Genomic DNA, 144,179 nt, shown 5'->3' on the forward strand with positions numbered 1-144,179 from the left:
AGGGACACTCACGAAGCGTTCACTGTGGTTATCTCTGAGCAGGTCATAGGGTGAGTGTCCTCTGGAGCTAATGGAGGATTGTTCTCTCTCTCTTTCTCATTTGTTAATTTCTTAAAAAGTAAATTAAGATTATTTAAAAAATCAGACAGATAAACGTATTCAAAAGCACATAAAATATTATAAAATTCCCCATGCACTCAAAATGCATTACTCAAAAAACCTATGTATATGTTTATTGTGATCATGTTTTCATTTTCACTAAATTGTTCTGGGCCCCAGTTTACAATAAGCTAAACACTATTGATCCAATCACCTATGGGCACATTGAGATGAATTGGATAGGCTTCAGGGCTCAGTTAGGGAGAAAATAAGATTGATCAGTGATGTCATCAGTCTCTGCAGGAGGTGATGGTTAGAATATTCTATCAAGAGAGACAAAGGGGTCAATATGATCACTAGCTAGAAAATGAATAATAGTTCTACTAACAAAAAGAAAATATCCCAAGATCCTATCTTATCCTCTGCACTCCACAGTAAAAATCACAACGGGATCATGAAGAATCACTCTGACACTTTAGCATCCCATTTTGTGCCTGAGCTGATAGCAGGGCCACTTCCTCTAATGTCCTTCTGTGTTTTAGATGCTGCCTAGCCAGCGCTTAAGGGACCTGGTGATGTAGTGGTTGTGAGTTGGACTGCTCACTGTGTGGTCAGCAGTTCAAATCAGTCAACCGCTCCGTAGGAGAAAAACAGGGCTTTCCATTTCTGCCAAGGGCTACAGCCTCAAAAACTCACAGGCACGGTCTCAAGGAGTCCACATTGACTCAATGACAGTGACTTTGGTGAGTTTTGGCGGTTAGCATCTGGTTGATCACTAAAACTCATGATAAGGAATTTGAAGAATTCTACCAAATGTTCCAGTCTGAAAAATGTTTAAATATGTAATCAAGATGCATTGATAATTGCTAGTGATTGGAATGCAAAAGTTGGAAACAAAGAGAAAGGATCTATAGTTGAATAATATGGCCTCTCTGATTGAAATGAAGCTGGAGAACACGGGGAGACCAACTTTGTCATTAAAAATATATTTTGCCAACAACATAAAAGATGATTATACAGGTGGACTTCACTAGATTTGGAAACAAAAGAATCAAGTTGGTTATATCTGTGGTAAGAGCTGATGATGACAGAAGAAACCACTAATTGCTCAGGTGTAAATTAAGGACTTGGCATACTATGATTGAAACAAGTCCATGAAATTTTAAATACAACTGAAAATATTTCCCAGCTGAATTTAAAGATCCTCAGAACATATTTGACAGTTTGAACATTAATGATTGACAACCAGGTGAGTATAAGATGATATCCAAAATATCATACTCGAAGAAGCCAAATGGTCATAAAAAATAAAAATAGCAAAATGGATGTCAGAAGAGAGACTGAATCTAGCTTTCAGCATAGAGTAACTTAGTGCATGAAAGAACAGACGAAATAGAAGAGATGAACAGAAAATTGGAAAGGGCAGCTCAAGAAGACAAAGCCAGAGTGTGACCATGAAATGTACAAAGACCTAGATTGAGAAAACCAAGAGGGAAAGACACACTCAGCTTTTCTCAAGTGGAAAGAACCGAAGCAAAGAATTTTAGCCTTTACTTAATAATAGTAAAGTATTCTTTGGGGAAAATGTTGGACAATGCAGGGAATCTCAAAAGAAGACAGGAATACAGGGAATATTTGTACTCAAGAGGGAAACAAAGGAGTCTACATGTAACCATTTGAAGAGGCGGCACGTGATCATGAACTAATGGTATGGACTAGGAGAGGTTCAAGCTGCACTGACGGCTGTATGAAAAAGCAAGGCTCGAGGAATTGAAAGAATACCAATGGAAATGTTTCCACCGAGTGAGGCAATGCAGGAAGCACTCCCTAGCCTGTGACAAGAAAGCTGGAAGACAGCTAAGTGGCCAACTAACTGGAAGGCATCCGTGTCTTTGCCCAGTCCAGAGAGCCAACAATAGGAACTTTTCCAAAAATGTAATTAATGTCTCACACAAATAAAATTTCACTAAAGCTAAGTTAAAAATGGTTGCCACATGCATTGACAGAGAAATGCCAGAAATACAAGCCAGATTCAGAAGAAGACATGGAATGAAGGGTATCATTGCTGGTGTCAAATGAATCTTAGCTGACAGCAGAGAATACCAGAAAGACCAACTGTGTGGATCATGACAAACTACAGATAACGTTGAGAAGAACGAGACTTCTAGAACACGTACGTGCGCGCATGTGGAATAGGTACATACGCTAAGAGGCGGTCCATCAAACAAAATAGGGAGATAGTGACTGGCTTAGAACCAGGAAAGATGTGGATGGACATTGTATCCTTTCAGCAAACGTATTTCATATGCACATTGTTGTTCGGTGGTGCAGAGTCAGCTTCCACTCAGAGCGACCTTACGAACAACAGAAAGAGATACTGCCAATCCCTTTAACACCCTCACAGCTGTTGTTATGCTCGGCTCCATTGCTACAGGCCCTTGGTCAGTCGCGGTGTCTTCTTCCACAGCTGGCCTGCTGCTTTACCAAGCTTGAGGTCATTCTCCAGGGACGGGTCTGTCCTGGTGACTTGTCCGACTTCGGTGAGCCCAGGCTTGCCATCCTCACTTCTAAGGAGCATTCTGGCGGCTCTTCCTCCAAGACAGATTTTTTGTTTTGTTTTTCTGAGAGTCCAAAGGACTTTCCATGTGCTTCACTAAGAAATCAAGTCTCCTCCAGTCTTCCTTACTTATTGCATACTTGCACATTCAGAAGAGGCGATTGAAAATATAATTTCTTTCTTGAGTTGGGCTCCCCTCAGTCCTTGAAATGACATGCTTGCTCTTTGTATGTGAATTATTGAGTGAAAAATTGATCTGTCCCGTAATATGTTTGAATCTCAGCCAATAAGTTGAACTTAGATTTCTCTAGAAAAAGGATTCTTTCTTAAAATTATAAATGGGCATCAACCCAGAGTGTCCAAATCACTACCTGATCTACAAATTTTGGGTTTACCAGCCTTCTGTAATTCAATTTTTATCTCTCAGTTTATCTTCATATCCATGGAGAGTCCCTGGGTCCTACAAACACTGGAAGCTCTTGGACACGAGTTGAAAAGTTGGAGGTTTCAGTCTCCCCAGCGGTGCCTTGGAAGAAAGAAATGCCGCTCTACCTCCTAAAACTGAACCCTGTCAAACCTACGTAACACAGATCTAATCCGACACACAGGGAGCCATCCTGAGCAGGAGTCAACTCAATGACAAGGGGCGTGTTTTTATGTCCCACTGTCTCTGCTTCTCTGCAGGCCCCTGGTTAATATACTCTGCTATCAGCATCAGTCTAGAGGCAGAGTGGGATATGGTGACGCAGATGACTGCCATATCTGCCGTGGACACATAATTCAGCGAAATGTTCGTGAGCTTTCTCTAAGTCTCATAATAGCCCCCCAATAATCAGTTTTACAGACCAGGATACTGATGTCCAGCAAAGGTAAGAAACTTGCTCAAGATTTCACACTTAGATTGAACACAGCTGTAATTCAGGCCAGTTCTGTAGGTCTCTAGGCTTATGTTTCTTTCAGTATACGGCGCTCCTTTTCAGAGCAATGTGCTTGAACCCATAGCATACATAAAGGAAAGTTCTGTGAGAATTTAGAAAAAGGTTTAAGCCTTTGGAGAGCCTTGTACGGAAAGAAAATTCCTAGACAGACTTATTAGTACCTAGCTGTAATACAAGAAAAATGAAAATGGTTTCACATAAATTGATGTTTTACATGTCCATAATTGTTAATTTACAGTTTGTGTGCATGTGGGTGAAAATATACAAAAAGTTGCTTTAAAATAGTGTGATATAAATGATAACATGAACAATAAACTATGTACTGCTATTAACACATTATCTTGGTCTGCTGCATTAGTCAAAAAGTTACTAAAACTCTAAGATGAACATGTATAACACAATCATTAAAATAATATCCCTAGATATTAAAACATAATCATTAAAATTTTGACTATCTCTAAGTATATAATTAATACAATTTGCCATGAAGATGAGTCACTTTATGGCTAATAAAGTATGGCTAAGTCAGTTCAAACAAAAGTAAGTGAAATTCAATGAATGCCTCAAAGGCTCAGGGTCTATTAAACTTAATTCATTATTAAACACATATGCTAATTAGGAAGAAAAAGGAGTTGGATGCAGATGCTTTCTGTAAAATGAATTAAAGCTGTTTGATTTAGCAAACAATGTAAAAGGTGGTATTTCAGTTAGACTGGAATATAGCTCCAAGGATTTCAATAAGATCTACAAGTATTCAACTTAAAAATTTTATTTTGTTTCCATTTCAATGGGAAGAAAATGAGAGTCTCCAAAGCCCCCTATCGTTAAAACTACGCTGCTGACTGGCAATTAGGAGTGATGGTTGCCTAGCAGTCATTGTGAAAGAATGGGCCTACCATGGCATAATGACTTCCACTAATTTTTGAAAGCACCAAAAAGAATTTATCAAACAATTTCATAAAAAAACAACTCTCACTTATTGTTGCTTTTACCAAAAGTTTGGAAAAATGTAACCACTATTGCCCTTAGTAAAGGAAGCCATTGGGCCTTCGAGTTTTCATGCAAATCTGATAAAAGAAGTGAGCTGACACACAATGCTTTAAGAATCCAAATCCTACCCCTCACTTCAGAGAGATGCATTCTCTCTCTCTCTCTCCCTCCCTCCCTCCCTCCTTCTCTCATTTTCACTGCCCAGGAGCCAGCAGCAACTCAGAGGACAGAACTGCCCCCTGTGGAAAGCCCCATTTTTCTTCCAAGGAGCACCTGGTGGTTTCCAAGTGCTGACCTTGCAGTTAGCAGTCATTATGCCACCAGAATGGATTAGCTTAAATAATCATCCCACATCCTAGCAATCGATAGAAGAGGTGTCACATCTGTTTGTGTCCCCAATCTTAATCTGATCACTAGAATGTATGGCTTACAAATGATAGTTAGTTATGCATAAATTATGTAGGTTGAATGTTTCCACTGAACCTCCAGCACTTTCAGATTGTGCTTTAATTATTGTTATTATCAGTGATGCAAGGGATGGGCACTCTTGGCTTCAAAATCCTGGTGATACACTGCCAAAGAATCATAACGCTTGGAAATCCTACAATGCACACTTGTACAGGAACAATGGACTGATGGGTGAGCAGAATGGGCCTGAGGAATCCCTGACCTACCAGTGCTGCTGGAAGATGAGTGAAAAGCGGGCATCCAGGAACTAAGAGACCTGATCCTGGCGATGGAAAATGAGTATTAAATGGAGTATTCCGTTCGTAGACAGTGAGACCGAGATCTGAGGGTAAAGTTGTAGGACACAGAGTATAAATGTCATTAGCCTAAATCTATAGTTTCTTTTGCACAGTCAGAAAATTGCCTATAACCTTACAAAGGAAAAACATTCCTTTGGGTAGAATTTCCTTGATTCTTCTCCAATTTTGGTAACTCCATCGCTTATCTATAGACAATATTACCTGGTCTAATGCAAGGAGCCAGCTAAAGTTGTTTCTCTGGATTTCTAGTGGCCACATACCCTCCAACTTTCTCCAGTCTTCTCTATGCCTGTCTCTTTTCTATGCTTAGACCAATTTTGTTAGACAGGGTTCTCTAGAGAAACAAAACCAGGACACTTATGATTTAAGATAGACGATGATGATGATGATGATGACAGATAGATAGATAGAGCATGAAGAAATAAACAGCTAATTAGTCCACAGAGCATTATTGAGGGCTCAGTTCAACTCACTTCCATGAGAGAGTTAATATACTGCTGGGTGCAAGTCAGGAAAGTAGACAGCTGAGTCTTTTGTAGAGCAATACAGGCAGTCCAGCCACAGGCAGCAAACAGGAGGGCGGGTCACCGATATTCAGCCAGATGACAGGGTCTGACAGTCCCAGCTCAAATGATGTATACACCAGCATTATGATGAAGCAGGTCTTGAAGGAACCTCAAACTATAGTGACACAATCCATGCATTGGATGTCCCACAGCAGTGTAGCTCACAAGTTGCGGCAGAGAAGTAGCTAAGGCAGCTGCATACTGGCTCAGTCATCAGAGAGCAAGAGACAGAAAGGCAAGGCTCACAGAGCCATTTATCTCTTTACCCTTCAATTAAACGGTGACCTTATTAATCCCACATGTGTTTCTTGGCCGGGTTGGCACCATAAACCTAGCTTTCATAATCCACCCCTTGTCAATTTGGCACCTGTACACAATTCTTTAGCCATATATAATTTCCAGATATTAATGAAATCACAATTATACTTAACATCAAACATCTATCATACATATAAATGAAAACACTGATTCTAATTGTATCTGGTACATCCTACATTAACAAAGGAAAGATAATCAATACACACATATAAAGAAAATAACTTGGCAATCACAAATCTTGCTTTTGCAATTGATCATGTGGTCAAAACTGATAGGCAGAACTACTTTCTTCTACTACCCATTCTGTATTACCTATGCCTTCAGCCAGCACCTCAGCTGGCTGTGGTTCTTTGCCAGGTGTCCTGTCAGGATTAGGTTGCTTTAATGTATCATTTACTTCAATCACAGGGCACGGTAGTACTAAGAGATGGCCTACAGGATATCCTGGATCCTAGACATATTCTTCTTTACCTCCATTATGTAGCACCAGTCTAATTTCTCCTTGGTAATTAGGATCAGTCACACCACTCAGTACAGTGACACCATCCTGACCTGTTGATTCAAAGGCATGCGAAGCCCAAAGTGGCCAGGGGACATCCTCAGCTGCCAGGTCAGTGGAATAATGCTGTGCTTCAAGGTAGGAGAGTTCCTTTCTTTGGGACCAGCACCTCCAGGCTTGAAGCACATAGGGTTGCCGGGACAGGAAGCTAAACTGCTGCAAGTGGATCACTAGGATTAATAGTGAGTGGTGCCAATACACCTTCCACCCCTTGGTTACTGACTATCAGAGACACAGCATCATATATTAACCACTGGTTTAGAGCATTTACAGTCTCCTGGAGAATATTGCCCCAGCACCTCAAGTTGTTGCCACCAAGTTGGTGCTGTAATTGTGTCTTTAGGAGCCCATTCCATCGTTCTATCAAGCTGGCAGCTTCAGGATGATGAGGAACATGATATGACCAGTGGATTCTATGGGAATGGGCCCATTGCCGCACTGTATTTGCTGTAAAGTGAGTTCCTTGATCTGAAGCAATGCTATGTGCGATGCCATGCCAGCGAATGAGGCATTCTGTAAGTCCACGAATAGTAGTTTTGGCAGAAGCATCGCGTGCAGGGTAGGAAAATCCATATGCAGAGTAGGTGTCTATTCCAGTAAGAGCAAAAGGCTGCTCCCTCCATGATGGAAGTGGTCCTATGTAATCAACCTGCCACCATATTGCTGGTTGATCTCCCCAAGGAATGGTCCCATATCTTGGACTTAATGATGGTTGCTGGTGCTGGCAAATGGGGAACTCAGCAGTGGCAGTGCCAAGTCAGCCTTGGTGAGTGGAAGTCCATGTTGCTGTGCCCATGCATAACTTCCATCCCTGCCACCATGTCCACTTTGTTCATGTGCCCATTGGGCAATAACAGGAGAGGCAGAGGAAAGAGGAGGACCAGTCTCCACAGTGTGTGCCATCTGATCCACTTGATTGTTAAAGTCTTCTTCTTCAGAGGTAACCCTTTTTAACCCCCATACTTTAATTGTGGGCTTGTAAATCTTTTATCACAATCCATACATTCATCCAGTGTGTCAAGCACTTTTGCATACATGCCACCATCATCATCATTTTCAAAGCATTCTCTTCCCACTTGAGCCCGATATCAGCTCCCCATTTCTTCCCCCTTCCTCCCCCACCAGCCCTCCTTTACAAGCCCTTGATTAGACATAGATTATTATTTTCATATCTTACATCATCCTCCATAACCCCTCACCCACTTTTCTGTTATTTGTCCTCCTGGGAGGGGTTTCTAGTTTGATCCTTGTGATCAATTCCCCCTTGCTCCCCCCACCTCCCCCTAGTCCTCTTGGTATCTCCACTCTCTTTATTGGCCCTGAGGGGTTTATTTATCCTGAATTCCCTGTGTTGCAGGCCCTGTGTGCATGTTCTGGTCTAATCTGATTTGTAAGGTAGAATTGCAGTCATGAGATTTGGGAGAAAAACGCACCAAAGAATTAGAGGAAAGTTGTGTGTTTCATCTGTGCTATACTGCACCCTGTCTGGTTCATCTCTTCCCTGTGACTCCTCTGTGAGGGGATGTCCAATTGTCTATAGATAGGCACTGGGTCTCCACTCCATGCTCCCCCCTCCCCGCTTTCACATTAGGTATTATTTGGTCTGAGTCTTAGATGCCTGATACCTGATCCTATGGACACCTCATGATCACACAGGCTGGTGTGCTTCGTCCATGCAAGCTTCTGAGCTAGATGACCATTTGTTTATCTTCAAGCCTTTAAGACCCCAGATGCTATATCTTTGGATAGCTGGCCACCATCAGCTTTCTTCATCACATTTGCTTATGCACCCATTTTGTCTTCAGCAATCTTGTCGGGAAGGTGAGCATCACAAAATGTTGGATTGTTAGAACAAAGTGTTCTTGTGTTGGTTAACGTTCACATAAGACACCATTATCTTTACCTTCTTGGTCCATTCAGAGAGGTCTATCCACATACCTCTTCCCCACACCTCCTTGTCACCAATTTTCCAATCATGTTCCTTTGAATTCCCTGACCATCCAGCCAAGCCATTAGCCACAGCCCATGAATCAGTATACAATCTCACATCTGGCCATTTTTCCTTGCAGGAAAACGGAATGGCCAGGTGCACGGCTTAAAGTTCTGCCCATTGGGAGGATTTCCCTTCACCACTGTCCTTTAGGGAGACCCCAAAAAGGGGCTGCAGTGCTGCCGCTGTCCACTTATGAATGGCACCTGCATATCATGCAGAGCCATGAAACTCCCCAGGAAGCCATATCATGCAGAGCCATATTTCCCAGGATAGAGCTCTACATTCAGGTTCAATAGTAAGCTGCAAATAATGATGAAATTACATTAGATTCTGACCCCAAATTTCCTTTACTAGTCTATATAGCCTTAAAAAAATAACCAACTCATTGCTATTTAAGCAATTCTGACTCACAGCGACCCTATATGACAGGTTGGAATGGCCCCTGTGAGTTTCCAAGACTGGAAGTGTTTATGGGAGTAGGAAGCCTCATCTTTCTCCCAAAGAGCAGCTGGTGGTTTCAAACTGGTGGTTTCATATCCTAATCACTATGCTCCCAGTCCAAATAGGAGGAGGGAGAAAAGTAAACCAAGGAGCGAGGACACATTCCAGTTGTGTGTTGTGATGCAATGAGAGAGGCTTGACACTGACTACATGGGAAAGATAACTGTCCCTGTTTCCCGTGGCTGCCATCACAAAATACTACTGAGAAGGGTGGCTTGGAAGAACAGTTTATGTTCTCACAGTTTTGGGGAATAAAAATTCAAATCAGGTGATCAGCCATGTGGCTCTGGGGGAAGTTTTGTGAGAGGAACTCGTCCACACCTTCTCTCCTACCTGGTGGTCGCCGTTGATCCCGGGCGTTTCTCTACTGGTTGGTACAGGTTCAGATGGAGGCACTCACTCCTCCCTGCGTGACTCCTTGTCAGATGCTGCAGGGAGGGGACAAGGGTTAGAACGTACCCTATTTTGTTTGAAATCATTTGATTTAATTGATTACCAGTTCCCAAACCAAATAACACTCCCCCCGCCCCGCCACACACACACCTGCTTTTAAGCAAAGTCACATTAAAAGGTTCAGGGATCCTGAATTGAACACGTATTTTATTGAGGAAGGAGCATTTTCCAATCCAGAACAATGCCACTCAACACTTTAAAGTGAGAGACCTTGATGTTACCATCTTTATATCCGTTAGCTCAAAAAAAAAACAACCTGTATTTACCCCTACAATCCTAAATACAACTTGATGAACAGGTAAAGAAGCCCAGGAACTGATACAAAGGGTTAGCTTCCAGAGCAACCTGTGAAGTTTGACAGGGAGGCAAGAACAAGGGGCAGAAAATCCAAACCCAGGCATTTATGATGAGAGAACAAAAGAGTGAGAAATAGCATAAAGAGGTTCTGTTATTTCTGTTTCTCACTCTTGTATCCAATTACACACAGTTACTAGGCAAACACTTTAATTTCCACCACTATATTAGTATGTCCTAAAATGAGAAAAAAAAATTCCTCTTTTAAATGACTCATGGCTATGGTGGACAAAAATTATTAACAGTTCTCAGGATGAGGGTAAGTCTTGTATGGCAGAGTATATGGAAATGCATGAATTAAAATGGCATGTAGAACTGGAAGTTGCTTATTTCATTAGGATATGTTACTTCATATTTATGTCACTAGAAAGACTGAAATTATAATGAAGTGATGTGAGAAGAGTTTACATTTGGCAAGCATTTGACAGCTTTAAGCACCTCTGACACATTAATTTTAGATTTTGAATATGTTCCATAGGAACACATGATTAAGCATTTGACTGCCACTTGAAACATGTGAAGTGTGTATTCAGCAGCCAATCCAAACTATAAAAATGTGGAAGTCCGCGTCAATAAAGGTTACAACCTTGGGGACCTGTGAGGCATCCCTACCCTCTCCTTTAGGACCACTGTGTTTTGGAAACAATAGCAGCGGGTTTTCATTTTAGGATTTCATATGTTCAGTAAGGTATATATGACATTGAATGACTAAAGATCTATATCCTGGGCATTAGTGAGCTAATAATCTGATCTTAGCCATTCAGAATCAACCCAATGGTCTGCTCTTCCAGAGGAGTGTTTTCACCTTCAGCATCAAAAAGACAATCCAACACTTACCTTGTAGTCCAGTGCTATATGTCATAGAGAAATATCCATGTTCCAGTAAGGAAGTCCAGTTGACACCACTACTATTCACACTGACACACCAACCATTAAAACCAGTGATGAAGAAATGGCAGCATTCTACCAACTTTTTGTGTCTGAAACTATCAAAAATCCAGAGGTAGTGGTCATTTCAGGCAATGAGAACATAAAAGTTGGAATCAGAGGAGGGATTAGAAGTTGGAAAACAGAGTGAGAGAAACAAAGCTGAAGATGGCATGATAGAATTTTGCCAAACTAACGACTTCTTTCATAGCAAGTATTTGTTTGACAACATAAATGGAGCCGATATATGTGGACCTCACCAGGTGCAATACACATGAATTGAATTGGCCGCATGTGTGGGAAGAAATTATGATAAAAGCTTCATATCATCAGTGAAAACAAGGCCATTTCAAAAGGAAGTCGATGGTCAAGAACCAGTGGTGTTGATTGTTGAGGAAAACTGTTCCAGCTGCTCTGAAGGCAATACCGGAAAGCAAAGTTCTGGGAGCTGAGGGATTGCTAATCCACAAGTTACAACAACCGGAAGCAGTGATGGAAACACTTGCTAATTTATGTCAAGACATTGGGAAGGTAGCTACCTGGAAAACAGATGGGAGAAGATCTTTCTTTACGCCCATTCCAAAGAATGACGGCTCAGGAGGATGTGGAAATGAAAAGTTGTCAAGCATATCATATGCAGGTAAAATATTCCTGAGGATCATTCAAAAACAGTTACAGCAGCACATCCACAGGGAGCAGCCAGAAACTGGATTCCGAAGAGGATTCAGAACAAGGCCTATGATTGCTGACCTCAGATGAATCTTGCTTCAAAGTGGAGAATTCCAGAAAGATTCTGACTTGGGTTTTATTGACTATGCAAATGTATTCAACTCTATGGGTCATAATAAACTTTGGATAGCATTGCAAATAATGTGAATTGCTAAACAGTTCATTTTGTTTATATGGAACCTGTACATGAACCAAGATGTAGTCCTTCAAAGTACAGAAGAAGACTGCACACTTTGAAATCAGGAAAGGTGTGTTTTCGAGTTGTAACCTTTTACTAGAGTTATTCTATCGCTATGCTAAACAAGTACGCTGAGAAACTGGACGATAGGAACAAAACCATGACCCCAGGTTTGGAGGATGCTTTGGACAATTTTGTTAGGTGAAAACAGAAGCTGACTTGCTTAAAGCTAGAAGGACTTGATTGTTGATGAAGATCAAAGACTGCAGTCTGCAGTTTTGATTTCAACTCGTTGTAACGAAAACCAAAGTCTTCACAGCTAGACTAATAGACACCATGACAAATGGAGAAAAGACTGGGGTTGGTAAGGCATTCACTTGACTTTGATCCACAATCAATGAGTGCTTTGGATGCAGACAACAGTCAGGAAATCTAAAGACCTATTGCAATGAGCAACTGTGCTGAGAAAGGTCTCTTTATAAAGTTTTAAAGAACAAAGCTGTCATTTTGAGGACTAAGATGCACCTGGCCCAAGCCACAGTATTTTCAATCACCTTATATGCATGTGAAAACCAAACAACGAGTAAGAAAAACTGCAGAACGGTGCATGTATGTTACTATGTTGAAGATGAACGTTGGAATTACCATGGCCAGCCAGAACCAACAAATCCTCCGTAGAAGTGAGGAGGAAGAGATGAGATTTCATGTTCTGTACTTTCTACATGTTATCAAGAAAGACCGGTACCAGGAAAAGGACATCCTGCCTTGTAAACTAGTAGAAGACTAAAAAGAAGGCCTTCAACAAGATGATTGACACAGTGGCTGACACATATGGGCTCACACACAACAGCAATGTTAGGGACGGTGCAAAAGCGATGAATTTTCTTTGTTTGTGAGTATTGCATATATTTCCTTTGTTCTAGTATGTATTGGTAAAGAATTGTGTACAGGTGCCAGGCTGGCAAGGGTTGGATTGCTAGAGTTTATTGTGCCAGCCTGGCCGATAAACACAAGTAGGACTAACTGAAGGGCAGAGGGATAAATGGCTGGGTGAGCCTCACCTTGCTTGTTCTGTGCCTCAGTTTAAAGGGGTACACTACCTGTGGGATGCCTAGCCTGTGGACTGTGTCGCTGTAAGTTGAGGTCCCTTTAAGCCCATACGATTGGAATGTTCATCTCTGGAGCAGGGGACTGACAGTTGATGACAGTTGGGGACCTGCCTTGCTGTTTGCTGCCTGGGTATATATAGCCCAGCTCTCTCTACAGAAGGGGACTGGCAACTGGCAGCTCTCAAAACTTGAAGGACTGCTAGTGTCTCACTGCTTTATAATTTAACTATTAATTTCTTGTATTATCTATCTGTATATTATTTAATGGTTTATTTCTTGAATTATATATCTATCTTTATAAATATATTTATATATAATTACTAGCAATCTGGTTTGTCTCTCTAGAGAACCCTGTCCAATACAGATGGCATGAAGGACCAGGCAGCAGGTCAGACTGCCACTCTGAATGGGAACCGGCTGCCTGGCACTTACCAACAGCACAGCAATGTGGGGCACACAGAAGGGACTGTGGCCAGATTTAGAGAGAAGTAAGCTCAAGCTAAGCCTAAATAAAGGTCCCAAGGGCCCCTAGGAAAGCCCACACCACGGGCCTGGATCTTTTGGCAAGTCCAAGTCATTTATTTCCAGAGAGTATAATTTAGTCTGACTTCAACTACTAATTTTTTTTCTCCAAATGATCCTTGCTGTGTGTTGTTCTAAAAATGTAGGTGTGGTCTCAATTCAAAGTGGAATAATGGCAAGAGTTAAAATATCTACTGTGTAGGATCCATTGTGAAAAATGACAGCCCTCCACATATGAAAGAGTAGTGAGTGTTTTTTCAGCTGGGAAATCATAATTTTTTAAGGGTTTGGTTAGGTTTATTTTCTTCTTCTTTTTTTAGTCATTTTATTAGGGGCTCATACAACTCTTATCACAATCCATACATGCATCAATTGTGTAAAGCACATTTGTACATTCATTGCTTTCATCATTCTTAAAACATTTGCTTTTCACTTAAGCCCCTGGCATCAGCTCCTCATTTTTCCCCCTCTCTCATGAACCGTTGATAATTTATAAATTATTATTTTCTCATATCTTGCCCTTTCCGATGTCTCCCTTCACCCACTTTTCTGTTGTCTGTCCCACAAGGAGGAGGTCACATGTAAATCCTTGTAATCCGTTCCCCCTTTCCAACCCACCCTACCTCTATGCTCCCAGTATCGCCACTCACACCACTGGTCCTGAAGGGATCAAAAGGGATCATCCTTATGAGACATTGCATTCTTTTCCAAGAATTATCTACTTCTAGGATTATACATCTCGTGTGCTTTAATTCTGCAGCAAAGTGAGTGCCCAAGACATAATAAAAATTCGTTGCAGTTTGCAACCTTTTAAAAAATAATTTTATTGGGGGCTCTTACAGCTCCTATAACATTCCATATATAAAGTGCATCAAACACATATGTACACATGTTGCCATCATCATTTTCTAAACATATTTTTTCCTATTTGAGATCTTGGTATCAACTCCTCTTTTTTTCCCCTCCTTTCCCCGCCATCCCACCCTCGTGAACCCTTGATAAATTATAAATTGTCATTATTTTCATATCTTACATCGCACCCTGTCTCCCTTCACTCACCAGTCGGTTGTTCTTCACCTTCAGATGCAGGGGGTGAGGGTAGGGTGTGTGTGTGTGTCGAGGGGGGTGTGTAATATTGCCCATCACCACGATCGGCTCTGTCTTTTCTCTCCCTTCGCCACCCACCTTCCCCTGACCCTCTTGGCATCCCTACTCCCATTTCTGTTCCTGAGGGGCTTGTCTGTCCTGGATTCCATTTGCCAGGAGCTGTTGACTGTACCAGTCTACATACCCCAGTCAAGCTGCGTTTGTGAGGTAGAGCTGGGGGTTGACATTGGGATGGGGAAGCCTAAGGAACTAGAGGATTATTGTGTGTTTTCTGGGTTCTCTACTATGCCCTGGCTGTCCCTTCCTTGTGACCCTTCTGTGAGAGGATGAACAAGAAAACATTGTCGTTTGCATCCTCAAAACAACATTTTCAAACAAAATTACTTGAAATCCTCAATAATTTGCATAGTTTAGTTGTGTTCTTCTTCCCTGAATAAAATAAGTATCCTAGAAGACACAAGTGAAAAGTGGTGGCAATTTCACTAAATCATGTGATTTGTTTGACAATTCGGGTTTTTTGGGTAGTAAAGCCATCATATTGAGAGAATGCAATCATGTATAGCATAACAGGCAGATGAAGCTGTGTGCTCCCATCCAGGTTTGCTGCTTCAGGAGCTCAAAGGGGGCAGTTTGACGCTGTCCTCCAGGCTCTGCATCAGTCAGAATTGACTTGATGACAGGAAGAGTGTGCTCTCTACATACGTGTGTGCATGGATGTACAGTTTACTAGAATTACGATGAGGGTGGGAGGAAATATTTCCGTAGGGGGGAAATAGGGGAGTGTTTGTATTTATGCAGAGGAGCCAGACATAATGAAACATCCTGTGAAGTCTCAGGAGAGCAGTGTCAATGACAGTGCGATGAGATGGATGGGGGCGGGGAGGGGGAGAGTAAGGTTAAAAGCCAGTGAAATGTTAGTCATGTGACTACAGCCTGTTTGTGAGCATGACAGGGTGGTTTTTCCATGGCCCCAGGGAACCTTTCCAGCACACACTACTAACATGCTTAGGTAGGCTCGGTTTGAAGTGGAACTTAGTGAGATCACGTCTTAAGTGCAGCGTGCTGGGGAAGATGGGAAGAAAGTTGGCTGACAAGGGGGTATGAAGACAAAAGTACTTTAGATGATATCACACATGATGGCACATGTTTGCCTAGATTTCTGAAAAGAAGAGAGTCTCCAGATGGCATACAGATGGATGGATGAGTAGATGGACAAATGGATGGGTAAGATGCAGATAGCTAATTAGGCCAAAGGCTGTCCCTTCTGTAGGGTCGCTCAGAGACAGAATTGACTCGAGGGGAGTGAGTTTGAGTTGACTTCTCTGCCAGTTAACTGTACATTGGTGGCGATGCATGTTGCTATGATACCAGGAGTCACTGTCACCGGTTTTTCACATACAGGGTCATCCATGGAGGACAAGTGTTACTGGAACTTTCAGACCAAGACAGACTTCCACAGCCATGTGGAAGAGAGGGATCCTCCCTGAGTCTGTCTCAACATGAGATTTCGTACTTCATCCACAACCACGGCACATGGTGCGTCTCTGGGAGACGTTGTAACAAATCACAGGACGCTGGAACTTAAGGGGAGGAGTTGTGGCTATCTGGATAATAGAGTGGTGTGGCGTTTTGGAAAAGTTGGACATTTGAGACATCTGTGATATCTTTGAGACTAGTATTATTTTTTCTAAGAGAAATTATTTTCTAAGTTGGTCGCCACCAGAGATCCTAAGAAGTCGCTACGCGTTAGAATAGAGTGGACATTAATGGCTGTGGGGCAGCTTTGGACACTATCAATGAGTCCGAAGCCTGTAACTGGCTTAGTGAAATTGAACGAAAACATAAGCTTCTATTTAATTGGAAAAGTCTACACTCTGCTATCACAGACGTTCACAGGGAAAGGAAGATGGTTTGAGGAGACGCTAGAAGGGCCTGTGTGGTCGTTGAACATGTTTCTAGTTTGTGCTCGCATCGCCTTCGGCGGTCCAATTTCCTTGCATTTGAAAGTAACGGCAGGAACGTCACTTTAGTTGCTCTAGTGCTGCCCCCTAGTGGGTATACAGGTGCACAACAACTCGAGAAACGCTAAAGAAAACTGCTACATTGACCCTCCGTAAATGCCCTGTGTTGCCAAATTAATGTAGAACGCAAGTTTAAGTAGTTTCATGACTATTAAAAATAGTGGATTTTAAGCACACCTTTAAAGAATCAACCATTTGAGATAAATGAGGGCAGTCTTTACCCAAGGACAAAATTCAGAAGGGTTAGGAAAGAAAAGAATGGAATTGGGAAACACAGGGAGGAAGTGGAATCAATTATGTTTCGCTGTGGTGTTTGCCATCCGTGAAACAGAATGTGTATGAATTGTGGAACAGAAAACGCATACTCTCAATTCGCCATGATGAGTCAAACCTAATAGAGAAAGAAAAATGCTTTGTGAGGGAGTTGGCAAATACTGCTTCTCAGGTGAATCTGAAACTGAACAAACTCAAGAGAGCCCTCAAGCCTGGAATTGCAATCTTGAAAGATTCTATGGACCTAACATGGAATGATGCAGGAAGTATCAAAAGAAGATGGAACGAATACTCGGAGTCTGTGTACCACAAAGAATGAGTCGACATGGCACAGTTTCAGGAGGTAGCACATGGGCGAGAACCAGGGGTGCTGGAGGAGGAAGTTCCAACTGCACTGAATGCATAAGCCAAAAATAAGGCCCCAGGAATTGATGGAATACCACCGAAGTTTTCAGCAGGCTGACGAAGTGCTGGAGGCACTCACTTCTGTGTGTCAGGAAATTTGGGAGACAACTACTTGGCCAAGTGACTGGGAGAGATTCACATGTGTGCCCATTCCCAAGACAGATGACCCGACAGAATACTCAAATGATGCAATGGTATCATGGACATCACCTACAAGTAAATCTTTAGATCATCCAAGGTCAGTTGCAGCAACATATTGATAGGGAACTGCCAGAAGTTCAGGCCAAATTCAGAAGAGGACAAGGAACGATGGGTATCATTGCTGATGTCAAACGGATCTTGGCTCAGAGCAGAGACACCAGAGGGATGTTTGCTTGTGTTTCGGTGACTAATCAAAGGCATTCGACTGTGTGGACCAAAACACACCGTGGATGACCTTGAGAAGAATGGGAATTCCAGAACTCTTCATTGTGCCCATGAGCAACGTGGGCCCGCATCAAGAGGCACTTGTGTGAAGACAACGAAGGAAAGCTGCGTGGTTTAAAATCAGGAAAGTCTTCCGCAGGGTTGTGTCCTCTCACCACACTTGTTCTATTTCTGTGATGGAAAAAATCACCAGAGAAGCTGGATCCTAAGGAGAAGAATGTGGCATCAGCATTGGAGGAAGGCTTATTAGCAACCTGTGATAGGCAGATGCCACAGCCTTGTTTGCTGAAAATGAGGAGGACTTGAGTCACGTGCTGATGAAGTTCAAATATTGTAGTCCTCATTATGGATTACAACTCAATGTCAAGAAGACCAAAAATTTCCCAATAGGTAACATCATGCTAAATGGAGAACAGTTTGAAGTTGTCGAGGATTTTGTCTTGCTAGGATCCACAAACAATTCTCATGGAAGCAGCAGTCAAGAGATAAAAATATGTATTGCACTAGGTAAATCTGCTGCACAAGACCTTTTTAGAGTATTGAAGAGCAAGGATGTTACTCTGAGGACTAAAGTGAGGCTGACCTAAGCCATAGTATTCTCCATTGCCTCATCTGCATGTGAACTTGGTCACTGAATAAGAGAGAAAGGGGAGTTGGTGCATTTGAATTGTGGTGCCAGAAAAGAATATTGAAAATACCATGGACTGCTAAAAAGACAAGCCAGTCTGTGTTGGAAAAAGTAACACAAGAGTGCTCCTTGGCCCTGGGAGAGGGACGGCAGAGAAGGAGGGGAAGGGAGACTCCGGATAGGGAAAGATATGACAAAATAACAATGTATAAATTACCAAGGGCACATGAGGGAGGGGGGAGTGAGAAGGGAGGGGAAAAAAAGAGGACCTGATGCAAAGGGCTTAAGTGGAGAGCAAATGATTTGAGAATGATTGGGGCAGGGAATATATGGATGTGCTTTATACAATTGATGTATGTATATGTATGGATTGTGATAAGAGTTGTATGAGTCCCTAATAAAATGTAAAAAAAGAAAAGAGGAGAAAAAAAAGAAAACGATTAGGGCAAAGAATGTGCAGATGTGCTTTATACAATTGATGTATGTATATGTATGGACTGTGATAAGAGTTGTATGAGCTCCTAATAAAATGTTTAAAAACAAAAAAAGAATGACAGAGAAGAAAATCCAAAAAAAAGAGTGCTCCTTGGAGACAAAGATGGGAAGACTTCATCTGACATAGTTTGAATATCTTGTCCGGAGAGACCAGTCTCAGGAAAAGGCCTTTGTGTTTGGTAAAGCTAAAGGGCAACAAGAATAGCAGAAGACCCTCTCCAAGAGGAATTGGCATGTGGCTGCATTGAGGGGCTTAGGCATAGGACTAATTGTGCACCTGGCACAGGACCGTGCAGTGCTTAGATAGGGTCACTATTGGTCAGGCAGGGTGCCTCACCTTTATGGTGTTCTTCCTCCAAGTTCATAGCCTCAATCGAGCCAAACTGAAGCAAGGGAGAATTCTACACAGCATTTGGCCAGTACTCTTCATAGCGACCCAAACCATGACAAAGAAGGGCTGAGAAAGTGTCATAGATGAGGAGAGTTGACATCTAAAACAATGAGGTACCCTTCATGGCTTTTTGGAATGGATGAAAGACTTCTGCATCTAATAGCATCATAATATCGTGTGGCATGTATGTAATTCATTGTAGTACTTCTCCATCACTTTCTTAGCAGTGACAAATGTCTGGAGTAACGGAAGATGCCAACAATAGGAAAATTAACGAAAGGACACAGAGCATGCACACAATCTCTGTATCTTTTTTTGGTACATCTAAAATTAATTATGAAATAAAAATAAACATAGCAGCCAAAAAAACACCACCTAACTTACAGTAAAGCTGTTTCCATAGTTGAACCAAAAGATATTAAAAATCTCCTTTCCTTACCAAACCCCAAGGATGACATCCCTGCTTGGAGCCGCCAATACACAGAGAGGACCACAGGGCTGGCCCCACCAGACTGGAAATGCCCTCACTGACCCACAATGCTACAGGGGACAGCACTGGAAACAATGTGTGGAAAGTGTGCCTGGTCTGACCACACAGCGGGGTGAAACAGGAAGGGAGTGGAAAGGGAAGCAAGAGGAGAAAGGTAACGGAGTCCCGGTGAAATCCTGAAGATAGACTTCTGACCAGGGGCAGGACTTGACACCTCATCAGATCAGATGGGAAAACATTCAAGCAGACAGACTTAAACCTATTTATAGGCTTTTTGTTTTTGTTTTGTTTTGCTTTGATTCTTTCTTTCTTTTTTTCTTTCTTCCTTTCTTTTTCTTCCCCACGATTTATGTCTATCTTTATAAGATAGGCAGCATAAACAATCCTGAGGAGAAAATAATGGAACCTGTGGTTCCTGGGGAACATGGGAGAGAGGGGGCCAAGGAGAAGGAGCAGAGTCAACAAACCTAGGGACAAGGGAACAACAAGAGATCTAAAATTGATGGTGAAGAGGGCATAGAATGATAAAGTGCAATGTATCCAAGAGGAATTACTGAGAGCTGAGTGGAGGGTGAGCATGATAGTGGGACAGGGGGAAGGTGAAAGGAAATAGAGGAAATGATTAGGAGGCAAAATCTATTTATAGAGGAATAGGTATAGGCAAGCATATATGTAAACATATTAATTTATAATAATAGGGATATAGGTCAATATACATATATTTTTATGTTATTAAACATTAAGATAGAGGAGCTTTGGGCTTCTACTCAAGGCCTCCCTAAACGCAAGATTACTTTGTTCTAATAACCTGACACTCTGTGATACTCACCTTCCTGATATGCTCACTGAAGACATAAACAATGTCGTGAAGAAAGCTGATGGTGCCTGGTTATCAAAAGATAGAGTGTTTGGGTTCTTGAATGCTTGAAGTTAAACAAGCAGCCATCTAGCAGGGAAGCAACAAAGCCCACATGCAAGAAGCACACCAGCTTATGCAATCATGTGTTGTCAGGTTCAGGTATCCAGTTATCAAAAGATCCCAAATAAACAGTTATGTTGATGTGAATAAGGGGTGTTGGAGTGAAGACCCAAAGCCCATCTGTAGACAGCTGGACATCCCCTCACAGAAGGGTCACAAGGAAAGGACAATTCAGCCAGGGTGAAGTAAAGCATCATGAAAGACATAACGTTCCTCTAATTCCTGAATGCTTCCTCTCTCCTGCTACCATGACCCAGTTCTACCTTACAAATCTGGCTGGATCAGAGAAAGTACATTGGTACAGATCCCCTCAGGAACAATAGTGGAAGTAGCAATACCATCATGTAGAGGGAGGGCCTGGGGGGGAGGGGAACTGATCACAAGATTGGATATATAACACACAGACCCCTGAGGGAAAAAAAATTGGGGTGAAGGGACGCAATGGATGGTGTGAGATATGAAATAACAATAATAATATATATTTGTTCAAGGGTGGTTGGATGGGGGAGACAGGGGAAAAAAGAGGAGCTGATACCCAGGGCTTAAATAGAAAGAAAATGTTTTGGAAATAATCATGGCCACATATGTACAAGTGTGAATGATACAATTGAATTATGGATTGTTATAAGATCTGTAAGAGCCCCCCAATAAAATGATTACTTACCAAAAACCTCCTTTCAAATAAGTTTCACCTTTTCTTTCTATAAAAAAATCTATTTTTGCTTTATTGTTTTCTAAAATCTCCCTCTAAGTTCCATCCTTCTTGGGACTCTGTTTTAAATTTAAAATCAATTTAACTGTATAATTCCCAGCATAACTCTGAAAATATAATTTTAAAAATCACAGAGCAACAAATTCACAATGGAGGAATTCTATAGTCTGTGATTTGAGCTTAAACAGGGTTGTGAAAAAGAAAAAACAAAACTTCGTGTGCTCCATCCACTGATTCCAATTTTGCCTTCTATCCTATTATAGAACTTTAAGTAAAGAAAACATTCCTTCATCTTCCCTTCGCTCTCTTCTTATTTGCTATCCCTCTGTCTCTGCTTCCTTTTCTCTAGGGTTGTTTGTGTGTGTGTTTGTTTGTTTTGGTGGGCGGGGTGGTGTAGGGATGGGGTTGAGGCAGGAGGGGAAGTTTTCCTTTCTTTCCTTTGGTCTAGAAATTTCTAATTCCTTCACACTCCCTGATCAGAGTTTCGATACAATCACCATCAGGTCATTTTATCTCAGCTGCATCCAGTTTCTGAAACTCCGCCCTGGAACTACAATGAATGCAATCCATCAGTTGGTTCAAGTCCGATGAAATACCATTTTCTTCAAGTTCTCTAGCAGTTGGTTTGTAAGTAAGTATACAAGAGGGAAAAAATTCCTCCTGTTCTTTAATGCGCTAAAAATATTGCAGGAGAAATGTAATAGAGAAGGATGAAGCCTAACCTTTAGGCTGAAAAATCCTAGCATTTGTCAAATGTTTAGAATTTGGATCCAATTTGCAAATACTGACTGATAAAAATTTTTAGTACTGAGAATAGTGACATTAATATACAGTTTCCCTCCCCCATCTATCAACAATTTATCTATGTTAAATTACCTTAAAGGAGCCATGATGATATGGCAGTTACTCACTTGGCTACCATCTGAATGGTCAGCATTTCAAAACCACTGGCAGCTACATGAGAGATAGAACGGGCTTTCTACTCCCATAAATAGTTACAGTCCCGGAAACTCCAGAGGCTCGCTGTGAGTCAGCCTGGACTCGATGGAGCGAGAGAGCGAGTAGAGAGCCGTGTGTGTGAGCAGCTTTGGTGGTCAGGGGCTCATTGTTCAGAAACATATTGCCAGACCCATCTTCTGAGGAGTCTCTGGGTGGATTCGATCTTTTGGTCTCTCGATTAGCAGCCCACTACAGTCACCATTGGCTCCAACCTTAGCCTTTGTCTCTCTATACTCTTAATAAATATAAGAAGTCTCAAAAGTTTGTGGCAAAGATGGAATGAGACAATTATGGAATTTACCCACAAGCTTTTTGAAGCCTCTGTCTCTTGAAATGCTACCTATGTGAACTCTTCACATATACACACATATATAGGAACCTTGAGGCACTGCTGGAAGCATTTACTTGTCTCTGAGAAAAAAATTTTTTTGAAGACATATTTGTGACCATAAGATTTTGGAAGGGATTCTTATTTGTGCCATTCCAAGGAAAGGCCCAACCGAAAGCGGGAAATAGCAATGTGCTAAATATCAAATGCAAGAAAACTGTGCTGGAGAATATTCAAAACAGATCCCAGCATTACATCCACAGGGATCTGCCAGACATGTCAGCTAAATTTAGATGAAACAAAGGCTATCATTGCTGATGTTAGATGTATATTGGTTGAAAGTACAGAATCCCAGAAAGATGCTCACTGTGTTTTATTGACTAAATACAAAGAGTTAGATTGTGTGGTTCATAAGAAACTATGGGGTAACATTACAAAGAATGGGCCTGCTAGAACACATCATTGCGCTCATACAGAGACTGAACCACGTCCATTAGGCAGTTACTTGAACAGAGCAAGGGAATGCTGCTTTGATTAAAAATAAGAAAACCGTGTGTCGGCATTATATCCTTTGAGCAGAGTTACTTAATCTGTATGCTGAACATAAAATCCCAGGAGCTGGGCTGGATGAACTTGAAAGCAGCATTAGATTGGAAGAAGTTTCATTATCGATCTGCAATATGCAGATGATACAACCTGGCTTGCTGAAAATAAAGTGAAGGTATGGTCCTCACTGACGCCGTTCCATGGGGACAGCCTGTCCTACGGAGTACAACTCAATGAAAGAAAAGAACAACATTCTCCCACTTTGACCACCAGACAGCATCGTGATAAATGAAGAAAAGATCAAAGTCCTCAAGGATTTCCTTTGATTTTTGATCCAAAATCAATGCTTACGGAGGTAGTAAGTAGTCAATAAATCAAACAACGGATGCCCCTGGGCACATCTGCTGTACAAGATGTCTTTAAAATATGAAGGAGAAAAGAGGTTGCTTTGAGGACTAAGGTGTGCCTGACCCAAGCCGTGGGTATTTTCAAACACCTGAGGTGCATGTGAAAGTTAGACAATGAATCAGAAAGGACACCATGCTTGAAAGTAGAGCCTCACTTCAGAGGAAGACCTGCAAAGAGATGTGTTGATGCATTGGCTGCAACAATGGGCTCAAACACAACAAACATTGCCAGGATGGAGCTGACCAGGCAGCGTTGCCTTTCGCTTTGTGTGCTTTTTGTCCCCACTCTGAGTGGGGACACCTGACAACAATATTTACATGTGACAGCTAGGCCATAAATAAGGACAACTGGAGAAGATCATGCCTGCGCATTAGTGTTGACAAAAAGTGTTGAGTACCATGCACTTGCAGAAGAACAAGTCTGTCTCAGAGGAAGAACAGCCAGAATGTTCCTTAGGAGCAAGAATGGTGAGACCGAGTCTCACATACTGTAGACCTGCTACCAGGAAAGACCAAGCCCTACACAAGGACGGCATGCCGGTAAAGGATGGGGTCAGTCAACAAGAGGAAGGCTTTCAAGGAGATGGATTGATGCAGAGGCCGCAGCGAAGGGCTGAAACAGAACTAGAATTGTGAGCATGGTACAAGACTGGGCAGAGCAAGCGTTTGTTGTAATAGGTTCCCAATGAGTGGGAACCAACTCAATGCTACCAGACAACAGTAACAAGTGATGGATGCTTAGTGTCCACCATCTAGAACATACGACGTGAGAAATGATATAATATCATTGAACAGCAATCTTCTCTAACTGCAATTGGTCACACACCAAAATGTCATCATTTAAATAGAAACATCCACAGAGTTGCGATTAAAATGAGGACTGTGTCAATGTCACATTGATGCCAAGGGTGACTTGGGATAAAGATGAACTCAACGTGGCATGTGAGTACTAGAAATAATTTTGTATTTAAAAAAAGGAACTATATAATTCATACGTGCTCCTGTGTTACCACCTTCAGATGATGAAAACCAAAACACAAAAATCAAACCTACTGCCAATTCTGATTGATAGCAACTCCCAGGATTTCTGAAACTGTAAGACTTTATTTAAGCACAGCCTCATCTTCCTCCCAAAGGTTGTCTGGGGGGTTTTAGCCCCCCCAGGACCAAAACTGCAGTACCACTGAAGGACTTAAGTCGAGGTGGATGTGCAGGGTGTGACAAAGAGAAGGGGGGATTGTTTCTAAGACCTGGTCCAGACCTCCTAAATTTGGGGCATGGCCTTGCCTTGTCTTTGAAGTCAGGAACTTCCTAAAATAGCCCTTAATCTGTCAGGTTATCGGATTTCTTTGTCTTCTTTAAAATGTGTTTAGATATGTGTATGCCAATTTTGTTGCATCATACAAAAATGAAGAAATATTGACAATTTTCTGGGAATATTAAATAAAATTGTGTTTTGGCCAGGATGATTTTCTTTTCATTAGTGGATAATTTCATAATTTTTTTATTCTTCTGACCCTTAAAAATTATTTGTTGGCACACTACTATTACGTAACATGTACTGTTGACAAGCTACAATAATAATGATGATGCACACAGGGAAAAAGAAATAATATGTAATAAAAGCTTATATTTATTAATATGTATAAATATGCTTAACTATTATATGAAATAATTGATAATTGCAAAAATGAAGTCACATTTGTTTTTCTAAGTAGATATATAAAGGGAAATTAAATCAGTTTTAAATCATTATTAAATATATCTGGTACTATGTTTCTGAATGGATACTTTAGACCTAATCCAGCCCTTGATGACTCAGGGGTATGCTACAGAGTACTGGGCTTTTAGATTCTGCCCTTCAAAGTGCACAACATCCTTTACAAGCCATGCCAGAAGGAGTTGATGTGGAAACCCCACTAAATGAACTGGGCTTTATCTCAAACTCCCCTGAAGCAGATTTAAGGGACATACTCCCGCGGGCTTAAGGCTGAAGCTCTCTGATGTGAGAAGAAGCAGATGACTGCCATCCCAAGATTATGTGGTTGAAGGTTACTGGACTCTGGTCTGGATCTCTGAATTTGAGGTTGCCCCATGAAAGGTGGCCTGGAACTACCATATACTTACTGTTTGAATGCCCCAAATGCTTTCTAATGGCATGTATTAAACTGGTACGCGTGGTTCTGCCTTAGTGAATGAGTGTTACTCAAAGTTTTGCCCTACCCCATGTCATCACATAAACTTTCAATCTGCACAAGTCAACAATCTATGCACTGCTGTTTGATATAATTACCCTTTCTCAACAGGATTTTAAACTATATACCATTGACTAAAATTATGATGTCATCAATAGAACTAATTTATGCCCCAAGGGGATGATTTATAATCTGCTTTATCATAAAATGGTAATGATGTTTCTAAAGTGAGCCAGAGGCATCTATAAGCCATACATATATGAATGAACTTGGTACTCACACTGAATTCTAGCCCCAATCTAAGAACAATTAGGATTTATGACACGACTTTGCTGCAGGCTCGCCTTCATGAAGAGATCACAGAAGATAGGGGTAGTTTAGCAAAATGTGTTGAAGGAATTGGATGGTTTCTGACATCATAAAGAAAAGTCTTGGATCTTAAAGGCTTATCTTCAAATAAGCGCCCATCTAAGTGACCCATCAGTTAAGTCCAAGGAAGAAGCACACCAGTTGTGTGATCCAGAGATTGTAAATACTAAAATCTAAATTTGAAGGAAGGAATGGTATCAGAGCTTAAATTGTGAACATCTGGTTTGCAGAAGGCTGTGGAGGGCAGTGGAAGCCCCAAATCCATGGTAAGGGTCCTCACATGGCCTAAGGTACCAGTGACTCCTCTCTGAGCAGAGTCTAGGGATGTGAATGTCCTTTTTATCAGGCACAGAGCGTTGGCAAGTTGATTACAGCAAATGCCGTTAGGGTCCAATGTGGTACCTTAGCATTTGATCTCCCTTTTGTCCCATTTCAAAATTGTTTCAGTCTTTAATCTTTTCTATTTGCTTTTTGATTAAAGGGTTTTTAATGTTTTGTCTAGTCCCTGTTGTTTTGTTTTGATTAGTTTGCTCCCTGTCTGTGTTTTGTATGATATTCTGTACATGAAATCCAGAATAAGTTGATCTGAAGAGACAGTAATTGGATTGATAATTGACTGGTGACAAGACAGGAGAGGCTAGAACAATGGGATCTCACAGCAACGAGCATGAAAATAATATATTCTGAAATGTATTGTGGTTATCATAGCACAAATCTTAATATGATTGCGATTAAACTGTTTGATACATAAAGTATGTGCTAATAATTTTTAAAGATGAGAAAGAAGTTAGTACTCTTCTTGATCTCCCATACCCTCACATTTTTCCTATACTTTATGATGCAGAACTCAAAACCAGTGAATTAATCATCTAAACATGTTTGTGAAGCATATTTAAAATTTTTGAAGTCGTTTTCTGCATATAGATTTTAGTATATTTCAGATAAAATAATTGTTGCCACTGTTTTTGGGTGACTTTGAGTCATTTTTCACTCCTAAGGAGTCTATGTCCAGCAGACCCAACTGCTGTCAGGTCCTGCACCATCCTAACAACCAGTGTCATGTCTGAGCCCATTGTAGCAGCCACGTGCCCAACGTGTTCATTCAGCTCACTGACCTTGTGCCTAGGGATGCGTCCTTCCTCCTTTTAGGCATGTCCAAAGTGCAAGAAATCTTGCCATTCTTACTTCTAAGTATCATTCTTGCTGTACTTTGACTTTCATCACAGAGTTCTTCATTCTTCCGGCAGTTTGCATCAGCTCAATATGTTTCGCCAGTCCCACAATCCTAAGGCTTCAATTTTCAGGCTTCCTCTTGATCATCCACGTCGCAGGCATACGAGGGGTCGGAAATGCCATTCCTTGGGTCAGGGGCAACTTATGCCTCAAAGGGGCATCTGTGCTCTGACAATATTTTGCAGAAAATATTTCCAGTGTAATAGGTCATTAGTATCTTGACTGCTGCCTCTGTGGTGATGGGGTAGCCAAGGAAAAAGAAAACCTTGACAATTTCAATGGTTTTCTATCTATCATGATTGCTAAGGTTGACCGTGATGATTAATGAATGTGTGCGATGATGGTGGAGGGGCAAAATGGAATGGAAAGAAGAGTCAATGAATGAACTCTGTTATAAATGAATAAAATACTCAGGACTAAATAGAGATGAGAGTAGACACTTCTAGTCTATGCTGCAAGATAAAGGAAAAAGAATCGTCCATAAATACCATATTCAATGAATAGTGTTCTCATAACGAGGGGGCGACTTCACAGCTGTTCTGTGTATATCACTGTGGAAACAAGTGACAAAAAGATGAGACGCCAGAATGGAACCTCTGATATTGGATAACAAAAGTGAGGTATCAATATGAACCCACATTTTACGTACATACATATGCAGATAGATCTAGAAAAATATGTGTTATCTTCTCACATATTTAATGGTTGTATTTGCTGAGATTTTCTAGAAACGGTAATATCCCAGGTACAATGGGAATATCTAGCATGTAAACCTTGACGTTCATATCGATTATTCCTCAAAGGAGCCAGGGTTTTAGGTAATAATTGTCTTAACGACCTCGGTAAGAAAAGTACAATAGGGACCTAGAATATTGTGGGGTGCTATATTTAAGGAAGTACTCGGGGGGATGACATATCTCAAAAGGATACAGGAACCGAATTAGGAGGGATTCCAGATGATCTACTATGGAATCACTTTAACAACAAAGTAAATATTGAGTGTAGTTAAATATGGAGGACCTGAGTGTCACCGACAGTTATGTTTTTGACTACTCATCAAAAGGTTTGAGTTAAAATCCACTCAGAGATCCCTCAGAAGCTAGGTCTGCCAATCTGGTTCCAAAAGGTCACAGTTGAAACCCCTCTGTAGCAGTTCACCCTCACACATAAGGGGTTGGCATGATGCAAAATCAGCTCAAACTAACAACAATAGAATATAACCCAGATGATGAGCCAAGTATCTTGCGCTCAGACTAATATAAAGAAGGAAATCACAAGAAGGAGCAGAACAGACAGTTCCTCTTCATAGTAGAATGCCAACTATTAAATGTAGATGGAATCACGGAATCAGAAATCCATCTTATAGCAGACACCAAAGTAATGAAAATTGCAAGGAAGAATTCTTACCAGCTGTGAAAATTGGTGGGAAAAAACCTAATAAAAAATCAAGATATTTATATAGCCTCAAAGTACCTGCCCACGTGGGATTTATTAACTACAAAGAAACAATAATCATTTTACAGTGGACTAACTGAGCAGACACAACCTCAGCCAAGTAATCAAGTTAACAACACTGGTATTGAGCAGAAGAACAGTCACTTATCCCCCCTGATGGTGTGAACAGTTCACACTTGAGTGCTAAACTAAGTGTAGGTTGGCTGTGAGCCTCCCTGCAGCATTCCTGGACAAAGGCCTGGGGATGTGCTCCCAGAAGGAGGACAGCCAAGAGAGCCCTGTGGAAACAATCTAACCAGAGAACGAATTTAAAACACTGCTGAGAGATATAAGGAAGATTTACATAAATGGATAGATGTGGCATGTTCATCAACAAGGAGACTAAATATGGTGAAGAAGTCAACACTATGCAAGTGATCTATAGATTCAATGCAAGCCAATGAAAATCCCCATAGTATTTCTTACAGAAATGGGAAATACAATCCTCACTTAAGGCAAGAAGCCATAAATAGCTAAATCAGTGTTGAAATGGACACAGTAGGAAGACTGACACCTCTTGATTTTAAAAGATATAATAAAGTCACAGTAATCAAAACATCCTAGTACTGGAAACATAGACCAATGGAAAGAGTTGGGAGTCTAGAAATGAACCACTACACCTATGGTCAATTGACTTTTGATAAAAGAACTAAGTCCATTTGATAGGAAAAACAGAATATCTGTTTTTAAAAACTCTGTTTTTCAAAAACTAGGGTGAAAACTGGATTTCCGCATGCAGAAAAATGAAACTGGATACTGCCTCTTACCCTACACAAAGAATAATTTCAAAATAAACTAGAAATCTTAATGTGAAGAATAAAATTAAGAAATTTTTAGGAGAAAGTGCAGCGGTAACACTTAGGAAAAAGGCAAAAAAAATTAATAGGTCCTCACAAAAATTGTAAAAATGTTCATCAAATCTACCAAAATTGAAAATATAGGCTGGAGATGTTCAGAATATTTTATGCCTGATAAGAATGTATGTATAGTTTTATATATATATACCTATATATATCTATATATATATATAACTTCATCAGCTTAACAACAAAAAAGACATCCCAATTATAAATATGACAGAGGACTTCAATAGAGATTTTGACTAAAGGAGACATTTAAATGGCCCGAAACTCATGCTTGGCTCCATTAGCTATCAGACGTGCAAATCAAGACAACAATGAAATCCCATTTCACCCTCACCAGGATCGCTAAAACAAAAATTTTAAAAAGAAAATAACAAATATTTTAAAGATGAATTATATCATTACCCATTGCTGGTGGCCATGAAAAATGATACAGTCTTTGTGGGAAAGTGTTGCTGTCCTAACAAAAACTTAAGTTAGAACAATCCTATCACCCTGCCAGGGATAAACCTCAGACGCTCGACAGCTGAGATGCAAACACCAATGAACATTGCCACCCTATAAACCTATGGGTGAGTGCACAAGCACAACAATGTAATACTACTCAGCTAGTGAGACAGATGAAGTCTTGATACATGTTAGAATGTAGACCGGCCTGGAAGACATGATGTTGAGTTAAAAAATAATCCCAAAAGGATAGATATTTTATTACCTTACTTATGTAAAGAGATAAGAATAACCAAATGTATAGAGACAGAATTTCTTAGTGGTTTCCAGGAGTCGAGGCTGGGGAACAGATTCTTGCAGATGGAACGCTGAATTCCATTGTATGCTGGTTGTAAAAGTACATTGACTAAGGGGAGGCATCCCACAGTTGATTGCTGTAATTGCTTACATTAAATCCTACCCCTGAAAATAGCTATCTGGGCAAAAGTTGTGTGATAGATACATATAACAATGATACATTGTTATATGATACATTGTTATATGATACATTGTTATATGACATATTATTATATATGTATAACAATAGATACATATAACAATGAGCAAGGAAAAGGAATAGATGTGGAGGCTAATTGTGGACTACCTAACTCCTTTAGTTCCTTGGTTTGGAGGCTTATAATAATAGTTTCATGAAGCATAACATTTGGTCTAAACATGTCTTCAATGCTTCTGCTCTACCTCCCAATTCATTATGTAGTGCCTGAGGTCTTAAAAGCTTGCAAGCTCCCATCCAAGGTACAATAATTGATTTCTACTCTCCAGAGAATGAGAATCAGGAATAAATTCCCCCATGTGATGTCATCAAGTTGAGTCCCACTCAGAGGGGCCATATAAGACAGATGAGATTGATCTGCTCCACATAGATTCCAAGGCTGCAAATTATCATGGAAGCAGACAACACATCGTTTTTCCAATGGGGTGACTGGCAGATTTGAGTCACCAGCCATTTGTTAGCAGCCCAACACTTAACCCACTTGACCGTCAAGGCTCTTTGGAGTCTGGAACAGGATAAAATTGAATGTGTGGTATGGTACTTAGATAATCTGTTGTCAATTTGAGACTTAAGAGTGAAGGGGTAGAGTTTAGCATGTCAATCAGGTCACAGCTTGATAACCTCATTGAAAGGTGCTAAGGAGATAAATAGCTCTCTGAAAGCACCACAGATTCACTCCCTGGGAGACATGCTTGCTGACAAAATACATGAAGCTACACTAGATCCCTGAAGTTGAGTTGCCACGTGGAGACCCCTGCCAGCATTGAGATGCCTCTCCCATCACTGGATCCACAAGATTTTCCACCCACTGGCCTCTGATCTTCCTGATTTTGGCTCCATTGCTGCTGTTGTGTGAATCTGTGGAGGAAATTATGGACTAATATTGGACAGATGGACTAATATTGGACTTATGGACTTGATCTGGGCTGGGGTGGGATGTTGTCTCAATATTTAGTTGCTCTTATATATAAAAGGTATTTCGTATACACATATGTGTGTTTATTAATTTGTTTCTTTAGTCTACCTGGACTAACACATTATGGTACCTTGGGAGTTGGGTGCTAGAGAAACAAATCATAAAGATGGAGAGTAGATGTTTGTTTGATTGACTCCTGGTAGTATTTATTCTTTGGCTAGCCTGAGATCAGATATGCCCATGCAGTTTGCTGGGTTATTTTCTAGAAAGAATATGGGACGTTAAAGTTATGATTATTTTGTTTGGTTGTAGTCTTTGGTTATTCTTGTGTGAAATGGCAAAAATGGATATGATTAATGTATATTTTGGGCTCAAGGGACAAAATCACCCCTTGAATTTCTCAGAGTTGCTTAAGGAAAATAGCTGACAGAAGGTCAAGATGGCTGACAGAAAGCCTGACTCTGGCTTGATGCTATCAGAGGCCTAATCTCATATTTTGTATCAACAGAATAGTTTAGATAAGGATTAAGATAAGATCGATAAGAATTGAACTTGACTATTTTAAGAATTGAGATTAGTGTCTGATTCTACTTTGTTTATACTGATTTCTTCTGCTTATTGTTGCTGGTATAATGATTGATAAAAATGATTATGGGGAAGTATGAAAATAGAGTTTGTAAGCCTTGCCTTCAGCCATTAAAATTTGAGGTTTTAAATGGGTTTGGACATGCCTGCGAAGACTCTGAAATGATAAGCCCCACCCAGTGCTTTGAAGTACTCAGGACATTTGCATTCCAAGAGACTTGCCTACAGGGCTGTTGGCAGATTTTAAAATATTTTTTTAATGAAACTATTTGTATTTTTGAAGTATGAACTAGTGGTTTTTGTCAGAAGCTGGAAAAATTCTGGAACCATGAAGAAAATTCCTCTCTAGGACTGAACATTAAAAGAAGCCTGTGGACAAACTGAAATGTTTGCTAGGTAACCACCTGGATCCACTTCCTGGGTGAAAGTTGGAGAAAAGCAGCAATAGACAGGTCAAGTCTGGCCACTGACATCTGTGGACCTGGTTTACAAGGAACTAGAGAAGAAGATAAGAGTGCATTGACTGGTCTGTAGTTCATGACCTGGCGCAAGGTGTTTTGTTGAGAATTTATGATGGGGCCATGATCTAAAGGCCAGGCAGCCAAAAGGCACCCTAGAGAGACAAAGTGAGGCAGTCCACATTGAGTTGACCAGAGCCCGGCCAGGTGAAGAAAAGAATTTTAGAGCCTGTGAACTGGTGCATATTGCTGCTGACTTTATGGGCAACCTGTTCTACTTTGACTTTGCTTATGGATGCTGATTTCACAAGGTTCCAACTGTAATGATTTTCCATGTCTTCATGTCAAAGTATATAGTTGTCTCCTCAGAGAACTGGGTTGATGTAAGTGGGTAGAATAGAATTGGATACCCAAAATAGAGCAGATAAAGGTATGAAATGGTGGGCTTATAAACTTTCATAGATGGGGGAATATATTCATAGGATTATAGGATTAAGATGTAGGTGTTACTAACCTGGAATTGTTAGGCATAGGATATTTTTATTTTGTTCACTTATAGAAGGTTATGTTTAAATGAGGGTGGCACATATTGACCTATATGGATTTTAGATTTATCCTGTTAAGCACAGATATGATTTTACTATCGTTTAAAAACTACATATGGCTAAAGAGTTGTATGGAAGTGTCAAATTGACAAGGGGTGGTCTGTGATAAGGGTGACAAGGGGTGATAGATACATAATCTGTTGTCAATTGGGGACATGAGTGTTGGGGTGGAGTTTTGCCTGTCAATCATATCAGAGCTTGATGACTTCATTTGGAGGTGCTAAGGAGATAAATAGCTCACTGGAAGCAAGACAGCTTCACTCCCTCCATGATATGCTTGCTGACAAGAGATATGGAGCTACACTAGAGACCTGGAGCTGTAGGAGCCACGTGGAAACCCTGCCAGGGCTGAGATGTCTCTACCACCACTGGACCCACAAGACTTTCTACCAACTGGCCTGTCATCTTCCTGGATTCAGTCTCATAGTGACCCAATAGGACAGAGTGGCACAGCCACTTAGGGTTTCTGTGGCTGTAATTTCCAGGGCTGTAATTTCAAGTATTCTTGCCTGAAGCAGATTACCACCCCTTTTTCCAGAGCTGGAAGTGGATCCTTAATCATTACACCTCCAAGCTTCAGAAAAGGAATAATAAACTATTCAATATCATAGGAGATGGGTGACATTTGAACAGGGTGTATCAGTGTTAGTTCTCTGATTGGATGGGTGTACAGCCAGCTGTCTTCATTTAGGACATCTGAATGAAGATTGAAAGGACTTTCTTTGGACTGTTTTTTCCCCTCTATATGTTTATAAGCTTGCAACTATTTTGAAGTTAAAACTCAAAGAAATTGCCAAAAAGAAGTGCAAAGCTTGGTGAGGCCATTAGCACAATGATCAATAATTTCTTCCCTTTGCTCATATCAATAAACCCTTTTTATTTTGCTGTCTCACCACCATCAGAACGTCACAGACAAAATGGACAATGTGTACAAAAGAATATCACCGATATGATGCTTATATGTTAACATTTACACAAAGCTCAAAAAAAGGGAGAGTGGTTGCTTAATGATAGACACCAAATGGTGCGTTTTAGGGGAGACAGTGGGTTTAACATCGGGAGAAGAGTCACAGTCTGGCTCGATACAGTCAATGTTCTGTATGTGAATTTGTGTGGTAGTTGCATGGGTCTGTTCTCTTCGTAAAACTATTATTACATGTGTAGTACATATTTTCCTTCAATGTTTAAAATAAAATGTTTTTTAAAGAAGTTTAAAATACGTGACGAGGCCACACATTTTTATTAGAAATCAGTTTTAAAACTTTGAATGCAGCATATGATTGATACACACACATATTTACTGCCTGCATTGGTAACTTTTCATGTGTTTGTAACCTCTTGCTTAGAGACGAGAGGACTTTAGAGTAATATTTAATTTTTCATAATTCAGATTATAAAGGATACTAAATCCTTCTGACAAAATCATAGCTGCCTCCATTTCAGGTGACACTGAGGGACCTTCTCTTTTCATCCTGGCTTGAGAGTAGAGCTTATTTCTCCAGGAGCCAGCCAGGCCAGAGAATTAGTTCACTTTTGATGCTCTGCTAATTCATTTAGTTCCCCCGCAAGGGGATCACTTAATCAGAAAATGTAGTTCTCTGCCATCAGAGCTCCTGACCTGTGATGTAGGACCAATGATTATCTGAGCTGAGATCAGTCGCGTAAGCCTCAGAAAGTGCTCTATTGTAGGAAATCCCACTGCAGCAGGTTTTTGGGGTTTTTTTCCTAAACTAAGTTGGGTAAGGGAGAGGGGACTCTTACACTACTACTGCAGTGGAGTGTCTTCTGCTGGTCCACTGTACGGCCCTAATCTTCATTCTCTTTGTAAATATCTAACTGAACTTGTAGTTAATAAAAGACTAATTCTCCTCACAATTTCACATACAAAGGAAAATGGCGTGTGTGTTTCATATCTGGTTTAAACTGAAAGTAAATTAAGATTTTAAAACATTCTATGTGGCTGTAGCCTGAATCTCCTGACATGATATGGCAAATCACTCAAAGGGGTTATGATGCAGGTCATCGATCACAACAGCAAGAGCTTGATGTGCGGGTCTCTTAGAATCTAGTGGGTTTTTTCATCTTCTGTTCTAAGAAATCACATTTAATATACTTGGTAGCTATAGTGTTGAATTAAATAAATTTAGGCATAGAAGATATCCATGTTTTCAGATCATTTATTGTCATTGTCTAATACATATTATTTTATAACACTTTACAAATATACACCTAATTTTTCAAATGATAAGTAGGTACACATTAAAAAACTAGAAGGTAAATGGTGTTAGGCAAACTCACTCAGACAATGATGCAAAAGGATACAGTTCCTTTTACAGGGCTAGGAAATTAGGAAAATTACTGACCAAGCCTCCGAGGACCTAAGTTTCTACTCTAGACATATCACTTCTTTAAAATTTTCATTTTAGATATAAAATCTAAATCATTCTCTTTATTTTATAAAGAACATCTTTAAAATATTTTAATATATATTGGGAAACCATCTTTCCCTTATTATGTAAATTCAGAAAGATAATGAAAAGGATAATTAAAACTGGAGGAAACTAATATTTTAAAGGTAAGTATCACAGCATTCTAAAATATGACTCTATACAGACTGAAAATTCAGATGATGTATTCTGTAAACCCTATCGTTAGCATCAGCACATGGTGTAGATGTCAAGGTTTCAAGAAGGTTACATTTTCCCCTTCATTTTAAAGGAGGCCTATGTAAACTACAATAGTAGCGAGTCGTAACAAAATAATAAAACAGAAGGGGGAATAATATTACATTCTTATAAGTGTATCTCTTTAACTTCTATTGGCAATATTATATTTTGTACATGAAAAACTTCAGTTGCTTTTTCAATTACTGTGTCATATATGTACGAACAGACATTGCCCTACATTGAAAAGTTTCTGAAGCAATCGAAATGAACTATACAAATGCACATAATTGTGCACACACAGGAGGCAACTCTTTTCCTCCTGTGAAATGGATCTGGGAAAGTCCCAACAGGAATATAAAATATTAGGAATAAAAATTAAAATTATGAAGCACACCACAAAGATGTAAGTAGTATTGTGTGTAATTTTTTGCCTCAATTGCTTCAACATTTGAACTTTTCATTACTTCAGTGTCTAATGAGAGCTTCTAGATTTTTTTACAAATATGAAATGAGCTCCTTGTAGATTTTTACAAGTATCCAATAAACCAGAAAAGTTTAAGTCATACTTGTTTCTTATTTGTGCTTCAATTGTTTTAAATTTTAAACTTTTAGGTACTTCTATGTCTACTGAAAAATTCTAGATTTTTTAACTTTCCACAATATTAACTGAAAATAAGAGTTTACATAAAAATGGAAAAGAAGACTGAGATTTTTTTTTAATTCTTACTATCCTATAGACTAGTGAATTGTGGAATACTACTTTTGAAGAAATCATTATTGTCCCTTTCAACTGTGTGCTTCTTCCCAGACAAGAAGTTATGACTGAGTTGCTCAATATGTCATAATAGTGCAAAGTACTTCTATCTTTCCTTAAATGTCCACTATTTCTCATAATTCACATGACACTCTCTGGCTGTGGTTGTCTGTTAAATTTCCTGTTTTGGTCTCGTCTCAGCAAACCAAAATAAACAGCTTACAGAAAAAGCTATGGTGCTTGCTATTTTTCTTTTACTTTGGCATTTACAGTTAAGTATTTTCTCATTCGAAGTACAGAGAAAGTAAGGGAAATAGGCACAGACAATATAAGTAGGTCACAGCAGTTTCAATGCACCAAAAAATGTGCCATCTCCCTCCTGTGATATTTTAGCATTTTCTCGTGGAATGGCAAGTTGAAGTTCATCTCCTTCTTCCAGCTTTGCAATGCCTGCAAAAGAAGTATTCACCAGGACTGTAAGTGATTCCAAAATGGAAAAAGATCAAGCACAGACATCCCCACATCAGAGTGTACTGGTGAGTTTCTACACCAGTTACTGTTCTACTGGCCAAAAGAAATATCAAGAAATAAGCATAGTTGTAACATGTGAATGTAGGTATCATCTTTTTCTATAAATTGCGAATCTAGAAAGAACCTCAATGCTCAACTGGAAGAAAAAATAGTTACGTAAACCATGGCAGAGCTCACGATGCAATGCTGTATTGTTAAAGGCATTTCTCGCTTGATTTTATTAACAAGGAAAACGCTTAATAATAATGTTAAATTAAAATGCACACCTGTATACGTACTATTTTGTTCCAATTATAATTTTAAAGATCGTATACTTTAATATAAAGAATAGCAACCAAAAGTCTGTTTGTTAATATAGTACATTGTTAGCTACACTAGTAGTTATATATGTGTAGTTTTTATCTGGAGTCAGGATTAAAAATAGGGTTCAAGTGGATTTCTAATTTGTGCCTTCTATATTTATGTTTCCATAATCGAAAGTAAAAAGTAATCAAATTCTAAAAATTGACCAATAATTCTGCATGTGTCTGACTACATCTATGTAGTCAATGAGTCAGGAGTAGAGAATATAATTCAGGAACTATGCTCACCCAATTAGGTAATTTCTGACCTCATTTTAAAAAGAAAAATAGGCAATAAAAGGAAGGAAAGTGAAAGGGGAAGAAGAAATAGAGAAACAGAAAAGTATAAACTGGAAAAATAAGAATTATCAATATTTCTGACAAAAATTGAGAATGCCATTGCATTGTTTTCTTAAGAAACTGTGTAAATTTATTTACATGCATGCATACATCTATGTTAGCATTCTTCTATCATCAAAACCAAGAGATTTACTTGGTCTACAACCAGTCAGTGTTTAATTTCATACGCACTTACTCTGTGTCAAATACCATTCCAGACATCGACAGATCAGTGGTCAAGAATGACAAAAGTTTCTAGTTTCAAGGATCTGGCTTTACTTTTTAATGACTGACAGAAGACAACAAGTAAGTTAGGGAGCGGTAGGCATCGGAGAGTCTCCAGAAGACCCCTTACAAAGTAAGAGCTTGGTTTGGTGGAAGTAGTCGTTATCAGGATGACGTACACTGACAGTGAGTGTAGAGCACAGAGCCTTGGTTAATATTCACTCTCGTGAATTTGAAATATTCCAGACTCTGGCAGTCAGCTGTACCTCTACCAAAAAAATGTATTTAGTTTAGTAAGGATGCAATAAAAAAACAACTCTGCTTCGGTTCTTGGTACGACAGATATTAAAGTTCTCAAGAGAGTCATTGGGATTTTTTTTCAGGTTCACTGGGAAACATGGATTTCACTGATTCATTAATGTATACATTTAATAGTTTTATACCATTTCGCTCTAGAAAAAAATTAAAATCTAAAAGCAGAAACTTCCTATAGAATATATCTAATAAATAAAACTGTATTAGCATTCATAAATATATTTAAAGTCAAGTTAATGATTCACATATTGTGAGGCATCGAGGGGATCCAGCAAACAAGGGTAATAGGAAATAAATTTGTGAGAGAAGAAGATAGTGAGAAAAAAATTAAGGATTTTTTTTAAAGTTCTAAGTAGTAATTAATATAAACAAGTAAAATATCTGACTAGCCTCACTATTTATAAATACTATGAAGTGTCAAAATCAGTCACCACCAGATACAGGGAAACATTCTTTATGTAAATTAGGGAATTCCACTTTCATAAACTTCTCCATCCCCCACTCAAATCACTGTTTTGACTACAGGACCACAAATGACCTCATCTCAACTGGTCAGAATTATGCCTCCTGTCTAAGCAATTGGGTGTACATTTGACCCTAAAAACCTGTGAAGTGACAGCAAGTCTCCAGCCCAATTTGACTCTGCTATTCACAGTAGCTGTCTGGATCTGAAGGCATTCACCAGGATTCTGGGAAGTTTGGGTGAAAATCACAAAAAAATATGTATATTGTGTGTGAAGTTTTTGTTATTACCGTTTGCTCCCTAAATCCTGCCTCAATTGCACTCAAAATAAATAATCACTCAAAAATAAAATGAAGATGTAAAAGCTGACTGTCCTATGGCAACCCCATCGGTCTCAGAGTTTTCAATGCCTGGTTTGCCCAACAAAATTCCCAGGTCTTTCTCCTAAATCAACCCTCCAGACTCACTGATATCCAGTCGACAGTGACAAATAGCTCCCCCAAACTGCCCCCTGTGAGTTCCACAGACAGTGACACTTTACCGGAGTAGAAAGCCTCGCCTTTCTCGTGAGGAGCGGCTGGTGCATTCGAACTGCGGGCCTTGGGGTTATCAGACACATGCCGTAACCACTACACCAACAAAACTTCCCAAGGCAACTTTGGAGAACACAATTGTCAACATCTAATCACTTAATCACTTGGACCACACAGGGGCCATTTGTCTGCCATTACTAGAAGATTCCTAAAATGGACAGGCATTGTTCATTCCGTTTGTCTCTCCATTCCTTTACTGCTACTGAGTTCTAAGACAGGGTCGCTCCGACACTTTCAAAAACCAGGATTCATCCGCCTGGTGTCCACTGACACCAGATAACATCTGTATGAAAATATCATATGTGACTATTTGAGGAAGCAATTCTGCCACTGGTTCCGACCCTCAGAAACTCTAAGGAATTATGGGATGGGTACTGTGAAGCCAGGTTGGTCAGAGACACATTCTAACACTTAGTAGCTTTGTTTACCAGGTTAAGGTACATTACCTCTCTTGGCTTCACTCTACATCTTAAAGGAAAAGGTTTACGTAGATGAGAATATCTAAAAACATCTAAAATACCTAAAGAATATCGAGAGTATCTGAGGTAAATAAAATAGTGCCTGGCACCCTGTGAGTAAGTGACAAATAATTTTGTGGCTAATGTGGGTGGAGAAAAAAATACAAGTGGGATTTTCCTCACTGTTCAATGTTACAAAGTTGCTGTCTTTCCTAATTTACATAAAAGTAATAAGACCAGGAGTAATGGTTTTATCTATCTCAATGAAAAGGAGCTAGCTTTTACTCAAGATAAGGAGGAGTGCAGTGTGTCGAGGAACGCCTTTTTATCTCCTGGGGATCCAGTGCTCCATCCCTCCCACCCCACCTTTGTGTTGTGAAGCTCAGGTTATCAGCAAAGAATATCTTCATTTCACAATGAGCAAGACTGCGAAATAGGATTTACCAGCTGAGTAACAGGAATTATTGGGTAGTGTTTCAGGCATGTTTTGAATACATCGGAACAAAGTGACCAGACTCAATTCATCCCCAAACACATGAACTTTTTTCCTCTGTATTAAGTGTCCCATCGCAAAGGTATTATCCGTGTATAAAACCTGAAAAAAAAATCAAACAAAATACTTTACCAGAGTGAGGACAAAGTGGAAGACATTCTCTGGAGAAAGCAGAATTCGGGTTTGAACATACCTGACCGTAGATAAAGAAGTAGCCAGTTTCTTTGACCAGTATTTTGTTTTCTTTTTCTTCTAGGGCTCGTCCTCGTTTAAAGCTGAGAAGCCATGGAACAAATGTGAACGATCCTACAATTAAGAGAGCGGTTTATAAGAAGAGAAACCGAGACATTCAATTGCTAGCCACCATTTAGTGATGAAATTAAATCCGAAGGTTAGAAAATTCTATATTGACATGAAAATAGTGAAAGATCTTCAGGCAAGGTGGTAGGTTCACGCAGACACACTTCACAAGCTGTCTACAGCGAAGAGACTGGGAGTAGGGGGAAACACATGCAAATGATGAGCCTGGAACGCCGAGCTTCAGAGGAAAGGATTGAAAAGTGGGTTGACAACTGACATGGAGAAGAAGCTGAACAAAAGCTGCTGGAGAGGAGACAGACAGGTGATGTGGTATTGTCATAATCCACCCCTTGCTACAAACCCCGCCATCAGTCGCTGACAAGAAAAATATGAGGCCTTCCCTTGTCTCCCCACCCAACCCCCACTCAACCATTTGATGACCACAGGACTCAATCTCACCCATCTCAAGTAGTAGCCTGCATTTTTAAAGACCAAAATGGCAACATTTATCCAAGGAGAGAGTTAAGCAAGAAAGAAAAATGGAAACAGGAAACAGGAGGATGTGACTTAAGCCACAGTACCTTGGGGTAATAAAGGAGTTGACAGAAAATGTGCACACATTTTAAAATGTAGACCCTATGATCTGTTTTGTAAATCTTTGCCTGAGTTTTAAAGAAAGGTTAACTAAATAAATAAATATACTAATATCCACACCTCAACCCAGTATCTCAACAATCAAAAATGGAGCAGACAAATAAGCCTACAGTCACCAGAAGGAAAGAAACAGTAAAGCAGAAACAAATGGACATGAATCAGAGAAAAATAGAAAGATAAACAAGGCCAGAAGTTGATTTTTGAAAGGAGTAACAACATTGACAAACCACTGGCCAATCCAACAAGGGAAAAGAGGAAGAGGTTAATAATGTGACTCAAAGGAAGGGGATACCATCATGATAGCGCCAACAGAACGCTAGGGAGGATTCTGTCCTTCAGCAAGTGCGAAACGTTAGAAGACATGAACCTGCCTGCAAGCCGACTGCCGCCCCAACTCACGGGACCTGAAGGGGACCACCTGCACAGGCTCATGACAAAGAAGAACTGGATCAGGTCATTAAAAAAAAAAAAAAACTGGCTACAAAATAACTCTGTGCCTAGAGGGTCATACTGATAAAAACAAAACACTAAACCTCAGAAAAGAGCTGACAATGATTTTTTTCAAACCAATCTGGAATATACAAAGGCCTGGAAAACCCCAAACATCATTTTATAAAATGAGTTTCACCCTGATACCCAAACCAGAGTGATATCACCGAAACAGAAAATTATAGACAACTACCCTTCTTAGTTTGTCAGACTGCAGTGGCCTGTGTGCTGTTATGATTCTGGGAGCTACGTCCCTGGGATTTCAAATACCACCAGTGTCACCCACGGTGAACAGGTTGCAGTGGCGCTCCCACACTGAGAGCAGAATCCTAAGAAAGAACAGGCTGTCCACTCCAGATGAATCAGCTACTGAAAGCCACATGGATCTCAGTGAGCTATTGTCAGATACTGAATGCAGTAGATTATGGTCCACGATACTGCTAGAAGATGAGCCCTTCACATCTGAAGGCGCTTCAAATATGACTGAAGAAGAGCTGCCTTATCAGAGTAGAGTCATCTCTAAGGATGTGGATGGAGTCAAGCCTCCCGTAATAAGTCCTTTGTGATCTTCGTTTTCTGATGGGGCATAACTCAAAAGGATAAGAAAGAGTTGCAAACAAAATATGATGAGAATATTCCACAGGAGTGTCGAGAATATTTCAAGAATGGGGTTGACTCATTAAACTCTAATGACAAAAGATCGTATGAGCTCTGGGATGAAAATAAAAGCATCATACATGAAGAAAGCAAGAGGTCATCCAAAGACAAAAAAGAAAAGACCATATCAAAGCAGTTGTGAGGAGAGACTCTGAAACTTGTTTTTCATCAGAGAGCCACTAAGGTAAATAGGAGAAATGATGAAATCAAATTGCTGAACAGAAATTTTCAAAGGTCAGCTCAAGAAGAAAAAGGAAAATATTACAATGAAATGTACAAATCTTGAGTTAGAAACACGAAATGGAAAAACACACTCAGCATATCTTAAACTGAAGACACTAGAGGAAAATTCAAGCCTCAAATTGCGATATTGGCAGATTCCATGGGAAGAATGCTGAGTGATGCAGTAAGAATCAAAAACAGATAGAAAGACTACACAGTCATTTTACCAAAAAAGAACTAGTCAACGTGCCACCATTTCAAAAGGTAGCGTGTGAGCAAGAACCAATGGTGCCGAAGGAAGATGTCTAAGCTGCACTGAAGGCATTAGACACAAACAAGCCTCTAGGAAGTGGGGCACTACCCACTGAAACCCTTCAGCAAGCTGAGGATCTCTGGAGATGCCCTCTCTTCTTTGCCAAACGTTTGGAAGGTAGTAAGCTGGTCAACTGATTTGATTTATATTTGTACCAATTCCAAAGAAAGGTGATCCAACAGAATGCTCAAATTATGCAGTAATATCATTAACATCACAGTCAAGTAAACTATTTCCAGAGATGATCTAATTAAAATTACAGCAATAGATTGATAAGGAGCTGCCAGAAATTCAGGAGAGATTTAAAAGGTGGATTGGAACAAGGACTATCAATGACTATGTCAATCAGATTTGGCTGAAAGCAGAGAATAACAAAGATGTTTACCTATTTTATTGACTAGACCAAAGCATTCTACTGTGTGTCCTTTTAAAAAAACAAAATTATGGATAACCTTCAGAAAAAATGGGCATTCTAGAAACTTCTTTATGCTGATGTGGAACCTGTATTTGGACCAAGAGGTAGTTATGGAACAGAACAAAGGCCTACCTACTACGTGGTTTAAAATCAGGAAAGGAGTCATCAGGTTGCAACCTCTCACCATCCTTGTTCAAACTGCTTGTTGAGAAACTAATCAAAGAAGCTGGATTCTGTGAAAAGAATGTAGTGTCAGGATCAGAGGACAGCTTATTAACAAGTTAGATATGCAGATGATGCAACCTTGCTTGCTGAAATTGAGAAGAACTTGAAGCACTTAACGATGAAGATCAAGGATTGCATCTTTCAGTATGGATTACGACTGCAGAGAAAAAAAAATCTTCACAACTGGACCAGCAGGAAACATAATGAGAAACGAAGGAAAGACTGAAGCTGTCCATGGTTTTGTCTTCCTTGGATCCATAATCAAGGCTCATGGAAACAGCAGTCAAGAGATGAAGGAGCACATTGCTTAGGGTTAAGCTGCTGCACACGCACTCTCGGATGTTGGAAAGCAAGAATGTAACCCTGAGGACAAAAGTGTGCCCAGCCCAAGCCATCTCATGCCCGGTCGCCTCATAGGTATGTGAAAGGGGGATACTGCACTCTGTAAACGTGGTCTGTGAGATTCCAGTACAAGAGGTTTGCTCTTTGATATATGAATTCTCATCCATTATTTTTCCAACTACACATGGGAGTCACGGAAAGCTGCTGTGCTGAAGTACTGGGCAGCGTAAGGCCAAAGGAAGACAGTGACGGAGAGAAGGGACAATGCACAGAGGAAATAAATAACTGATGTAAATCCAGGCTTCTGTGCTTTGGGCAACCTTACCTATTAAACCACTTACTGTCCATTGACTCTGACTCGTCATGACCCCGTGTTGGGCAGGGCAGGACTGTGCACCAGAGAGTTTTCAATGGCTGATTTGGGGAGATAAAACAATAGTACCAGCCGTTTGGTTTGAATCACCTCGGGGTGGATTTGACTATCTAACTTTTGAGTTAACGGCCAAGTTCATTAACTGTTTGGACCACACACAGACTCCTCAATCCTCATTGTTGTCTTAGCTGCCGTCAAGTTGGCCGCCAACTAGAAGCAAGCCCGTGTGAGTGGGACAGCTCCTTAGAATTTTCTTGGCTGTAATGTTCAGGGCAGCATCTCTCCAGACTTGTTGCACAGTGCCATGGCACGGGTTCAAATTGTTAGTAGCGGATTGCTACACCAGCCAGGCTCCTCAATACCCATCAAGAGATGTCCTGAGTTCCCCCTTGTAAGCACATTGGATGCTCCCCAGTATGTTATGTAAATACTGAAGTTAAGAGCTAGAAGACTGGGCAATCTGAAGAGTGTAAATAAAGTAGTGTCAAAATAAATGAGTCACAGATAAGAAAAATGGTAATATAAGACTAGAATGGTGCAACAGAATGGTAGTGGTCTAAACCACGATTCAAAGAGTTATTCTATCATTGGAAAGAGTGGACCACATGTGTATCTAAATTTCACCTTGCTCAAAGCAAAAAGTGATTTACTTATAAACTTTACAGAGTCCACAAGAGTTAATATGCCAGTAGTTTAAGAGAAGAATGATCCAAAATTGAGGTTAGAAAAGAAAATTCTTTGGTGGATTTTCAGTCACATAGCAGGATGTACTAGAAGCCCGTGTACTACACACCCCATAAATATAAATAATTAGGTATGCCTAGTTCATCTGGTGCTCCCAAAGCAAACCAACCATGCTTTCCTTTTATTCCAAAATAGGATTTGAGAAACTATAAAACCAGAACCTCTTATTTCTGTACATTTCAAAGAAGTTTTAAAACATCATGGATGATAAGACAGATGAAATCACACTATGGATTCAGGTTGAAATGAGCAATTTCTTAAGACTGACCTTAAGATTTGTATTTTCATAAACAGAAGAAGGGGCAGTGTATAGTCGAGTAGAAAGAAATGAAGGCTTGATGCTGCAAACGAAAGAAAGGATAGATAGAGGGACATCCTAGATCTCATTTAGCACCTGCTTATGTCTGTTCTTAAATGTTCCTGGGAACTTCCTAAGTGATTCCCTTCATTGACTACAAAGATAAGGCAGACTGATCAACTTCACTATTTGTTCCAAAAGAAGAACACTGGGATAATTTTTCTTAAATAAAAAACCTTCAAGTGCCATACTGGCACAAAGGCAGAATTATTATCACCCTTTTATTATAGCATTTTAATTTTAATTCGTAACATGTTTGAGTTTTACTTAAACTAGGTCATGTGTACAGGATATACTTTGGCTCAAGAGTGTTGAAAATAAAAGGAAGGAGTTAATGATTGCCTATTTTGGCACAGAACCTTTCATTCTGTTGTGCACTGGGTCTGCTATGGGTCAGAACCGAGTCAAAGGCACCTCACCACAATGACCATATTTTTACATTACCGTGTAAAATACAGCACGACACCATTGAAGGCAATGGCTTTTATGGCACTAATGATTTTCACAGGGTGCTCCAATCAAAGTCTGGCTGAAATTTTCCTTTCTCCTTAAAAATATGTTTCCAGTCAGACAATCCATATCTTAGATTCTAACCCCTCTGAGAACAAGGATTGTCTACGTTTGGGTCACTACCTGTCACTATACGACTCTGAGGCAGAGCTAACATAGTCATGGAGCCACTGTAGATGTACAATGATTTCAGGTAGCTCCTCATTTATGATGTATTCGAGTTACAAGAACTGCACTGAAGAACTCTGTTCTTTGTGTTTGTGGTTTTTTTTTAATCTTGTCATTTATGTGTGCTACATAAATAGGGGGGGGGGTGGAATCCAAACCACTCTCATCAAGCCAATTCAGACTCAGAGTGCTTCCATATAGGACTTCTGAGACTCCTTCTAGAAAACAGCTTCATCTTTTGCCCTGAAAGTCTCTGCTGGTTCTGAGCTGTCCGTCGTCACTTATTAACCCAATGCTAATCAGACATACAATGTTAACAGATGGATGTGTGTTAATAGGTAATAATTCCAGCCACCAAAAGTAAATAAAGATAGAACTTATACAGATATGAATAAAAGACAATGACAATGAAAATTAATAATAATAAGGTATTCAGATTATGTCAACCCCAACTTTTATGGAGTTTTCAGAACAGAAATCTGCCATAAGTCAAGGACTACCAGCATATTTTTTTAAACAACTACTTCAACTCTGAATGAAGCCATATTATGACAATAAGTAAAAAATAGTCCTTGTTAATTTTTAAATATTTTATTGAGATATAATTAACATCATAGAGTTCAATAATTGAATCATATTAAGAAGGTTTGTGCATTTATTATCCACAAACAACTTTGGAAAATGTATTTCTTCTTGTACCCATTGATGTTGACTCCTTATTTCCCTCCACCCACTTCCCCTTCTGTACCACCAGGTAATTATTCATTTTGTGGCTGCCTTGGTAAATCCACCCATCCTGACTTCCCTATACAGAAAAATATACACAACAAAGACAGAAAATGAACCCAGCAACAATGACAAAATAAGACAGAGGGCTCAGAAGCAACAAGAAAGCCCACATGGAAGAAACACACAAGCCTGTGTGACCATGAGGTGCCGAAGGGATCAGTTATTAGGCATCAAAGAACAAAAAATCATATAATTGTGTGCTCACCTTCCTCATACGATCACTGAAGACAAATGGGTGCATAAGCAAATGTGGTGAAGAAAGTTGATGATGCAGAGCTATCAGAAGATATACTGGGGTCTTAAAGGATTGAAGTTAAAGTGGCCATCTAGCTCAGAAGCAACAAAGCCCACATGGAAGAAGCACACCAGCCTCTGTGATCAAGAGGTGTCGAAGGGATCAAGTAACAGGCATCAAAGAACAAAAAAATCAAATCATTGAAAATGAGGAGGAGTGCAGATTGGGGACCCAAGACCCATCTGTAGGCAACTGACATACCCTTACAGAAGGGTCTCAGGGAGGAGACAAACCAGTCAGAGTGCAGTGTAGCAACGATGAAACATTCAACTTTCCTCTATGCTTCCTAAATGCTTCCGCCCGCCCCCACTATCATGATTCCAATTCTACCTTACAAATCTAGCTAGTCCAGAAGATGAACACTGGTACAGATAGGAACTGGAAACACAGGGAATCCAGGATGGATGATCCCTTCAGGACCAGTGGTGAGAGTGGCGATACCAGGAGGGTAAAGGGAGGGTGGGGTGGAAAGGGGCAACCAACTACAAGGATCTAAATATAACCTCCTCCCTGGGGGATGGACAACAGAAAAGTGGGTGAAAGGAGACATCTGACAGTGTAAGGTATGACAAAATAATCCTAATTTATAAATTATCAAGGGTTCATGGAGTGGGGAGGGAAAACTCAGGAGCTGATACCAAGGGCTCAAGTACAAAGCAAATGTTTTGAGGAGGATGATGGCAAAAATGTACAAATGTGCTTGACACAATGGAGTATGTATGGATTGTGTAAGAGTTGTACAATCCCCTGGTAGAATGATTCCATTTAAAAGAAAAAAAAAGGAAAAACAAAAGAGCTGCAAGAGCCCCTAATAAAATGATTTTTTAAGCCAAACTGTAAAGCAGAAGGGAAAAAAAAAGATGACCACCTAGGAGACCTTATGGGGCCGTGTTTCCCTGCCCCATGAAGTCCTTGGGAGTTGAAGTCGACCACAAGCACCGTGACAGTAGCGAGCGTGGTAAAAAAGGCTGCCCACATTAGTAGCTGAACCAAAAATGCACCTGCCTGCCTCCAAAGCCCAAGCTGTGGAGAGGTGGGAAATTCCCATGCTCCCATTTGCTCAAGGGTCTACAATCTACAAGGATAAGGTAACATGGGGAGCAAAGACACCTACTATGAATATTTGCCTTGGTGGCTACAAAAAAAAGACAGAGGGAAGCAACAATTGAAAGAAAGCAGCTTATGACTATGTTTCTAACAGGATACTTTTTGACCTAGTTTCTATGTAGCCCTTGATGGCCCAGACTATGTGCTATGCACTACTGGGCCTTTAGACTCTGACCTTCCAAGACACACCACATCCTTCATAGGCCACACCAGACGGATTTGATGTGGAAAGCCCACTAGGTGAACTGGACTTTACCTTAGCTCACCTGTCACAGATTTAAGGAACAAACATACTCCCTTGTACTCAAGGCTGAAATACCCTAGCATGAGAAGCAGCTGATGACTGCTGTCCCGGCAGTGGGAGGTTGTTGGACTTTGGGGTGGACCTACCAAGTATGTACTATTTTAACCTCCCACCCTTGCTTTCTTATGACAGGTATTAATCTGGTAAACAGGGTTCTACCTTAGTGAGTGAGTTATTGAAAGTTTTGCCCTATGACCAACTCACAATATTTATGTAAAAAATGTATAGTCACTTAATAATTTAATCTATATAAGTCAGCAACGAATGTACTGTCTGGAACCAGCCTATGCTTGTGAAATTTTCTCAGCACTGTTTTATATTCTATATCACTGGATAAATTAATCACTATCAATGTAATTATTTTATGCCCCAAAGGTTGATTGATAATGTGCTCTACTATATAATGGCAAGATGTCTCTAAGATGAATCAGAAACATATATAATATTTGAATGGATTGGGAGCTCACTTAATTCTCACCCCAATTGAAGAACAATTGGTTCTTATGACATGGCCCTCAACCAGATTAGTCCTCATGCAGAGATAACTGAAAATATGGGTGCTATGTGGGAGAATCCCTGGTAGAATAGTAGGCTATGATCCACATGGTCCACAGTTCAAAACCAGCAACTCCTCAGGAGAGAAACTGGACTTTCTACTCCTGTGAACAGTTACAGCCTTGGAAACCCACAGGGGGATGCTATGAGTCAACAGTGACTCAACGATCGTGAGTTTGGGTTGCCCTGGTTATTAAAAAGTATGGCAAAGAAACCAGATGATGCCCAGCAAATAGAAAGAATAGCCTCTGTGGTCTTACCATCTTGCCTTAAAATGAGCTGTCAACTAAGGGAGGTATCAACTGGTTCATGGAAGAAGCACACCAGCCCGTGTGATCTAAGGATTATAAATGTTAAAATCAGAATGCAATGGAGGGAATGATACCATAGTTTAAACTGTGAACACTTGGTTGGTTGACATCTATGCATGACAAAAAGGAAGTCCAAAATATTTTTGCAGGGACCAAACCTGGGTTAAGCCTCTGGTGAAGTTCCTCTTACCATAGTGGAGGGATGTGAATAGTCTTGTTATCAGCCTAAAGCATTGTAAGGTTAATTGAGGCAGATGTAGTTAGGTTAAAATTTATACCTTATTATTTACTCTCTCTTTTAACCCATTTTAAAGCTGTTCCAATATTCAGTATTTTCTGCTTTCTTTTTCATTGAAGTTTTTCTGTGTTTTATCTAGTCATTGGTTTCAGTTTTGTTTGTTTGCTGTTTGTGTTATGTATGATTTTCTGCGCATGAAATCCAATTGCCTAGGGACGTGGGTAGGGAGTATTGGAAGAGGCAGGGAGTTAACAATCATGAGTAGGAGAAGAAAAGGTTCTGATATTGATCATGATAAAGATTGCAAAAAACTTCTTAAAGTGATTGAATGATTAAATCATATTATATGTGAATTATATAGCAATAAAACTATTTAAAGAAAGAAAAAGAAAGCAGAAAATATTTTAAAGCCAGAATAAATTCAAAACGGGTTAAAAAGTAGATCTAGTGACAAGGTGTTGCTTTCCATCCCAACTATATCTGTTAAGAGTCCTCTGTAAAATGTTCTTTGGAATTAAAGCTATTAAATGACTAGTCTATGGTTAGTGGGGATTCAGCAAAGACTCAGTCCACATAGGGACCTTGCAAACGGATGTTGGGCTTCCAATAGAAAGTATAACATCCTGAAAACTGGTTGCTTAGAATTTAGGCACTGGTACCATTCTCTTATTTGGATTTGGATTTTACTCTATAACCTCTGTATCACACAGGGTGGTGTTCTCCGTGGACTTAGCTGACTCCTCACTTAGATGGCTGCTTGTTTTGAACCAAGTCTCTAAGGCTCCAGATGCTATTTTTTTCCTAATAGTTTGGCACCTTCTGGTTTCTTCACCACCCTTTGTTATAGCACCCATATCATCAGTGTTCTCCTTTTGAGGGTGAGCACAGTACAGAGACAGAGCACATGTCACAAGAATTGATTGTTCTTATATTAGAGCTAGGATCAAGGGGGAACTCAAAATCCATTCACATGCGTGTGGCCTATGTACGTCGCTGGTTCACTTTAGAGACATCATAAATCATCCCTGTGGGATACTATTGACAGTATCATTATTTTCATCAATGGCATGGAATTTAAAATACTGTTGAGAAAAGGAACTTGTCCATGTGTAGGACATCTTTTGAGACTACTTGAACTGTTATCCTGTACAGCTTACAAAACTACATGAATTTCTGACTTGTACAGCTTCCAAATTTAGGTGACTAGACACAAGGTACACAACCCATGAGGGTGGGAGATATGGCAATAGGTCAGTAACACTCATTCACGGAGGCAGAATCATGCCTGGGAAGTTAACACATGTCCCAAAAAAGTAAAGAGAGTGTAGAAATAGCAAATCTATGTTGTTCCCAGGTTGCCATTCATTGAGCACCTCCTAAGCAATAGGTCCAAACCAAAGTCCAATGACCACCAAATCCCTAACCTTAGGGCAGTGACTCATCTGCTTCTCCCATTGAAGCCTTTCAGATTGGAGTTGAAGGAAGCAGTTCCATTCCAAAGATCTACCGCAAATGAGTTTGACGTTGAGTCTAGTTCACCTAGTGGGATTTTCTACTTGGATCTTTCTGCTGTGGTCTATGAAGCCTGTTATGCACATGAAATAGCGAACTCTAATGGCCCAGTTGTCTAGAGCACATTGCCTGGGTCACAAGCAGCTAAGCTACAGATACATGAGGTCAAAAGTACTCAGTTAGGAACAAAATATTGGGTGTATTATTTTCTCTGTGAGGTCTATAAGTAATGTTAAGCATTTTTCTCACTGGCTGGTTACCCCCAACCCACCAGTAACCCTCCCTGTTTTACCCACCATCAGAACTGAAATCACTTCCTCCAGTGTAGACATGTCACCCCACCCCCACCTCCATCCCTGCCACATGACCCAAGTTCCCAGTAAGGCTCAATAATTACGCTTGTAGGAATGTCTGTGGACTTGGGATCATCATAAAACATTGCTATCTGGCAGATATTGAGAGATCTTCTCCCTCTCCCCACAACGCAGCAGACTGGTCCCATCTGGAGTGAAGCCATTTCTCTTAAGGTGATTGTTAAGAAGTTCAAATGTGCGGATAATATATGGTCTGTAAGAACCAGGCAGGCACACGGCCTTGGTATTTGGGGGACATATTAGGGAGACTACATTAGCCTGCTGTTTTCCAAAAGCACTTTACTACCTAGTTACAGATATTTGGGGAACTGAAAAATCATTAATACTATATCTAGATCTGATTTTAATGGAAACATGTATTTATTAAAACTCATTGTTTATATTCTGTCTAGGGTTTCAGAGATATTTAGTTACCAATTTTTTTCAGTAACATACATTAATTTCATAGGTCTTTTCACTATGTTTACATTTTTAAAATTAGGGACTCATTTCTTAACAAATCCTGCTACTGACTATAAGGATAGAAAGAAAAACAAGTATTAATTAGGTCTGTGATTTTCTCTTGGCATTTTGTAATTTCTGTTCACAACATTCTTATTTAAAATACATAGTACAGTTTACCTGTTTTTATTTACTGTCTATATATCTTCTCCATACTATAACATACCACACACACACACAAAGCATACTCTATAAAAGCATTAAAGTTGTACAGTCATAATTGTATATCCAAGTGCCAATAATTGGACCTAGCACATTCAATAATTACAAGATTCTGAAGTAATAAATTTTAAATCATTTAAGAAAATTAAATAAAGGATAAATTAATTAACAACAGTTGTATAATAGAAGTATTTTCATTTCTAGGCCTTTAAACTCAATTATGGAATCACGTTTCTAAATCACAGCCAATAGGAGGTAGGGGTGACCTCCTGTGTGAATTTTCTGAGTCAACATATCCAACAAAAACAACAGACTCAATAGCAACTTCTCACAGTTACAGAATCTATCAATCAGAACCCACTAGCCTACATCCAATAGTTTCTACAGCAGTCTAACCACTTAAGAAATCACCATGGAGAAACTTAAATGACAGTCCAGCAAGGGACTGATGGTGCGGGTGTTTATGGCACAGATTGATCCCTGCTATCCACAATATCTAAAGGTAACTTTCCTCACAAACTGAAAGATCTGCTCTCCTACAGGCACACAGTTTGGGTATCTGATCTTGGAATGACATTTTTGTAAAGCTTTGATCTTGCTGAGAAATAGAAAGTCTCACCAATCCATCAACTTTGCTGTAGTTCTTCTGAACTTCCATGTCACAATGATAAGCTTTTGTAAAATATTTTATACGCTCATTTTGTGACTGTTACCAAGAACACAAATGCAAAACACTAGAACAATAAAGTGAATATAGTATTGCAAAATTCCATGCACACCACGCTAAGGGACAGCCACTTGGCTGCCAACAAGCTATCTTTGGATGTGGGCATTGACCTTTACAGAAAAAAATATCTGGAATAATGTCAAAAAATCTGGAATAGTGTCAAAATTGTCTAAGTTATCACAACTGCCTGTTTCTTTGAGGTCACCATGATAGTCGATGTAACTTTGGCATTGTTCCAAAGGAAAGATTAAGAAGGGAAACAAGAGAGTCATTCAGCATCCGAGGAGGAAAAGCCATTTGTGCAGTATGGCACAAGGAAGAAAGGTTCTAACCACACGGAATGAAAATGGCAAAGGTCAAGACACAGAAGAAGAAAAGAAATAGAAGTGCAGAACTTCTCAATCATTTCCTCATCCCCAATATTTTGCAGAAAAACTACTAAAACCACTAGAGGGCTCTAAGGAGAAATTTACTGTGAAGATGGAGCTCTTGATTGCTGTCTCCAGTTTGGTGGGCATTCTTGAGTCTCTCCTCTCTCATTTCTCTCCCTTTGTTCAAAGATTTCTGCACCCCCATCAAAGAGACCTAACTCTGTGTCCTCTGCATGAGTATCTCATCTCCTGGTAGACCCGAACATCATTCAATGATTGCTCATGACTGTGGCCAATAATCCTGTTACTGACAAGGACCCTGGTGGAGCTATGACGGTGGGAACCAGTGCTATCAGAGAGATGACATCGTGATGCCCTGCAGCCATGACTAAAGGACATCTTCAAGGGCTGCCCAGTGTCTGACACAGAGACAGAAATACCATGATGGCTGCAAGAACGCTGATTCAGCAATTCAGACCATCGCATCATCAAGACACTGAAGACAAATTCTGAGAAGCCTACACAGGCCTCAAACAACGTAAGAGCCCATGGATATAGAGTGTTTGATGCTAACAATTACTTTCCAGGGCAGAAGTCCTGTATATTGAGAGGACTACAGTGTAGAAGATTATGAAGATGGGTATGAAAGTGCCAGCCTCAATGAAGAGCAGGATGCAGATTGTGAATTGGTGACGTGCTGATGGGGCTGCTGATGTTCAGGGCACAGATTAATCTTCCAATGAAGAGCAAGAGGTTTCCAACCAGTGGAATGCCAGGCCCAGGGAAAACGGAAAGCCAAAGCTGCAGCCATCAGCAGTAATCGGGTTGAAATCAGGAAGACTCATAAACAATTTGCATGTTTCAACTGAGCAAAGTATTCCTTGCTGGTTCTGGGAAAGCAGAAAAGAGGAAGGAGATTTAAGTAGACAGTAAGGAGGAGGCAGTGGTGCGTTACTTTCACTTGGAGACATTGAACACTTTCTTTAAAAGCCAAAGTCTGACAAGGAGACCAGACAAGCAACTTCTGGGAAAACGGATCAAAAATAAAGTGTGGCAAAGAAAGCCAACATGAATTCATGTTTAACTTCCACAAATAAAGAAGAGAAAGTCGGAATAACTTTATGATGATGCAGTCCAGCCCGTCTGCCTTGTCAACAACATCCCCGGGCCCTGGGAGAAAAGCAGCTGTGCTTGGAAAAAGAAGAAGGACCTTCCCAGCAAGGTTTCCTCTTCCAGTAGAATAGCAAATAATCTGCCGTTACTCTACATTACTAGGCCAAGGAAGCTGGCTTCTCTTAAAAGTTCATATGCAATGCATTTTGACGATCACAGTAAAGTTGCTAACGACTTTTCTTTTGAAGCTCATTTGAAATGTAAGCAATCTGGTGAACTAAAATCATTTCAATTTAGCACTCAACCAAACACATGGAGCTCCTCCTGTGTCTTCAGTAGACACAAACGAATGAATCTAACTCCTTTAGTCACGGCCCTCCCAGCACCAGGGGAAAGCAGGTCTGTAAATAGATGCTTATGGAAGAGTGTAAACAGCTTCTAGTTGAACTAGGGACCTATGTCTATGGGCATCACAGAGATTACAGGGACTAATTCTATCAGATTACAGATGAGATCTGTAGAGGTGATAGTATATTCTTTTTTATACAAAAATAAACAATGTTGTCAGGAGTAAGCGATTCATCAAAATAGGCATACTTGCAAAAGGAGGTCCCTCCTATGCAGATTTTGGCTAGCCAGCCAAGCTCCTTCAGTCCATCTCGAAGATCGAACTATTTTCAATGCCATGTTGATAGCTTTTGGCTAACAGAAAACCCAAAACAGCCACTGGGGCAATTCTGACTCATCGCCACCCTTTATGACAGGGTAGAATGGGCTCTGGGGTTTTCAGAGCCTGTAACTCTTTACAGGAATAGAAAGTGTCCTCCTTTCTCCCGCGACATGGTGCGGCTGGTGACCTTGCAGTTCAGAGCCCAATGGTAATCATCGTGCTACCAGGTCTCGGGTTTTTTTGGTGAAAACTCTGCTTTTGAAATTGCTCAAACTATAATCATCCTGAAGTGGTTTTATTCATTTGAGTGGCTCGCTCTTCCAAACAGGAAAATAACAAACACAGACAAATTCCATTTCTACCTTCCTTTATTTTTACCTTATTTCAATAAAATTGTTTCTGATGTCACAAAAACAAACATACAAAATTAGGTTCCTAACATGCTAGTTTGATTATCAACCCAAACTCACTGCTATAAAGTAAATTCCAACTTATAGCAACCTGGAAGGACAGAATCGAACTATCTCTGGGGCTTTCTGAGGCTGTGGACCTCTATAGGAGCAGGAAGCCTCCTATTTCACCCACAGCACAGCTGGTAGGTTTGAACCACAAGCCGTAGATTAGCAGCCTAACTCTAGCCCACTATGTCCCTAGAGCTCCTTAGTTTGACTCTAAACAAATGACAGCCAAAAAATATGGTAAATGCCTCCAAATGATATGTGGTAAGCTTTTTCCAAACTTGCCTACATTACTTCTGATAGCGGACATTTAACATTTTAGAAGTAAACACTAAGGGTGTTAAAGCCTATTACTAGTGAACAGTAAAAATAAAGTCTTTTGCTATCTGCATATTGAGCTTTCCAGCTTCAGGTAGCTTCCAGTATTTGCTGCATATAATGTTTTAGCCATCAAGGAGTGAACTAGACACAGTGACCACAACAATGGGCCCAAACACTGCAACGACTCTAAGGACAGTCCAGAGCCAGACAATTATTAGTGGAAAGTTAATCAGCAACATTTAAACAAAAACTCAAAGCCCATCTGTAGGCAACTGGACACTCAATTGCAGAAGGGTCGCGGGGAAGAGATGAGCCAGTCAGGGTGCAGGGTAGCAATGATGAAACATACAACTTTCCTCTAGTTCCTAAATGCTCCTCCCTACTATCATGATCCCAATTCTACCTTACAAGTCTGGCTAGACCAGAGGATGTACACTGGTACAGATAGGAACTGGAAATGCAGGGAATCCAGGGCGGATGATCCCTTCAGGACTAGTGGGCAGAGTGGTGATACCTGGAGGGTGGGGGAAGGGAGTGGGGTGGGAAGGGGGAACTGATTACAGAGATCTACATATAACCTCCTCTCTGGGGGAAGGACAACAGAAAAGTGGGTGAAGGGAGACGTCGGACAGTGTAAGATATGACAAAATAATACTTTATAAATTATCAAGGGTTCATGAGGGAGAGGGTAGCAGGGAAGAAGGGGAAAAATGAGGCGCTGATGCCAGGGGCTTACATGGAGAGCACATATTTTGAGAATGATGAGGGCAACAAATGTACAAATGTGCTTGACACAATTGATGTGTGTATGGATTGTGATAAGAGTTGTATGAGCCCCCAATAAAATGATTTAAAATATATATGCATTTACAATTCATGTATAATCATAGCATTTATCTATCCTTATATACCCAGAGAGAAAAGGAGTGAGACAAATCAGATGTAACATATTAGTGTGGTTCTTCTTCATAGTGACCCCATGTACAAGAGAACAAAAGATTTCCCATCCCCACCATTGGTGCTGTTTGTGTGTACTGTCACCGCCGCTGCGCCAGCCCAGCACAGTGAAGGGCTGGCTTCCTCTGGTTCACAGCTTCAGTCATTTTTCCTTCTAGTCTCTGAATAGTATCCTTCCAAATCTCAGAATTGCTAGCATTGACTCTTTGAATGACCAAAAAGTATTGCAATAGAGAAAAGTTGCCTTTTCCTACATTAGACAGAATATTTAAAGCTTACTAAACATATTGAAAATACTTTTAAAAAGCAAGATTCTGACTATCAATTTAATGAGCAGTGCATACGTACATAAAACCAAGTTTGACATTGTGGGGCACAGTAATATACTTGGCTGTGTAGATGAAGTAAGGTGAAGGAAATCCATGGAATACAGAAGTCATATTCAAAGCCGCTGAGATTCCATGTTTTAAAGAGTAAGGAGAAGCGTCCATGTGGCTGTGACCATTGGGGAGAAGTGATCCTATGTGTATTTTAGAAATATCACTATTTGGTGTCTTATACTGAATAGGGCAAAAATGAGTCAATGTGCAAGCTGGCAGTTGCTTGTGTGAGGTAAATGATAAAGATATGAAGAAAAGTATATTAATTTTAAAATATATATCTCAGGAAATAAAGGATAGACTTTGAAGATGATTGTGTTGAACTAGAGGGATACTTGGGAATGACATACGCATGTTATTTGTTGAAGAAATGAGAAACAGTTTTATATTTCAGCCTGAGGTGCTACCGAGATTCTCGGGAGTAGAAAAACCACAGACAGAGGGCAGTACAGCTAAAACTTTGGGAAAGTAATCCATAAGCACTGAAGGTACACATGAACACCAAGAGCACTTAGAGAAAAAGCATATCATTGTAAATGTGTAAGTGCAGAGTGGAGACTCAAAGCCCATAGGCAGCCTACTGGACACCCCCTTACTGAAGGGTTGTGGGGAGGAGATGAGCCAGTCAGGGTGCAGGGTAGCAACAATGAAACATATAACTTTTCTCTAGTTCTTAAATACTTCCTCCCTCCCATTATCATGATTCCAACTCTACCTTAGAAATCTGGCTAGACCAGAGGATGTACATTGGTACAGATAGCAACTGGAAACAGCGAATCCAGGACAGATGACTCCTCTAGGACCAGTGGTGAGAGTGGCGATGCCTGGAGGGTGGAGGGAACATGGTATACACAGGGGGAACTGATTATAAGAATCTACGTATAGCCTCCCTGGGGGAGGGACAGCAGAGAAGAGGGCAGGGGGAGATGTCGGACAGTGTAACATATGACAAAACAATAACAATTTATGAATTATGAAGGGTTCATAAAGGAGGGGGGAGTGGGGAGGGAGGGGGGAAATGAGCACCTGATATTAAGGGCTCAAGTAGAAGGCAAATGTTTTGAGAATGATGATGGTAATAAATGTACATATGGACTTGACACATGGATATATGTATGGATAGTGATAAGAATTGTAGGAGCCCCCAATAAAATGATTTAAAAAAATTAAAATCGTGAGAAGAAAATGAGTCTATGTCAGAGTTCTGAAAAGCATCAATATTTTAAAACTATGCATAAAATAAATTTGAAAAGATGTCTAAAAAGGAGTAGCCAAAAAGTTGGGAAAGATAGAAGAGAAATAAATCCAGTGAAGGATGCATTTTTAATCTGTACCTTGATTAAGAGGCAATATTTTAAACAAAATAAGAGGATTCTTCATCGTTTAAAATAAGGAAAAGTGTTCATAATAGATCTTTTCTGTTTATCTTGATGTTGCCTATTCATCTAGTTGTGGGGATTTTGGTTTTCTTTACATAGAGTTTTAATCCAAACTGAAAGCTGCCGTCTTTGATCTTCATTGGCAAATGCCTCAAAATTTCTTTGTTTTGAACAAGCAGGCTGTGTTTTCTGCATATTGTGTTTGTTAATTAGCCTTTTTTTCAACCTTGATCCAGTATTTTCTTCATATACTACAAATTCTTTAAATATCTGCTCACCATACACTACACATACAAGTCTCAATGATTTTGCTTGTCTAGGGAGAGAATCCAGGCTGAGACAGTGTGTCTGAAATTTATATCATTTCATCACCCTTATTCATTCTGTATGCTGAGCAAATAATTCACAGCAGCAGAGGCAAGTTTATGAATAACCTGCTATATGAAGATAACACAAGTTTGCTTGCTGACCTTGGGGAGTACTTGAAACACTGTTGCAGATAAAGGACTACGATGTTTCACTGTGTCTTACACCTCAATGTAAGGAAAACAAAAATCCTCCAATTGAACCAATAAGCAACATCATGCTAAATGGGGTAGCACTGAGATTGTCAAGGATTACATTCTGCTTGTATCCACAGTCCACCATGCCCATGGAAGCGGCCATCAAGAAAACAAAGTAATGGCCCTTGCCATATCTGTGGCAAAAGACCACTTTAAGGTGATAAAGACCAATGCTGTCACTCTGAGGAGAGGACTAAGGTGAAAGACACTTGACAGACTGTTTTCTAGTGTCTCATGTGAAAGGTGGCCAATAAAATAGGAAGATCACAGAACTGCTGCTGTTGAGTTACCGATTTGGGGAGAACATTGTATATAGCACATCTGCCAGCGGAACCAACAAATCTGTTTGGGAACAAAGATAGCTGGAACATTCCTTAGAAAGAAGAACGTGTTCATTCTTCCGGTGGTCCACGGTACATTAAAAAATTTTCACCCAAAACCATTATTCAAGTGCTTGTATTCCTTTTTTATCTTCACTAATCACTATTTTCCATGGCCCAGTGGGTTGATCTTTGGGCTGTGAACCAAAAAGCCCATGGTTCAAATCCCCAGCTCCTCCAAGATAGTATGCTGGGCTGTCTGCTCCTGTAAAGATTTACAGTCACAGAAATCTGAAGGATCAGTTCTAGTCTGTTCAGTAGGGCCACCATGATTCACAATGTATTCAGTGTCAGTAGGTCTGGTTTTTGGTTTTTGATGTTCAGCTTTCCCATGCAGGAGGCAATTAAAAGAGCATGACTTGAGTAACTTGAGTATCAATCCTATAGGGACTTCTTTGGTTTTGATTTTTTAAAAACATCTTGTGTCAGATTAGCTCAATCCAATATGAAGGGTCTTCAAAAAGTTTGTGAAAAACTGGAATTAAAAGACAATGACATTTTTCCATGAATTTGTTGAAACCCCTCCATACATTGGTTTCCCTGCCGCTGTATATCTCAGGAGGATCTGGGGTAGGGGAGCGGAGCATGCTGGTGGGTAAAAATAAATGATAAATGGAAGAAAGGAGAAATAATAGCAAATGGTGCAAGAGTGAATAAATGAGTTATGCAGTGGGGGAAATCTAGCACTATTCTTATTCACTGTGAGAGTCCATCCAAACCAAACTTGCTGCCATTGAGTCAAGGTTGACTCACAGTGACCCCCTGTGGGTTTCTGAGACTATAACTGTTTACAGGAGTAGAAAGCCCAGCCTTTCTCCAGCAGAGCTGCTAGTGGTCTCAAACTACCGACCATGTGGATGGCAGCCCAACGTATAGTCATGACACCACCACAGCTCCTGATAGAGACAGAGCCAGGGAATCATCTTCTTTCAGTTCCAGGATAAATGGAAAAAAGAGCCAGGAGGTCACCTGAAATATAGTCAATTGCTTATTGCGGCCCTTCAAGACCCTTCTAGATTATGGCCTAATTTATCATAACCCGTTGTGATGTATTGCCGATTCTAGCCCCTGTGTGTGTGGTTAGGATCTCCTCTTGGAGGAGTTCTCTGTCATAGGATTAGAGGAGAATGCATCTTAGACCCTTCTTAATTGGAGAGTATGCTGCAAGTCACCATCCTTTGCTTTCCCTGGAGGAATGGTCAGCTAAAATATAAAAACCACATTTCCATCAAAGCCTGCCCTTTTGTGACTTGTTTCCTAACAGAGGTAGAAACAAGAAGACTGGACATTTTTGTCTTCTGACTCTGGAGCTTGCATTTGGCTTGCCTCTGCCTGAACTTTGGATTTGGGACATAGCAGTCCCCACAACCGCATGATATATTTTCTGAAAGTTGCGCGAGTTTCTGTGAGCTGTTGCAGTGAATCACAGACCCCGGGGATGTAAGGGAATGTACTCCAGGGAGGGAGGGCAAATGGGGTGGAATAACATCTTGAAAGAGTTGGACATTTGGAATATCCTTAATCTCTAATTCCTTGGAAATAGTCTGGTATTAATTGTTCTAAAAGGAAAGTTATTTCGAAAAGGTTTGCCATACACATTAGCCCACCCACCCACCCCTCCAAAAATGCTGTTAATTACACCAAAAGGTTGACCTGCCATTATCGTTAGCCATCCATGAAATTCAAATCAAAACAATGATGATATCATCCTACACCCACAAAGAAAGCCCAATTAAAAAAAAAACGAAGAACCACAAATTCTGGAGAAGGTGTAGAGGCCTGAACTCTTGTACACTGCTGGTGGACTTGTAAACATGTACACCCATTGTGGAAAGTGACATGGTGATGCCTAAAACAATTGGCTGTAGAAATGCCATATGTTCCAGCAATGCCTTTTCTGGGCAAAAACCCCAAAGAAATAGGAGGAGGAACATGAACAGAATTATGCTCACCCATGTTCATGGCAGCACAGTTCACAGTAGCAAGAAGCTAGAAACAGTCCAAATGCCCATCAGTAGAGGAATAAATAAAGACAACCTAGACCATGGACTCAGCGGAATACTATGCATTCCTAAAAGAATTGATGAAACCATGAAACACCTCTTGACATGGAGGGACCTGGAAACCATTATGCTGGGTGAAGTTAGTCAATCACAAAGGGACTCATATTGAAGGAGTCCATTACTACAAGAATAAATACCATGATGGAGGCAGGCTTCTTCTCCCAGGGTAGGTAATCTTTAATCCACTCTCCCAAGCAATGAGGTAGACAGCCTGCCTAGCATCCATGAGCCCTATAACACACCCTCTATATTTACATCTTAAAAACCATTGCAACAAAAGAGACCTCACCCCCGCTGTGATCAATAACTCAAGATGCAGGAAGAAGGAAGACCATACAGTTGCTGCTATACAAAATTGTGATAAGGTCACCCCAAATGAACTGATACCCTTAACAGAGTAATAAGCGAACCTTACTGCAAATTCAAGTTGAGACAGAAGTTGGGATCATGTATGTCTTGGAAAATGTGATTACATTTCTATTGTTAGGTAAACAGGGAGGAGCAACCTCCCATTGGGAAAAACGTAGAACAATACTTATACAGAACCCAAGGGGAGGCTATACCTGGTACTATGCTCCTAATTAGACAGTTTTGACCTAGTTTCTACCCAACCCTTGGTGACTCAGGTCATGTGCTATAGATGTCTGGGATGGCAGGTTCTGTTCTTTTGGGCCATACCAGAAGGGGTCAATGTAGAAGCCCCACTAAGTGAACTGGGCTTAGCCCTCAGACTTAAATCTGAAACTTCCTACTGTGAGAAGAAATAGATGACCATTATCTCAAGAGTAGAGAACTGGTGGTCATTGGACACTGGTTCAGTCTCCTGCCCTGAGGGTGCCCAATGAATGGGGCCAGGGACTATCATACACTTATTTTAAGGCCCTCCTTCCTTTATTATGACTTACTATTGTAATGCCCTCTTTACTTTATATATTGATCTGGTGGGCATGGTGCTGCCACTGTGAATGAATATTATTGAAAGTTTTGCCTTATCACCAACCCCATTGTTTTATGTAAATAGTGTCCAATCACTTAAGAATTTAATCTATATAAAGCAACAATTCTTGCATTGTGCCAGCCTTTGTTGGTAAGATTTCCATTCTCACATTATTGGTAAGATGCCAGCATATTAAATTATATACCATTAAATAATTACTAGTAAATAGTAGTAAATAATTACACTACCAATAGAATTATCTTATACTCCAGGGGATGATTGATAATGTTCTCTATCATAAAATGATAATGATGGCTATAAGGTGAACGAGAGACTATATACACTTTAGATATAGCAATGAGTTTGGGGCTCATATTTAATTCCAGCCACAATCTAAGACAACATGTTCTTAGGGCATGGCCCTGCTACAGGTTCACCCTCATGGGGAGACCACGGAAGATCTGACTCGTATAACAAAGTGTGGTGAAGAAACCATCTGATGCCTGGCTATCATAAAGATTGTGTCTGAAGTCATAAAAGCTTGCCTTCAAAAAAGCAGTCATTTAAGGGATGTATCTACTAAAACCACATGGAGGACGCACACCAGCCTATGTGATCTCATTATTATCAATACTAAAATCCAAATCCAAAGGAGGGAATGAGATCAGAGCTTAAATTGTGAGCACCTGGTGTGAAGAAGACTGTGGTTGACAGGGGAGGTCCAAAATCCATTTGCAGGATCCACACTGGGCTCAAGTATCAGGTGAATGCCCTCTGACGGGATGTAAATAACTTACTAGCAGACAGAGAGCATCATAAAGTCAATTACGGCACATGGAGTTAGGTTCAAATGGATTCTTTGGTCTCCATTGTTGACGCATTTCAAGTTGTTTCCATTAAAAATGTATTAAAGGGAAATCACATAGATGAAGTGTCCGGTGAGTTCCTTCTGAGCGCCATAGAGCAGGACAAAGAACAGCGTCGCTGTCGCGCACATGCGTTGCAATGCAGAGTTCTGCAGATGCACGTCGTTCGGATTTAACACCTTATCATTTGATCTCCCAGTTAACTCATTTTAAATTTGTTCTAGCTTTTAGTATTTCTGCTTTCTTTTCAATTGAGTTTTTCCTTCTCTGTTTTACTTTGTTATTGTTAGGTGGGGGCCAGGGCACTGTTGGTAGGTTTTATGCATATGAAATCCTGAATAGGTAAATCTACCGTCAGTAACTTGATTAAAGGTTTCTCTGAGGGTATGGCAGGGGAGAACTGGGGAGCAATAGAGAGCTGAGAACAATGCGTACCATAAAGAAGAAAATGTGGCTTTTGGAAATAATGATGGTAACATTATGTACAAATGTGCTTGATACAATTGAGACGTGGATTATTATAAGAGCTGTAAGAGCGCCCTATAAAATTACCTTTGAATTCAAACGTTTTTTAAAAACAGGCTTGAAACAAACAAACAATTTTTTTAAAAGAAAATGTTCTAGAATTGATTGTGATGCTGAATGTACAACACTTCTTAACAGGACTACTGAAGTGTATCGTATGTGAGTTATATACCAATACAACTTAAAATTCATAAATTATTTGTTTATGCAAAGGATTGAGCGGCTCTTCCATCACAAGTGAGGATTGGATTCAGTGTGGTCATCTCTTCTGAGGGATGACTGTGCTGGGTACTCGTTGGGTTGCTAACCACAAGGTCAGAAGTCTGAAACCACCAGCCACGCCACAGGAGAAAGAGATGGCTTTCAAGTCCCATAAAGAGTTCGTCTCAGAAATCCCCAGTGGCAGCTCTGCCCTGTCCTGCAGGCTTGCTATGAGTAAGAATCAATTCTATAAAAGGAGGGTTTTTTTGTTAGCTTATTTCCTCTCTGATTTAGTTTTTACTAACATGTATCATTATATTTTATTCATGTTTTATATGTCCACTTTGCAGAGGCAGTGGATTATTTGATTTGGCTCTACAACCAAAGTCTGTAACTTCCATCAAATGACCTTCCCTGCCTGGGTCTGGTGAAAAGGGGAGGAAGATACTGACAGGAATCCCCTGGGAGTTACTGTGAATAGGCCCACCTCCGATACCATCCTGCTGTGAATATACAAGCCCTCTGAGAAGCAGGAGGAGGAATTTTATTACCAGCAAGAGCCAGGAGAGGAACATGTCTTCTAGACCCAAGATTCCTGGGCAGTTAACCTCCGGGATCGAGAAGACAGCTATAACGTCAGCGGAGCAGCAGCTGAACCAGAAGCCAATGCAGGGAATGGAGTGGTGGACCTCCCAACCCACCGAGCAAGTAAAGCTGAGTGATTTTGTGCAGGACGCTGGCTTAGAGTGGAGTGCCTCTGGACACCTAATTGGGGAAGTTGGACTTGCTGACCCCACAACTGGAGCTAAGTGCGTGGAGGTTGAAACCTAGTGGCTTAGGGTGCCAGTGCCACTTAATTGAGGAGCTGAGTGTGCTGACCCACAGAATTTGAGCTAAATGCCATCAGGAGGAGTCTTATAGCAGGTGTTATGTCTCACTGGACATTTATTAGTAGACCTGGTCAAACATTGTAATGTGTCCTCATAAACAATTATCCTGACCATTTCCCACTGTCGTTGCCACCTGTTACCTTCCGTGATAAACCCTTTAATCATAAAAATTGTCTGTAGGTTCTGTGTAGCCATTGCAATATATACATCAAAACCCAGAGAAGTAAACTAAAGAGCATTAATTGAGACAACACGCATTTATGACTGCTCCCCCTCTTTTCTTTCCCTTTATCATCAGGTGTGCTCCATCCACCATGCTTCTTTGAGCCACAGCTCTTTCCCCCAAGTGCCTATGCTGGAACTGGAAAACAGTAAGCCCTCATTCAATAGATGTAAGATAAATGAAGGAGCCCTAGTGGTGTAGTGGGAACACATTGTGATCTGAAAGGTCAGCAGTTTGAAACCACTGGCCAAACGTTGGGAGAAAGAGAGTAAATCATCAGTCTTGGAAACTCACAGGAGGCAGTTCTATCCTATCCTATAGGAACCCTTTGAATTGACATTGGCTCGATGGCAGGGAGAAGATAAGTGAATGTGAGTGAATGAATAAATAGCCCCTTTCCTAATACAGTTTTGTTAATTAGCCATATAAGAAGTAACTGCTAGGAAGCAGTCATATCAAAAGTAGTTTGCTTCCAAAATGATGCTGATATGTGTTAGAGTGGCGGGGTCAAGTGAATTTTTTAAGATAAAATTAAGTAAAACAATGTTATTTTATAATTTTTTAAGTTTCAATAATATTTGGAATGCCTTGTTAAATTTAATGAAAGTTCATAGGGTAAGGAGTAGTTCTCAACCTTCCTAATGCCACCACTTAATACAGTTCCTCATGTTGTGGTAGCCCCCAACGATACATTATTTTCATTGCTACTTCATAACTGTAATTTTGTTTCTGTTATGAATTAGGCGACCCCTGTGAAAGGGTTGATCAACCCCCAAAGGGGTCGCGACCCACAGATTGAGAACTGCGGATATAGCATTTCCAGATATAACTGTCATTAAAAGTCTACTTCATAAACTACTTGTCAGAATTAATTTTCTGTGTAAAACATTCTGATAAATGATGCTAATGTATAATCTCCATGAGCCTAGATTTAGGTCATTATACAAAACTATAAATATCTAGAATTTAATCTTATAAAAACAGCAAATAAAAACAGTTTAAAATATTCTCATTGAAAAAATTGTGGAATTATAAATAAACTGATATTATTAAGGAATACATGAGTATTTTTATGTGCTAAAATCTTTATATAATCATAATTTTATTAGGAATTCTGTAACTTAATAGAAGAAGCAATATTATAAAGATGATCCTGAGGCATGAAGCAGTGAATGACTAGAGAGGTTTGGGCCCCAGTCCAAACAACGTGGATGACCCGCCCCCTATACACACTCCCAAGAAGAATGCACAGCAGAGGGCAGCACTGAAGCTACAGCTCTGGGAGAGGGGCAGATTTGATCTGAGCACATGGATACAAACTAAGAGGGAAGGAGAGGGAAAGAGAGAGTGGAACACATCCTGGCCCACCAAACCCCAAGGAAAATATTCCAGCTAAAAGCAGCCAATGCACAGAGAGGACCAGAGGGCCAGCCCCACCATGAGACCCAAAGTCCCTCACTGACCCATAGTGTTATGGGGATGACACTGGAGACAGTTTGGGAATTGTGCCCAATCTGACCCCACCACACTGGGGTGAAACACTAAGGGTATGCACTGGAGCAGCAAGGAGAACAAAGCAATGAGGTCGCTGGAGAATACCAAAAATAGACTTTGGGGTCAGGGCCTGGCATCCAATCAGACTCAACTGGAAAAGACTCCTAAAAGTGAACAAACGGACCTGGAAGTATTTCTAGGCTTTTCTTTAAGTTGTTGCTGGTTTTTATGGTTGTTGTTGTCGTTTGTTTTGTTTTGCTTTGCTTTGCTTTTGTGTTTATTATTGTTTCTGCCTGTCTATCTAGATAAGATAAGTAGGATAAACAATCCAGAAGAGAAAATTACGGGACCAACAGTCCTGGGGGACATGGGAGAGGAGGAGGCAGAGGAAAGGAAGGTGGGTGCTCACAAACTCAGGGACAAGGAAACAACAAATTATTTAAAATCTGATGGGGAGGAGGGTGTATGATGCCTGGTGGGGATTGATCAAGGGCAATGTAACCAGGAGGAATTTAATGAAAGCCAAATGAAGGTTGAACATGATAGAAGGACAAAAGGAAAGTAAAAGAAAACAGAGGGAGGAACTAGTAGGCAAAGGACATTTATGGAGGTCTACATACAGACATGCACATATGTAAATATATTTATATATAATGATAGGGAAATAGATCTATGTGCATATATTTATATATTAAGTATTAAGGTAGCAGACAGACATTGGGCCTCTACTCAAGTACTCCCTCAGTGCAAGAACACTTTGTTCTAATGATCCAGCATTCTGTGATGTTCACCTTCCCGACATGATCGCTGAAGACAAAATGGGTCCATAAGCAAATGTGGTAAAGAAAGCTGATGGTGCCCGGCTATCAAAAGATATAGTGTCTGGGCCATCTAACTGAGGAGCAACAAAGCCCACATGGAAAAAGCACACCAGCCTGTGTGATCATGAGGTGTCAATAGGAACAGGTATCAGACATCAAAGACCCAGAACAAAAAGTCATATCGATGTGAATGGGGGGGCAGGGGATGCAGAGTGGAGACCCAAATCCTATCTGTAGGCAACTGGACATCCCCTCACAGAGGGTCGCAGGGAGGAGATGAGGCAGTCAGGGTGCAGTAAAGTACCGTTGAAACATACAACTCTCCTCTAGTTCTTTAATGCTTCCTCCCTGCCACTATCATGACTCCAAATCTACCTTACAAATCTGGCTAGACCATACATGTACACAGGTACAGATAAGAGAGCACAAAACAGGGAATCCAGGACAGCTAAACCCCCCAGGACCAATAATGAGAACAGCGATAGCAGGAGGAGAAGGGGAAAGTTGGGGGAAAAGAGGGAACCAATCACAATGTTCAACATATAATCCCCTCCCAAGGGAATGAACAACAGAAAAGTGGGTAAAGGGACACAGCAGTCAGTATAAGATATAAAAAAATAATTATTAAAAATTATCAAGGATTCATGAGGGAGGGGGTGGGTGGGAAATGAGCTGACATCAAGGGCTCAAGTAGAAAGAAAATGTTTTGAAAATGATGATGGCAACATATGTACAAATGTGTCTGACACAATGGATGGAGGTATGGATTGTGATAAGAGCTATAAGAGCCTTCAATAATAGGATTTAAATAATAATAAATAAATAATTTATAAAACAAAAGCAAAAAATTAGAATATATTCTAAAATTGATTGTGGTAATGACTTTACAGCTCTACTTGAAATGACTAAATTATTGAATAGTTTAAAAGAAAAAAAGAGGTCACTACGTCATTGTGGAAGCCATAATTATTTCTAAATAATTAAAAACTTAAACTGATTTATTATTCTATATTCAAATTCTTTTAAAATTTCTAAATAGAATATAGCATCACTACAGAAATTCTGATCATGAGAACATTAGCCAAAATGTATATTCACTAAACATTTCTAATGCATTCAAGCTTATTGTTTTACATTTAATTAGAATAAAATTTTGAGGTAGATAATTTATTTGACATGTGGTTTAAATATAGTCCTTAGACTCGAAGCTTACAGGTATGTTGTCTAAATCTAAAATAGGGAAAGACCTGGGGCCACGGTATTACCTTTTTGTATAGTGGGAGTGTCATTATCCGCAATCAGTTGCAAGCAGTCTTGAGTGACTACAAAGGAAACATAGATTAGTTTAGGTTCTTAAGGATAAATAATAAGATAACTACGATGTCTGCAAACAACAAACTACAACCCAATTCTCCCTGAAACACCGAATTAACTATAAATGTTAAATGCTTGTATAATATTGTTCTTAACATTACTTTATGAGATATACCTACAGATATTTAAGATGTACTCCGTATGCTGCTGAAATACAGAAAGTACACCATCTTTGATTTTTACTCTAATTTAATTTTAAATGTGATGCATGTATAGAAAGTGAGATTAGTTATTTGTTTTTCAAATCTATCAAATACATGAAACAGTTATTGAATCGTAAGATTTTTAGAGACTATCTGTTGTTTAAAAAAATTCTAGCGTAAAATAATAATTCATCACTTCTGAAAATAGTATTACTAATGCTGCTGAAAATAAAAGTAATTGCTAATTTTAAGCTATGATCTAAGACACACTACTGGTCTCTTCCTATCTAAAGCATAATGGAACCTCAAGGAAACAGTCAGAGATGGACCAGGCCCTGGGGAGCAGCACCCTGTCATGTTCTCACTCGCCTTGGATCCACAGGACTTTGCAGCCACCAGCCTGTGATTTCCCTGCTACCCACTTCATTTATCTCCATCATCAGCCTTTACCTATGAGCCTGGGGAGGGCTGTGGCTGGGTCTTGGACCCATGGATTTGACTGGGCTAGGATGCCTTCTTGATATATAATTACTTATTGATATAAAGTTTTTTATACATATATGAGTATCAATGATTTTCATTTTTCTAAACCACCCAGCCTAACACAGAAACCATTGCTTCTAAAATGTGTTCCTTTTTTCCCAACAAATATTTAACTAATACTGTTCCCAACAAATACTTAAGTAATCACTACATAGACGACGCAACAATGTATTTTGTAGGGGACATAAAGGTTTATCGGAGCACATGAAATTCAGAATCAAATTACAGTCTTTGCATCATTCCTTTGTTAACATTTCTGTGTGTGCATTACAGAGATGGAAAGAAAGCGCAATGTGAAATCGTTAATGTTGTGCCAAATAAACCCATTCCTCTGCCATTGTGATGGAGTCATGTTGTTAAATCATGGGCATCAACCCAAGACACCATTTGGTGTTTATGTTTCTTGAAACACAACACCAAAACTGAACTCCTTGCCTTGGAACTGCTTCTAACTCATAGCAACAGTCCCATCCTGTCGCCAAGGTTGTGATCCTTGTGGACACAGGCTGCCACATCTTTCGCTCACAGAGAAGGTGTTCGATTTGCACCCCTTACTTTTCAATCAGCCGTTTTTATCCATCCCCCTGCCCTAGAGCATATTGTATTCCGTTTCAATTCCCTTGCCCTGACGATTTCCCAAAACTCCTGTAGGAGTTCCTTTGTAAGCGAAACCCAGGACATTGTTTATGTCATTCGAAAGACTTTATAAGCTATGTCTTATCACTTCCAAACTGCTTTGAAAATATCTGAATCTTAATCTCTGCACTCAGACTCACCATGACCAGAATGCACACGTGGTCTATTCTATCATAGAGTCCCACAAAGAGGTAGTGTGAATGCATTTATATATGATATACTTCTACTAAAGTAAGGGCATTTCCTGCAATTTTAGTCATCCTATTATATTGTTGTCCCTAACTATAGTAACTATATAATTGCTTCACTTCCTAGACTAGTACTTACTGGATATTAAGCACAATCATTTAAGGATTTTCATAGTACGTATCAGGTAGTTTTAAAAAAAAACAACAACCTATGGAACAAATTTAGCAAAGGATATTGGGATCATAATCAAGCAATTCTTAAAAACTCAGTTACTCAATCCTTACCTCAAACATTGTGATATACCTCGAATCAAATTAAATTCATGGACTTTTGTAACAATAAAACTTTGAGCCTTGGTGCAGTAGGGATCTGGAAACACAGGGAATCTAGGACAGATGAACCCCTCAATACCAGCGGTGGGAGTGGCGACACCAGGATGGAAGGGGGTGTAGAAAGGGAGAACCGATCTTGGAGATCTATGTGTAACCTCCTCTCTGGGAGATGGGCAATCGGAAGATGGGTGAGGGGAGACTCCCGGCAGTGTAAGATAAGATAAAATAATTATTTATAAACTATTAAGGGAGCAGGGGGAAGCGGGGAGCGGGGAGGGAGGGAGAGGGGAAGGGGGGAAAAAAAGGGAAACCGAGCTGATTCCAGGAACCCAAGTGGAAGGATAATTTTGAGAATGACGAGTGCAACGAATGTATAAGGGTGCTTTGCTCAATTGATGTATGTGCGGATTGCGATAAGAGTTGTATGAGCCCCAATAAAAAGATTTATTAATTAAAAAAATAAAAAACTTTGAGCCTCAAGTAGAAAGCAAATGTTTTGAGAATGATGAGGGCAACAAATGTACAAATATCCTTGACACAATGGATGCATATATGGATTGTGATTGGTTGTATGAGCCCCCCCCCAATAAAATGATTAAAATAACAAAAACTTTGAGCCTTTGGATATATAGTACAAATTTTTCATAAAAATCATCTTTAATATTTTTAAAATTCCATCTGTATAACTGTATTACCCTATAATGAGTTTTAAAATGAGTAGTTACATAATATTTTACTTATATACATATTTTTCAAGTTGTACATAAAATAGAATGATATATCTTGCTCTCTAATTCCCAGGACGCACTCTAGGGCTGCAGGGCAGAAAAGAGAAAGAAGCTGAGAGCTAATGTCGGACTTCATGGCTACTGCCCAGTGCTCTCCTGTCTGCCTCAGCCTAATCGTAAGCAGGGGAAGGAGCAGCCGAGGACAGTCTACACTTAGAAAATCTACCCAAACAGCAGCTGCAAAGTACCTGATGCTTTAGTTTAGAAGCATAAAGGAGTCATGCAAAAGTGTTTACATGTGATACACTTCTAACAGTTACTAACGATCAGCTCACTTTTTGCATTTTCCATCTTCCTATTGCATTATTGTCCATAATATCTCATACTGTACATAATATCTCATCCAAATGTTCCCAGTCCTCAAAATCTAGCCCAGCTCCTCTGGGTTGTGGGCTAGATATTTCAGTCTATGATATCTACTAACATTCTATGATTTCATAATGATGTCTCTCTCATTGGAAATAATTTCAAAATTGCCCTAATCCTCTCAATGGCCCAATACCTTTTCTCAAATTAGGTCTTAGTTGCACATTAAGCATGTACAGGTTGCATTTTTTAAAATGAATGTTTCTAGTCAATGGATGATGAATTCAAGTCTTAGTTCTCCCACAAATCAGCTGTGTAACTATGCGACTCATACTTCATTTTGAAGTAATTTTTTATCTGTATAACACTGTCGTCAGCTGATGCTAGCTCATAGCAACCCTATAGCAACCATCTGGATAATGGGAAAGAGATGGTTAGTTCTTAGTTTCGTTGTTACAATTGATACAGATAAAAACTTACACATACTGTGGAGTAGAAGTGTCATACTAGTATATTCATTTAGATAACCCAAACTAAACAAACACTGCCATTGAGTTGAAGCCAATCCATAGAAAAGCTACAGATCAAGTTGGAACTGCCCTTGTCAGTTTCTGAGACGATAATTTTCAAGGGAGTAGAAAGCCCCACATTTCTCACAAAGAATGGCTACCAGTTTCAAATTGTGGACCTTGAGGTTAGAAAGCCAGATCATGAGCAGTATTTTTCAAATTAAAGTTTTAGCTTGAGATGGACATTGAGCCTCTACTTAAGTACTCCCTCAATGCAAGAACACTTTGTTCTAATAACCTGGCATTCCATGATGTTCACCTTCCCGACATGATTGCTGGAGATAAAGCAGCAAATGTGCATAGGCAAATGTGGTGAAGAAAGGTAATAGTGCCTGGCTATCAAAAGATATAGTGTCTTAGGTCTTAAAGGCTTGAAGATAAGCAAGCAGCCATCTAACTCAGAAGCAACAAAGTCCACATGGTAGAAGCACACCATCCTGTGTGATCATGAGATGTGAATAAGATCAGGGTCAGGCACCAAAGACCCAGAATAAAAAATCATATCATTTTGAATGAGGGGGAGTGAGGAGTGGAAAACCAAAGCGGGGAGGAGACGAGGCAGTCAAGGTGCAGTAAAGAATCACTGAAACGAACAACTTTCCTATAGTTCTTTAATGCTTTGTAACAACACCCCCCCCCCCACTATCAGGACCCCAATTCTACCTTACAAATCTGACTAGACTAGAATATCTTCATGAGCTGGAAACACAGGGAATCCAGTACAGATAAACCCCTCAGGACCAATATTGAGAGTAGCAATATCAGGAGGGGAAGAGGAAGGCGGAGGGAGATAGAGGGAACTGATCACAATGATCTACCTATAACCCCCTCCCAGGGGGATGGACAACAGAAAAGTGGGTGAAGGGAGAAATTGGTCAGTTTAAAACATGAAAAAATAATAATTTATAAATTATTAAGGGCTCATGAGGGAGGAAGGCGGGGAGGGAAGGGTAACAATGAGAACTTAATAACAAGGGCTCAAGTAGAAAGAAAATGTTTTTAAAATGATGATGGTAACAAATGTACAAATGTGTTTGATACAATGGATGGATGGATGGATTGTGATAAGAGTTGTACGAGCCCCCAATAAAAATTTTTTTTATTTATCTTGTTGGGAGCTCTGGTGGTGTCATTGGTTACATGTTGGGCTTCTAACTACAAGTTTGTTGGTTCAAACCCATTAGCCACCAGCTCAAAAGCCAACAGGGACAGCTCTCCTCTGTCTTATAGGGTTGCTATGAGTTAGAAACGACTCAATGATAGTGAGTTTTAGAGGGTTTTCATGTCTGGGCCTCATATTTCTCAGCAAAACTAAAAATAATAACATCAAGTTAATACGGTTGTAAAAGAGTAAATGAAATCATAACTCCACAGAGTCTAGCAGTGCTGTCCCTGTGCCCAAGGACAACATTCCCCTTCCCTGTATATGATATAGCTCCTTATGCCGTGAGTGTTACATTTCTTTAAATGTAAATACTCTGTCTTCTCAATCTTCAGAAATGAGAATGCCCTTTAAAAGAAAGTTATTGACAATAAAGAAGTTTAGTTGCCCAGTGCAATTCTCGTAAGTTAAAATGTACATAACCTCTACCATTGAATTACACCCCTACCATAAGAAGAATAATTTGACATTGATACCATATTATATGCACAGAGAATTATTAATGAGCGAAACATATCTTTCAAAATTATGAATGTATTTGCCTTTCTTGCTGAAAGTGAAGGGGGCGTGAAGTCCTTGCTGCTGATGAGCAAGGATTGCAGCCTTTCATATGGATGACAAGTCAATGTCAAGATCAAAATCCTCACGACTGAACCAATACATGGCTCATGATCAGTGAAGAACACACTGAACTTGTCAAGAATTTTGTCTTGCTTGGGTCCACATCAATGTTCATGGAAGTCGCAGTCAAGAGACCAAAGTATGAGTTGCATTTGGTAAATCTGCTTTCCATGACTTCTTTAGAGGGTTAGAAAGCAAGGATGTAGTTTTGAGCACTAAGGTACAATTGACACAAGCCATGGTATTTTCCTTTGCCTCGTATGCATGTAAAAGTTGGACATTGAATAAGGAACACCAAAGAAGAATAAAAGTGGTTTTTAATTGCTGAACTGGAAAAGAATATTGGAAGTGCCACAGACTGGTTAAAGGACAAACAAATCTATCTTGAAAGAAGTAGAGCCAGAGAGCTCCCAAAGGTGAGGGTGGCGAGACTTCATACTTGGACACGTTGTTAGAAGGACCCAGTCCCTGGAGAAGGACATATGCTTGGTAAAGTAGAGGGTCAGTGGAAAGGAGGAAGACCTTCAAGGAGTTAGATTTCTACAGTGGCTGCAACAATGGGCTCAAACACAGGAACACTTGTGAGAATGGTCCAGCAGCCGGCAGCGCTTCATTCTGTTGTGCATAGGGTCACTAGGAGTTGGCACCAATTGGATGGGATACCTATCTGCATATGCAAAGTTAAGAAAGTAGTTGGGAGTATAAGCCTTAAACACTGAAGAAGATAGGTCTATCTGTCATGTTAGTTCAAATTAAAATCCATTCACTTCCCCATTCTACACTTTCACAAGATTTATTTTCTTAATTCTGTCCTAATGTCATCAGTTTTTCAAAGTATGTATCATTTTGTAAACTATGTTTATTGAGTATTTCCTGGATCGATGTTTATTGAGTAACTATGTTTATTGAGTATTTCCTGCATCTCTCTACCTCAGTGTCTTAGTAAGTCAAAAAAGTATTGCTGCTGTGTTTTCAGTTCATATACGCACAGGTTTATTCTGAACCAACTGTGATTAGACATGTCTCTTTGGTCATGGATGGTGACAGATACCTTCTCGGGATGTATTACTCAGCTAGTTTCCTTAGAATGGCTTACAGAGACGATCCAGTCAAAACAGTAGCTTTCCAGGGGATCTCCTAAGCCAACTAAATTCAAAGCAGGGAGAGAAGCTCAGAAGTTTATGGCAACTCTTATTTGGGAGATCAAAAGGAACATGATTAGTAGTTTTTCCACAGCAAAAAAACAATCACAGGAGCTTGTTAGGAATAAATTTTTCCACAAACTGAAAACCGTATTGATGAAAAATGACCAAGAAAGGTGCACTAAGGAATTGCTTTCTATCTCCACGTATCTATTCCTTTGTTGAAGGCAGCAGGGATGCCCTACCGGAATTTTGGGGGGAAAGCTTATCCACTCTTCTCTCAACCTTGATCTTCCCCCTGTAGACATTTTATTGTTCCCCAAACTCAAAGCACTCTAAAAAGGGACAAGATTTGAGTCCCACAAAGATGCCAAGACTCACAATTTTATATGGTGTGAATCAAAGATGGCAGAATGTTTGCAAAGAATGGATTAGAAAGACGGCCTGGAAATAGCCTTCAGAATTATGTGGAGGATATGCTAAGAAACAAAAGTGCAAATTGTGATATTTTTGTTCAATGAAGTTGTCTATGATGTTATAGGGCAGCAGGTCAGACCCATATCTGTCTTCCTGTGACTTCTCTATTTCCACAAGGAAGGGGTCAAACATTCCTCCATGCTCCATCCTTTTTTGCCTACACTGATGCAAATCATTCCTCCTACTCCACTCTACATCCACCCTGAGTTTGATCATTTATTGCAATGGCCACACAGAACTCAAAGACAATGCTCCCAATTATAGGTGTTTACAAGAGGAGTTAAACAAGTCAGGATCATTAAACAGTCTCTATCTCTCCGTCTCTTTCTCCTGTCAATGAAGGCTCATCCTTATAGTAAGGAAGGTGGTAACTGAAACTGACCAAACCCCTCTATTGGAGTCACACACGCCCTATTTGCCTAGTCCCACTCAATCATTTGGTAGGAGTTACAGAAACATGGATAGAAGAGTCATATTAAGAAATTTCACTCCACCACCTATAGCAATATATATAAAATAAGTTATATATCTAAGCTTACCCTCATTTGCCACCGTAGAATAAATCCTGACTCAAAGGAACCCAATTGGACAAAGTTGAACTGAACTTTTGGCTTTTGGAGCATCTAACCCTTTATAAGACAAACAGTCTCCTCTTTCTGCCCCCCTGTACTCCAATCTCCAAGTGGGCAGTGTGTTTTTATCTGTTTATCTGATAAACATTAAACAATTTGAGCTATGTGTGCAACCTAAGAAATGCTCATTGCAGTTGCTGAATACATGAAACAGACCCAATATCACTTTGAGGCATGTTGATTATTGTTTTATCTCCTAGCAATCAGATTCCCAAAACTTCAAGCTTAATAAGAACAGGGTTCAAATACTTGGCTGGCCGTCCACTATCTCCAACTTCAAATATTTTATTGAAAATAGAACAAAAGCCAACTCTTGCAACACTGAAAAAGAGCTTCTCACTATTTATGCAGCGGGGGGGGGGGGGGGAATAACATTCAGGGAAGATTCATGACAGCAGCCAACTATTCTGTTCCAGGAAGAAACACACCCTGACTGGAGAAGAGGCACAAGGAAGCCTAACTCAACTACGAATTGAGTGGCTGAATCCACATTGCCTCTGGTCGTCATTCCTTTTGCAGGCTTTTAAGTCACAGAGGAGCCAAAATTCCTCCTGAAGCACAGTCTGGATATTACAATCTTCTCAGACATCCCATCTTGTCTTACAGAGGAGTTGGAAACCGGATTTCCAAAAGAAGACTCAACATAATAGTATTGTTTTTTAATTTTAAGGATTAAAAAGCTCACCCAGATATATGTTTATTTTACATTATGAGGTGAGATCATTTCATTCTGCTGTACTCAAACTTAGGAGCCCTATAGATTAGGGTGCTACACATTAGGCTAGCATGATGCATGTAGTTAACATGACCAGCAGTTCAAAGCCATCAATTTCTCTGAGGGACAAAGAGGAAACTTACTAATCTGGTACTGGTGTTCAGCCTTAGAAGCCCATAAGGACAATTCTATGCTGTCCTATCGGGTCACTGCGTCAAAAATCGCCTTGCATGCAATAAGTTTGTCTTCAAAATTATGATTACATAAATAAATGCTAAATGCAATATTGCATCCTGGATGGGTGGAATATACAAAGTATATTAGCAGAAAAACTAATAAGAGATGAAATCTAAATAAAGTCTAATATTTATTGAATAGGCTTGACATGATGTCGGTCTCTTAGTTGTAACAAAAAAAATGGTAATTTAAGATGTTAACTTTAGCAGAAATTCGAGAAATAAAGGATAAGGGAAATTTATTATTTTGGTCATTTTTCTTTGATTATAAGGTTATCCTAAGAAAACCATTCATTTAAAAAGTGGAGCAAAGGGAGGTTGGTCAAGATCTTGACACAGACAACTTTCATTCTTTTTTTCATATTTCACTAAGCTGGGTATATTTTCAACATTGATTTATTGCTACAACTGAGATCAGTAAAAAGCATTGTGACTTAAACAAATTTCACCTTTTCATCAACCAAGAAATGCACATTTCACACAGCTGGGAAGTCCCATATTGAATAGCATTACACAAAATATAAAAAGTTGAATGATTTAATTAATAGACTATTTTTGTTCACTAGGATTTATCTGAAAGGATTAACTTTACGGATAGACTGAATGTTTTTTATCTTCAGGGTCTTAAAATGAGTAGTATTATATTTCAGTGAGTCTTCAAAAGGTAGTTTTTCATGATTCCTTTTGTAAGGAAGTTTTAGGATGTAATTTTTAAAATCATATAGCCTTAGTTATTTTTTTAATGGATACTGTCTCCAAACATATTTATGGGTTTACAAGTAAAGCACTAGCTAATATAGGCTCTTTGGCAATTCTTGGATCCTGGATTTCCCCACATTTCTGTTTGTTGTGCTACAATCAACAATGATCTCATGGACTACATTAAGCTCAATAAGACTATAATTTGAAACACAAATCAATTAAGAAAAACAAAACTGGGAGCCAAAGTAAATCCCCCCCCCAAAAAAAAAAAAAGTATTAAAAGCAAAGTTTATCCTTGATATGACTGGGAACTGGGATGAATTTTAAAAGGGCATGTGGAGTAATAGTAATAACACCTGTCACTTCTTTTACTGCTACTGAGTTGGTGACCATTGACCAAGTTGTACACCAAAGTTATGTAAACTTCAATCCCCCCTCACTATCCCTCCAAATGTTGTCAACTCATAAGCAACCAATAGGACAGAGTAGAATTGCCCCAATGTGTTTCAAGGCAACACATTTTTGCCGAAGCTGACTGCCACATTTTTCTCCATCCACATGGCTGGTGGAACCCAATGGCCAACTTTAGCAGCCAAGTACTTTTCCACAATACCACCAGGATTCCTATGTGCAATTTACCCTATACAATGTGATGACTGAAGTTTAAAATATTAAGTAAAAAGAGAGAAACCAATGAAATTAAAACTGAAGAAATTCTGGATCCCAAACATCTGTGGAATCTTTAGGGAGTCCAAATTATGGCTCAATGTGATGAACTAAGGGAGTCGGACATATTTATAGTGTCCTACAAGTGATTCACGACACCCCGACTCTCCTGCCCCCCTGAACCTCCAGTTCTTGTCCAGCTCATTCTCTGATTAATTGGTTGTTCTAAATGTCAAGTTGAAATATTTCATAAGATGGTCTATGATTGCAAACTGGCAAACAAAGAAATATGGGAAAATCCAAAGTAAAAATAGTGCCAAATCATTTTAATATATTTCATATTGTAACCAAATATGATCAACAAATGTTCATAGAATGCTTCATGTGCAGATGTCATGAAGAATAAAGCACAAGAAGAAATGAGACACCGACCAAAGGAAACATCTCTTATGTGATTGGATAGATGGAACATATACTAATAAAAGATGGACAACATTCCTCAATTGGGTTTAATAAGTACCAAACATTTGAATATACCACAGACTGCTAGGAAAAAGAAATATCTGTCTTGGAAGGAGAAGAGCTAAATCCTCCATGGATGCAAGAATGACAAGCCTTTATCTCAGGTACTTTGGACATATTATAAGTAGAGACCAGTTCCTGAAAAATGACATCATGTTTGGGAAAGTAGAAGATCAGCAGAAAAGAACTTAGATGGATTGGGTGGACTGACAGATGAACTCTAATGGACTCAAATATGGCAACATAAATGTGAGGGTGACATCAGAGGAAGCTGTGTTTTGTTCTGTTGCACACAGGCAGGTATAAGTACGTTGCTATGAGTCAGAACCAACTTGATGTCTCCAAGCAACAAACACAAGCGCAGGAAAGATGTACAATACTCGGGAAAGATTTGCCTTATGCCAAAGAGGTCAGGGAAGGTCTTTATAATCCAACAGATTGGAGTTAAAATACAAATTGAATGCACACAAGATAAAACTAAAGTGTTTGATAAAAGTAAGAGGAAAAGTAGTAATACTTTATAATAGCGAGCAAAACTAAAATATTTTTAAATGAACTGTGAAGAGTAGTCAAACATGCATATAAATTAACTACAATATATTATTGGAAATTTTAAAATGAGATTTTAAATTATTTAAAATAATTAGTAATTACTAATTAAAATATTAGTAATTAATAGAAATATTACTAAACATGTCTCTGTTTTATGGATCCCTAACTAGAAATATTTAGTTTGATATAACTAAATATTATGAAAGTGTCTATCATTTGGATTAAATGAGTAGTACTTATCAAATTTCAATGAGAACATCAGTGGTTCTAAATATATATGTGGAAATTAATAAGTTAGTTGAAAACATTTTAAAAAGAAAGTGAAATCTAAAATTTTTGAACCTAACTAAGAATAGGTTAAAAGAATTGGTGTGAAAGTAAAACTCAAGAAAACTGCAAAAACCTCATCTCAAATTTTTTTAACCTTACAAAGCTGAAAAAAAACTTCGAGTTTCAGACAAACTGCTGACACTTCACACACTACATAAACATTACGTTTGGAAAAGCGATGACCAAATGATGTCTTTCCCTCTGCAAAAACGTTCTGAATAGGAGCATTTAAGCCACTTTTGTTAACAAGCATTATCTGTCACTAAGATTCTCATGTTCATACCTTTCATCTTGGATCTAAAGCAAATCAAATCTACACAGATGCACAGGTGCTTATATGTGTTTGTGGGAGCCCCGGTTACCTAGTGGATTACACAGTGGGCTGCTAATCACAAGGTCAGTAGTTTGACACCCTCAGCTGCTCCATAGGAAATAGATGAGGCATTCTACACCCAAAATAATTTACTGCCTTGGAGATCCACAGGGACAGGCTTACTCTATTTTGTAGGGAGTCTGTAAGTCGGAATAGACTGCTTAATGGCAATGAATTTGCTGTATGTTTTGATATGCGTGAGTGTGTATAAAGTACACAGCCATTTATATGTACACAAGTATGTATGTATACAAAAAACTTGCAGCATACAAATGTTTTTGCAGCATATCATACCAACAACAACAAACCTGCCAGGGAGTTCATTCCACACCTGAGTGACCCTCTACGACAGAGCAGACTTGCTCCTGAAGCTTTCTGAGGCTGTAAATCATTATTGAAGCAGACTTGCTTTTTTTAGCCCCAGAATCAACTGGTCAGTTTGGAACATGGACCTTTGGATTAGGAGCCTGTGTGTAATCCACTGGACCACCAGGTGCCACAAACTGGCATCACAAACAACAACAAAGTTAGACGAGATGATGTGTTAAATACTTAAAAGACAGGATAATAAAGTCAGAGCAGAACATCACCACCACCTGAAACCCAGAAAAACTCCCCAAGCACTGCTATCTGATCCATTTTGAATTATAGCTATTCTATATAGGATTTCCAAGACTGCACATCTTTATGGAAGCCTCATCTTTCTCCCTCAAGGCTGCTGATGGCTTTGAACTACCAATCTCGCAGTTAGCAGCCTAACCCACAGCACCACTAGGGCTTTTTGGAGCAGAAAATAGTATAGACTATTTAAGATATCAGGTAGGAATATGCATGTATAGAAGATAAAGAGCTTCATAAAAGGTCTAAGTGAAGCTTTTAAAATAGCAATTATGGGTACATGTGCTGGAGAAATCTGAGTATGATTATATTTCCTATTTGATTTTTTTTGGTATTACCTAAACACATGGAAAATTATTAGGGATAAATTTTTCACCCGTATGTAAATTTAACACACTATAACATAAGTAAATAAAATATGCCCATCAAAAATGTTTCAAAAAATTTTTTAAAATATTAACAATATTCTCAGTGGTTACCCTCTGGGAATATTTGGTTTCTTGCTCTATTTTTTTCTTCAATCTAATACAGCAGATTTCATCTAGGCATCTTATAAAGAGCTTGTATCACCTTTAGAGAGATAACATCAAAGTTTAAAAATAAATAAATAAGTAAAACTAATATTTATAGGCAAAGGAAGATTGAAGACGATGGAGAAACCCTGATTCTACAAGATACTCGATCTCATGGTAATATGGCATTAGTGAGAAGAATCCATTTAATGCTAACAAACAAAATAACAAAGTGGAATGATGGCATAGTGGGTATGCACTGGGCAGTTAACTGCAAGGTCATCAATTCAAAACTACCAGCCACTCCGCAGGAGAACAACAGTTTTCTACTCTCATATAAAGTTAGGGTCTCAGAAATTCACAGGGACAGTTCTACTCTATCCTGTCAGATCCCTGGGAGTTGCCATTGAGTTGACTTGATAGCAGTGAGTTCACTTTCCAATTGTGGAAAACAAAAAGTCACAGAGAGTCTGGTGCACTGTGAGATAAGGATTGGACTGCTAATCACAAGGTAGGCTGTTCAAATCCATTAACTACTTCCAAAGTTGCCGATGCTCCAGTACAGATTTACAGTCGCAGAAACCCTCTGGCACAATTCTACTGTCTCCCATAGGGTCCCTAGGAGTCAGAATGGACTGGAAGGCAGTGGGTGTGCCATAGTTCACCCCAACTCCATCGCTGTGGAATTGATTCAGACTCATCGCAGCCCTATATCCCTATAGAACACATAAGAACTACCCCCCCCACATTTTCAAGGCTGAAATATCTTTTGTTAAAATAATGACAATCAAAAAAATTTTTAAGACAATCATAAAAATGCTTTTATTTAGTTGCAAATCAATGATATTTAATTTAATTGGTTCTAGTCCCATTATTTCTGAACTCAATATTTTAAAAAAGTAACTTCATAATTTTAAGTCATAGATATGTCTTCTGTATTTTTCAGTAACAAATACAGCCTTTTCTACTTCAATAATTCATGCCACTTCTTTTTCCAAATGAACCATTTCCTGCCTTTTGATTACAGCTTACATCCTGGTGAAATTAAATGGCATCAAATAACATTACAATGGGACTCGGCCTTTAGTGCCAGAGACATTTAGCTTTTATAGTCTTATTTTCAAATAAGATTTGACACAACTAAATCCTGACATAGGGAAGAGTTGAACTTACTAATATTCCTTATTTGTTGTTCTTTTTTTATAGACAGTGCTATTGGCACTTCATACAACATATCATACAATCCAATCATTCAACCTTATCAAAGAGCTGTACAATCTTTACCACAATCAATTTTAGAATGTTTTCATTTCCCTTATATCCACTGTTATTTGTGTAATAGTTTTTCAGTTTGGGCAAAAATATACACAAGGAAGCACACTCCAGTTCAACGTGTATAAATGTCTACATGTAAATTTCAATGCCATTGATTATACCCTTTGAGTTGTACAGCCACCATGATATCCCTCTCCAAATTGTTCCATCACCATTAAAATGAACTCGATGCCCTGAAGGCACAGCCAAAACTCTAAGGTTGAATTGTTATGGAATCCTGCTGCCACCTAGCCTACATCCGAATGCTTTCACCATTGTTCCTCCTGCGGTCCTTCAACTCTATAAGTACTTAGTAGAATAGGGCAAACCTTCCAAAACAAAATAGTTCAAAGGAAGATCTAATCATTGTAGTTTGGGTATTCAATAGCTCTTTGGGGATATGAAAAGGAAAATTATTAGAAGTAAAATTTAGTATGGCAATAACACACCAAAATAAATGCCAAAAGGTTCAATAGTTAATTACTAAAATTAAAACACTAAGCAATAAAAATGTATATAAGAGGTTATGAAAGAATATATTTTTATCTTTAATGTACTAGAAGAAATGAAAAGGGAGATATTATCATATTAAAATATACAAACATGATTTCTGTACAATTACCAAACATGAGTATAATATTGTGGAAATATGTATATCAAAATTTTTATAAACAATGTCTAATATGAAAAAATTGAGCTATCCAAAGGGGGGAAGTTGTAAATAAAATCAGCAGAAGGTAAAACACAAAGTAACTAAAAAATGTGAAAGGGAGTCTGTTTTCACTAGTAAACAGCAGCACAGTAAAATTAATTTCAGACACTGTTTTACAACCACTGTACTGAATCAGACAAAATAATTATACAGGATAAAAATTCTAGAAAAAAGGTAGAGATATTGGCACATGACATTGCTGACACTTGCATTCATAACTCATGTTAGAAGCAAGAGAGACATAGGCAGCGATGGTGATAGATATGTTACATCACAGACTGCAGGTGTGGGCTCCAAGCCACCAGGATACAGTGAACAGCCCCCAAATGGAGTCACCGAGTTTTTCATTTCCCATTGCATACAAAAGTTACGTTCACATTATGCTGTAGTCTCGTAAGTGTGCACTAGCATTAGGAACAAATGCGACATACTATGACACCGAGACTTGAAGTGAACACCTGCTTTTAGAAAAAGGATGCCAAGGGACTTGCTCCATGAAGCCTGATCACAAACTGTCAATTTGTGAAACACGCAGCCTCTGTAAAGCGCCCTGAAGTAAGACACAAGAAAGCAAGGAATGTCTGTCTGCACGTGGAATGGATAAGACAGAGAGGGTGGCGAGAAGTACAAGGTCACTGCACAAAAAATTTAGCATGTTCTTCTAAAATAAAAGAGTAGACCAGAAGATAAATGTCCATGTTTGAGAGTTATTTAGAAACAGGAAGATGGCTCATCGTAGGATACATAAAAATAAAACTGTAAAAAGTAGACAGGCAATGTTATTCTTAATTATGAAAAAATGTAGCTGAAGAAATGGAAAATTTGAAAATACTGACATGCTAAAATAGTAAAGATATGTGTTTCCCAGTTTAAGGGTGTTTAAATCAAGGTCATTCTGACACTTGGCACAAATATGTAATAACCAGGTACAAAATGTTTTTATTCTATGTAATAAGGGAGATAGTGTGTTAATGAGTCAGCCATGTCCTTTAAGAATGGTTTCATTATTAGAACACCATATGTGCATGACTAATGGGAAAAAAAACAACCTACACTGCCCCTGACTACCTTTCTCATGCACTTTTCTAAGAAAATCAATGAAGAATCGCTTGCAGTTTATTTCCCTTGCACAATGTGAAAGTTAAATGAATGGTACCTGTGAAAGTTTCTGTTTCAATATCTGGAAGATTCTAGATAGATAGGCAAAAAAAAAAAAACAACAACAACCCCACCCATTGTCTCAATATAAAATAGAGGCAATATCAAGGCTTGTTACCCTCCTGAACTGTAATAATATAAAAAAATGCTCTTCGTTCATCTATGTAGAAAAAGAACTAGAAGAGACAGTTTTAGTAACCCCTTCCAACTTTAAGGTTTCATTAACCCCTTCCAACTTTAAGGTTTCATTAACCCCTTCCAACTTTAAGGTTTCATGAACTTTTTGAAATTCTTGGAATGTGTGGTACCTAAAGGAAAACAAAATTGTCGCTAGAGAACGGAACTTCTGGAAAAGTGTACCTTAAAGAGAAATCTTAAATGCAATATATAAATGAAATACAAGGGGACTTCAAAAAGATCATGACATTTTTATTATCTTTTTATTTTATTCTCCACTAACGTTTGAAGCACCTTCCTATATGCATTGGTGTATGTATATAATAGAATATGATCGATATAAAACGTTTTAAAACAAGCATCAAAATGAAACAGAGGCTCTATGACCTGACCTTGCTTCACAAAGTGCCCCATGAGGACACGTTTGTTGTTACCTGACTTTCTATGACTTGAGTAAACAAAACACCTTTCAATAGTGGTCTGTTGTGAGGCTATTTTAATTCTGGCTCGATGATCTATGCTTCCGGCAGGAGGTATAGTATCTATTTGAGGAAAGTGTGTGTGTGTGGCCTCTCCTGGAGGCACTTAATCTTCATTATCGACATGCCATCCGTTGTGGACTAAGTCAAAAATAAAGAGTCCAAAGTAGCAAACGGTTTCAAGGATCGTGACTGTGGCCCCAGACCCAGCTGAGTTTCATACTGTCGATCGCCAGTGGCTAGGCGTCGGACTTGACTCACAACGCCTGCTTAGCAACAGCGAATGCCGAGCAACGCTCAAGAAAGAGGATGTTCTGTATCCTAAGGAGACCCCAAAGGAAATTCTTTCCCCAACATGCTAAAATTTACATAGAAATATAATTTACACCAAAGAAAACTGGTCCGTCTGTTGAACTGTTAGTTCTACAGGTAGGAAATAAATAAATAAGCTCGTGTGTATTGCTCAGCAACATTTAACTGTGTGTGCACATGGATAATACAAAATATATTAGTAATTGATCTTTTATTAAAGGAGGTAGAATTTCACCCCTCATCATCTGAAGGATTTGTAAAATAGCATTTTATTGCATTTTTGGTGAACATTTAGAGAGCAAATGATGTTCCCAAACATGTTTCACAATTTGTCAATACTCTCATTATTTCCATTCTAATTCTTCAGTTTTCATGAATCTAACTTCCCTGCCTGCCCCCTGGCCCCCCACCCCTTAGATCCTCACCTTGGTTTTAGAGTAAATGTTGACGATATCGTTCTCAGGACGTTTTCTGGTTTTGTTCTTAAAGATCAGTGTTCACAGGTAGTGCTGTTATGTTATGAGGTAATCTCTTATTTGGCAGTAGTGTTCCCTGCCTAGAGCAGCTTCAGTGCAAGTTTGGAGCCTTCTGCAGGGCGACAGTGTGAGGGTGCTCCTGGTCTCAGTCTGGTGATTTAAGTGCTGGTACCACAACGTGCGCGCGCGCGTGTGGGTGCGTGAATGTACCAACTGCTCCGCAGGAGAGACAGAGGGCAGTCTATTTGTGTGTGTCTGTGTGTGTGTGTCTGTGTGTGTGTGTGTGTGTGTTTCAATATACCACTGCTCCGTAGGAGAGACAGAGGGCAGTCTATTTGTGTGTGTCTGTGTGTTTGTGTGTGTGTGTGTGTGTGTGTGTTTCAATATACTAACTGCTCCGTAGGGGAGACAGAGGGAAGTCTATTTGTCTGTGTTTGTGTGTGTGTGTGAGTGTGTGTTTCAATATACCAACTGCTCCGTAGGGGAGACAGAGGGCAGTCTATTTCTTTAACGATGAACAGCCTTTATGTGGCAGTTCTACTCTGCCCACCGGGACACGGGGTCCCTATGAGTTAACCCCTACTCAATGCCACCTTACACTGAACACATCCAGCAGAGATTATTAAAGTTGTCATTGCCAGTGCTTTCCTATAGTCAATACCGGTTTCAATAGTACATTTCAGAGGATCTATTTAAAAGGTGCAGCGAGGAGGTTATGTTCACCCCTGCTGTCCCAAGGCTGGTGTTAATATCTAACTCCTAAATATGTCGGTCCCCCAAACTTACCTTGTTCTTCTGGACTCTGGACTGCACGCTTGCTCCTGCGGCTTTGACTGGAGCTGTTTTTTCCTGGGGCTGATCGTGAAAAGATCGCCTATGAATAGTGAAAACGAAAAAGAAGAAAAATCCTCCAGGTTATTGAAAAGCTGCCTGTGTGGGGGGAGGTAGAGCAGCTGAGGAAGAAATGCGCCGGGTTGCAGCTGGGAACTCACTTGCAGTCGGGCCGTGGAGGCTTGAGTGTGCCTCACCATTGCCTTGGGGTCTCCTGCTTCTGCCTGGAGAGATGTGGGCAGCTGCTCCGTCTGGTAGGAGTGTCGCTCCGCCCGGAGGCTCTGCAGCTCTGCTTGCAGGATGACTACTCGATAGAAAGACACCACTGTCAGACAGGAGGACAGCAGGGTCAGCAGCAAGGTCACAGACGAGAGTTTTCCATCTGTAGAGAACCGTGCAGAGGGGCTTTCCTTCGGGGGGAGGATGGTGACACACTCCTGAAGCTTCATTTCTTCTCTCTCCTTAAGGCAAGGAGAGAGGCGTGCCGGCTCCCTTTCTCTGGAGTCATCCATTTCACTAATTGAACTTTGAAGGTTAGGGCCCTTAGAATCAGTGACCACAGGGGACGGATCATTTCCTGTGATCTGTGTTTGTTGGTGTCCTACATTTAATACACCACAGAGCCTGGCTCCCCCCGGCAGGAGAGTTCTCCTGAATTTTCTTTTTTCTTCCCTTCTGCATCTCTGCCCCTACTGTACAATAGGTTTTACTGGCATTCACCCTTCTAGTGGATTGCTCAATCATTCTTCCTCATTTCACTTTCAGATTTTGTAAGAATTATAATGACTTGTCAAAACACACATACACAAATGGGCCCCAACAACCTACTGACTATACTTGGAGTTGGATTGGCATGCACAAGAGGTGGCTTGTAAGAAGCGAGTTCTAGGCAATATGAAAAAACTGTGTAGGTTGGAGCCATGTGGATTTGTGAGGAGGAGGAAAATAGCATAAAATGTTCCTGCTGGTGTAATAAAAGTAATTAATGTGACGGTCAGATAAGCTCAGTGCTTTAGTATTGGATTGTCCTTAGTTGGCGTTATGATTTATTAACAGTCTTCAAGCACAAATTAAAAGGAAGGATCCTTGGAGGAAAGGAAGCCAGCTGAGTATTGTTCCTGTTATTGTTATTTTTTTTAATGAGAAAACATTTTAGAGACATATTTAGATTTCATGTTTGGGAGAGAACAACCGTAAAAGATACTGTTATTTTATCTTATTTTTTTCCTTTTCCTTCCAAAGTTCCCTGGGCAGGTAGGTCATCGATGATCCAGTTGACCTTCCCTCCTGCTGGATGTGCTTGCACCTGTACTGTTATGCTTTGAAACAAACACCAGCTCCTTCAGAAATGGTTTTGAGGCAAATCTAGCCTTATCGTCCTTCGTCAATGCCTCCCTGTCACCCCCAACTGTTATCTTCAAAAAGTGCATCATCTACTAGACACATTGGGTTGGTTCTGCCCCCATCTAAAGTGCATACACTCATCCTGACTCTCCAAGCATTAGTTTAGCTTCAAATCACCTTGTTGTCAGACATGGTAATGCTGCCAATTCTATTTGACCCATTCCACTCCTCCCTTGCCTTGATCTCTATTTCCTGTTCATTCCCCAGTTTCATACTCTTCTGTCCTCTACACTTAATACTGATTGATCATTCAACAAATATTATTGATAACTTACGAAGTCCTGGACTAGATACTATTTCCTTGTATGCTAAAGGGTACTAAATATTAACCTGATTTCACTTGCATTTCTATGCAATTGTAAACAAGAGAAGTGAAGGCGCTAAGTAATAGAAATTTAATATGGTATCAAGATAATATTTCAAAATTTTGAACTGAGGATGTTAATCTTCACTCTGCAAGGGATTAACCATAGGCAAATATGATTTGGAATTGACTCAATGGCCATGACCATGGTTTGCGATTTGGAAATTAATGTTTTATGATTCAATTTCCTCAACTCTAAGATGAGATTTTTTTATACTGGTAACTTTCTCTCAATCCAGCCTACTGAAAGTCTCCCTCCGTTCCATTGCCCCCCCCCCCACTTTATAGCGCGTCGTGTCTTTCTCCAGGGACTGGTCTCTTGTGATAACATGTCCAAAACACGTGTGACCAAGTTTTGTCCTTCTAGATTCTAAGAAGGATTCTAGATGTGTTTCTTCTGAGACAGACTTGTTTGTTCTTCGGGCAGTCCATAGTACTTTCAATATTCTTTGTCAACACCATATAAATTCATCAACACTTCTGAAGTTTTCCTTATTTATTGACCAACTGTAACAAGTATATGATGTGATTATAACCTTGGGATACCTTTTGGGTACTTCTATTCTGTCCTATAAGGTTGAGGATATGAGTCAGATTGACTGTATGGCAATAAGTATAATCAGGTTCAGGTAGGGTAAGCACACCTTTTGCTTTTACCGTGTCACTAAATGACCCACCAATGCTTCCTGGTTCCCTTGCTGCCCCACAACTGCAAGATGTCATCAGACTTAGTAAGTTCTATGACACTATTCATAGCACTGGTGGTGGTGTTGGGTAATTGGACTGTTAGCCACACCATCAACTATTCAATGCTACCAGCCACTTTAATGGGAAAATATGGGGCTCTCTGCTACCAAACATATTTACAGTCTCAGAATCCCTACATAGGACCATGATGAATTGAAATTGACTCTGTGGTTTAGGATTTATTCAAAATTTTATTTATTCCCTTTGCTTCTGCAAATCCCGTAGATCTTTGTTTGTGAATTCCTACTACTTTGGTGCCCAAATAGACTGTTCTCTAATTGCTGTGTGGATGTTTTTCTTTGTAAACATGCAAGCTCTTTTGGGTCAGACACCACATACTAAAATTCTTTTGTCACCGTCTTTGTTTCTAGGTCAATCAAGGTGATGTAGACTGAGTAACTTTGTCATTAAAAATTAGAATTAGTATGAGTGTCTCATTACACTCCTCTAACTGAAAATAATTGAGACTTATTCTGGTTCCACTTATACTGATAGATATTAATAGTCTGTGGTTGCTGTTGGGTGCCATCATGTGGGTTCCAACACACAGCTGTCCTGTGAATACCGAAACAAAACACCGCCTGGTCCTGTGCCATCCTCCCAAGTGTTCTGCTTAAGCCACAGTGTGAATCCATCTCCTTGAGAGTCTTCCTCTTTTTCACTGCCCTTCTACTTGACCAAGCATGATGTTCTTCTCCAGAGACTGATCTCTCTTGATATGTCCAAAGTACATGAGCCAAACTCTTGCAATCCCTGCTTCTAAGAAGCACGTTTACTATGTATCTTCCAAGACAGATTGGCTTGTCCTTCTAGCAGCCCACGGCACTTGCATTCTTCTTTGCCAGCACTACAACCCCAATGTACCAGTTCTCATCTGTCGTCCTTACCAATGTCCCACTTGCACATGAAAAGACCATAGCTTGGGTCAGGAACAACTTACATACCATTAATATCTATCTATCTATATTAATATATGTATATTATCAGCATTTAGGTCGTGAATAAATATAGAGTGAACAATAGAAATGCATTCTAAATTCATTAAACACCAATTACTCTCTCCTTTGTCCTCAGGACCCTTCAGCTAGTTTCTCTCCTGAAGTCTACATTCTTCCATTCTTGCTTTGCTCCTCTCCAGGAAAATTCTGAAGAGAAAGTGAGCTAGTTTAATTGTATTCAAAAATTACCTTGATCTCTATTTGGCTGACATCATGTAGGGGACATGAGAGTGCTTCCTTCATGGAAAGACAGCCATGATGCATTCCCCCACCCCCATCCACACCCTGAAGCCTTCAAGCTGCATTGCCTGGACATGAGCCACACAATTAAATTGTCTCTGAAAACAGATAAAAAACTAAGGGAATTCATGCTTTCTTAACTTTCTTATTCAATGAACAAAAGGAAGTTATTGCTCCATGAATTAAGTAACTGCTTCCTGCAGAGGAAATGGTCTGACAATAACTTAACTGAAATTCTTTTAGACCAATAGCTTATTCATATTCATTGAACATGAAAAGTTTATTCTCAGGAAAAAAATAATACCTGAGCCACATATTTTATACTAAAATTTACATGTATTCAGAGTTTACTCTCAGAAGTTAGATATTTTTTTACACATTTCTTTTTGTCAACTCAATTGTAGAACATTCTCCTATAATATATGTCCATCAGGTTAAAGGACCACATCAGGGATACAGCACAAACATGCAAGCGTGGGAAGCTAGGATCAGGAGAGGGCATATGTGAAAAGAGGCATCCCCACGGAAGCAAGGGATAAGCACTTAGCTGGTAACCAAAACGCTGGTGATTAGTGGAGGCTTTGGAGTCAAACATGTCTGTATCTTCAATTATGCTTCAGCGTCTAAACAAACCCTTCCCTGACCATAATCTCAACTGATCTTGTATAACTCTCTGATTTCTGGTTTGTGGGTCTGCTTGCACACGTAAGGAACATTCTAATCATTCCAAGCCTATCACAGTGATGGCATCTGCATTGAGGTTGACTGTTGTGGGGTGAATGTCTGAGTAAATTTTTTTTACATATATTTAAGGGTCAGAGTTACTTTCCTGGGTTTTGGAAAAATGTGGAGAAAGAGTTTCATAGTTCTAGATAAGTGTAAGGAAGATACAACCTCTTCCTCCGGGGGCCATGACAAGCCTGCATCTGATAGCCTAGAATGGCAGCAGCTGTCTTTCAGTTAAGTGATGTCCAAGCTGAAACATAGAAATAAGAAGAGCAAACTCAAAGAGAAGTTGAATGTCTTTAATGACACTGTTAGTCAGTTCTTCCTGAAAATTATTGTTGGTTGTATAAGGTGATACCCTAGGGCTGTAAAGCACTCATGTGTTCAACTGCCAACCAAAGGGTTTGTGGTTCAAGTCTATCCAGGTGTACTGCAGAAGAAAGGCCTGGGAATTTACTTTTGAAGATCAAGGCATTACAAACTCTCTGGAGCAGTTGAACTCTAATGCACAGGATCTGTATGAGTCAAAATCAAATCAATTCCACTGCACACTGGTTGGTTGATGTGTATTATTATTACTGTGTAATGTTTTCTCCTTACTGTTTGTGCCCATGTGTGGGCCAGCTGACATTAACTCACACATAGGCAACCTAATTGATTCTGCTAGTGTGCTAAGATTTGTATTCTTACAAAGAGTTTCTTTTTTAAATGTTTGAATGCTATGTTAGAATTTTTTTAAATTATGAAGTTATTAGACAGCAATGTAAGAAGACGTGGTCAGTGTCCATAGGCCAGGAAAATAAGTTCATTTATTAAGAAGTCATATATTTCCAGTTCTATTGAGCTTTCAAGTTATTGATCAATTCAGTGATTTAATAGTGATAAGAAATGAAAGGAAAAACCGTCAACTAAATTAAATTAACATATTTTCAAAAGAAATACAAGGGGCACCTCCCCCCCCCCCAAAAAAGGAAGATTTTTTTCAAAGCTATGTATTCAATTTTTACAAAGCCACCTATCACCTTCAACGGAGTCTCCATTACACTGTCCATGTCCCCCATCTGCCACAAATCAGGCCTTTTTTGTTGCACACTGTTGCACAATCTTTTCAGAACCTCTAAATAGAAAGCTTGATTAACAATCTGACCTGGTGGAATGAACTCCAAATGCACTACAAGTTAACATTTTTGTCCAGTTAGGAAGTTGACAGATGTCCAGAAGGAGCTTTGTCATCAATTGACGTTTCACCTGTTTTGAAACCAGGAAACCACTTGTACAAGTGAGTTTTTTTTTTCCATAGCATTGTCCTTGTAAGCTGTGTTCACCATCACAACAGTTTCTGTGGCAATTTTCCTGACCAGGAAACAAAATTTCACAGCCGCACACTATTCTCTTAAATCAGCCATCACACACACACACACACACACACACACAATGAGGTTCAAGTGAAACTGCTTTCACAAAAAAAATTACTGTGACCAGAGAGAATTTTCCCAGGAGAACCCAATGGGTGCACTAACGCAGAGCAAGTGGCTTGCCTAGCGGGAAAAATGCATACTACAAAAGCTCCGATCCGCCAGCCCAGCTCAATTCCAGTTTGATTGGGGGGAAGGCGGGGGCTCCCCTTGTATGATATCAAACTTGTGCATCTATATATAAGAAAGAAACCTTCTCAAACTAAAACACAGCCATGGGCAGAAAAGAGTATTCTTGGGAAAATATAATGTGACTACCTCTTTATTAAAATTCTAACCCAGTGGTTCTCCACCTTCCTAGTGCGTGACCCTTTAGTACAGGTTCTCGTGTGTGGTGACCCCCCTCCCAACCATAAAATTATTTTTTGTTGCTAACTTCTAACTTAATTTTGCTACTGTTGTGAATCGGGCAACCCTGTGAAAGGGTTATTCAACCCCCAAAGGGGTCGCAGCCCACAGGTTGCGAACCACTGTTTAATCCCCCTCTCTCTTCTGAACTAAACTGCAGGGCAGCCTAAAAGCAACAGGATGCTATTAAACCATGAGTTCAGGTAGGCACTAAAAGAAAAAAAAAACAAATCTCACTGCCATTGAGGCGATGCCAACTCATAGTGACCCTACAGGACATGGGTCAACTGTAAGCTTCTTTCCTGGGGTGGCTGGTGGTTACAAACTATAGACCTTATGGACCTTCAGCCCAACACATAATGCCTATGCCAGCAGGGCTCCACTTTAGTATGCACTGGACAGAGAAAAATGATGTGAAGCTCTTTCCTAAATAATAAGAATCTACAGAAATGCATCCGAGACCTGATTCTCCATCGATCATGGAAGATTGATGCGCAGACATGTGTGAGTGCCAGCAGTGATCACTATCAGCTACAGGTGAACATCCCTATTGAAAGTCCACAAGGGAAGTAAATGGGTAGAATCAGGCCTCCGTGTTATTGAGGCTGGGAAACCATAATATCAGAGGAAAGGAAAATCTCTCTCCAAAGCATCAATCAATCGCTGGGAAGCAACAAAACCCAAATGGAAGAAGCACACCAGCCCATGTGATCATGAGGTGTTGATGGGATCAGGTATCAGGCATAAAGACCCAGAACAAAAATCAAATCTATGTGAAGAGAGGGTGCGTGGCTTGGAGACCCAAAGCTCATCTGTAGACAATTGGACATACCCTTACAGAAGTGTCATATAGAAGAGATGAGCCAGTCAGGGTGCAGTATAGCAGCAATGAGACATACAACTTTCCTCTTCTACCTTACAAATCTGGGTAGATCACAGCATGTACAGTGGTACAGATAAGAGCTCGCAGCACAGGGAATCAGGACAGATGCACCTCTTAGGACCAATAATGAGAACAGTGATACCAGGAGGGTAAGAGAAAGGTGGGGATAGAAAAGGGGGAACGTATCACAATGATCGATATATAACCCCTCCCAGGGGTATGGATAACAGAAAAGTGGGTGAAATGAAAAAGCGGTCAGTATAAGACATGGGGAAAAATTAATAAATTATCAAGGGTTCATGAGGGAGGAAGGGTGGAAGACGGGTTGGGAATGAACTGATATTAAGGGCTCAAGTAGAAAGAAAATGTTTTGAAAATGATGATGGAAACATGTATAAATGTGCTTGACACAATGGATGGATGGTGGATTGTGATAAGAGCCCCCAATAAAATGATTAATAGGTGGGGGAGCATCACTCAAAAGACTGGAACTTACCCTGTTTTCTCCGCAGGGCTCACCGGGTTAGAGAGCAATGGATTTTCAACCAGCTGGGGCTAGACCTGTACCGTATGATCCATGAAAGAAAATGAATTTCTTGTTAAGGGAAGTAAGCAGTTACGAAAGAAAGAAGACGCAGAACACATTGCCCACAAAACAGGGGAGATGGTAAATAGCTTGAGTTTAAAAAATTAATAAAGTACTTAAGATGATTCAATTATAGGGAAAATACTATTATAAGTTAATGAAAGAATTGCAGGATAAATTGAGTTGTCATTTCCTGGGCTGGGGATAATGTGGAAGTAAAACCTCAAAACATAGTAGAGAGCAAAAGGGAATAAAATGTATATATGCAATTGAGAAGCAGCAATGATTGAAAGACATGTTGGAGGAAAAAACCAAATTTTACCTAAGAAAGACCTAAAATTTTACTTGTACTCAATAAAGCTTCAGGTTTAAATGCTGGAGTGTGTGGAGAGAAAAGATGCAAAAAGCAATGCTACGCGAATCCTACTGAAACTATTGAAGAGGCCAAAATGTGTGCACCACATTGAAAATGAAGCATATCAAAATAGCTAAGATTCTCTTAAAAGCTTTTCTACAAAGAAAAATGATTGCATAGTTTAGAAAAAGAAGAAAGGAACATTAATGAACCTACAGTTTGTGAAGTTTGAGAACATTTAAAAAGTAAAAGCAAATTAAGCTTGAGCATAGAAATATCCAGAGAAGAAGAGAATGAAATAGATCATTTAAAATACAATACCGAAAACACAAACCCAACGAATGGCCATCTAGTCAATGCTGATTCAGAGCGACTACAGTGGGTTTCTGAGACTGTAACTGTTTACAGGAGTGGAAAGCCCAGTCTTTCTCCGCAGAGCAGCTAGTGGTATCTGAATGCCGACCATGTGTGTCACAATCCAATGCATACAAAGGATAATAATGGTTATTTTAAGTGACAAATATCATTGACCATTTATAGAAATATAGACGTTCATATAAGAGAAAGGATAAATATACAACAATATCATTGAAAATAGGACACTGATAGAGTTGTTAGAGATACCAAAGTAATAATGTATTATGAACAAATCTACATATTAATAGTAAGAAAAATAAGAGTATTGCATATCCCTTTTGCACCAATTCAATACTCTGATTCTTAGCAATCCTACATAGGGTTTCCAAAATTCTAAAGAGCCTCAGCTTTCACTTACAAAGCAGACAGTGGCTCTGAACTGACAAACTTGTAGTTAGCAGCCCAATGCCTAATCCACAATGCTAGTGTTTCTTTTCTTATACACAGAAAATTAAGATAATATTACAGTAAAAGCAATAAACAGGGACATTCACTGATCATGCCTTCAATTATGTACTAATTACTAATGATTAAAAATGAATAAATGAAAATTGAATGTTTCTCCTCATCCAGCTTAAATTCTGTTCCTTGTGATTACTAAAAATAATTTCAACATTTATTTTGTAGATTTACACAAAATAGTTTCTTATCAAGTTTTTACATTCCTTTGAATCTGTGGTTAATGTTTTAAAAACTGGCAACTTAACGTTTCTCTCAATTTCTTTTTTTTTTAAACATTTTATTAGGGACTCATACACTCTTATCACAATCCATACATATACATATATTAATTGTATAAAGCACTCTCTCAATTTCTTATAAGGAGAGATAAGTTAGCTACTTCATGATTGGTGCTTAAATGATGACCTAGTTTTACTTTATTCTTTGTTTTATTAAAACTATTATAAGTTTTATCTTTATTATTTGCTTCATTCTACCTTTCTTGAGTTTATTCTGTTGTTATTTGCTCTTATTGAATTTAATGCTTCATTATTGACTTTTTTACTTATTTGTTGTGTGAACGTGTCACTGCTGCTGCATTTGCTAGGTGCCCTTGAGTCAGTTGCTACTCATACGAAACCTCTATGGAGCAGAACAAACCATCACCTGGTCCTACCCCTTCCTCACCTGTGTTGCTTGATTTGAGCCCATTGTTGCAATCACTATGTCATTCCAGCTCATTAAGGGACTTCTTTGTCCCTGACCCTCTATTTTACCCAGCGTGATGTCCTCCTCCATGACTAGTCCTTCCTGATAAGTCCAAAGAATTGAGATGATATCTTGCCATTCTCCCTTCAAAAGAGAAGTCCGGCTGAAATTCTTCAAAGACAGAATTGTTTGTTCCTCTGGAAGTCTGTGGTTGAAAACACGGAATGAAACATCTTCTGACCTTCTCTGACTTAACAAAAGGGAAGGAGGATAAGCACCAACAGAAGGCCAATTTCTGGGAGGCAAAGAGCAGACATTCCTCCACTCTCCAACCTTCTTTACCCTAATCTGACACCAACTGTCCCTCCCAAAGCCCTCCCATTGCAGTGACCACACAGAACCCACAGACAGCACTTAGGATCATGGGGCTTACTAGGGAAACTACCAGGCTACCAGTCAGAATGCAGAAATGGTCAGGATGTGGCAACACTCGGTCAGAACAGTCTCTTCTCAGCCAGGCCCACAGCCACAAGCTCTAGTCCAGTTCCACTGACTCACATGGGCCCCTGGCTTCTACTCTACTCCAGAAAGTATTATAAAGCTGAAGAATACCCAAAGGTCAGCCACACCAAGTAATTCAAGTGGGCCACAATGGTATATTCAATATTTTTCTCTTAATACCATTATTCAGATCCATCCTTTTCTTTGGTATTCTTTATTCATTTTCCAGTTTTCTCATGCAAATGAGGCAGTTGAAAACACCATGCTTTGAGTCAGGCACCCCTTAATCCTCAAAGATGATTAATCCTTAATCATCTTTGCTTTTTAACATTTTAAGTCTCTTTCATAGCAGATTTGCAATAGGTAGTGTGATTCCTTCACTACTGCTTCCATGAGTGTTGACTGTGGCTCTAAGGAATATGAAATTCTTGGCAACTTTGATCTTTTCTCCATTTCTCACGATGTTATTTAATGGTCCAGTTGTGAACATTTTTATTTTCTTTATGTGGTGGCGTAATGCATACTAAATGTGTGCTTCAAACTTTATCAGTAAATTCAAGTCCTGTTTCCTTCAGCACTCAAGGTGATGTCATTTGAATATTGCAGATTGCTAAAGAGTTTTTGTGACATCCTGATACCACATTCTTCACAGAATCCAGCTTCATGGGTTAATTTTCCAGCATGTAAATTGATTAATTAGGGTGAAAAAAGACAACTCTGAAACGCCTTTCCTACATTTAAAGCATTCAGTATCGCTTTGTTCTGTTTGAATAACTGCCTCTTGAACTATGCACAGGCTTTGAATGCACACACTTAAATGCTCTGAATCCTATTATTTGCATTATCCATAGTTTGTTATGATCCACACAATTGAACCACTTTCTATAGTGAAGCAAAAACAAGTAAACAGCTTTCAGGCAGTCTCTACCCTCAGCCAAGATTCAGCTGACACCAGCAATGACATTGCGTGTGCATTAGGCAAGGTTGACTAGAAGCAAATCCAGTGATATTCATGTATTAAAAAAGAACTTGATGTCAAGAAGGCATCCCAATACAAGTTCCAATTCAGACTCACACAGCCACTTGGCATAATGCAGAATGCAAGCAGATCCAGCCAGTTTGTGTAGAATCGTGCTGATAGGAACATGGCAGGTTGACAGGAGCATAGCAGGACACTGGCAGTTGTCAGGGTCTCCAGCGAGCAGGAAAATGAAGAGAGAGAGGGCAGTGCAAGAAAAAGGTCACACCCCAATGAGACAATATCATAAAATCAGTTAGCTACCACTGTCTGTTTCGTGTCCTTTTCTATATTTGGCTTGAATTTCTGGAAGTTGCCTTTCAATACATTTCTTCAATTGTTTTTTAATTATTGTCAGCAAAACACTACTTGCATGTGAAATTAATGATACTGTGTGACAATTTCCTCATTCTATTGGATTATTTTTCTTTGGGACAGAAGATTGGTTGGTTAGATAGCTTTCTTTTAAATGTTTTGTGAGTGCTTCCAGTGCTGCATCAGTTGAAACATTTCCATTGGGATTCCCTCAATAATTGGAGACTTGTTTTTCCCTATTGCCTTCACTGCAACCTGGATTTATTTCAATAAATTTGCTCTTCGCCATATCCTATCCTTTTAAATAGTTTACTGTTGACCAATTCTCTTTGTTACTATGATTATGTATTCCTTCCATGTTATTTTAAGGTTCCTGCATGAGTCAGTATTTTGCCCACACTGTAAAATGAAAATTGAAATTTTTTCATCAGTTGTTATAGATATATAGCCTATTAATTTTGTAGTGAACAAAGCTTTGTGATATTCAACCATATTTATTATCAACAGTTTTGGAATTAATCGTTAATATATTTCCAGATTAAAAATATTTTTATTGGGAGCTCTTACATCTCTTATCACAATCTATACATTCATCTAGTGTGTCAAGCAAATTTGCACATGTGCTGCCATCATCATTTTCAAAACATTCTCTTCCCACTTGAGCCCCTGATATCAGCTCCCCATTTCTTCCCCCTCCCTCCCCTGTCATCCCTCCCTCACAAATCCTTGATAAGTTATAGATTATTTTTTCCATATCATACATCATCCTCCATAGTCCCTCACCCACTTTTCCGTTATTCATCCCCGTGGGAGGGGGTTCTAGTTTGATCCTTATGATCAATTCCCCCTTTCTGCCCCCACTATCCACTAATCGTACTGGTGTCTCCACTCACATTGTTGGCCCTGAGGGGTTTATCTATCCTTGATTCCCTGCATTTGGGGCTTTTATCTGTAGCAGTGTGCATGCTCTGGTCTTATCAGATTTGTAAGGTAGAATTGAGGTCATGAGAGTGGGGTGAATGAAGCACCAAAGAACTAGAGGAAAGTTGTGTGTTTCATTGGTTCTATACTGCACCCTGACTGGCTCCTCTCTTCCCTGTAACCCCTCTGTGAGGGGATGTCCAATTGTCTACAGATGGGCATTGGGTCTCCACTCCATGCCCCCAAACCCCATTCATCTTGGGTATGGTTTTGTTCTGGGTTTTAGATGCCTGATAACCTGATTCCATTGACATGTCATGATCACACAGGCTGGTGTGTTTCTTCCATGTTGGCTTTGTTGCTTCTGAGCTAGATAGCCACTTGTTTATCTTTAAGCCTGTAAGACCCAAGATGCTATATCTTTTGATAGCCGGGCACCATTAGATGTCTTCGCCACATTTGCTTATGCACTCATTTTTGTCTTCAGCAATCATGTCGGACAGGTGAGCATCACAGAATACCGGATTGTTAGAACAAAGTGTTCTTATGTTGAGGGAGTACTTCAGTTGAGGCCCAATGTCCAGCTGCAACCTTAATTCTTAACATATAGATATGAGTACATAGTTCTATTCCCCTCTCATTATATATGTATTTACCTATGTGCATGCCTGTATTTAGGCCTCTATAAATTTTCTTTGCCTCTGGTTCTTTCCTCTATTTCCTTTTACTTTTCTCGTGTCTCACCATCATGTTTGGCCTTCATTTGGGTTGAGCTATTCCTCATACTACATTGCCCTTGATTAAGCCCCACTAGGCATTCTATAACCTTCCTTCCATTGATTATAGTTCACTTGTTGTTCCCTTGTCCCTGCGTTGGTTAACCCCACCACATCCATTCTTTTCTCCCATCTCCCCTTCTCCCATATTCTCCTGGAACCATTGATCCCTTCTTTTCATCTCCAAATTATGTATCCTGCCTATCATATCTAGAAAGACATGCAGATACATAAATAAGTGTAAAAACTAGGCAAAGCAAAAAAAAAAAGTCAAAACCAGCAAAACAATAACAACAACCAAAAGCAAAAACAAAGTAACAATACCAAAAAGAAATCCACTGATGTAGTTACATAATTGTCAATTTAAGAAGAATTAAGAGTGTAGGGGTGGAGCCTAGCCTATCAATCAGATCATAGCTAATAAGGCTTCTGGCTGGGTATAGTCTTCTCCTAAGGATCCTGGGAATTCCAGTATTTCCTCCTGGGAGGTGGAAGACTCTCTGCTCACACCCTGGGAGACATAGCAGCTGACAAGACACATGAACCCATCCTGATGCAGCCCTCGGTGCTGAGAAGTCATGCAGAGACCCCTGCCAGCACTGAGATGTTTACAATGGCACTGGATCCAAAGACTTTCTATCCACTGGCCTGTGATCTACATTTGGCATCAATGCATGTGTTTCATGAGTTTGAAGAGGACTTTATAGATTGGTATCGGACATGTAGGTTAATATCGGACTTTGGGGCTTGATCTAGACTGGGCTGGGATGTTTTCTCAATGTTGATTGCTCTTGTATATAAATATCTTTCTTATACACATATGGACGTCTCTATGAATTTGTTTCTCTAGTCTACCCGGACTAAAACAACTGACAAAAATGGAAAAGCCTATAATAGTTCAAGTCTGTTAGTTGACCTTTACGAGTGTTTTCCATTCGAGTATGATGGGGTGCCATACTCTGTCTCCAAAGTCTATGCTTGGTATTCCTGGGGAGTTTCCTCACTCTGCTCCCCCTGCTGTTCTGCTGCATGCCCTCAATGCCTTGCCCCAGAGTGATGGGGCCAGACCATGCACTATTTCCGTACTGTGTCTCCAGTGATGTCCCTACAGCACCATGGTTCACTGAGGTATGCCATGCCCCATACTGGGGCCAGTCCTACAGTCCTCTCCATGTGTAGTCTTCTCCAAGCAGGAACATCAACCTTGATGCTTGCTGGGCCAGGATGTCCTCGTCTCCCTCTCTATCCCTTTTTATTACTCCCATGTGCTCTAATCTGACATGCCCATATTCCCAAGCTGTAGCCCAGTGCTGTTCTCTTAAGTGTATTCTTCTGGGGTAGGGGAAAGTTCACATAGTTGGGGTTGAGGTTCACCTCAATGTTGGTTCACTGGTACATGCTGGTGTGTTGTATTTTCATGTTGGTACATCGGGTTGAAGCCTGGTCTCTCTCTCCCATTCCTATGGAGATATAAACAATACCTTCCCCTTGTGTGGGTTAGTGCCCTGCTCCCCCAACTACCCATGCCTTTTTTACCCCTCTTTCTTTCCCCCTCTTATTTAGTTGGCTGCCATATGTATCCCTGGATTGGGTTTGGCCCCTGCCATAGTTGTTGGACATCACTCCAGGGATGTATGTATATAGTAGCTTTTCCCCTATGCCCCCCTTTTTAAACTTACCTCAGTGTGCTCATGCTATACTAGTACTTTTGTGCTTAACTTACTTCTTTTACTAAGATTTCCTCCAGTTCTTTCCATGCGGCAATGTGCTTCATGCGCTCATCACTGCTTTTCAGGGACACTTAGTACTCCATTGTATCTATGTACCATAGTTTTTGATCCATTTGTCCATTGATATAAATTTGGGTTGTTTCAACCCCTTGAAATTGTGAACTGTGCTGCGATGAACATTGGAGCACAGATGTCTGGCCTTGGTTTGTTTCTTGCCTCTTCTGGGTATATGCCCAGTAGGGGGATGGCTGGGTCGTATGGTAGTTCAATCTCCATCTGTTTTAAATATAGCCAAATCAATTTCCATAGGGGCTGTACATACCTACTGGTCCACCAGCAGTGGATGAGGGTTCCTCTCTCCCCACAGCCCCTCCAACATTTGTTACTTTTTGATTTTCTGAATTGGGCTAACTTCAAGGGTAGTAGGTGATATCTCATAGTTGTTTTAATTTGCATTTCTCTTATAGCTAATGACCAGGAATATTTTCTCATATGTTTATTGGCCATTCGGATTCTGCCCCTGTAAAACTTCTGTTCAGGTCCTTTGCCCACCTCTTAGTAAGCAGTTAGATTGTTTTTGCTTATTGTAAAGTTGCAAAGTATTGTAGATTTTAGTAATAAGGCCTGTGTCTGATGTGTCATTGCTAAAGACGTTTTCCCAGTCTGTGGGCTCTCTTATCACTCTCTTGGTGAGTTATTTCAATGTACACTGGTGATTTGTCTTAAGTATATCCCACTTGTCAATTTGTGACTCCTCTGTATTTGTATCCTTCCCTATTTCTGGAAGCCTGTGTATTCCCTATGCCAAGGTCTCAGGTTTGTCCAAAAATGGCCCTAATAATTTCGGATTTTACTTCCATGTCTGAGTTTTACTTCCATGATCCACCTTGAGTGTATTCTTGTTCAGGGAGTGAGGTAAGGGGCTTGCTTCATTTTTCTGCAGATAGATAACCACTTTTTCTAGCACCACTTATTGAAGAGGGCATCCACTTCCAGTTTGATATTTTGGGGGCCTCTATCAAAAATAAGTTGTCTGTATGTTGATGTTTTTATTTCTGGGTTTTCAGCTCTTTTCCATTGGTCTGAATATCTGTCGTTATACCAGGACCACACAGTTTGGACTATTATGGCCATATAATATGTGCTAAAGTCAGGTAGAGCAAGCCTTTCACTTTGTCCTCCTTCTTGATGAGTTATCTGCTAATTTGGGCCTGCCTTCCTCTCCATATGAAGTTGGTAATCAGTTATTCCAATTCTTTGAAGAAGGATAGTGGTATTTGTATCAGGATAATATTAAACTTATATAGTGCCTTGGGCAGAACTGACATCTTTACTATATTCTGTCTTCCAATCCATGAGCATGGGATATTCTTCCATTTGTTAAGGTCACTTTTGGTTTCTTGTAATAGTGTTCTGTAGTTTTCCTCATGCAAATCTTTTGCATTTTTAGTCAGGTATATCCCTAGATATTTCAATTGGTGCTAAACTATTGTGAAGAATACTTCCTTTTTGGTTGCCTCTTCTGTGATCTTGTCTGAAGTGTATAGAAGTCCTGTAGAATTCTGTTTGTTGATCCTGCCATGTTGACATATTCCTCTATCACTTCCAACACTCCACTTGTGGAGTTTTGTGGATTTTCAATATATAAAATTATATCACCTGCAAATAATGATAGTTTCCCTTCTTCCTTCCTCAGACGAATACCTTTGATATCTTTTCTTTGTCTTATGTTGTTAGCTAGGACCTCCAGTACAATGTTAAATAGGAGTGGGGACAAGGGGCATCCTCATCTGGTCCTCTTTTTCAGTGGAATTGTTTTCATTTTTTCTCCATTGATTACCAAGCAGGCTGTTGGCTTTTCATATATAGCTTCTGTAATATTGAGGAATGTTCCTTCCATTCCTATCTTCTTGAGTATCTTAAACAGGAATGGGTGTTGGATGTTGTCAAATGATTGTTCTGCGTCTATTGATATTATCATGTGGTTCTTATAATTTTTCAAGTCAATGTGGCAAATAATACTAATGGTCTTTCGTATGTGGGACCATTCCTGCATCCCTGGTATAAATCCCACTTAGTTATAGTGAACTATTTTTTATATACTTTTGTATTCTATTGGCCAGTATTTTGTTAAGGATTTTTGCATAGATGGTTCATTAGGAATATACAGTTCTTAATTCTTATGGGATCCTAGCCCACTTTAGGTATCAGAGTTACATTAACTTCATAGAAAGAGTCTGGGAGTTTTCTGTCTTTTTCTATGTTCTGAAACATATTGGTATCAGTTCTTCCCTGAGTGCTTGGTGGAATTCTCCTGTGAAGCCAACTGGCCTGGGGGAATTTTTGTTGGTAATCCTTTGCTAACCTTGTATATTTCTATTATTGCTATGGACCTGTTGCGGTTCTTGACATTCATCTGGGATAGTCTAGGGAGGGATTGTTTTTCTAAGTATTTGTCCAAGTCTCCCAAGTTGTTGAATTCATTAGAGTACAAGTCTTCACAGTACTGTGTAATTATCCTTTTGATTTCATTGGGGTACGTTGTAATGTCCCCTGTTTCATCCCTCATTCTTTCTATTAAAATTTATTCCCTCCTTTCTTTAGTTAGGTTTCCCAGAAGTATATCAATTCTGCTAAACCTTTCAAAGAACTATTTTTAGCTGCATTAATTTTTCCATAGTTTTCTCTCTCCTGTATATAAGCTCTGATTTTTATTATTTCTTTCCTTTTGCTATTAGTAGGATTGTTCTGTTGATTCTCCTCTAATTAGTGTAAGTTTTGTGCCATCATATCAACCATATGTCTCTCTTTTTTCACGTGTGCATTTATTGCTACCAGAGTTCCTCTGATAAATGCCTTGGCTGTGTCCCAGAGATTTTGGTATGTTGTCTATTCATACTCATTGGTTTCTAAAAACTTCCTGATTTTATCTCTAATCTGGGCCAGTGCCCACACATTTTGCTATACAGAATTCTATATCCTCCAATCATTTGTCCTTGTTTACTTCACCATCCTTCTCTTAATTTCCAGCCTTATGGCATAGTGTTTGGAGAGAGACATACGTATAATCTCTATGTACTTGAATTTACTCAGGTTCGACTTGTGTCCCAGAATGTGGTCTATCTTTGACTATGTCCCATGAGTGCTTGAAAAGAATGTGAATTTTATTTACATTTGGGTGGAAAGCTCTGAAAATATCTACCAAGTCAAGTTGTACAATTGTGCTGTTTAGATCTGTAACCTCCTTGTTGAGTTTCTTTCCCTGTGATCTGTCTTTTTCAGACAGTGGTGTATTAAAGTCACCTACTATAATTGTTGAGCCTGTGATTTCTTTTTTATCTTTTGGAGTATTTGATATATGAATATTGTGGGTCTCTCATTGGGCACGTATGTATTTATTATGCTCACTGGTTCTTGGTCTACTGTCCCCTTGAGTATTATATAGTGCCCCGCTTTTTCTCTTGTTATGGCTGGTACCTTGAGATAAATTTTATCAAACATTAAAATTGCTACCCCTGCTCATTTGCATTGCCATTTTGCTTGGTATATTTTTCTCAGCCTTTAAGTCTCAACCTGTTTTTGTCTGCAATCTTGAGTTGTGTCTCCTTTGAGCAACAAATCGATGGGTTATGTTTTCTGAGCCGGTGTGTTAGCCTCTGCCTTTTAATAACCTGAGTTCAGTGTTATTACATTCATCTGTGAACTCTGTGATGTCATCTTGTGATTTTGTGTTGAATGTTTTCCTACCTACCTATCTTACCAATTTGTGTTTTTTTTTGTGTGTGTGTGTGTGGTTCATTGTTGCCCTCTCCATTATTGAGCTAATACTATCTTGGCAGCTGTTTTCTTTCTTTTTGTCACTCTCTGGGTGAAGTTGTTGTATGTGACAGATTGGCAAGGGTCTTTTGTAGGTCTAGGTTTCTTTTTATGTATTCTTTGAGTTTTTCATTCTCTGGGAAGACTCTTACTTCTCCAGCTATCATAATTGATTATTTGGCCGGTTATAGTATTCTTGGGCTTGTGTTATTTTCCTTCAATTTTTGGAATATGGTCCTCCACTCCCTCCTTTTGTTCGTCGTATCTTCTGATAAGTCAGAAAATATTCTTATTTTGGTAACTTTGTAAGTGACTATTTGTTTTTCCCAACTGCTCTTATGATTTTTTTCCTCAGAGTTGGATAATTTAACTATTATGTGTCTTGGTGATATCTTCTTGGGATTCAGTCTGGCTGGTGTTCTTTTGTCCTCCTGAATGGTTGCCTGATTTCATTTACTAATCTGGGGACATTTCCCTTTAAGAATTCCCTCATTTTCGCTGTTGACTTTTTTGCTGTGTCTTGTTCCAGTAGTCCAATTATTCTAACATTGTTCCTCTTAATAGACTCAGACATGGCTCTCAGTTTTTCTTAGCTTCTCTGATTGTCTTATTTGACTGATTTCCCTTTTGTTCAGGTCTGCTTGGTTGTTCTCTAGGTTGCCAGTGCAATTCTCTGCCTCCTCAATTATTTTGGCAAAGTCTGTTAATTGGCTGCTGGATTTTGTTATTTCATCCCTTAGGTCTTATATTTCCCTTTGGTGCATCCTCTTTATCTTCTCTATTATTTCATCTCTTTTCTGTATTGCTTCCCTCATATCCTGTATGAGACTCCAAGTAAATTTCTTTCTGTGGCAGGTCAATGTCTGCTTCTTCTATGCACATCGTTAGGTTCATGAGTTCTCCCGAAATTGTCTTCTGTTTCTCCTTAATTTTTATTGAGGCTGTTGGGGCTGGTTGCTGTTTACATGTTGCTTTAGAGGGGCCTGGCACCATCTTACGGAGTCAAAGATCACTGGGCATTCTCTTGGGGGACTCATATGAGTGTTTCTATGAACCACCTTCAGGTAGCTGCACTGGGGGGGGAGGGGAGGGGGTCAGGCTATTGTTGTATCTCGCTGAAATTTCATTCTGACCCAAGCCAACTAATATTTCCATTATTTGGAATGTGAGTTTGATAGTCCTCTCACAGGACACTGCTCGGCTGTGGGTTCACGAGGATGGCATTTCACTGACTGATCTCTCAGTAAGCTGTAGTGGTGCGTTTCACAGGGATTGGACTGCCGTGGGTAGCATTTGGTGTTTCCCTCTGCAACTGGAGTTTCATGTAGGGTGTATGAGTGTACCCTCCTTGGTTTAGAGCACCGTAGATGTCAGATGGAATAACCCTAGTAGGGGAAATCACCATGGAGGTTGGGCAGGTGTCCCCGCAACAGCGTGGGGCAGCACAGACGTTGGGAAAGAGTTCCCCTAGACACCTATAGGACCTTGGGGTATAGGCAGGAGTTCTCCCAGCCAATTGAGGGACAGATCCCCCAGCTGCTTGGGGTATGGTGGAGTATAGGCATGATTTCCCCAGCTGCATGAAAAGCCAACAAGTTTGGATGGGAGCTTCCCCAACTGGGCTGTCAGAGTTGCCCTAGGAAGAGGGGAGTGGCAAGAAGGCCAGTAGTGACTTTTGAAAGGAAATAGAGGGAGAAGAAAAAGAAAGAAAGGAGAAAACAAAGATGAGCGCAAAAATTAAAAATAAACTAAAACACACACAAATGCAAAGACAAACAAAAGTAAAAACAAAGGGTCATTAAAAAAACAACAAACAAGGAAAACTGAATCTGCGGAAACTGTGGCAGGAAAGAGAAAAGAGATACAAGAAGAGAAAAAGAGAAGAAAAAAAAAGAAAGAAAAATATAGATGAAGAGCTGAGCCCCATGCCATGCTGCATGTAGCACTACCACTGGGGCAGGATGGAGCTCTCCCCACTGGGTGGTAAGAGTTGATCTAGGCAGGGGATAGTGACTAGAAACCCACAGTGGCATGGGGAAGGAAATAGAGGGAGAGGAGAGAAAGGGGAAAGAAGAAAATTAGAAGAAGAGAAAAAATAAAAGAAAGAAAGAGAAAGAAGGGGAAAAACACAACTGTGCTCGCTAAGTTTGACAGTGGTGGGAAAGAGAGAATATAATAAAAAACAAGGAGATAGCTGATCCCTCATCACCTCAACATGGGGCCAGAGGGGCTTAAACCCTGCCACAAGGTGGCAAGTTGGTGTGCCTTTTTAGTGTAGGGTCTCACTGGTGCTAGGCGGAATTGAACTCGTTGGCAAGATCACCACAGAGGCCAGACTGCAGTTTCCTCAGCAGTGTGGAACACTGTAGAGGGCTGTCACAGCTGCCTTGTGTGGTGTGCAGCCCTGCCATAGAGGGCAGGCGGGACTTCCTCTTGCTATTTGGGACGAGTTGCCCCAGGTGGAGGGTAGTGGCCCAGCAGTGGTGTATGAAAGGAAAGGGAGGGAGAGAAGAGGAAAAAGAGAGAAAATGAAGAAAAGAGAAAGAGGAAAAAAAACTGGGCCCAATGAAACCAAATGTGGTTGAAAAGATAGAAGGGAGAAAGAGAATAAAGAGAGAAGAAAAGCAGTAGTAAGTAAGGAGATAACTGAGGCTTGGTCACCTGACTGTGGGGTTGGAAGCGTTCCAACCCTGCCACAAGGTCGCGGATGGTGTGCCCACTTGGTGTAGGGTCCCGCAGATGCTGGGTGGAATTATCCTGGGTGGCAAAATCACAGTGGAGGCCAGGCAGCAGTTCCCACAGAGGTGTTGAGTGCTGGAGGTCACTGGAATAGCTGTCTTGTTCTGTATGCAGCACTGCATCACATAGGGGGAAAGGGGATTTCCCTCAGCCTTGTATAGGGTCCCAGAACAGGCAGAGGATCTCCCAGTCACACGGAGGACAAGCAGAACCTCCACAGGTACATGTAGGATCACTGAGTTCCCTCCCCACCCCATTGGCCTTGTGGAGTTGTTTTAGCTTGTGCCAAGACTGCTGATACCCTAATAGCTCAGAGGATTTTTGTTTTCACCTGGTCAGGTGGAATTGAATTAAGTAATTCTGAAACTGAGGCTTGCTTCAGGGGATCTTTTTCATGTTGACAGTCTCTAGGCTCTGTAGCTAACTTCTGGCATTCCTTAGCATGGGCTCCTTTTTTATGCTAATGTATAATTCTACCAGTTGTCTTGGAGTTAAACAATGAGTCCAGTATTTGCAGTTTTTACTAAGAAAAATTTATTTCTCTCTTTTTTATATTAGCTTATGGGGTGTCATGATTTTGGGGCTATCACGCTGACCCCCACAGGAGGAGATCTACCTTATCAGAGAAGTTGTTTCCTTCTCAGCCAACAGGAACTGAATTCGCCCCCTGGACTGTGTCAGATAATCTCCTGACATCTTTTCAGTTGCTCCCAATCTATGGCTACCAGCTGACCCCCGACCCCCAGGTTATGAACTCAAGGCTGCTAACAGCATGGGGAGCTCTGGTTTGGGGTCCTGTGCCTACCTTTCAGAGGTTCTCCTGGAGTCTGGGATTATGTCCCTTTGGGCGTCAGCCTGGGAAATTACTGCTTGCTGCGGAACTAGGGTGCTGGTAACCACTCAGCCGGAGCCCACGAATCCAGCATACCAATCCTAGAGAGATTTAGTGCATTCTCAATTCGCTTTGTGAGTGAAAATTTTTAAAAAGCAGTGTTCATGAGAGACCCTAGTAAACTGATTTTAATTTCAGGACTCCACCTCCCAGTCTCCTTCACCTACCTCCCAATTTTCTGGTCTGGCAACTGGGAGCTCCTGGTGGGTAAATCTAACTGGATCCCATCTTCTTCCATCTCCTATATTTCTGGATTTTTAAAGATATTTTTCAGTTTATTTTATTTAAGGTTTAAGTAAAACTAAATATTACTCCTCTATCAGTAAAGAATTCTCTTCTTATTTTGTCTTGTTCTATAAGATATAGAACTATGAACTACCGTGTTGACATAATTGTTCTATTGTGGAGCCTAATTACCAGCCAAACTTTATTTGAAAATTTGTCAAACCAGTGTTAAGTAACAGTAGACACTCATAAAATATGTCCAGTAGAGGAAACTATAAAAATTTATGAACTATTTCACTCATTGCCATCGATTGAGTGAATTCCAGCTCATGGTGACTCAATAGGAAAGGGTTGAACTGCTCTTGAGTTTTATGAGTCTATAACTCTTTACAGGAGTAGAAAGTCTCATCTTTTACTCACAGAGCAGCTGGCAGATTCAAACTGCCAACCTTGTAGTTAGCAGCCAAATGCATAACCTGTTAGAGTTTTTTCTGAACTTACTGAATTTGCTTGAATTTGCTGATTTAATTTTTCTGGGGAAGGGCTGGAGGGGATTTACAGAATTTTAACTATCAATTCAATGAGTTACCTTGTGACTTCAGTGGTTTACATATTTTAAATGGAATAATGAGTTTCTAAGGTTTCAAAATATTAGCATCATTTAGATGTGTAGTGAGACTTCTACACATAGGAGAAACAATCACATTGAAGTGAAAACTTCTGGGAAATTCTCATTATCAGTTATCAACCAGCAGTATTACTAATAATTAACCAAGGATAATAAGGCTAGCCAAATAAATAAAGTATAAATTATATTATTGACTGTTAAAATCCTTCACCATTTCATAACAATACTCTCATTCACCAAAGGCATATATATATATATATTTTTTTTTTTATTTCAAAAACCACTTTAGGGGGAAAAAAACACTTTAGGAAATTTTATAAATGCAAATGTATTTACAATATTACTACAGCTATTGATAGATAAATACCTTATTCATTGGTCAGCAAATTATTTTCAAATAGCTTAATCCATGTGCCATGTGGGAATTTAATAACAAAATACATTTAGAAGCACAAGATTGTTAATGTATCCGAGGACTTTATGAATTAATTAAAGTTATTGTTATTAAACCCTGTTAGAAAGATTGCCACATCCTTCAAAGGTTAGGCCTGGAATAATGCTGGTGCCCTTTTGCAGACCCTCAGGCTAAGTCATACTAGAGATGTACTGACCCATTTTACACATCCCTGTTACTCACCAATCTTTTCTCTAATTGAAATATTTTATCCTGTTGGATTTCCTATCCTTGTTCTGTTTACAAATCTATTTCCTTAAGGTCATTTTGAATGTATTTAGTTTACGATACTTGCTTAATCAAATAAAATGTAAAACTCAAAGAAATTGTATGAAGCAGATAAAGATCTCAGCATCAATAATAGCTTTAAGAGAATAAGAATTTTGTGAGACACTATGAAAAGGAATAACTTTTGCTTGATAAACATTTCAGCAAAGAAAGAACAAAACTGCAGAGAAAATAATCTAAGAAATACTGGGACAAAATATCCCTAACATCCTGACAGAACACAAAATAACCATTCAAGAAGCAAAGGAACCTCAAATAGAATTGCTCTCTGTGGTAAGTTTTTCTTTTATAAGAATTGATACCAAACCAATCCCAAAATGTTGGAGATTGAAAAAGTCCTAAAAGTCCAAGATGCTAGTCAGCTCATTTGTCCCCAAATCCTCCCTTTTTAGACAGGGAAAAACGTATGACTAACTTTACCCCCAAACTCAAAAAAGAGTTCTTTGAACAAGCAATTAATAACCTCAGACTGCAACCTAATATCAGCATGCAGGACACCATAAGCAAGAAACCAACCCACACAAGTAACACACCAGTGAAACAAACCTAGAAGGCTGAAAACAGAAAACCAGAGACATCATTCTTCAATAAGCAAATAGAGGGACTGGAGGAGCTATGAAACAGTCAACTGAAATCAAGTAGTTCAGAAAAGAGAAAAACTGCTTTAAACTTTGAAAGAAAATAGAAGCAAATTAACTTCAAAGGAAAAGGGAAAGCCTCAACAAAATAAATAAGGAACGTCATAACAGATGTACTAAACAATAAAAGAAACACAAAAATCAAAAAATTATAAGAAAACTCATAAAATGAAATCACAGAATTTTACAATGACAAAGAAAGCAATAGCATAAAAACACACACAACAAAATGACAGTAATTAAATCAAACCTATCAATAACAATATTGACTGCAAATGGATTAAATTTTCCAGTGAAGAGACAGAGACTAACAGAATGCATAAGAAAAGTAAACCTATTAATATGCTGCTTACAAGAAACTCCCCTTAGACCATATGTTCCCGAACTTACATAGTCTATGCCCCTTGTCAGGAGACAAAAAAAATAGACTCAACATCCATCTAACAGTTAAAATTTGTGTACTATATCCCTTAATCCAGTATAAAGTGTAGATATCTGCTTTTTAAAAAATCATTTTATTAGGGACTTATACACCACCCATCTTGATCCATACATACATCAGTTGTGTAAACCACATTTGTACATTAATTGCCTTCATCATTCTCAAAACTTTTGCTCTCCACCCAAGCTATCTGCTTTTATAGTCCCCTGAATCATTCTAGCATCCTCCAAGGGTTGGTATTGCATACTATGTCTTAGACACAAAGACAAAAACAGACTATCAAAGGATGGAAAAATATATACCAAGGTAATTGTTAAGGTTAGGTTGTATACCAACATGGCTATGCCTGTAAGACTATATGGGTGGAGTCTAATCTCTCAATCAGGTTACAGCCTACTGCTATCTCCTTGAAGATAGGGCCTGTTTGTAGTAGATGCTGTGGAGAATGGACCTCTTCTCTTCTGCTTGCTTGCCCCTGCACCTGACTCTTGGAGCCGGTAGCCACCATGAGGCCTGCTTATCCTGTGAGTAAATGGCGCTCTGTCATCTTCTTACCGACCATGGAGCTACATGATTCTGTATTCACGCGTTGGTGATCTTCCAGTTTCTTAGTTCACCTTTTTGCTTGCAGTATGTGAATCTGTAAGGGCCTCCAATTAACATCTGAGCCATGGAGTTGAACTGGGTTTGGCTGCTTCCTTGATATAAATTTCTTTCTTGATGTAAAATTTGTCTTATAGATTTATGAGTGCCACTTGTTTTGCTTCTCTAGAAAATGACCTAACACTTATGGTAATCAAAATAAAGCAGGAGTAGCAATATTAATTTCTGAAAAATAACATCAAAATAAAAAACATCATGAAAGATAAAGAAGGCTTTAAAATAACTATTAAAGCCACAATCGAACAAGAAGACAAAACCAAAAAAAAAAAGAAAATGATTAGGCAAAGAATGTACAGATGTGCTTTATACAATTGATGTATGTATATGTATGGATTGTGATAAGAGTTGTATGAGCCCCTAATAAAATGTTTTTAAAAAAAGAAGACAAAACCATATATACATAATGAAAGACCCTCAAAATATATTAATGAAACTTAGAGTGGAGTAAAAATATAGACATTACAATAGTAATAGGTGTCTTCAATATACCACCCTCAAGGAAAGACAGATCAAGTAGAAATAAAATCAACAAATACACAGAAGAACTACTTGATCTCTTAGATATATAGAATATTTCACTCAAGAACACTGTATATATTCTTTTCCAGCACACACTGAACATAATCCAGAATAGATCATATGTAAGGCCACAAAGCACGCATCAATAAGTTTCAAAGCATAGTGATATTACAAACCATCTTTACAGACCACAATTACAAATCAATAATAGGAAGATCAAGCAAAAAAAATCAGCTACATAAAAATTGAACAACACCTTACTTTAAAACCACTAGATAATTGATCAACGATTTGAATTTTAAAATTCCTCTAAACAAAGCAGAATGAAAATGCAACATAACAAAACTTTGGGAACACAACACAATCAGTATTCAGAGGGAAAATTATAGCAATGAGTGCACACATCAAAAAAAGAATCAAAATCAACACCTTAACCTAACAACTACAATTAGAGCAAGAGCAGTAAAGCAAATCATTAGCCACCAGAAGAAAAGAAATAATGAGGACTGGTGTTGTTAGGTGCTGTTAACTCAGATTGAGCTCAGAGCTACCCGATGTACAACAGAACAAAATGCCTGACCCACCACCATAATCGTTCTTATGCTTGAGCCCATTGTTTTAGCCACTGTGTCAATCTGTCTTGCCAAGGGTCTTTGTCTTCTTCACTGTCTCTCTTCTTTACCAACTATGATGCCCTTCTCCAAGGACTGGTCTCTTTTGATAACATGTCCAAAGTATATGAGACAAAGTTTCATCATCTTTGCTTCAAAGGTGCATTCTGGTTGTATTTCTTCCAAGACAGATTTGTCCAGTCTTTTGGCAGTCCATGGTACTTTCAATATTCTTTGCCAGCAACATAATTCAAATGCCATAGTTTTTCTTTGGTCTTCATTATTCAAAGTCTAACTTTCACATACATATGAGGTCATTGAAATTACCATGGCTTCGTAGGCACACCTGAGTGCTCAAAGTAATATCTCTGCTTTCCATACTCTAAAGCAGCAGATTTGTAACAAATTTACCCAGTATAGATCGTCCTTTGATCTCTTCACTGCTGCTTCCAGGAGCATTGATGGTGGCCCCAACCAATACAAAACTCCTTGACTTCAATCTTTTCTCCAGTTATCATGATGTTACTTATTGGTCCAGGTGTGAGGATTTTAATTTTATTTATATTGAATTATAACCCATATGGAAAGCTTTAATCCTTTATCCGCAGCAACAAGTGCTGCCCACATTCAGTAAACAACGCTGTGTTGTTTGCATATTGCACATTGTTAGTATGCCTTCTCCAATACTTTTTCATATAATCCAGTTTATAATTTATTTGTGCAGCATATGGACTGAATAAATATGGTGAAATGATACAACCCTAACATACATCTTTGATTTTAACCCCTGCAGTATTACCTTGTTCTGTACACACAACTGCCTCTTGAACCATGTGCAGAGTCTACATGAGTACAATTAAGTATTCTGGAATCACCCTATGTCTCAAGACTCTACATAATTTCTTATGGTTCACACACTCAGATACTTTTGTTTAATCAATAAAATACTTGTAAACATATTTCTGGAACCCTCTGTTTTCAGCAAAGCTTACTTTGAAATCAGCAATGATGTCCTTCATTCCAAGTTCTCTTCTGAATCTTCCCTGAATTTCTGTCATCTCCCTGTCAATATACTTCTACAACTGTTGTTGGATGATTTTTAGAAAATTGTACTTGCATGTGACATAAATGATATTGTTCTATAATGTTTCATTCTATGAGGTCACCTTTCTTTGGAAGGGATACAAATTTGGATCTATTCCAGTCAGTTGGCCAGGTAAAGGGCTTCCAAATTTCTTAGCATGGACATGAGAGTGCAGCTTGTTGAAACATTTAGATTGATATTCCATTACTTCTTGGAGCATTGTTTTTGGCTAATGCCTTCAATGCAGCTTGAACATCTTCTTTAAGTGCCAATGGTTATTTATAGTATGTAATAGAGATCAGGGCAGAAATAAATGAATCAAAAAATAGAAAAATCAGCAAGACAAGAAGTTGGTTCTTTGAAAAGATTACCAAAATTGATAAATCATATGCAAATGTAACAAAAGAAAGGAAGAAGCAAATACTATTAATAAAGTGAGAAGCATCACAACATATCCAACCTCCTTAAAAAGATAATCATGCAATATTGTGAAAGACTGTAATCAAAAATTTCAAAAATTGTAGGAATAATAGAATTGCTTAATATAGTGCCAGCAGATGAACCCTGCAGTTTGTAAGGCACTCAAAATACAACAAAGGAAGTGCTCCCTCCTCCAACTAGAGTCAACCAGAGTAGCATGGATAGATTAAAGCTTCCAGGACCTTCCTGTGGTTATGCGGTCGGAATCAAAAATCAAAGAAAGCATTTGTAGAAAACTATCATAATTGGAACATGAAATATACAAAGTATGAATCTAGGAAAATGGAAATTTGTCTAAATAAATTGGAATGAAAAATACTGAGAACTGAAATGGACTACAAAATAGTATTTGCCATTTTGCATCAGATAATCATGTGGTCTACCATGGTAGAAAAGATCAAATGAAGAGTAATGAGGTTGCAATTATTGTAAAAAGAACATTTCAAGATTATCCTAAAATTCCACAATGTTAGTGATAAGATAACATACGTACAAGAAAGACTAATTCAAAGGAGTATTATTAAAATTTATTCACCAACCGTTAATGGCGAGAATGAAAAAATTGAAGACTGTAACTAACTTCTGAAGTATAAAATACATGAGACATATAATCAAGATGCATTGATAATTACTGGGAGTTGAAAGTTGGAAACAAAAAAATGACAAAATTTTGAAAGATCATAATTCAATGAACTACAAATATGTTTTTCAACAATATAAAGGATGAAGGGTGTCTACATATGTGGGCCATGCAGGATGGAATGCACAGTTTACACAGATATTAAATACATTACATCTGTTGATAGAGATGGTGAAAAGCTAAATATTGCTCCTAAGAATAAAGCCAGGGCTTTCTGCACAACAGAACTTCATTTGCTCCCATGCAATCTTTAATTGAAGCTGTTGAAAATTAAATAGTCCAAAACAAAGCCCAATCCACTGCTGTCTGAATTCCAACTTCTACTAGTGACCCTGTTTAATCGAATAGAGCTGCTCCTTGGGGTTGCTGAGACTGTAAGACTTTAGGGTGGCACATAGCCACATCTTTGTCCAATGGAGCAGTGTGCATTTTGACCTTTTGTTTAGTATCGTAGGGCTTTATCCAATGTGTCAAGAGACCCAAAGAACAACCTTGAGTATATTCCACTTGAATTTCTAGAGCATATCAAGAATAGATTTTACTCGTTGAACACTCATGATCAAACACCAGATGAGTTGTGGGAAGACATCAAGAACATCCTACATGAAGAAATAAAAAAGTCATTAAAAACAGTAAAGAAATAAAAGATGGGTTGCATGTCAGAAGAGACTCTGAAATTTGCTCTTAGTCATAGAGTGCTACAAGTAATGAGAAAAATTATGAAATATGAAATAAAAAATATGAAATAAAGGAGCTGAACCCAAAATTTCAAAGGACACAATGATATGTGCAAAGACCTGGAGTTAGAACACCAAAGGAGAAGACACACTCTATGTATTTGAAGCTGGAAAAAATGAAGAAAATATTCAAACCTTCAAGTTAACATGTGGAAGGATTCTATGGGAAAAATATTGAATGCTCCAGGAAGCACCAAATAAATAACAATGAAAGAAATATAGTCACTATACTATAAATAATTGATGAACATTCAAGCCCCACCAGAGTTCACATATGATCCAGAAGTTATGGTGCTGAGGGAAGAAATTTAAACTGCTTTGAAGGCATTAGTGAAAAACAACATTCCCGGAAATGATGGAATACCAATGGAAATGTTTCAACAAGCCAATGCAGCACTGGAAGCACTCACTAGTTTATGATAAAATTTTGGAATACAACTACCTGGCAACTGACTGAAGAGATCCATATTAGTGCCTATTCCAAAGAAAGACAACTCATTAGGATGTGGAAATTATAAAAACAATATCATTAATATCACGCAGTAAAATTTTCTTGGAAATTGTTCAAAATGACTGCACCAGCACATCAATAGAGAGCAGCTAGCAATTCTAACTGGGTTCAGAAGAGGACATGGAATGAAGGAAATCATTATTGATATCAGATGGATCTCGACTAAAAGCAGAGATTACTAAATAGCCGTTTACTTGTGTTTTCTGGACTGTGCAAAAGCACTTGACTTTGTGGATCATAGCAAACTATGAGTGGAATTGAGAAGAATGGGAATCCCAGAACACTTCATTGTGCTCATGTAGAACTCTTACATGGAACAAGGGACAGTGGTGCAAACAGAGCCAGGGGACAATACATGGTTTAAAGTCAGGAGAGGTGTGTGTGCACCGGGACTCTCTCCTTTCACCCTAGTCCATCTGTATGCTAAGCAAATAGTCAAAGAAGCTGAACTATATGAAGAAGAATGTATGCAGTATCAGGACTGGAAGATGGCTTATTAACAACCTTCAAACCACAGATGATAAAGTTTTCCTTCAAAAAAGTAAGGAGGATTTGAAGTGCTTGCTAACAATAAAAGCAAACAAAAAAGCAAAAACCATGCAGCAGAATGAGTTGTGACTCAATATAAGAAATGCAGAACTCCTCACAGCTGGACCAATAGACAACATTGTGATAAACAGAAAAAGACAGATGTCAATAATTTCATTTTAAATGGATTCAAAGCAATGCTTATGGAAACCATTATAAAATCAAACGATGTATTACAATTGGACAAATCTGCTTCAAGTAGCCCTATGAAAGTACTTAAGAACAAACATATTACTTTGAGGGCTAGAGTGTGCCTGACCCATACATGGTATTCTCAATTCCTCATATGAATGTGAAAGCTGGACAATAAATAAGGAAAACTGAAGAGGAGTGGGTGCACTTGAATTATGGTATTTATTATGAATATTAAAAGCGCCACGGACTGCCAGAATAACAAACAAATCTGCCTTGGAAGAAATGCAGCCAGAATGCTCCTTCAAGGGAGTAGGATGAGTCTTCATTTCATATTCTCTTGATTGTTATCAGGAGAGATTCATTCCTTGCTAAAGGAAAGGCGAGCAAAAACAAACAAGATACTACAGAAGCTATCTTGACACTATAGCTCTCTCCATGGACTAGAGCAAACGAGCAACTGCGGCTGTGCAGGACGGGCAGTGCTTTGTCCTGCTGACACTGGGTTGCTATGGGTTGGGACCTAAGAACAATATGCATGTACTCTTCTTTTTTATATGAAATATGTCATAAAATATATCATTTCATAGAACATTGGTCATATTGTGAGGAATTTGAACCCGTACTCATTTCTGACATAAATGCTAATAGTCCAGCTGTTGTGGAAAACAGTGTGCCAGTTGCTAAAAACAAACAAAAGAAAAAAAACGGTACAGATAGAAGTTCCATATAACCCAAGAGTTGCAATCCTAGCAGATAGCTCAAATATGGGAAATCAATGTCTCAGATAAAGGTTTGCAATTCATGTTTTGCTGCAGCACTATTCACAGCAAAGTGTGAAAATAACCTAATGCTCATCAGTGGAAAATATGATGCACTGTAAATACTACTCATTCAGTAGAACAAGTTAACTTATTGGGCAGAAGGTTGAAACCCTAAAAACTATTGTATTGGCAATAATTGTATGGTAGACATATTTACAGAAATGACAAAAATGAACAGATACTGAAGCTGAATCCAAATCCTATATATTTGATTTTCTGCATATAAAGAGATTCTTTCCACTGTGTCTAAGCTTCAAGCTAAAGAAAGGAAGGAGGTTGGTCCGAAGGTAGTGAGATCTCACAAGGATTGCTTACAGTCAATTACTGGTCGACCTATTTGTCTAGCCCCCGTCACTATTGCACTTGACTAGTCTCAAAAAAAAAAAAAAAGGAAGGAAGGAAATTAAGAATTAACTCTGTCATCATTGGCATTGTTCACCTGGAGGAGTTAAAATATTATGTAAATAAAGGTGAGCTTATCCAATAATAGTTTTTAAATTTATAATAGCTGCAGAAAATGCAAGTAAACATGGACATACGAGAGAACAACAATCAATTGAATAAAAGTGTATGTCAGAATCCTGAATTAAAAATTAGCATTTCCTACAAAAATGTTTTAGAAAATATCCAATGCCTTCTTGTGATATGCAAAGTAAACAAGTGCCTGGCTGAGAGCAAACCCCACTCTCCACTCATGTGGACTCTGCCCTTCAATAAAAGGAGGCCATTCTTTACCTTGACAGCCATTTGCTAACCTTTCCCACCATGTTAACGATTACCTGACCTTATTACCTACAAGTAATGACATAAGTAATCAAAACTCAGCAACTGAGGGCTAGGCTTATGTATTTATTCAACTTTTGAAAAAGACTACAGACTATGAAGTGCCTGGTACTGTGCTATGGGTTCAAGCAAGAATCTCATTTTTATTCTCACCCCCCCCCCTTTTTTTAAGAGACATCCTCTGCTAATTCTCTTCTCTTAACCATTCAATGCCCTTTAAGTTGCAGGTTCCCTTTTCCTTCCAGACTCTCCCCTAGAAATTTTCCATCCACTGGAAAATTCCATTCCTTAGCAATAGATGACAATTCATATGCCCAGCTTTAGCTCCTATATCTGTCCCCAAACCTGAGAGAATTATTCAAGCAAAAGACAGTGGCATCCATAGGGTGAGGCAGACAGACCACATTGGGTGACATAGCCTAAGGGGGTGATATCAGAATGACTGTCCATCACACTTATGTGCAATGTTTCCACAGAAATGAATTAACCTTATTTTGTATATAAAACATCCCTGTAGTAAGCTGTAACAACAGAAATCGTTTTTCTAAGCCCAGATTACAAGTATCAATATATCTACAAGGCTAGAATTTACTCTTGGAATCATCTAAGGCTTCAAGGAGTCACTAATTACATATAAAAATTACTAATAAAAATTACTAATAATGTTTTTCTGAACTGCCAGATGATGAGTCTGAAGGAGAGTTGCAGCTGAAGTTAGAGATAATGTTAGCTCCTTTGGTAGTTACATAATCTGGTGTCAATTTGGGGCTTGAGAGGATTAAGAGTGAAGGGGTACAGTCTATTTTGTCAATTGGGTCATAGCCAATGAGGCCTCTGTGTGGGAATGACCTTCCCATGGGAATTCTGGGAACTCCTTTATTTTTCTCCTTGGAGGTGGGAGACACTTATCTCTCTTTCTCTTTTTCTCTCTCTCTCTCTCTCTCTCTCTCTATCTCTCTCTCTCTCTCTCTCTCTCTCTCTCTCTCTCTCTTTCTCACACACACACACACACACACAAACACACACACACAGCTCACTCCCTTGGAGGTGCTCTACTGACAAGACAGAGGCACCACACTGATAAACCCCGTGCCCTGGAAGCTGGAGGAACCACGTGGAGATCTCTGCCAGCTCTGAGATGTTTCTACCACCACAGAATCCACAAGACTTTGCACCCACTGGCTTGTGATGTCCTTCATTTGGCATCATTGCCTGTGTTTCATGAACCTGAAGAGAACTTTATAGATTGGTATCAGACATATAGGCTAATATTTAATTTAAGGACTTCATCTGACTGGGCTGGGACTTTTTCTCAATATTCAATTGCTCTTTTATATAAACTTTCTTTCTTATATACATATGAGTGTCTATGAATTTGTTTCTCTAGTCCACCCAGGCTAACACAACTCCTAATTAGAACCTTCCAGAAAAAGATCCTTCTACTTCTTGTGTTCAGAGCCCTCATGGTGGAGCAGGTTACATTTTGAGCTACTAACCGAAAGGTTAGCAGTTTGAAACCCCCCCCCACCCCATCCAATTTCCGCTCTCATAAAGATTTAGAGTCTAGAAACCCACAGGAGTGGCGAAGCTTTTCACTGCCAAGGGCCATTTAGATATTTTACAACATCATTCATGGACCATACTGGTCAAACATTTAATTACTCCACCTCTAATGTGATGGCTGGAACAGCTTCTTGTTGGTAAGGCCTGTGATATTAATGGATATTAAATGATATTGGGGTCTTATCTGGTCCATAAGGTCCTTGGCTGTGTAGTGGTTAGGTGTTGAACTGTTTAAAACCACCAGCTGCTTCTCAAGAGAGCGATGGGGACTCTCTAGGCCCATAAAGACTTACAGCCTCAGAAACTCACAAGCGCAGTTCTGCTCCCTCCTATAGGGATGCTGTAACCTGCATTGACTCCACAGCAGTTTGTATCTTTTTTTATTTGTTTTCTTAGTTGGTTTTATAGTGCAGGTCTGCTGGTGATGAATTCAGTTTAATTTGAAAAATCCTTCATTTTTCCTTTATTTTTGAATTGTATATGTGTCAAATGCAGGACTCTGGTTTGATCACTTTTGTTTTGTTTTGTTTGAATCCTCACTTTAAAGATCTTGATCTATTGCCTCCAGCCATTGCAGTATCTAATAGAAAGCTCACAGTTCTTGGAAACATTTTTCCTTGCTTTTCCTCTCAGACTGCTTTCAACGTTTTGTCTTGGTTTTTTATCAAGCTAAACATGAGGTGCTCAGCGCGTGGTATTGGGTGTGGTGGGGTTGATTGTGGCTCCTAGAGACCCTAGTCACGACAGACAGAAACACTGCCTGGTCCTGTAGGTTTGAGCCTCGTGTTGCAGCCACTGTATCGACCCATCTCTTTCAGAGTCTTCCTCTTTCTTTTTTTTTTTTTTTATTGGATTATTTTTTTATTTTATTTTTTCTCTTTTCTTCTTTTACATTTTATTAGGGACTCATACAACTCTTACCACAATCCATACATATACATACATCAATTGTATAAAGCACATCCATACATTCCCTGCCCCAATCATTCTCAAGGCATTTGCTCTCCACTTAAGCCCCTTGCATCAGGTCCTCTTTTTTTCCCCTCCTCCCTCCCGTCTTCCTCTTTCTTAATGGAACTGGTCTCTCCTCCCAACATCTTCAAAATAAAGGATACCAAGTCTCAAAATCCCATCTTCTCAGAATTTTGACTGTACTTCTGCCAAGACAGATTTGTTTGTTCTTCTGACCGTCTATGCTACTGCCAATATGTTTACCTGCGATATTCTTCATCAACACCACGATTCAAATGCACCTGCTCTTTTGTGGTCTTCCTGATGCATTGCCCAGCTTCCACGGGCATGGACGGAAAGAGTGACATCCTTGCTCTTCAACCCCTCAAAGAAATCTTGTGCAGTAGCTTGTCCAATACAATAAGTCTGTGTCTTCAAATGGCATAGTTGTCTTTACAGGTATCCATCTTAGGGATTGCTGAGCTTTTACAATATATGATATGTTTTGGGATTTGGGGGGGGTATTAATTTGGGGAAATATGGGACTTTATTTCTTCAGTTGATATCTTATTCTCATAGAAGCCTCTGAGTCTTCAACGTCTTCTAGCTCTCCCACTACATTTATATTAAACTTGCGGGCACTGTCTTATAAGTCTGAGACATTATTCTTTCCCTTTGTTTGTTCTTATATTGAAAATATTTTATTAATTAAATTTAAGGTCATTTTCTCTTTCCTTTGCCACCTCCAGGTTAATGTTAGGTCCAGGTAGGGATTTGTAAGTTTTGGGACTGTATTTTACTGTTTGTTTATTCCTTTCTATAATAATATTTCTCTACTGAGGATGCCTATCTTTCAATTCATTGAGAAGATAGCTGCTTTTCCATCACGCTGCTTTAATAGTAACTTTAAAGTCCTTCCCTGCTAATTCCTTAATCATATTTGGCTTGTATTCTGTTGAATTTTTTTCCATGAGAATGGACGCTTTCCTTGTTCTTTATTTGGAATGTACACAAGACATTTGGGTATCACACTCTAGGTAGGAATAGTATCATTGGGTTGTGACACTCTTGGAAGGGGCCGATTCGATGCCAAACTGACTCTAGGGATGAGATCAGTGTGTTAGCCCAGGGTGACAGAAGAAACAAATTCAGACACCCATATTTGTATTAGAAACAGCTTTATGAAAGAGTAATGGTTTATTAAGAGACTATCACAGTCCAGATCAAGTCCATAAGTCTGAAATTAGCCCATATGTCCAATACCACTCTATAAATTCCTCTTCAGACTCAGGCAACACATGCAATGACCACAAATGCAGGAAGATCACGGCCAGTCAGTGGAAAGTCTTGTGGAACCTATGATGATGGATGCTTCACAGAGCTGGTGTGGTTCTCCATGTGGCATCTCCAGCTCCAGGGCTCTGGCTCCATCAGCATAGCTCCATGTGACTTGTCAACAGGAATGTCTCGCAGGGAGACTGTGTGTCCTGCTTCCAAGGAGGAAAAAAGGATTTCCCTAAGTCCTCAGAAACCCATGCCCACACAGAGGCACCATTGACTATGACCTGCCTGATTGACAGGCTAGACTCCAAGACACCCCTTCGCTCAAGTTGACAAGAGATTATGTAACTGCCATAGCCAGGAAGAACAGCTCTGGGCCGTGGGCTGAGTGGAGGTGGCCACTTCACCAAGGAGGGATGAAAAGGAAGTGGAGGTTCACCTGGCAGCCAGTCCACAGGAGGGAGAAATGACAGCAGAAGTTACCACCCAGAGTGACACCAATCGTAGTCACTGCTCTGGAGACTTAGACTTATGTCCATGCTTTTCGTTCATTTCGTTGTCCCAAATGTTTTGCTCTGTTTCGTCAGGCAAGGACGTCTTCAGATTTTCTACTGGATTTTTAGCTACTCCATAGAGTATGGGATATTGTCTGCCCACAAAATAAAGTCTGTGTTTTAAAAAGCAAGGCAGAAATGCATTCCATGACATTGTTTTCCCCCAAGGGTTTTCTTTGTTTCAGAATCTGTGTACTTTTATTCACTCTCAGTAGCTTCATAGAGTTGGTGTGTTTTGCCAGTAGCTTTTTAAAACACTGCTATTTGGAGCCATTGCGTAGAGTGGGTTCTGACCCATAGTAGCCCTACAGAACAGGGTGCAAGTGTCCATTGGGGTCCTAATGCTTTAATTTTACAGAGGCAGGCTATCATATCTTTCTCCTCTGGAGTGGCTAGTGGGTTCCAACCGCTGACCTAACCTCTGCTCCACCTGCGCTCCTTATAGGTGCTATGGATGGGAGGGTAAGTCTAGTTGAAGCTTTATCAGCCACATTGAAAGCTGACTGAATATTTTTATTTGTGTAGAAAAATAATGACAGTTTTCCTGAAATGTAAGAAATACATATACAATGCACATTGAAATTTGAGGGATAATAGCTTTAAATGTTGCTGTCAATGATTAGGGCAGTTGAATCACAATTACTAATAAAATACTGATTTTAATCTCATTTGTATGGTGATAGTCTCATGGAGTCAACAGTGTCCCCCCACAATATGTATCAATTTGGGTGATCCCATGACTCAGTGGTTCAGCAGTTATATAAGGGTAAAATTTGACAGATAATAATACAATCAGCCCTCATGGTGCAATTGGTCAATCGGTTTTATGGGGATGAAGGGGGAATCTAACACACTGGAGACACAGCCCCATCTGATACAAAGGTAATTTCTCTGGGGTGTAGCCTGTGACACCTTTTATCTTACAGGGGATAATAGGAGAAAATCTGTTTGCTCTACAAATCTTTACTAAATTCACAATTAAAAAATTTTTTTAAAGAGAGGGAGCGATAAAAGGAAAGGGAAGCAAATAGAGGAGCGACCTGAACCACTAGTGGACCCATGGATTCCAGGTCTCTGTGCTGAGAATCTCTTAGACCCACTGTGTGAGTCTGGTTGGACTAGAGAAACAAATCCAGGGAGACACACACATGTGTATAAGAAAGAGCTGTATATACAAAAGCAATTGTTTATTGAGAAAACATCCCAGCCCTGTCCAGATCAAATCCATAAGTCTGATATTAGTCCATATGTCTGATACCAATCTATAAATTCCTCTTCAGACTCATGAAACACATGCAATGACACTGAATGCAGGGCGATCACAGGCTAGTGGGTGGGAAGTCTTGTGAATCCAGTGGTGTTGTAAGCATCTCAGCTCTGGCAGGGGTCTCCACATGGCTCCTCCAGTTCCCAGGGCCCTGGCTGCATCAGGGTTGCTCCATCATGCTCCTCATCAGTAATGTGTCCCAGGGAGTGAGCATGTGTCCCCACTCCAGTGAGCTATTTATCTCCTTAGAAATCCAAAGGAGGGAATTAAGCTGCGATCTGATTGACAGATTAAACTCCACCCCTTCACTCTTAATCCTCTGAAATTGACAATGGATTATATAACTACCACACCCAGATAACGATTTATGCCAAGATACAAGGAACATGTGGCCCACAGGAGATGGGGACCTTCCACCAGAGTTAACAGGGAACCTTGGATTGAAAAAAAAAAAAACCAACTTCTCGCTTTCCAAACTAAGAAAGAATGAATTTCAATTTGGTAAAGCCATCTACTTGTGATGTGACTTCCTGGTTTAGCAGAACTAGATAACTAAGACATGTATCTTATTAAAGTTATTCATCTCGAGCAGTGGTTCTCAACCTGTGGGTCGCGACTCTGTGGGACAGAAGAATTTCTCCCAAGTTGTCTCCCCCAAATATATGCCAAACTTAGCTGCTTGTGAATGACTGTACACTTGGAGGCCATCAGGAGTAGATCATGAGTCATTCTCCCTAAGGGTATCAGCCCACTCCCTTCTGATAAGGATAGTAGTTATCTGTTTCCATGTAGGAGACCCCAGAGAGATCAAACCCGCCCCAGGATGACCAAGGTTAGGGTGCCATCCTTAATCTAGGATCCGCCCATCTTGCCACATGTATACCCCAATTCCTTCTCTTCCTATTGCGTGTATGTCCCTAGACCACCCCTTCTCATTATTGTATTACCTATAGCACAACCCCTACCTGTGATGGATGTCCTCGTCTGTAATTAGGGGGCTTGCATGTCCCAGAGAATTTTAAAAGCCTGGGCTAACATTAAATACCTCTCTCTCTCCCTCCACGTGGACCATCAAGCGGGGCTGAGGTGAGCATGCTACCATGAATTGTGTCTGACTCCATTTATTTCAGTACTTCTCTTCTCTCTCTCATGTTCTCTATAACTTTACTATGATCTTTACTTATTATCGCTGTACAATTGTGCCTACCGGACCCGTAATGATGCGTTAGGGGCTGGCTTCTCCTGACATGACTCCTTTGAGGGTTGAACAACCCTTTCATAGGGGTAGCCTAAGACCATTGGAAACACATCTTTCAGATGGTCTGAGGAACCAAGACACCGCTCCTCTATCCATCTCCAGGTGGGTCTGCCCCCATGCAACTACACCCACATACGAGTACTCAGCATGGAAACTGTTATCCATGCTACACCATGCTTCAAGACAAAATTTCATTGATTTCTAATTAGAAATCAATATTTCACAATATATAATTACATTTTGTTTTGTGATTTATCACAATCCTTTAATTATTTTCAATTTGTAACAATGAAAACACATTCTGCATATCATATATTTACATTATAATTCATAACAGTAGAAAAATTACAGTTATGAAATAGCAATGAAAATAATTTTATGGTTGGGGTCACCACAACATGAGGAACTGTATTAAAGGCTCACAGAATTTGGAAGGTTGAGCCTACTGGTCTAGAGAATTGGATTTGTGTTTTAATACCCAGAACTATGTTACATTTTGTCTAGTTAGGTATATCATAATTGAAAATAGCTACCTTGAGGTTTCAAGTAGCATAACCAACCACATAATAACTCAAGTATTCAATTATAGTGTGAAAATAGTATTTGTAGTCATTCTTTAAGTCAAACAGGTACATTTAAATTCATGCAAGATATTCATAATCAAAGGTTGCTCACATAGTAATTTTTCCATATGAGTGAATAAAGAAAGTGGGGGAGAGGTTGGGTTTTTTTTTTTAATCCGTTTGTTGTTGTTAGGTACCTTCATTTGTTCATTCTCTGTCCAAAGTGTTTTCTTTAGTATTTTTTAATAGTGCTGGTTTTGTTTTTACAAATTCGTTTAATTTCTCTTTGTTCTGAAAATACCCTTACTTCTTCCTTACTGGAGTATGGGCATGGCTGGGGCCATTTTTACTGGGGCTGGTGGGCTTCCTAGGACTTCTTCACGGGGACACAGGGGTGGCTTGGACCTTCCTCACCACGGGTCAGGGGGCTCCCAGGGGCTTCCTTGTTGGTCCATGTGGCCAGTGGCCATATTCTCGAAGGGACACAGAACGCATCATGTTTTCCTCCTGATGGTTGGAGAGGCATTCACTCACTGTGACCAGCCAGCCGTCATGAATCAGAAGCCTTTTATATTCACTATTTATGTTGTTGAATAAAAAGGTATTTGTAAAGGACTCATTGTCTTTTCAAAATTCTATCATGAGGGCATCTGCCTAGTTTGTATTACCAAGGCCATACTTCCCAATGACCAAATCTTTTGCTTTGTTTCCAACTTTTGCATTCCAATCACTTTCAATTTTCCATGTATCTTCATTTCATGCTTGATTAACTTCAAACTAATGAAGTGGGTATATTTTTCAAGTTCCTCTTCTCGGCTTTTAGTAGTTGGTGTGTAAATTTTAATAATAATTGTTTTAAATACCTCCACTGTAAGTTGATAGATTTTACTCTATCAGGGACAGTCTTGAACTTTAAGAGAGATCTTTAAATTTTCTTTTTGATGACGAGTGGCACTATTTCTCTTGACTATGTCATTTCCAGCATAAGAAACCACACGAGTGTCCACTTGAAATACCAGGCTCACGTATACCTAAACTGTTGATCTTTATGAGTTTAATTTCATTTTTTACTACTTTCAATTTTCATAGATTCATTCTTTGTACATCCCATATCTTGATTACTAATGGATATATGCTGCTTTTTCTGTTAATCTTGAGTTATGCCCCATCAGTAAATGAAAGGCCTGACAGCATTGGTCCATCCTTGTTGTTAAGGTAGACTCTAGTTAGAAAAGGCAGAACTTCCCCAGTCATATTTTGAGTGTCTTACAACCTGAGGGACTGATCTTCTGCACTGTAAAGATAGGTTTCTCTGCTACTCATAAGGTTTTCAGTGGCTAATTCAGAAGGGGACTGACTCTTCCTACTCTGGTCTGTTCTTAGTCTGGTAGCTCCCCTGAAACCAGCTAATGGCACTTCTTAAAAATACAATTATGAGAATTCATAGTCAAAGTAAATACAAATAAGGGGTTTCAAAAAGTCCGAGGGGGGGGGTGGACATTCATTATGTTCCAATTACATTTTTTTAAGAAAAAGAAGATCTCTGGTTATTTCCTCTTCCCGCTCTAATGGTTTAAGACCCCAAACACAGACTCTTACAGCACTGGACAGCAAGTGAGATACAGTCAGGTGAGACAGAACACATGGCTTTGGATTCAGGTTCTCGAGTTTTGTCCAGCAGATAAGCATGATTGATGGTGGGCACAACAGCAGGTGGTGCAAAATGGACTTAGGTACCTCCCTCTTACTTTCTTTGTCTCCACCCCCGTTGCCACTACATTACCTCCAGCCTTTGCCAGTATTTCCAGAAGCAGCAGCGGTGTTAGCAACTATAATATCTGTGTTAGTCTGGGTGTAAGGTAGTCGAGAGGTGCCAGAGACAAAATGAGTCAAATTTGAACAAACAGGCTTTATTGGGGAAAAAACCCATCCTGGGCGAAGTCCCACGGTCCCCAATGTCTGGGCCGAGGGAGTCGCACTCCAGACTACAGGAGTAGTGTTATATTGCTGGAGAACATGTGACTGGGCTGCCTTGAGTCCATGTAAGGTAGAGTAGTCAGGGATTGGGAGATAGATACAGGTATGTACGGGTTTCTGGAATGTAAGGTGTCTTCCTGGTTCCAGGTGTATTCATGCTGGGTGCAGGGTGGCGGGCCAAGAACAAAATGAACCATGAGCCAAATAGGCCATGAACAAAACTGGCTGATTGTAAAAGGAAAAAAAAAAACAAACTTACAAAGCTGCTGACAGGTTACATTAGCCAGCTCTGGTCAGCTCCCAAGGTGTGTGTGGGAGATTCAAGATCACTTGCTGCTAGTTGTTTCAGCCAGCTCTGGTCAGCTCTGCATGGGTGGGGGAGATTCAAGGTCACTTTCTGCTAGGAGCTGGCCTGATTTTGATCTGGCCAGACACTGGGTAGACTAGAGAAACAAATTCATAGACACTTATATGGGTATAAGGAAGAGCTTTATATACCAGAGCAATTGACTACTGAGAAAACATCCCAGGCAAGATCAAGTCCATAAGTCTGAAATTAGCCCCTATGCCCGATACCAAACTATAAATTCCTCTTCAGACTCATGAAACACATTCAATGACACCAAATGTAGGAAGATCACAAGCGAGTGGGTATGAAGTCTTGTGGATCCAGTGGTGCTGTAAGCATCTTAGCTCTGGCAGGGTCTCCACGTGGCTCCTCCATGTCCAGGGCTCTCACTGCCATCCGCATAGCCCCATGTGTCTTGTCCGTAGAGAGTCTCTCTGGAAGTGAGTAGAGAGATAGTGTCTCCTGCCTCCAAGAAGGAAATACAGGAGTTCCCAGAATGCTCAGGAGAAGGCCATTCCCACACAAAGGCCTCATTGGCTATCTCCTGATTGACAGGCTAGGTTCTACCCCTACACTCTTAATCCTCAAATTGACAGCAGATTATGTAACTACCACAATATCCCAAATTGTCTCCCATAATGTCCAAACATCCTATTTCAGAGAACTTATTGTGGCCATTTAGTGGCACACACTTGTATTTAGAAACATAAATGAGTTTTCCTGAAAAAGAGTTTTGAGATCAACTTGTCCTAATTTCCATTTTTAAGATAAGAAAACCAAGATTTAAATCATACCAAGGTTACAGAACACCTTAAAATTTCCATGAAAGAATTACGGACAGAAGAGAACTCCTGTCCTCTTTCCTAAGGGAATAAACAAAGGACTCAGTGAGAACCGGCTTCGTAATTGCCCTAACCTTGAAGTCAGGCCCTGCTGAATATCATGACAAGACTGTACCTGCAGATAAATCCAAAAGCATGCTGACCTAGAGTTGGAACCGAGATAAATTTAAGAGACCCAAGGACAGACTGAGTAATTCATTAGAGAGTTGCTTGACCATCTACAGAGCGGCAACCTCCTCCCCTCTGAAATTGTCATTTAAAAACCAAAAATATTCTCCTGAACAATGTCCCTTCTCAATTTGAAGGGAGGTGGGGGATCTTATCTATGAAGTGAAGTGTATCTTATCTATGTGTAAGGTATCCTTCTCACCACTCAAAAAGGACCCACTTAATTTCTTTCAAAGTGATTCTATGCTTTAATAAAACTGTTGGTTAACTCTTTGCTGCAGCTGCTGCTGTTGCTGCTGGTGGTGATGGTGTTGGCGGTGGTGGTGGCGGTGCGGTGGCGGTGGCGGGTGTATGCCTGCCTAGCAAACCCTAACAAACCACACAAGTCTGAAATTTGTAGCTCCCCGGTGGATGACAACTTGGGTACCAAACTTCACAGGGTATGCACAAAATGTTAAAGTAGAATTAGTTATAGGAAAGCTGACTTATAATTTGTGACTACAAAGTTAATGACCAGAAATATATGCAGGAAAAATCAGTGCACTAACAGGTTCCCCCAATATTTTCACTTTATTACAAATCTGGTACTCTGGTACTACTTGAATTAAATTTTTGCAGGCCTTTTATCTTTAAAAGAATTTTACTAGTGGTTCAAAAATATTTTAAAATTACTTTCAAATGTTAGCCAATTACAGTAAATTAATTCATTAGTCAAAATAAATAGTTAACCTGTGACATTTGGGCTTAAAGTAAAGTAAAATAATAATAAAAGATTTTATTTCTCCTAACAAGAACTCTTCTTCAAGTGGGAAAGTACCAGGATTAATTCAGTGGCTCATTGTTGACATCAAGGACACAGGTTTTTATAACCTGCAATTCTACCCATTTAGGATCACAAAGCAATTACCAGGCACCACCCATGAACAGCATCTAAATTAAGAGACTGTTCTCTACTATACCAAAAGACTTTTCCTCACTCTTTATTTGCCAGAGCTGAGTCACTTGACCACATTAGTAAAACTTATGAAGAGAAATTGTGTTATGACAGAGTGCGTGGTCTAACCATGATTCATTTGGGATTTGTTATTAAAGTAGAAGAGAAATGATGTCTATAAGTATTTAAGACAACCTTGCAAAATGAGTCAGTATTCGTTTCATCATACCACCCAAACTTCTCAGAGGTTAAGCAACTCATCCTTTGTAAAATAAAGGGCATAAGACCAGGTGTGTTGTTCCAAGACACTGGTGAAAACCTCCTGACTGTGGTCCTTAGGTATCTTCAAACACAAACTGAATCCATGCCTGGGGATCAACCTTTAGCAAAACAATAGACAGGCCTGTTAAGTGAACAACAGTGCCAAAGAAGATTGCACTTCTCAGAACAATCAACCACAGGAGATAAAGGGGCAGCATCTGCCTAAAAACAAAGCTCATAAGGCCGAAAGGTGAGGGATAAAGATAGAATAGAAATGGGGAACCCAGGAAGGAGGAAGAGAGCTGGTTCATTGAGGGGGTTGCTGTATACATTGTTAAATGGAAAACTACCTTGCTGCTTATATTTTTATCCAAGTCAGAATAAAAAGTTTGAAAAAACAAGGACAGTGTGATAGTTGTGCCAACTAGGTTTCCATCGAAGCATGTGGGAGGACTTTAATCAGATCACAGCTTGACTGAAGCCTGATGAACTAAATGACTTTCCAAGGCCAGTCCACTCTCTCTTCCACCCTGGTGATCAGAGCAGTGTGCTGCTGCCTGAGTTAGTTCTTTGCCTCAACCATGTGCTGCACTACCTATAGACTGAGCCAACCTGAGGATCTTGTCACTAGAGCTTGAGGCTCCTTCAAGACCTGAGATCCCATCAGGGCCTGCTTCCCTAAGCTCAACTCCAGGTGCTACTGACTGTTGCTTCCCCGCCCTGCTGTCTGCTGTCTGTGGGGATGACTTGGCCTGTCTTGTCTGAAGGCAGACTCTGCTTCCTGCTTCCTTGCTCTTGGACCAGCAGCCTGCATTCAGTATATTAATATTCCATGAAAGTGAGTTGAACGGAGCCCTCTGTACTGCTTTGTGGATTAATTAGTCATTATATTCCATTTTTCTGTATAAACCAATTGAATAAATATATATATTCAATCAAACCTATCCTTTTATATATATAATAATAATAAAATCTATCCATATATATTGTTTCTCTAGTGAATCCTAATATAATTGGTTCCAGGAGTAGTTTTAGAGAAACAAGGTCATAAATATGGGTTTCCTGAATTGGTTCTCCCGTCGACTTAAGCCTAACAGTACTAAGAATACCGCCTTTACCCATAAAACCATGGCGAAGTCTGTCATGGGTGGTGTTAATCTAAGGTGTGAAGTGGCAAAGTTAAAATCCACCATATCACCACCAATAAATGAAGTGCTTATGAGAGGAGAGGCTATGGGTGATCATGTGTTTGATATTTTCCAGCAGTTTTGTCGAGATGAGAAGCTGACTGGTCCTCCTTACAATAGAAAATGTGATTAAGGAAAGGGATGACCTCAGAAGCTCAAAAGTACGTCTCAAGTGCCAAACAAACAAACAAACAAACAAAAAAACTTCTGCATGTGCTCCAAAAGAGCTTTTTCTGCTCTAGTAACAGAGCTGACATTGCCCAAAACCAAATACAGTCTCATCAGATGAATAGCTGAATTACAGCGTCAGTTGATTGTAGGTCTAGAACAGTGTCTGATATTAAAGTAAGGGTATTAATGGGAAATAAATGGGACCCTAAAACATGGGATGGGAAGATATGGGCTGATAATCCAGAAGAGGAGGGTATTGAACCGCCAGAGTCTGTTGAGCCATCCCAGTCAATAGATCCACCCCTCTCACCTCAGGGGATTCATCCACTATCAGTAAAACAATTCACATGAGCAGACTCACCAAACTGTGCATGCTGAAATGCCATGTGGGGCTGCATATGGAGCATTATCTGGGGGAGGGGCCTTAACAAGATATTGCGGAGAATCTCCAGGAAACACAACCACCACCCATTTTGGCCTCTAGACTTGTAACTTGAATTACACTACGTCTCAGAAAGTTCCTAAAGGTGAAGAGTATTATACTCATAAAGATCTGCTTGAGTTTTCTATTATGTACAATCAGAAACCCGGGGAATATCCATGAGAATGGTCACTAAGGATATAGGACACTGGCGCATGGGATGTAACAGTAGAGCAGTCTGAGTTCATTGACATGGGCCCTATGTGCAGAGAGTCTCCTTTCAATGTCTCAGGAAGACATTGAAAGATGTGGTATGGTTATCATAATGGAAAGATATGATATGGTTAACATAATGGACAGTAAGTTTTCTATCTTAATCAGAACAACCTGTCTTGGGTGGGCCTATGGTATTGGTTACTCAGCCATGGTGTCCCTAGGAATGAAATACATGGGAAACCTACTAAATATTTAGGTGACTTATATAAGCAGAAGAATGGAGAAGCAGTTTGACAAAAAGCACTGGAATAGAGAGTCACAACCCCACAATCAATTCCCAGATCTGAGCCAGTTTACAGACCCACAACCCCTTGAGTGCATGGAAGGCCAAGGCCCTTTAAAGGAGGTTCCTGCTACATCACCAAAGATTTATACTGTTAATCTTTCTTCTACCTTCCCCAAAGGGACCTGCAACCTTTCACAAAGTGATGGTTCATTAGGGGAAAGGAAATAATCACACTTTTTAGGGATTACTGGACACTGGCTCTGAACTGACAGTAATTCCAGGAGACCCAAAATGTTTTGAAGGCTCACCAGTCAGATTGGGGGTACATGGAGGTCAAGCTATGGATGGAGTTTTAGCTCAGGTACATCTCACAGTGAGTCCAGTGGGTCCTTGAACCCATCCTGTCATTATTTCCCCAGTTCCAGAATGCATCATTGGAATAGACATACTTAGTAACTGGCAGAACCCCCATAATGGTATCCTTGAATAGTGAAATAAGGGCTATTGTGGTAGGAAGACCAAGTGGACACCATTAGAATTGTCATTTCCTAGGAAAGCAGTAAACCACAAGCACTACCACATTCCTGGAGGATTGCAGCGATTAGTGCCACCATCAAACACTTGAGGGATACAGGGGGATGGGGGTCGGTGGGGATTCCTCCCACATCCCCATTTAACTAACCTATTTGTCCTGTAAAACAAACTAACTAACCAAAAACCAGATGAATCTTGGAGAATGACAGTAGACTATTGTAAATTTAACCAGATGGTAACTACAATTGCAGCTGCTGTTCCAGATGTGGTTTCATTGATTGAGCAAATTAATATTTCTCCTGGCACTTGGTATGTAGCTATTGATCTGGCCAATACTTTCTTCTCAATACCAGTCTTGAAGGGCCACCAGAAGCAGTTTGCCTTCAGCTGGCAGGAGCAACAATACACTTTCACAACTCTCCCCCAGGGATGCATCAACTCTTCCACCCAGTGGCATAATTTAGTCCAAAGGGACCTTGATCACCTGTCTCTTCCACAGTAGGTCACACTGGTCCATTATACTGATGCTCTGTCTCTTTCACAGAATGTCATACTGGTCCATTATATTGATGGCAGTATGCTGATTGTACCCACTAAGGAAGATGTATCAAAGACTCTAGATTCATTGGTACAACATCTGTGTTCAAGAGGGTGGGAAATCAACCCAAAGAAGACCCAGGTGCCCTCCATTCAGTAAAATTTCTAGGGGTCCAGTGGTGTGGGGCATGTCGAGATATTCCTACTAAAGTGAAGGACAACATATTGCACCTGGTACCCCCAACAACTAAACGGGAGCCACAACACCTACTGGACCTCTTTGGATTTTGGAGGCAACATATCCCACATTTGTATGTGTTACTTTGCCCTATCAAGTGGCATGAAAGGCTACCAATTTTGAGTGGAGCCCAGCATAAGAAAAGGCTCTGAAACTGGTTCAGGCTGCCATGCAAGCTGCTTTTCCACTGGGACCAAATGATCCAGTTGACCCAATGGTGTTAGAGGTGTCAGTCTCAGAGATACAGCATGGAATCTTTGGCAGGCCCCTATTGGCGAATCCCAGTGTAAACCAGTGGTTCTCAACCTTCCTAATGTTGCAACCCTTTAAAACAGTTTCTCATGTAGTGATATCCTCCCAACCATAAAATTATTTTCCTTGCTACTTCATAACTGTAATTTTGTTACTGTTGTGGGTCATTCAATCCCCAAAGGGGTCACGACCCACAGGTTGAGAACTGCTGGTGTAGACCCTTGGGATTTTAGATTAAATTCCTGCTATCCTCTGAAGATAACTAGTCCCCTTTTGAAAAACAGCTATTGGCCTGTTACTGGGCCTTATTGGAGACTGAGTACCTCAGCATGAGGCCTGAACAGCATGGCTGGCCATCATAAACTGAGTATTATCTGACCCACAGTCACAAAGTTGGACATGCACTGCCACACTCCTAGAAACACAGCACTGATTCCACTAAACTGGCAGCTGAAAATGCCCCCTGACCATTTGGGGTTCTTCATGCTTTTAGATCAACAAGTAATAGAAGGGTGTAACTGTATTGAGTGGTATGATTGATCCTGATTACCCAGGGGAAATTGGACTGGTGCTACATAAGGGAGGTAAAGATGATGTCTGGAATCCAGGAGATCCCCTAGGTCAGTGGTTTTCAACCTTCCTAATGCCATGACCCTTTAATACAGCTCCTCATGTGGTGGTGACACCCCCCCCAACCCCAACCATAACATTATTTTGTTGCTATTTCATAACTGTAATTTTGCTACTGTTATGAACCGGTGACCCCTGTGACAGTCATTGATCCCCAAATTGATCCCCAAAGGGGTCACGACCCACAGGTTGAGAACTGCTGCCCTAGGCCATCTCTTGGTACTTCCATGCCCCCTGTGGTTAAAGTAAATGGCAAACTACAGCAACCCACTCCTGGCAGGACTTCTAGTGTCCCAGACCCCTCAGGAATGGTCTGGGTCACCTCCAAAGAAGAACCACCGCCAGCTGAGGTGCTGGCTGAGGGCAAAGGAAATGCAGAATGGTTAGTGGGGAAAAGTTCTACTTATCAGTTACAACCATGTAATCAATTGCAAAAGTGAGGTTTGTGATTGTATTTCTTCTTCATATGTGCTTATTGAATATCTTTCCTTTTTCATGTATAATATACCAGATACAAATAGATTCAGTGTTTTCATTTATATTTTGATAGATACATGATGTTTCATTAATGTCTGAAAATTATATATGGGTAAAGAATTGTACCAAACTGGACTGTATTAGGTTTACTGTGCCAACCAGGCTTCCATAGGAACATGTGAGTGGAATTTAATCAAGTACCAATTGATTGAAGGGCAACGCAATAAATGGCTAAGGCCGGCCCCCTTCTCTCCTCCTTCCTGGTGATCAGACCAGTGTGTTGCTGCCTGAGCTAGTTCTTTGCCTCAACCTTGTGCTGCATTGCCTGTGGTGCGAACCAACCCATAGATTGTGTAGCTAGAGCTGGAAGCCACTTCAAGACCTGCTGGAACATACATCGCTTGAGCTCCAGGGTGGTAGATTATACACATGCTTGAGTTGGAGATCTCATGGTGGTCTGCTTCGATATGCTCTGTGTGCTACTGACTGTTGCTGCCCCACCCTGATGTCTGCTGCCTTTGGGGCTGACTACCTGTCTTGCCTGAGGGCAGACTCCTTCTGCCTCGGGGAACTTGAACTGGCAGCTCATGTGAATTGAAGGACCTTCAGTATATTATTTCATGAAAGTGAGAAGAATTGAGCCTTCCATACTGCTGTGTGGACTAATTAGCTGTTTTATTCCTTCTTGTATAAACCAGTCTTTTTTTTAATCATATAATCATAAGTGTCCTAGTTTTGTTTCTCTAGAGAACCCTGCCTAACAAAAATTAATATGGAAAACAATTTGGCCTTTCTCATGGAGCTAAAAACTAATTGAAAACAAAGGGCATGTTGAATATTTTGGAGTAGGGTATCCAAATCTGTGGTGAGTCTACATTTCTGGGGCAAATTAGTGTAGGTTTCAGACCTCTAACCCAGAGAAAATAGCATCCATATTGAGTGGCCTGGTACAACATCCACATTAGGGACAACGTCCACATTGAGAGGTGCTGCGTGAGCAAGTAAACCCCAACAAGAGTGAGGAAAGCACTTACGTAGGATGGCAACTTGGAATGTGGAGTCAGCGTCTGAGCATGACGTGGGATAGGGGAAAGGGCTGTGGTTAAAATAATAATGGTTGGAGGTTGATCAAAGAAAATACTTAAAGGATAATTAAAGCTGGGTTTCTTGCTATCAGAAAAAGGGAGTTTCGAATAATGAATGAGTGAAAACTAGAGTCAAGCCTATTTTGGTTTGGAATTAGATTGGTTTGTTAACTCCTGAGAACTCAATACAGATACATAGAGAAGTATAGTCTAAGTTCAGGAGCATATATATATATACATAAAATTACATATTTATAACTTTAATAAGGAAACCATGACTATATAAATTTTAATAGACAACTCTCCAAGCGTTAGAAGGAACAGAGCATTTAGTTAAATCACTACCCACAAAGGTGAAAATGGGGCTATTAGGCTGCACTGTCTAGAGAAACAAAACAAGCAACCCTCACACGTCTAAGAACTTTGTGTCAAGAAGTAACTTATATCAAGAACGTGTCCCAGCCCAGTCCAACTCAAGTCCATGGGCCTGAAGCTAGTCAGAGCCCATTTTAAGACTCATAAAGCTGCCTGTTATTGATGCAGAAACCTGAAGGGGGAAGCAGGGAGACCACAGGCCAGTGGGGGCAGAGCCACATGGGGCTAAGGTGTGTGGAAACATGGCAGGGCACTGACAGCTGCTCTCCAGGCCAGCATTTGAAAGGATCAATCTCTAAAATGTATAGCAAACTTCAATGCTCCAACAACAAAAAGACAATCAATCTGACTTGGAAAATGGGTAGAGGGCATGAACAGTCACCTTCAGCAAAGATATTGTTGTAGTCACCTAATCTTTTGTCAATTTGAGGATTAAGAGTGTAGGGGTGGAGTCTAGCCTGTCAATCTGGAGATAGCCAATGAGCCCTCTGTGTGGGCATGACCATCTCCTGAGAATTATGGGAAATACGGTACTTCCTCCTTGGAGGTGGGAACCACTTTTCTCTCTGACACTCCCTGGGAGACATGGCAACTGAAAAGACACATGGACCCACCTTGATGCAGAGGCCCCTGCCAGCACTGAGATGTTTCCAATGACAGTGGTTCAAAGACTTTCTACCCACTGGCTTGTTTTTCTACATCTGGCGTCATTGCATGTGTTTTGTATGAAGAGGACTTTATTGATTCATATCGGACATGTGGGCTAATATCGGACTTTATGGACTTGGTCTGAACGGGGCTAGGATGTTTTTTCAATGTTTCATTGCTATTGTATATAAATCTCTTCCTTATATACATATGTGAGTCCATGGATTTGTTTCTCTAGTCTACTCAGACTGACACAGACATACAAGCTAGATGCCTTTGATTCAGACTCACACTTTATGTACGATAGAATGAAATATGGCCGGGTCCTGTGCCATGCACTTCTTCATCTCCATGTGCAGTGGATCATTTAAGGTTTGCTGGGCACTTCCTTTAACGCAACTGGTTCTGACAAACTTCAAGCATATCAAGTTTCTTGATAGGGAAAATATAGCCCCATGAGGGCTGCATTAATATAGGACATTATTAATCATCCACACACATTGACTTAAATGCCAATGGCAGAAAAAAATATTACTAAGATTTTCTTGAAAAGGCATGTTATGAAATGTAAAGTCAACATGACTGCATGTTTGAGCTTTTGCTCATGTTTACATTCATTTAAATACCATGCTAAAGGCCTATCATTAACCAGTAGTTCAATATAACATATATTTAATAATATTTACCTTTAGTGTATGTAGAATAATACTCTTGGGAGAAAGGAATATAAACCTAAGTTCTGTTTTATCCACACTATTATGAGAATAAATATTGATTTCACTACAAATTCAGAACTTTTATTTAACATTAAAGAAACTTAATGTCTTTCAATGCAGCTTAACAGAAGATGAGAACAAGAGACTAAATACAAACTATCTTGACTTTATTCAAACTTTTAACGTATCAATTTATTGCATATGTCAGTACAGAAAAATAGAAAGTATATTTTAAAAGAAATTTTTTGTAAAAAAAACAAATGTAAATGTTTGCTTGCCACAGTTGGCACAAAGCCTATACATAACTTAGTTAAATTTTAGTTACAAATTTATTACTGCTTCAAATGAAATATGGCAAATAACAAAAAATGATTTCTTGAAATTGAATTCTGATTTTACCCTGAAAGAACTTGAATATGTTGAAAACAACTTGAATTTTCATTATATGCTGTACTGACAGAAAACAATCAATTATGTTAAAACAATACAGTCATCCCTGTTACATATGTAAATATGGCACTTTTGATAACAAAAAAGTCTTATCCATGGTTCTAATTTTAAATCTACATTTTAAAATACAAAATATAAATGGAGGTATATTTGAGCCATTTGGCAAAAACGTGTTCACGACTATTTCGGATGACTAATTGCATTTGTTTCACCAGACAAGTGAACATATTATTTCTGATTAGCAAAATGTTAACGTCCATATATATGGCAATATGAATAAACAGAGTATTTTCTATTTTCTACTCTGTTGATTTAAAAAATAGATGTCTGTGCTCTGTCATTTCCAACTTTACCTGAGTGATATGAAAACACCTAACTGCAAGCAGATAATCTGAATTATTTGACTTAATTTTTCCTTTCCTTTTAAAAAATAGTTATCAAACACAACACAAACGAAACAGGGACCAGTGGAGAATTTCAGTAGATCTCATTCAAGACCTAAAAGACAAAGTGATTCCCATTACATACTTAGAAGTTAAATTCTTAACCTCAAGGATGGAGCGGGACTCAATCATATAAACTACTCTTATGTAAACTAAGCTGTCAGAGTTTGCAAGATTATTTATAGAAAACTGACTGCAGTCTTTGTTCTTTAATTCCACCATAGCAAACCTATTTCTACTTCAGATCAAATGTTATCAACATAGCATTCATTTAAGCATCCATACTGAAACCAAACTCACTGTCATTGGGCCGATTCTGACTCAGTGAGCCTGAGGGCAGGGGAGAGCTATCCATGGAGGCTTCCAACTCTCCGCGGAGTTGCTGGTGGTTCTGAACTGCTGACCTTGAGGTTAGCAGCCCAATGTAGAACCACTACACCACCAGGGCTCCTCAGAGGATATGAACTCTCAAACAGGATTACAACGTAACTACCTCAGTAAAAATGTACTAGATGTGTAGAATTACTGTATCTACTGCTGAGTGTGATCAAATAATTTGACTCTCCTGTAACAAAAGTTGGCAGCAACTAAGGGAGGCCCGTCTGTGCAGAGCAGAACTACTCCACAGGTCTTCCAGGCCGTCCCTTTTGGGAAGCAAATTGCCAGGTCTGTCTTGGATTTGACCACCCAACCTTCTGGCCAGCTACCCCATGCTTAACCATTTGTACGCACCCAGGGATTCAGAAAGAATATTTAGAATACCGTTTTAATGAAAAATATAATTTTCTTAAAAGTATTTGTAAAAACATAGGGTAATGGCTGTGAACTACCCACCACTTCGTGAGAAATGCTTTATGCTTCTGCTTTGCATTGTTGATTCCTTTTCACCAATCTGATCAATTAATTTCCTATACCTAAATGTTAAAACAAACGTTTCCTTTTCTAGTTGTTTCAATCCTATTGGTCTTTCACCATGATAATTTCTTCCCTTATACTTTTCAGGTCAATTACAAGTTTGCTTTCAATAATCCCCTTTGGACTTTATTCTAAATGAATCGTGTACTGACTGCATGAATCACTCTTGGTTTGCCAAATATAGTCTTTCGTTAACACAAAATTCATAAACTCCTGTAGCTGTTTTTGTATTAATGAGCCAAAATTTACTTTTCAAGATATATAAACACCATTATCCCTGATATAGTTCCTAAATGGAGAAAATCAGAAAGAATTCATGCATGGACCAATTGTTTGGGTCATGAAATTAAGAATGCCTTGATAAAAGGGTGCCCTGGGCTACACAGAACTCTGCTAGTAGAGTTTGTGTCTTTCCCCATGTCTCTTAGGAAACAGTCCCAAGCAGAAGCTGGTAAATAAAGATGTGATTCAATTCTAGACAAAATTTCCTAGCTACATTGCAAAGAGGTGCTTTAACTTTACAATGAGATTAAGGTACTAAATGGTACCCGAATACTCCTCTTTATCTCCACTCTCAGCAGTAAGCCTGATGTACTAAAAACAGAGAATTAGAAACAAAATACTGATGAAAAACAAGTGTTTATGCTTCATCAGCAGTTACAGATAACGATCAAACCTTCTACTGTGCAGTACACTAAAATGATCACAGGAAAGCATAGGTGGTATTTTGTAAACTGTAAAGAATGTTACAAATATAAGGTATCCTACATAAGGTAGTTTCTAAATATACATTTTATAATAGGTTTTTCTTTTCAATACACTATTATTTAAGATAGTCATTCTACAGAACAATGATTTGACAAGATGAAAAGTAGCCTTTAATTTGGGTGAATTATACATACAAAATACATCTTCTATGTTGTGACCAATTCTTTTTTAAAAAAGCAAACTTCACAATTAATCATTTATAGAAAAAACATTCTTTAGAAATTATATTTACTGTAATTTAATTTTCTAAATACCGGCATGACATGGATAATGTTATTTGGCAACGTATTTCTAGCCCTATCCCCATGGAAAGAATTTGAAATCAAAGTCAAAATTACCAACTCATTATTTTTCTGAGCTAGCTACTTTCAAAAAGCCAGTATCTATAACTATAAGTTTCTAAATATATTGTGAAGCTGACAAAACAATGCACAGAGTTCATTTACATCTAATTATTGAAGACTTCTTGAAACAATATAGCATGATTATGCCTGCCAGTTTTAAGGGCTATCTTTTTAAGTAAGATTTTCTTTTTCACTTTTCATTATATCAAAATACTACCTCTCATTTACAGCCACTGAACTGTTAAATGTGGTATAAGGTTGCATTAAAAACTCAGTATTGCCTTCATTCCCACAATCCTACAGGTAAAAAAAGAAGTTTTCTCAACAAACCGTCTCTTGGTCCAACAGTTCTACTGCAAGGAAAATAAAATATTAAACCAAAAACCAGAGGATTTTTTTTTGTAGTAGTTGTTGCTGTCATGTTAGCTTTTGTTTTGGTGGATTAGCTATACCTAGACAAAACTCAGAAAAACAAGCTCACTGCCATTGAGTTAATTCTGACTCATTGCAACCCTACACTGAGACACTGGGACTTAAAAATCACGTGAGGGAAGTTCTGTAAAATAGTATGTACAGTGATGTAATGATAAGAATTTCTAATTATTAAACAAGTTCTAATATTTATCATGGCTGCTATTACTGGTTCAGCTGTAGACTTACAAAATTGACATAAGCTAAAATTCTTGGTGCCACCAAAATTACAAATGTTAAAAAGTTCAAATATGCACATTGAAGCTGCAGTAAAAGTCTAGATTTCTATTTTTACATGCCATGATCCAGACCTGTACCTAACAAAAACACGGTACATCTATATTGGAAAATGGGGTCCCATTTATTTGTAAAAGAAAAAAAAGCTGGATGTCAGCATTCACCAGAGCAATATTGAATAGCAACCTGCACGTAGGCCTCAATTTTATTTCTTGCCAAAATCAAAATCTTTTACATAAAAATAGATATAACCCAGGTAACAATATACACCAGTATATGACCAGTGCTATTTACATTTAAAATGTTGCATTGCATAATTCAAGGAAGAAAATACAATCATGCATTTTATATTAATGTTTAATGTGAAAAATGCAGTTACAGAACTAAGTTTGCTTACCATGATTGTCCCAATATGTACTAAAGGAATAATAGCCAAGGCTTCTGGTTTACCTTTTCTACTCCCAGTCACAAATTTAAGTGTAACACAGATCAGATTTTCCTTAGCAATAAGGAACTTTGGAGATCTCTATTATACTGGCATATTAAAGTAAATATATAGATACAGAGCCACACTGAATTTTTTGATGAAAATGTATGAAATAACCTCAAGAATTATACTCCTTGAATTGTAAAAAACTATTTGG

At 39.5% G+C, this 144,179-nt stretch overlaps 2 protein-coding genes across 3 annotated transcripts in view; both read right to left on the bottom strand.

Annotated features, from left to right (window-relative positions):
• Positions 1 to 35,742: 35,742 nt before the first annotated feature.
• TNFSF13B (TNF superfamily member 13b) lies at positions 35,743 to 88,214 on the bottom strand. The gene is made up of 6 exons (XM_075562599.1): positions 87,681 to 88,214; positions 87,475 to 87,562; positions 69,186 to 69,242; positions 40,857 to 40,969; positions 40,615 to 40,765; positions 35,743 to 37,355 (listed from the first exon to the last, which is right to left on the bottom strand). Exons 1-6 carry the CDS (start codon positions 88,029 to 88,031, stop codon positions 37,243 to 37,245), a joined length of 873 nt encoding a protein of 290 aa, XP_075418714.1. The 5' UTR covers positions 88,032 to 88,214; the 3' UTR covers positions 35,743 to 37,242.
• Positions 88,215 to 140,065: 51,851 nt separating this feature from the next.
• Positions 140,066 to 144,179, bottom strand: part of ABHD13 (abhydrolase domain containing 13) — a 21,122-nt gene continuing 17,008 nt past the window's right edge. Inside the window, exon 3 of one of the 2 annotated variants that reach the window (XM_075563432.1) lies at positions 140,066 to 144,179. This exon is cut by the window's right edge and continues 1,187 nt beyond it. The gene's annotated coding sequence lies outside the window, so the exon portion shown is untranslated. The other variant, XM_075563434.1, reaches the window with a different exon arrangement.

Source organism: Tenrec ecaudatus, chromosome 11, assembly GCF_050624435.1.
Source record: "Tenrec ecaudatus isolate mTenEca1 chromosome 11, mTenEca1.hap1, whole genome shotgun sequence".
Taxonomy (NCBI): Eukaryota; Metazoa; Chordata; class Mammalia; order Afrosoricida; family Tenrecidae; genus Tenrec; species Tenrec ecaudatus.

What these genes read in the sequence shown, in the direction of transcription:
- TNFSF13B (XM_075562599.1), bottom strand. Translation starts at nt 88,031, where the DNA reads ATGGATGACTCCAGAGAAAGGGAGCCGGCACGCCTCTCTCCTTGCCTT. An exon ending in CACTCCCACTATACAAAAAG is followed by an intron (nt 40,970 to 69,185) that starts GTAATACCGTGG and finishes TCTTAATTGTAG; the next exon opens with GATCGTTCACATTTGTTCCA. An exon ending in TAATTCCTGTTACTCAGCTG is followed by an intron (nt 37,356 to 40,614) that starts GTAAATCCTATT and finishes CTTCTTTTGCAG; the next exon opens with GCATTGCAAAGCTGGAAGAA.